This window comes from Eptesicus fuscus, chromosome 11 (genome assembly GCF_027574615.1).
Source record: "Eptesicus fuscus isolate TK198812 chromosome 11, DD_ASM_mEF_20220401, whole genome shotgun sequence".
Lineage (NCBI taxonomy): Eukaryota > Metazoa > Chordata > Mammalia > Chiroptera > Vespertilionidae > Eptesicus > Eptesicus fuscus.
This window is the reverse complement of record NC_072483.1, coordinates 17946027-18071331: the sequence shown is the minus strand read 5'-3', so window position 1 is coordinate 18071331 and position 125305 is coordinate 17946027. Positions and strand designations below refer to the sequence as shown.

General features: G+C 45.0%; 2 protein-coding genes, 1 non-coding gene and 1 pseudogene across 4 annotated transcripts; all 4 read left to right on the top strand.

Moving 5' to 3' along the window:
• Positions 1 to 18264: 18264 nt before the first annotated feature.
• On the top strand, positions 18265 to 18386 carry LOC129150823 (small nucleolar RNA SNORA26). Its single transcript, XR_008557568.1, has one exon. It is a non-coding gene; the product is annotated as a small nucleolar RNA SNORA26 (small nucleolar RNA).
• A 4137-nt stretch (positions 18387 to 22523) lies between these two features.
• MCM6 (minichromosome maintenance complex component 6) lies at positions 22524 to 64508 on the top strand. Of its 2 annotated transcripts, XM_008143481.3 has the most exons (17): positions 22527 to 22705; positions 26764 to 26910; positions 31251 to 31361; positions 31993 to 32242; positions 34753 to 34918; positions 35456 to 35601; positions 36619 to 36769; positions 38556 to 38697; positions 42511 to 42652; positions 43769 to 43876; positions 47670 to 47825; positions 49514 to 49642; positions 53223 to 53384; positions 57030 to 57165; positions 58256 to 58411; positions 60602 to 60741; positions 64007 to 64508. In XM_008143481.3, exons 1-17 carry the CDS (start codon positions 22599 to 22601, stop codon positions 64121 to 64123), a joined length of 2466 nt encoding a protein of 821 aa, XP_008141703.1. In that variant the 5' UTR covers positions 22527 to 22598; the 3' UTR covers positions 64124 to 64508. The 2 variants fall into 2 exon arrangements, with proteins under 2 accessions (XP_054579352.1, XP_008141703.1); XM_054723377.1 differs by lacking the exon at positions 60602 to 60741 and having other exon boundaries at positions 22524 to 22705; positions 64007 to 64119.
• Positions 39752 to 40295, top strand: LOC103287785 (NADH dehydrogenase [ubiquinone] 1 beta subcomplex subunit 5, mitochondrial-like; annotated as a pseudogene).
• A 7429-nt stretch (positions 64509 to 71937) lies between the features above and the next one.
• On the top strand, positions 71938 to 123174 carry LCT (lactase). Its single transcript, XM_054723350.1, has 17 exons — positions 71938 to 72511; positions 82028 to 82107; positions 84660 to 84743; positions 87776 to 87878; positions 89163 to 89241; positions 93830 to 94556; positions 99308 to 99953; positions 101878 to 103428; positions 104537 to 104805; positions 108692 to 108982; positions 111176 to 111374; positions 112548 to 112750; positions 115654 to 115763; positions 118018 to 118152; positions 121145 to 121368; positions 122119 to 122346; positions 122945 to 123174. Exons 1-17 carry the CDS (start codon positions 71938 to 71940, stop codon positions 123163 to 123165), a joined length of 5724 nt encoding a protein of 1907 aa, XP_054579325.1. The 3' UTR covers positions 123166 to 123174.
• Positions 123175 to 125305: the final 2131 nt, after the last annotated feature.

Sequence of the window (125305 nt, the reverse complement as noted above, 5' to 3'; positions counted from 1 at the left end):
GAATGACCTTCCGGATGAAGCCAGGACTACAATGGCCAAGCCCCTTGCATGAATTTCATGCATCAGGCCTCTAATAGTATAATAAAATTGCTCTAGCCCTAGCTGGTTTCACTCAGTGGATAGAGCATCCGCCTACAGATTGAAGGGTCCCGGGTTTGATTCCGGTCAAGGGCAAATGCCCAGGTTGCAGGCTCAATCCCCAGAAGGGGATGTGCAGGAGGCAACTAACCGATGTGTTTCTCTCACATTGATATTTCTCTCTGTCTTTCCCTCTGTCTTCCACTCTCTCTCAAAATCAATGGGACAATATCCTCGAGTGAGTATTAAAAACACACACAAAACTCGAATGAACGAACATGTTATATCCCTTCATTTTTTGGTATTTTTTTCTTTAATTATAAAACATACTGGTATTCTTTAATATCTTTCAAAATTGCTTTTTAACCTTTAGTTTATACAAGAATACCTTACAGTTTTTTTCATTGGGAATGGGAATTTTTCTATTACATTTTAAAGTTGTTTGTTAGTAAGGCATGAGAACATTATCAGTTATCAGGTTTGTTTGTATTTATTTAAATCTTTATTGTTGAAAGTGTTACATATGTCCCCTTTCTTTCCCCATTGACCCTCTCCACCAGCCCCCACCCTCTGCCCCAGGCCTTCATCACTCTTGTCTGTGTCCATGGGTTATGCATATATACATTCAAGATCTTTGGTTGATTACCTCCCACCCACCCAGCCTCCTCCACTTTTCCTCTGAGATTCCGCACTCTGTTCCATGCTTCCATGTCTCTGAATCCTCTCCATTCATCTGTTTATTTTGTTACTTAGATTCCTCATATGAGTGAGATCATATGATACTTGTGTTTCTCTGACTGGCTTATTTCACTTAGCATGATACTCTCCAGGTCCCTCCATGCTGTCTCAAAGGGTAAGAGAGTCTTCTTTTTTAGTGCTGCATAGTATTCCATGGTATAAATGTACCATAGCTTTTTTATCCACGCATCTACTAATGGGCACAGGGGCTATTTCCAGATCTTAGCTATTGTAAATTGTGCTGCTATGAACATAAGGGTGCATACATTCTTTCTGATTGGTGTTCTGGGTTTCTTAGGATATATTCCTAGAAGTGGGATCACTAGGTCAAATGGCAGTTCCATATTTAATTTTTTGAGGAAACTCCATACTGTTTTTCATAATGGCTGCATCAGTCTGCATTCCCACCAGCAGTGCACTAGGGTTACCTTTTCTCCACATCCTCTCCAGCACTTGTTATTTGATTTGTTGATAGTAGCCATTCTGACATGTGTGAGGTGATACTTCATTGTCGGTTTAATTTGCATCTCTCTGATAAGTGACTTTGAGCATTTTTTCATATGGCTCTTGGCCATCTGTATGTCCACTTTGGAGAAATGTCTATTTAGGTCCTTTGTCCATTTTTTTATTGGATTGTCTTCCTTTTGTTAAGTTGTATGAGTTTCTTATATATTTTGGATATTAACCCTTTATCAGATGTATCATTGCCAAATATGTTCTCCCATATAGTGGGTTCCCTTTTCATTTTGTTGATGATTTCTTTTGCTGTGCAGAAGCTTTTTATTTTGATGTAGGTCCCATTTGTTTATTTTCTCCTTCGTTTCCTTTGCCCTAGGACAGTGATGGCGAACCTATGACACGCGTGTCAGCACTGACACGCGTAGCCATTTCTGATGACACGCGGTGGCATGCCGAGGATGAAACATTTGCTGCTCCTGAGGATGAAACATTTGCGACTAGAGTCTTGGAGTTAGTTTTTTCCTCAAAGTGACACACTACCCGAGTTATGCTCAGTTTTTTGGCGAAGTTTGACAGACCAAGCTCAAAAGGTTGCCCATCACTGCCCTAGGAAATGTATCCATAAACACATTGTTACAAGAGATGTCTGAGATTTTGCTGCCTATGGTTTCTTCTAGGATTTTTATGGTTTTCCCGACCTATGTTTGAGTCTTTTATCCACTTTGAGTTTATTCTTGTGTATGGTGTAAGTTGGTGGTCTAGTTTCACTTTTTTTGCATTTAACTGTCCAATTTTCCCAACATCATTTATTGAAGAGACTGTCAGGATTTGAATCCTGTTTGTTTGTTTGTTTGTTTTGTTTTGTTTGTTCTAGTTTTATCAGTTGCTGAAATCAGACAGTTTCGGAACTATTTCTCCCTGTAATTCTATATATTTTTGATTCATGTATTTTGAAACTTTATTAGTAGGCATGTACACTTACGAATGTTAAGTCTCCCTGATGACTTGGCTGTTCCATCTGATGAAACCCTGCTTTGTAACTCTGGTATCTCTTGAAATCTGGTTTATCTGACCATAATATAGATATTCCCATCTTCTTGTGCATGTTCTATCTTTTAACCTAATTCACCTTTAGCCCATCTGTGTCTTTATTTTGAGTGAGTTTCTTATTTTGAGACAGCATATATTTATCCATTTTGGGTCTTATTTATCCATTCTGACCATCTCTACATTTTAATTGAAGAGTTTATCACAAAAGGTTTAATGTAGTTATTTATATGGTTAGATTTGTATCACTATTATTTCCTACTTGCCTCCTCTGGTGTTTTTTTTTTCTTCTTCTTCGTTTTTCTTCTTCATTTTTTTAAATGACTAAATATTTTTTAGAATTTTATTTTAGTTTTCCAATTGGCGTTTGAACTAAACTTCTTTGAAATATTTTTATGCTTGCTCTCAAGATTATAGTTAATATGCACTTAACTTTTACAGTTCACTTATAGGTGTTAATTTTATATTTAAGGATTTTATATATGTTTATAACCATAATTTTCCTCTTTCTTTTTTTCTCTTCCTATTTGGATATCTCATTTCCAGCCTGGTTGTTTGGTTGGTTGGTTGGTTGGTTGGTTGGTTGGTTTTATATTAGAGAGAAACATCAATTTGTTGTCCTACTTATTTATGCATTTACTGGTTGCTTATATGTGCCCTGACCAGGGATTGAACCCACAACTTTAGTGTATCGAGACAACTTTTTAACCAACTGAGCTACCTGGCCAGGGCCTACCAGACTGGTTTTTTTTTTTTTTTCTTCTTTTTTATTTTTTTTATTTATTTATTTTTTAAATGAATCTTTATTGTTCAGATTACAATTGTTTCTCCTTATTCCCCACATATCTCCCCACCACCCAGTTCCCACCCCCCCTCTGCCCTTACCTCCCCCCCCCCCGCTGTCCTTATCCATAGGTGTATGATTTTTGTCCAGTCTCTTCCCATACTCCCCACACAGACACCCCTTTCCCCCTGAGAATTATCAATCCACTCCCATTCTATGCCTCTGATTCTAATAAGTTTATCAGTTTATTCTGTTCCTCAGATTTTTAATTCACTTGACTTTTAGATTCACTTGTTGATAGATATGTATTTGTTGTTCATAATTTTTATCTTTCTTCTTCTTTTTCCTCTTTTTAAGGAATACCTTTCAGCATTTCATATAATGCTGGTTTGGTGGTGATGAACTCCTTTAGCTTTTTCTTATCTGTGAAGGTCTTTATCTGCCCTTCAATTCTGAATGATAACTTTGCTGGGTAGAGTAGTCTTGGTTGTAGGTTCCTGCTATTCATCACTTTGAATATTTCTTGCCACTCCCGTCTGGCCTGCATGGTTTCTGTTGAGAAATTAGCTGATAATCGTATGGGAGCTCCCTTGTAGGTAACTAACTGTTTTTCTCTTGCTGCTTGTAAGATTCTCTCTTTGTCTTTTGCTCTTGGCATTTTAATTATGATGTGTCTTGGTGTGGTCCTCTTTGGATTCCTTTTGTTTGGGGTTCTGTGCGCTTCCTGGACTTGTAAGTCTATTTCTTTCATCAGGTGGGGGAAGTTTTCGTTCATTATTTCTTCAAATAGGTTTTCAGCATCTTGCTCTCTCTCTTCTTCTGGTACCCCCATAATTCTGATGTTGGTACGCTTGAAGTTGTCCCAGAGGCTTCTTACACTATCTTCAACTTTCTGAATTCTCTTCTCTTCATGCTTCTCTGGAGGAGTGTCCTTGGCCTCTTTGTATTCCAAATCTTTGAGTTGATTCTTGCAATCCTCTAGTCTGCTTTTGGGTCTCTGTATAATATTTTTTATCTCAGTCAGTGTATGTTTAATTTCTAGTTGGTCCTCATGGAATTTATCAGCCTTTTCCATGAAATTCTTGAAAAACCTTATAACCATGGTTTTGAACTCTATGTCCAGTCGCTTGTTCTCCTCCATTTCTTTGGTTTGTGATCTGTTTCCTTGCCTTCTCATATTCTCTGCTTTCCTAAGTTGGTAGGGTAGTTTTGTGTACTAGGTGTCCTATTGGTTCAACGGGTCAGCCTCCCAGTTACTTGAGGTGGACACTCTTGGTGTACCCTTGTGTACTGTGTGTCCCCCAGCAGGAGCTACAGCAAGGGCTAGTTTTCTCCTCCTTTGCTTGGGCGGTTTTGGAGCAGTCTGACTGGAGCTGCAGTTGGTTAAGCTGCTCCAGAACAGGCCATTTATATGCAAAAGCCGCTGTGTGGAGCCGGGGCGGGTTTGTAGAATGTGCGGGGTGGGGCCTCAGGGCTGGGCGGGGTCTCAGGGCGTCACTAGGCTGGGGCGTGGCCAACAGCGATGGCTGCCGTCAGCCGTCTCTGCCTTTCCCGTTTCCAAGTCCCTGCGCCCCGCGCTCCAGCGCAGTAAACAATGATTGCTGGGCGCACCACCGCAAAAAAGTCACTCTCACTTTCCGACCCGATGGCCGAGAGTCCAGCTTCTCCCCATAGGTGTCTGGGTCCCCCGAGTGTCCCCAGAAACTGGATTTCAGAGTGATCGGGAGCTTGTCTCCCTGCAGGTTGAAGAAAAGCCGCGCACCCAGCCGCCCGCCGCCGGCCCGATTCGCGTGCCTCCGTACCTCAGCTTTTCAGCGATTGTGCTCCTTTCTGTTCTTAGTTGTAAATCTTCCACTCAGCCAGCTTTCCCGTGGTTCTAGGTGGTAGACGTTTTTGTCTTTTAGTTGTGTTTTTGAAATTGTTGTGTGAGGCAGCAGATTAGTTGTTTAACTATGCCGCCATCTTGGTTCTCTCCAGACTGGTTTTTGAAATAGTTTGTTTGAGACAGAGAAAACTTTATATTTAATGGGATAATGTTCATAGTATTCTCTAATGTTTTTAAAATAATCTCAACTTTTTTTAGTTTTTGATCTTTTCTGTTCTGTTTTTTAGTTCATAAATTTATGCTCTTCCTGGTTTCTTTAAGGTTTTTCTCCTAGTTTGCTAAGTTTCAGTTTTCTTTTTTATTGTCATAGTTAATGAAATATATACTGACTTGTATCAAGTTTTGTGCTCACCACTGTTTCTTATATCTGTATATTTCCATCTGGGTTCACTTTTCTTCTTACTAAAGTACCTCCTTTAATGTTTCTTTAAGTTAGGGTCTGTTAGTTGTAAACTCTAAAGTGTCCTGTACTCTTGAATAATAGTTTGGTTCAAGATAAAATTCTAGGTTAGCAATTATTTTCGCTTAGCACTTTGAAATATTAGACCATTAAATTCCCTTTGTTGCCTATGAGCAGTTTGCTGTCAGTATAGTTGTTTTTTATTTGTAGATAATCTGGCCTCTTTCCATGGAAGCTTTTAAGTTGCCTCTTTATCTTTGATATTCTACCAATTCTTTGTAATCTGTTCAACAGTTACCTTGCTTATTCAGCATACTTTTGGTCTAGGAGCTACATTTGTTTTCAATTATGGAAAATTATCTGCAAGTATTTCTTCACATACTGCTTATTTACCATTTTTTTTCTTTCTCTCTCTTTTTAACTCCAAATAGCTAAATTTGGGATTCTAACTATTTATGTGTCATCCCAAAATTTCTACTTCTTTATTCTTACATTCTTTGGTGGCAGTTATGCCATCATTTATGCCTTTTGATAAATTCTTTATCATACTGTCCTACAAAATATTTTTGCCTATGTCTTATTTTATTTTTGTCCATTCTTGACATGTGTTCACATAGAAGGGATTATCACATGTAAATTCATTTGATCATCTTAAAAAATTATAATATGGAAGAAAATAATATTTAAATAATAAGTAGATGCTATCTCCTAGCATAGTAGTTTTCAAGCTAAGTTGTGGATATTTGCAATGGCTACGGGTGGTAGGCATCATAGGAAGTTCTCTCTTTGCCTATTGCCTGGAACAACCAAGAGTTCTGCTAGGGTAGTCAAATTCGTATTGAGGCTCTGTCATGAATCATCTCTTGTATTACATAACTTCCTGCATTTCAGGTTTTTTTCTATTTCTCTTTAACATATTTCTAATAAGAGCATTTCTGAAATAAAACTTCAACTCAAGCTGAAACAAGTTTAAGACTTTAAAAAAAAAAACATTTTCCTTTAAGTGAATGTTTGCAAAGTTATACCTTTTGTACACTCTTCAAATCATTGTTTGTTTGTACCTTGATCAATTAAAATGAGGCACCAGACTCTTAATTATTACCCAGAATTATTGTTGCTGTTTCTCATAGATTAAGATGCCATTGTGTCCCTAGAGCAAATAAATGTTCTAATTTCAACATCAGTAATCTTTTAAGGAACTCTTTTTACAAATAACTTTTTAAAAGCTGATCTCTTCAAGATGTTCATCTTCCCTGGCAATTCAATTGAAACACCAGTGAGATATCAAACTGGCAATGGTGATACACATGCTTATTGTTTGCAACAAGATGGAGAGTTGGGAACTTTGAGGTACTGTTGTAGAATATAAACGGGCTCTCAGCCAGCCTTTCTGGAAACAGGTTAGCAATATGTATCAAAATGTGAATGTACATAGCCTTTGACCCCGCAAACCTTCACTCTGAGAATTTATCCTAAGAATACAGGTGCACAAAATGATGTTATAAGGATATTTATTACATGATTTCGCTCATCTAGGGGAAATGATGAACAACATAGACTGATGAACAAGAACAGAACCAGAAACAAGGAGGCATCGATCGGTCTATCGGGCCTCAATGGGAGGATAGGGGAGGGTGGGGGGAGGAGGGAGAGATCAACCAAAGGACTCGTGTGCATGCATATGAGCCTATCCAATGGTTAAGTTCAACAGGGGGTTGGGGCATCCGTGGGGAGGGGTGTGGGATGGGAATGGGGGGATGAGGACAAATATGTGACACCTTAATCAATAAAGAAATTTTTTTTAAAAAAGGATATTTATTGCAGTAGTGCTTATACTAGTGAAAAAATTGGAAACAACCTAAATTTCCATGAATAGGGCATTAAATACTTTATCCATATTATAGAATGTTAATCATTAAAAAGCATAATATATGCAGTCCTTGTTTTGCACAATTGTGGAGGACTCTAAAAATGACCATATAGCCCTAGTCGGTTTGGCTCAGTGGATAGAGCATTGGCCTGCAGACTGAAAGTTCCTGCATTTGATTCCAACCAAGGGCACATGCCCAGGTTGCGGGCTCGATCCCTAGTGGGGAGTGTGCAGGAGGCAGCCAATCAATGGTTCTCTCTCATCATTGATGTTTCTCTCTTCCTCTCTGAAATCAATAAAAATATATTTTAAAAAAATAAAAATGACCATATAAACCAAAACTGTGCAAAGCAATGTTAGTAATTAAAGGCAAAAGAAACAAGTTACTGTTAAACATTGAAGGAAGAACCTGCCATTGTTCCACATCTGGGTGTTGCTGTTTACCTTCCTGTGTTGAGCCTATGTCTTCATAAGCTTTTTAGCAAGTACATGTGGAACACTTCTGTTTCATCGTCAAGACAGGATCAGAGGCCATGAATACTAACAACAAATTGGTCTGTTTTATTCTGTCTTTTTTCATGACTATATCTACTGCCTCGTCTTGATTTATAAGCAAAACCTAGAAAACCTACAAAAATGTGTTTTGTGGTTTATCTGGGAAAAATACAGAAAATATTGCTGTTATTTTTGGTTAAGAAAGTCAATTTTGTACAGTTTATTTCTATGTAAATAAACTGAATTTGTTTAAAAAAATAAAGGTGAAAAATACGATTGTTCTGTGACCTTTAAAATTTGTCAAACATTAGAAATTCTCTTAATAGTGGTTATAAGTTTATAGGGAAATAAATAGTAAAACTAATAATTATTTAGTACATTATAATTTAAAACAGAAGCATTGTGAATTAAAGTGTCTTATTGCTTTGTTAAAAAAAAAAAAATAAAAAAGTCTTGCCAAGAGAAATGTAAACAGTGCTTTGCTTCCCTTCTTGTCTCATAATTTTCGGTATGGAGGGACCATCTCTCCTTTTCTTTGGTGAATTGTCATACTCTTCCTAAGTTTGTTCATAACAGCTTCTAACACTTTATCCTTTTTATCTGGAATATCATGAAATATCTCCAAGTGTTCCTTCAATGTAAAGTTTTTTGCTTTTGTCACTTCCTCTGAAATATTACTTGTTTATGTCAATAAGTTCACCTTTACTAAGTTCCTCTGGCTGCACATCTGAAGTTTCTCAAACATTGGCAATATAAACACTCCCACAGCCAGCTATTCTATAACTCCACTTACTAGTACATTGGATTCAAATGTCATGTATGGAGTTACCACTTTTTGTTTCTTTTCTGCACTTTAATCTGTAGGCCAATTTCTTCTTTCAATTGTCTGTTTTTGTAACAGATGAGTCCATCTTCATCAGTGGAAGACAAAGAGGCAACACACCTACACACTTTGCTGTCTGTGAACTGAATAATATGTGCAGTGACCAATCACTGACAGACTTGGGAAGAAGTGACATGATTGGTCAGTGATCATTATGGACATCTGTTATTTACTGAGTCATCTGTGGACTGAAGAACTAGAAGTGAAGTTTGTACAGTTATTCCGTTAATATACCAATTTGTTAGGGGAATGGTGTAATTTAACAAAACAGTGATAACTGGAAGTTATACTTATCAGAACCATGCAAAACCAGGGCTACACATATGTATATTCATTGTCATCGAAAGCTCTTCATGTGAACTGGACATTCTCTTTTCCCCCTTCCCCTCCCCACTCACTGCCCTTTTCCACTTTGCTGTGTGCCCTGGGAGGCTAACCTCATGGACTGCATCATCCAGGACCCTTCCCACTGGCTTCTAATTGGGTTTGTCATTGGAAGACACCACAAGGAGATCAGATGAGGGGAGAAGAGAAAGGTCAGGAGAGTTATTTTCCTTCTCTGCTGGGCCACATTTTGGGCCTGGCTTCTCTCTCAAGGTCACAGCTTTTTTCCCAGGTCCCAGGAGCTACTCCCTCTGTCCCTCAGGCCTAGAGGTGGTAATTGCTTCACAAAGTTGCTAGCTCCAGGGTGCTTCACCACCCTAAGCTTCCCAAACCTTTGTTCACGTCTTCTCCACGAAACTCCCTTCAAGCAAACTTCTCCTGAGTGTGCCATGCTTCCCACCAGGTTCCTTACCTAGCCACCAGGCCACACTGTTCATGGCAAATCATGTGTACATATCCAAACATGTGCATGTACTCAGAGTTCTGAAAGGAGATAAGTAGCAACATTACTTTTAACACTTTGCATTTTTCCTATCTGCTTTTTAAAATAAAAAATATATATATAAGGGAAAGAAAAAAATTAATTTCATATATTGAAGGATCATTTTAACTTCAAAGTAGTTATTTTTCTTTTTTTTATGCATGACATTCTTTTATTTATTTATTTTTTATTGTTTAAAGTATTACAAATAGTAGTTCATATGTCTCCTTTTTTTCCCCATTGACCTTCCCCAGGCCTCCTCTACCCCCCGGCACATGCCCTCACACCGCCCCGCCCCCCCAGTGTCTTGTGTCCATTGGTTATGTTTATATGCATGCATACAAGTCCTTTGGTTGATCTCTTATCTTCCCCACCTCTCCCTAACCTTCCCCCTGTAATTTGACAGTCTGATGCTTTACTGCCTCTGTATCTATCTTTTTGTTCAAGTTTATAATGTTCTTTATTATCCATAAATGAGTGAGATCATGTGGTATTTTTCTTTCACTGCCTGGCTTATTTCACTTAGCATAATGCTCTCCAGTTCCATCCATGCTGCTGCAAATGGTAAGAATTGCTTCTTTTTATAGCAGCATAGTATTCCATTGTGTAGATGTACCATAGTTTTCTAATCCACTCATCTGCTGATGGGCACTTAGGCTGTTTCCAAATCTTAGCTATTGTGAATTGTGCTGCTATGAACATAGGGGTGCATATATCCTTTCTGATTGGTATTTCTAGTTTCTTGGGATATATTCCTAGAAGTGGGATTACTGGGTCAAATGGCAGTTCCATTTTTAAATTTTTGAGGAAACGCCATACTGTTCTCCAGTGGCTGCACCAGTCTGCATTCCCACCAGCAGTGCACGAGGGTTCCTTTTCCTCCGCAACCTCTCCAGCACTTGTCATTTGTTGATTTGTTGATGATAGCCATTCTGACATGTGTGAGATGGTACCGCATTGTTGTTTTGATTTGCATCTCTCGGATGATTAGTGACTTTGAGCATGTTTTCATGTGTCTCTTGGCTTTTTGAATGTCCTCTTTCGAAAAGTGTCTATTTAGGCTCTTTGCCCATTTTTTGATTGGGTTGTTTATCTTCCTTTTGTTAAGTTGTATGAGTTCCCTGTAAATGTTGGATATTAAACACTTATCAGAGATAACATTGGCAAATATGTTCTCTCATGCAGTGGGCTTTCTTGTTGTTTTGTTGATGGTTCAAAGTAGTTATTTTTCTAATTTAGTCAAATCTTTATAGTTCTCAAAGTAATTACTTTTTAACATTCTGCCAGCCATATCTGATTGAGGGTCTTTAAAACTGTTCTAATAAAGAAGAGTTGATCATGCAGCAATTCCTATTAAGGAACTGCTGAAGAGAGACAAGTTTCAGGATTTAAATGAGATTAGTTGTCTGCTGTCTTAGAACATGCTGTATGCCCTAACAGACGCCTGCATCTGGGCTGTCGCTGGATCCAATTTAGGATAGCTAACATTTCCAATTGAAGAAAAACCAATGACATACAAAGATAGCTTCATTACTGCTCTGACTGGTTATCAATCAAAGCTCCACATATTCAACTTAATATTTCCTTCAGAAAATTGAAAATTCCACTTGTGAGAAGCATTAAAATGCTAACTGCAAAGTTCCTTTTTGTATTCTTATTGCTGTCACCAGAATATTTAACAAGGCCAGCAGATATGGTGGCCGCTAAATATATACAAATTGGACTTTGAAAATGCTTTTGTGACTTTATCGTTTGAAATGCTTAAGGTGTTTTTTTTAAATGTTAGTTCATGTCTTTATTAATCCATATACAATTAATTGTCTTCCAGTTTGTTGAATCAATAGGTCAGATATTTGTCACAATAGTACTCATCAAAGTAGCTGGCCATGATATCTCCAGCACCACATTCTTCTGAAGGGCACTCCCGACCAAAGCGACCGACTTTGCCATTCTCCTGCCCTGCGGTATTTCAGGACCGCAGCCTAGTCATTTCCTCCCGGGCTTATTCTTCTTGGCGGCGGTGCAAGACTTCTCTTCCTTTTCTTAGCACCACCACGAAGTCTCAACACAAGATGAAGAGTGGACTCCTTTTGCATGTTCTAGTCAGACAAAGTACATCCATCTCCCAGTTGCTTGCCAGCAAAGATCAGTCTTTGCTGACCAGGAGGAATTCCTTCCTTATCCTGGATATTGGCCTTTTTTGTTGTAGCCGAGGGTTCAGCCTCAAGAGTGATTTCACAAAAATCTGCCGCTTGGCAGTGTTTACACCACAGATGGTGGATGGGAAAAGCTGAAATGAAGGTTTGGTTGGTTGGTTGGTTGGTTTGGGGTTTTTTTGTTTTAATATTTTTAAATATATTTTTATTGATTTCACAGACGAAGGGAGAGAAAGAGAAATAGAAACATAAATGATGAGAGAGAATCATTATTCAGCTGCCTCCTGCACGCCCCCATGGGATGGAGCTCACAACCTGGGCATGTATTCTTGACCAGAATCGAACCCAGGGGCCCTTCAGTCCACAGGCCAATTCTCTATCCACTGAGGTAAACCAGCTAGGGCTGGTTTGTTTTAAGGTGGTAAGAAAGTAAAACATTTCTTGAATGTTTTTAAGAAACCTATCATAGAAGAGTACCCTAAAAGATCAGTTCACTGGAATTTGCTCTTACAGTTGCAAAATGCACTGTGGGTTAGAGAGAGATTTCCTCCATAACATTTTTACAAATGCCCCACTTTTTATGACATTCAAAAAGTATAATAATAATAAAATCCTACTTTATTTTTACTTTCCAAGTCTAGAATACATGGAACTAAAATTATTCAACAGAATACTGTGCTAACCTATCTACATGGAGTGCTGTCAGGTTTGAGTGGTTCCTGGGACAGGAGAGGCTCTTACTCAGGTCCAGACTGTGGTTCATGCAGCGGAATTCACAGTTCTAATGGTATCAGTGGTAGGAAAAAGCACCATGTGGAGTTTATAGGAGCCCTATCATAGACCCCTTAGCTCTGGAGCAAAGCTATGCCATCTGCATCAGAAAAGTGTACACCATTCAATAAATAGCCCCTTGCTTGCTACACAGTTCTGGTGGAGATAAAGCACCTGCCGGTAGGACATCAAGTGACCACGTGGCCAGAGCTTCCCATTATGTGCTGAGTTCTATCAGATCCACCAAATTTTAAGGGCCGAAAGCAATCCATCAAAAGATAGTGGTTAGTACATGTGGGGCTGGACAGGAATAGAAAAAAGGCTGGATAATCAGGATTCCCAAAGCCCCTTGTCATTACCCTGTTGCTTCGGTGCTTCTCAGCTTAAACTTATGGCCTGTGCGGGGGTGGAAGGGACAAAGGAGACTCCCTTAGGACCAGCTGTAAAGTTGTGCCGCAGACCCTCTCAAAGAACCCTGCCAGCCCTAGCCGGTTTGGCTCAGCCTGCGGACTGAAGGGTCCCGAGTTCGATTCCGGTCAAGGGCACGTACCTCGGTTACAGGCTTCTCCCAGCCCGGGCCCTGGTCAGGGCATGTGCAGGAGGCAACCAGTGTGTTTCTCTCTCAGCGATATTTCTCTCTGTCATTCCTTCTCTCTTCCACTTGCTCTAAAAGTCAATGGAAAAATATCCTTGGGTAAGGATTAAAAAAATAATTTCCTGTTGAAACAATTTTTCTCCCAAAAATCACCCTCATTTTCATCAAAGAGCCAAATTAAGACCAATTTATTTACTGTATTAAGTCTAGTTACAATTTGACCTGATTGTTTGCATAAACACAACAAGAATAATAGTTAATTACTTAGGCTATTTTTTAAAAAATATGCTTTGCTGGAATTTCATGAGAAAGTTTGTTCCCAGGGCAAAGAAGCCAAGCCACACAGTTGCCACCAGGCTTTGCCTGTAATACCTACAGAATTGGGGTGCATTCCTCAAGTTGAAGTCCCCACAGGTGTCTTGAGGTTCCTTTCATGGCATCTCTCAGGAAAGTAACTTTCGTTCCTTACCTGGAAAAACCACCATGAACCATGTCACCAAGTAAGGTACTAGGCTCTTTATCCAATGGGTTTATCGGCTTCAAAGTCAATCTTAATTCCTTAGAGCTTTCTGGTGACATCCAGAGTCCTGGCATGTCTCTCTTTCAAACATGACAGTCCAGTAAAGTTTTGGTTAATAAAACCACAATTGGAAACTGACTTATGTCCTGTTATGAAGAAGTCAGATTCTTATTGGATTCATGCAAACAAACACATTGCCATGAGAATAATAATACTCATTAAGAGTTTCTAAACTTAGGAGGGGTCAGGTATGGAGAAAAATATAAATTCCTCAATATTGCTTATCAAAGTATAATTTACCAAATTGCTTTAAGAAAAGAAACAAGTTCCTTGGTGTCTGGGAAACAAGAAGGTTAAAAATCAGCAATATTTTCAATAACAATTACAAAAACCATACAATTATTTTTAGCTCATTCAGTCCTATAATCAAATTCTGTTTCTCCTGATTTTTCTTGCCAGTATTTCTATAAATCCAGAGAACCTTTGCTTTCTACTGCAGCAACTCCTGGGCCTCCAACCACTTCAGTATAAAGTACCATTTTTTTTTCTTTACATGGTGGGTACCCCCCCCCCCCCCCCCCGCTGTTGCCACTTCGGCAGCCTATGCAAGGGTACTTCTGCAGCTCCGGCCCTCTAGGATAAATACTTGGGAAGTTTAAACAATTATTTCCCATATTTTTCTTTTTCAGTAGAAACCGAAGAGCAAACTAAGTCCCTCCAAAATAAGAAAGCAAGCAAAGAACATCAGTAACCAAGTTACATTATATACAGACAAGAACTCTCATTAGAAACCAAACAACAAAGAGACACAAAACAGCAATCAACGGAGACACTCTTATATACGATATTGACAGGCATGTACAACCCACAGACAAGAACTTCACACCGTCGTTCCCAAACACTAATCTCCTCTTGTTCCCAGTTTAGAGGATATTTAAGAGTGAAGCCATAAATATAAGAGGACCAATCAGCCAGAATGCAGCCCAGAGGGCTGCCAGGTGGCGTTGCCAGTGCATTTCCCATGCTTTCTGAGTTATTCGACACCCACAAACAGAAACAGAAGGTACCTTAAATATGCCACTCCTGGCTTTCAGTGCTTGAGACTTACAGATAATAGGCGCCCAAACAGAATGTGGATTCAACCAATAGCAAAGGTGATGGGGAACGTTTGTAATCACCTAAGGAAAGTCCTAGAGTTAAATAGCTGCTAAGGAGTTTCCACAGGTGCCGGCAAGAAGTTTCCCAAGTCTAGGCAATCCCGAAGGGTCTGACCTTAGGGCTCAGAAGAGGGTGTCCCAGCGGAGTTGCCGAAATATGTTACCAGGAAACCCCTAGTTGGGCTCCAGCTGCCTGTTGCTGTGTCAAATATGGAAGGCAGGGTTGAGTCATATTAGGCGTTTATTGAGAAGGCTAGCCAACCAGGAAGACAGGGCGCTTACAAGCCTTCAAATCCTGTCTTCCCAACAAGGTGTAGGGAACAGGATTATAAAAGGGAAAGGGTCTAGGGTGCTACATGCAGCCCTGGGTGTCTGCAGACATCAGCTATTGTAGTCACCAGGTGATGAGATGATGTTGATGAGATGCTGTTTTAACTCCTGGTGGGTTGGCCTGACCATGCTTATCAGCTCTGCTTGCTGGATTCACAGCTGGGTCACCTCAATTGCTTTGCACAAGCCTTGGAAAGGAAACTTAAGAAAACCTTAATCCCCTATTCACATAAGTATACGTGTTCTAAGATTTAAAATAATATGATTATTTTTCAGATTAATTCAGGTGCTCTATCAGATTATAAGTACCGGTACCCCCCTATCTGGAAGAGAAGTCCCTATAACTTCAGGCTGTAAAAACCACTGGGGGAGGTGGCTGAGTGACATGGAGGCTGCTGGAGTACCAGGCAGTTCCTCTTAAAGGGTCCATGCACAGACTTATACAGACTCACTCACTCTGAGCTCCAGCTCTGGGGCAACAGCTTGAAAGGATACAGGGAGGAACTAAATTGTCTGGCATCAGCCAGAATTCGAAAACAAAGAAACATGTCAGGGCAAGAACTCGGAGGCAGCTTTTTCCCAGATGAAAGTACTGGGACCTCACACACACACACAGAGCTTACTAGCAGACACCATATCTGAGTCTTCATCAACCTGGTCCACACTGTTGGCCTAGCCCTGGTGATTCCCTGAGATCCCACCCCACCCAATTTGCAGCCCCACCTAAGCTGTTTGCAGTATCTTTTCCATATTAATGGCCTGTACTGGCTCAGGCTTCAGATTTTCCTAAAATCTCTCAAACAAGGTGCAGCTGGACTCAGTGTATCTCATACCTCTCTATAAGTGTCCACAGTCCTAGCAGTAACAGCAGCTTGCCAAGGTTCACAGCTTGGCCTCTCCTGGGCACCTCCTAGCCCAACACAAGTAGTAGCCATCTGCAGATTGCTCTGTAGCTCATGCTAGGTGACCCCAGGCAGGGCACAGGCAGTGGCTGACTTTGCACCTCCCAGGAGGCCCCAGAGCCAGTGCACCCAGTGGACAGCTTCAGATCATACCAGATTACAACTCTACACATCCACAAGTAACACACTCAAGGGGCAGACTCAGTGAGCACCAAAGCCCCACTAAATCAAATCCTGCTCCATAGGGGTGTCTCCTGCACAGCAGCTCTTCTGCTGAGTTGCAGCAGGTCTTCACAGCCAATTGGCCTGAGGGGTTAATTCCTCCTAGTGACACCAACAGTAATCAAGGCTCAACTACAACAGGACAGTGCACACAGACCACACAGGAGCACATCTAGAGTGCCCAGTTCAGGTGACTGGGGAGACTGGGCCACTAGGCCCTACAGGACATCTACTACACAAGGCCACTCTACCAATTCCAGGAGATACAGCAGCTCTACCTAATATATAGAAACAAACACAGGGAAGCAGCCAGAATGCAGAGACAAAGAAACATGTCACAAATGAAAGAACAGAAGAAATTTCCAGAAAAAGAAATGAAATGGAAGCAAGCAAACTACTAGATGCAGAGTTCAAAGCAATGGCCACAAAGATGCTCAACAAACTTAATGAGAGTTTCAAGGAACTTAGTGAGAGTTTCAAATAAATTAGAACATCGAAAACATGAAAAAGGACCAGTCAGAAATGAAGGATACACTAACTGAAATGAAGAATAATTTACAGGGAATCAACAGCAGAGTAGAGGATGCCAAGAATCAAATCAGTGATTTGTAATATGAGAAAGCAAAAAACACCCAATCAGATGAGCAAAAAGAAAAAAAAAAAGAATTAAAAAATATGAAGATAGTGTAAGGAACCTCTAAGACAACTTCAAGGGTACCAGCATTTGCATTATGGGGGTGCCAGAAGGAGAAGAGAGAGAGTAAGATATTAAAAACCTATTTGAAGAAATAATGACAGAAAACTTCCCCTACCTGGTGAAAGAATTAGACTTCTAAGTCCAGGAAGCACAGAGTCCCAAACAAGAGAAACCCAAAGAGTCCCACACCAAGACACATCATAATTAAAATGCCAACAGTTAAAAACAAAGAGCGAAACTTTTTTTTATTGATTTCAGAGAGGAAGGGAAAGGGAGAGAGAGAGAGAAACATCAATGATGAGAGAGAATCATTGATTAGCTGCTTCCTTCATGCCCCCTACTGGGGGATTGAGCCCGTAACCCAGGCATGTGCCGTTGACAGGAATAAAACCCAGGACCCTTCTGTCCACAAGCCGATGCTCTATCCACTGAGTCAAACCAGCTAGGGTCAAAGAGAGAATCTTAAAAGCAGTAGTTAGTTACCTACAAAGGAGCATGCATACTACTGTCAGCTGATTTCTCAACAGAAACTTTGCAGGCCAGAAGGGAGTAACAAGAACTATTCAAAGTGATGAATAGCAAGGACCTACAACCTAGATTACTCTACCCAGCAAAGTTATCTTTTTTAATTAAAGGTCAGATAAAGAGCTTCACATACAAAAAAAAAAAAAGTTAAAGGAGGGCCCAGCCGGCATGGCTCAGTGGTTGAGTGTTGACCTATGAACCCAGTTGGGGCACATGCCCAAATTGTGGGCTCAATCTCCAGTGTGGGGTGTGCAGGAGGCAGCCAATCAGTAATTCTCTCTCATCATTGATGTTTCTATCTCTCTATTCCTCTACCTTCCTCTCTGAAATCAATAAAAATATATATTTTTTAAAAAGCTAAAGGAGTATCACCACCAACCAGTATTACATTAAGTGTTGAAGAATCTTCTTGAAGAAGAAAAAGAAGAAGATAAAAAACATAGCACAGCCCTAACTGGTTTGGCTCAGTGGATAGAGCGTCGGTCTGCGGACTCAAGGGTCCCAGGTTCGATTCCGGGAAAGGGCATGTACCTTGGTTGCAGGCACATCCCTGGTGAGGGGCATGCAGGAGGCAGCTGATTGATGTTTCTCTCTCATTGATGTTTCTAACTCTCTCTCCCTCTCCCTTCCTCTCTGTAAAAAATCAATAAAATATATTTTTAGAAAAAAAATAGCACAATAAAATGGCAGTGAATACATATCTATCAACAATTGAATCTAAAAATCAAAATAAACGAACAAGGAATCTAATGAATAAAAAAAACTGATGGATAAAATAGAACTATAGGCATGGAAACATGGAGTAGACTGATGACTCTCAGAAGGAAGGGGAAGAGGGGACAGTAAAAGACTAACTAAAGAACTTATATGCAGTCGCACTTTCCTCTGCCCTTTTAAGGTTGACTCAGTGCCTTAAGAGGCTAACACAGAAGGGTAAAGTTAGTCTCCAAAAAACCCAGAGAACAGATGATAAAACTCCTCTTGGGATCCTGTCCGGAGTCACAGAAAAAAGAAAAGAAAAGAAAGGAAAGGAAAGGAAAGGAAAGGAAAGAAAGGAAAGGAAAGGAAAGGAAAGGAAAGGAAAGGAAAGGAAAGGAAAGGAAAGGAAAGGAAAGGAAAGGAAAGGAAAGGAAAGGAAAGGAAAGGAAAGGAAAAAGGAAAAGAACTTATATGCATATATGCATCACCCACGGACACAGACAATAGGGTGGTGAAGGTCTGGGGTGGGGTGGGATCTGGGTGAAAGAGGGCAATGGGGAGATAAAAAGGGAGGGGACATCTGTAATACTCTCAACAATAAAGATATTAAATAAATAAATAAAATACAAATTTTCAGGCCTGTCCATAGGCTTTCCCTGGCAGGACTCACAGGGGTGAGCTGCCTTCTCCACACTAAGTGGATCACTGGAATTGATGGCGAACAGGGCCACTCCTTCCACCTCTTGAATCTCGGACCCTTGTATTCTACCTAACAGGCACCATGCATGTTACAATGGTTATTGATTTAGGGTTACATTACCACATCCTGGAGGTGATATCTCCAGTGGTCATACTCCTCACATATTTATGTTCATTCTTTCCTAGGTCTCTTTTTCTGAGGCCCTGGGCAGAAGTCTTCTTCAGGTACCTCCTGTGAGACCTCCTTATAGAAGAGAGGAGAGAGAAACCTTGAAGATGCTTTTTCCCACTTGAACTCAGTATCCAGTACTTTTCCACTCCTAGTCATTCCCCTTCACCTCAGGATCTATAACGTTACTGGTGCCCTTTTGTTCGGGGTTCCCTCACCACTGAGATGACCCCCATAGCCACACTCATCATTCCCTGGGAGAAATGAAACAGAGGAGTCGCCCTGGTTTTAGCCTCTTGCTTATCCATTGCACTAAATAATTAAAGGCTTAACTCTTTCATTTCTGGCTTGTTGTTTTAATCAGCTACTTGGCTACTTGACAACTCAGCTCCTTCCAAACTCAGCTGAGCTCCTGACACTGATCCTATCACATAGGATCACCCAGAAGATTCAAGCTTTATATAGAGGGGTCTTTGAAGGTTCAGCCAAAACAACAGAGTGGAGCTACTACTGTGCAAGGAGAGGATATCACCTCCAGGACATGGCATATAATCCTAAATCAACAACCATTGTAACATGCATGGTGCCCGTTAGGTAGAGTACAAGGGTCTGAGATTCAAGAGGTGGAAGGAGTGGCCCTGTTTGTCATCTATTCCCGTGATTCACTTGGGAAATTTATGCTACCTTCCCCACAGCTTGAGACTGGATCTAAAGATCCCGATTCCCAAAAAGTTAACACTTCTACCAGGAGACAAAGTAGAACCACATAAACTTGAAACTACAACTGCTGATCTGCCATTTTATGGTCCTTGTGCCAGAACCCAAGAGATAAAGAACAGTCATGATACTGACAGGTCAGCAGGGGGAGGGAGGGCAGCTGTTACACAGTGGGGGGTAGAGGTAAATATTTGACACCAGATCATCAGGTAGGGTTTCTTCACATACAGCCACTAACCAATTTTAGCCATGGCCTGAGGGAGGTATGATGACTAAAGGCTCAGGCCCCTCAGGAATGAAGGTCTGTGTTACCCCACCAGGTAAGCCACTTAAAACAGTAAAGGTGCTGGCTGAGAGAAGAATCTAGAATGGGTGGAAGAGGAGGGAGTCATGATGAGTATCCCTTGTAGAATCAAGATCAGCTCCAGTTGCAAATGCTGTAATTCGTCCTACTAACCTTTCTCTTGTAAGTTTCCCCAAGAAAAGAGCCAACTAGGATCCTGGAGATACTATTCCCAAACGTAGTGGAGTTAATATACAAAGCAAGTGAATCTGAGAGGTGCAAGGGTGAGCTGTGGTTGATGCTGTTGTTACTGCTTGGGGTTACCAGCTGGGAGATGACAAGAAGAGGAGGTGAGGAGATGTTGGTTTTTGTCTTCTTGAGGGAGATTTCAATCAAGAGACAAAGGGTAGGATGTGAGGGCGATCTGGCTGCGACATCTGTCACCCCATTGATCGCCAGGGTTGATTCGGCTGATCTGGCTGGCTAGGCGGGTGTCCCCCTCCTCCCTCACCGATCCATGTGCGTCCCTCCCGAAGCTGCGCGCTCGGTCGAAGAGGACGACCTTCCCCCCAGAGGAGAGGACCGGTCTTCGGTCAAGGGTATACGAGTAGCTGCGCTCCCCTGCTAGAACCTCCAAACAAGCTCTCAAGAGACAAAGGATAGAAAAGCAAGCAAGAAATTTTTTATTGCAGCAAAAATATACTTAGGAGAGTGAAACAAGGAAGGGCATAGAAGAAGCAACAGGTGAACCTGGGCTGGGCTGCGTTCGGTCACTGGGAAGTCAGAGAATAGGGGGCCTTGAAGACAGGTTCAGGGAGTTAGCCTGGACAAGCTGCTGCTGCCCATTGCTGCCCTGGTTGCAAGTCTCATGAGGTCCCTTACAAGTTAGGGGATACGTTCCTGTGGGGGAAGGAGAAGGGGAAGGGAATGTTCCCTGGAGGGACAGCACCGAGCAGCTGCTGTCCATTGCTCCTCTGGTTGCAAGTCATATGCGGTCCCTTAGAGGTTAGGGCATACATGGGGGGTGAGGGAGAACCTTCATTTTCAGGGGTTTTAAAGGCTGGGCATTTAGGGATTTAGGGGCGGATTAATAGAATATTCATCAACTTTATGTTGATGTACCAAAATGAGATTTATCCTCTTGTCTGTCCTTGGGTGTGGTTGGCAAATAGCACTAATTGTATTTCTGTTATTTGTCTCCCTGAGTAGGGTGATTTAAGCTATCTACCCTCTGGGGAGGAGTGCAAACCATTGACTCTCAAGTGTCCTTGGTTTAAGAAAGATAGGACTTACTAGGTGTCTGCAAACTGCTGTTTAACTATCTGTCCTAGTTTCCCCATTCTGCTTGTCCTGGAATTTTTCTAGCTTCTTACTATTCTATAACACTGTGATGTGCCACCCAGATACTCTCTTCAGGAGTTCATTGCCCACCAGCCGCTGGGAGTGTTGGCTGTTGAAGGCTAAAAGCCATAGCCTCGGGGAGAGATCAACCAAAGGACTTGTGTGCATGCATATGAGCCTATCCAATGGTTAAGTTCAACTGGAGGTTGGGGCATCCGTGGGGAGGGGTGTGGGATGGGAATGGGGGGATGAGGACAAATATGTGACACCTTAATCAATAAAGAAATTAAAAATAAATAAATAAATAAATAAATTCCTCTTCCTGAAAAAAAAAAAAAAAAAGCCATAGCCTCTGGGAATTGCCTTTGACCAAGATAAGCTGTTCCACTTACTTACACTTCTTCCCCAAGGGCATCCCGCAGTCAATAACTGGTTGATACGGGAGTCAAAGGCCCGGTCCCCATACCTTGATTTTCCCAGGTCAGCATTACCAGAATAACTATGGCAATTCTCCCCTGAGTATGCATCCCAGTGGGGATCAAGCCTGCAACCAAGGTACATGCGCTTGACCGGAATTGAACCCGGGACTCTTTTTTTTTTTTTTTAATATATTTTATTGATTTTTTTTTTTTTTTACAGAGAGGAAGGGAGAGGGATAGAAAGTTAGAAACATCGATGAGAGAGAAACATCAATCAGCTGCCTCCTGCACACCCCTTACTTGGGATGTGCCCACAACCAAGGTACATGCCCTTGACCAGAATCGAACCTGGGGCCCTTGAGTCCACAAGCCGACACTCTATCCACTGAGCCAAACCGGTTAGGGCTAGGCTCTTTTCGTTTTTACCGGCTGGTGTACAGTTTACTTCCTCCAATTAGACAACTCAAGCAGGAGGTCTAAATCTTACTTGTTTTTCTCTTCCACAGAGCTTTACGCCTACTGTTCAATTGATATAAGTGGAATGATTTGAAGAACATTTAAAAAACCACCCAAATAAAGATCCGGCCTTGCTCTATAAACCAAATTCCCCAGGGACCCGACCACACTGCGCAGGCGCACAAGCTGAACTCCCGCTTCCTTCGGGTCTTTGCATTTGGCGCGAAATCCCCGCGACGTGGGCGGGGCTGGGGAAGAAGCCGAGCTCATTGGGCAGGCTTGGCGCGAAATCGCCAATTCCTGCGCCAGGATTGGCTCCGGCCGACGAGGAGGCGGGGCCGAGACGGCGGCGGCGGCGCGCGCAAAGCGGCGGCGGGGGAGACGCGATTAGAGGCGGCCGAGTGTGACTGCGGTGGCCCCTCAGCGCTAAGCAGCGATGGACCTCGCGGCGGCCGCGGAGCCGGGCGCCGGCAGCCAGCACGTAGTAGTGCGCGACGAGGTGGCCGAGAAGTGCCAGAAGCTCTTCCTGGACTTCCTAGAGGAGTAAGTCGCGGGCTGCCCTTCTTGGCGGAACTTCCCGAGCCGCCCCTCTCCACTTCCGGAGCCCGGGGAGCCCCATGCCCGGCGCGTGGGGCCCGCGCGAGTTCGGAACCGAGGGGTCGCGCGCCTCGGGGAGCGGCCCACCGCCCACATGGTGCTTAACCGGCCCTCGGCGAGGCGCCTGGGGCAGGCCGGGCTGGTTTCCTGGCGTGAAACCGCGGCGAGCCCTTCCTCCAACTCTTCCTGTGCCCAGGGCCCGTGCTGAGCGCTTTGCTCCCGTCACTCATTCCCGCCTCGGCGGCCGTGCAGCCCTAGGTTGCCTGTGCAGGAACAGGCGCGGCGGGGACAAGTACCTGTCCAGCTGGGCCACACGTTGGCAGGCTCGAGCGGGAGGCCGAGCTGGCGTTGGAAGCCTGGCAGAGGCCTGATGGGACCGGACAGCCAGGACCCCGGTGTTAGGGGCCCCGAGGACCTTGGCAGCCCGTGGCGCCTGGAGATGAGAGGACTAGAGTGGACCCTGTGGTTTGGCAGGTGCTCGGGTGCGCCCTGCCCTGCTGTAAAAGTAGCTGAACATGCTCCCGGCTCCCGCCATCCCTCCTCCTCTCCAGCTTCTCTCCCCACCTTTTCCATTCCCTTTCTGGGCTCCTGGCCTCTCCTAACCCCCTCCCGGGCTTTCCGCCACCGCCACCAGTTACTGCTTTATGGATAGTGCAGATACTCCCTTTTAGAGCCTGGCCGCCTCCGGGATGACGTGTAAACACTGTGGAATGTCCTATGAAATTCTTTTTATTACTGTTATTGTTATGTAAAATGTGCATAGCATAAAGTTTACCACTTTAACCTTTTGTAAGCGTGGAGTTCGGTGGCTTTCACTTTATTTGTGCAGCCATCATCGCCATTCTCCAGAACTCTTTTCCTCTTCCCACAGTCTAACTCTGCACCCATTAAACAACAACTCCCCTTTCCCCCACCCCCAATACTTGGCAACCTCCATTCTACTTTCTGCCTGTGAACTTGACAGTGCCTCAGATGCTTGCAGTCACACGGTATTTGTCTTTTTGTGACCAGCTTATTTCACTTAGCGTGATGTCGTCAAGGTGCATCCATGTTGTAGCATGTGCCAGAATTTCCTTTTTATTTATTATTTTTTTACTTACTTATTTTTTAAGTATATTTTTATTGATTTCATAGAGGAAGGGAGAGGGAGAGAGATCGAAACATCAATGATGAGAGAGAATCGCTGATCGGCTGCCTCCTGCATGCTCCCCAGCGGGGATGGAGCCTGCAACCCGTGCATGTGCCCTGACTGGATAAGGAACCCTGCCAGCCGGGCCAGAATTTCCTTTTTAAAACTGAATAGTATTCCATTACATGTATATAGCATGTATATACACATTTTGTGTGTCTGTTCATCTGTCCATGGACACTTGGGTTTTCACACTTTGACATTCGTGAGTAAGTCTGCTGTCCTATGAAGTTCTGATATATTTAAAACCGTAATTGTATTTATACTTCCCTACCTGTGGCAGTGTTATTTTCTGCCTGGCAGGTATTCATCCTGCAAAGCACAGCTAGACTCATAGACTCACATCTCCTGTGAAACTGTATAAACCTTTCAGGCAGCGCCAGTCCTTGCTTCCTTTATGTTCCCAATCTACCGTTTTCCATTATATCTGCTAGTAAAACTTCTTATATATATCTTTACCTGTCAGCCACTTCATCTTCATTGTAAATCCCATCCTTAACCCCACCTAGCCACCACACCATATTACAAAGATTAGGGTTTTGTTTTAACAAATAATATAATTGCCTTCACAACCTTGCAGTTAACATACACCTAGGTGCTGGGGATAATGATGAACAAGACAGTCCTTGTACTTTGTTGGAGAATAAAATGTTACTTCCTTTCAAAATACCAACTTTGGTTTGCCATTGCTTATGGAAAAAGCTCAAATTCTTCACAGCTCTTTTTCCGTTTCATCTTCCCCATCCAGACTGCTGTCCACGCTCCTCCCATACCTTTTCTGACCACCATGTACTTGCAGACATCTGTAGCTAGTCTATCTACCACGTCTTTTCCTTTCAGATTTTAAGTCTGTCAAGGCTTAATTTCCATTGCCACCTTTTATATGCATGAGGCCTTTCTAGATGTTAGGTAGGATTAGTTAATAATCCCCTATCACATTTCTTGTACTTTTTTTTTTTCTTTTTCTCTCTTTTATTTTATTATGGAAAGAACACACGAGATTTACCTTCTTAACAAATTTTTAACTATACAATATCTTATTGTTGAATATAGGTACAATGTTAGATCATATTCATCTTTCTTGACTGAAACTTTATACCTGTTGATTAGCATTTTCCTCTTCCTTCATCCCCTGGCAACCACCATTCCAGTTTTTATTATAAATTTGACTATTTTAGATATCTCGTAAGTAGAATCAAGCAGTATTTATCTTTTTGGTGATTGCCTTATTTCACTTAGCATAATGTCTTCAAGCTTCATGCATATTGACACATTGCAGAATTTCCTTTTTTAAGGCTGAGTAGTATTCCAATGTATGTGTATACCACATTTTCTTTAATTATTTGTGATGGATATTTAGGTTGTCCAGTACCTCTTTTTAGTAGGAGTATCTCTTATGAAACTGTCAACCCTAGGATAGGAACATTGTCATTTTCATCTGTAGTTACTTCTGGTATAATGCTTTGCAGATAGATGATGTTCAGTAAATATTTAACAGAACATGCTGTATTTGAAGGAGGAATTGATTTTTGCTTCAAAAACTAATCTTCGCCCTAGCCAGTTTGGCTCAGTGAATAGAGTGTCAGTCTGTGGACTGAAGGGTCCCAGTTTGATTCCATTCAAAGGCATGTACTTCAGTTGCAGGCTCCTCCTGGGCCGGGACCCTGGTTGGGGCGCATGCAGGAGGCAATTGATGTGTTTCTTTCACATCGGTATTTATCTCTGTCTTTCCCTCTCCCATTCTCTCTAAAAATCAGTGGAAAAATATCCTCGGGTGATGCTTAAAAAAAACAACTAATCGTGTCATGTTAAAAGAACAAAAAGCAGGCCCGGCTGGTGTGGTTCAGCATCGACCCAGAAATCAAGAGATCACCGGTTGGAATCCCAGTCAGGTCACATGCCTGGGTTTCAGGCTCACTCACTGCAGTATGGGGTGTGCAGGAGGCAGCTGATTGATGATACTTCACTCTCATTGATGTTTCTATCTCTATCCCTTAATACTTAAAGAAAAATATTTTTATTGATTTCAGAGAGGAAGGAAGAGGGAGAGACAGAAATATCAATGATGAGAGAGAATCATTGATTGGCTGCCTCCTGCACGCTCCACACTGGGGATCCACACTGAGGATCGAGCCTGCAACCAGGAATCGAACTGTGACCTCCTGGTTCATAGGTCAACACTCAACCACTGAGCCATGCCAGCCAGGTGATAAAAACATTTTTTTTTTAAAAGAACAAAAAGTAAATATGTTTGTATGATACTCCTTTTAGAAACAAAAACAGATTTATTTTGTGTGTATATATTTATTTTCTGGTTCATAAACCAAAAACACACCTATCAGTTTTCCCTATAGAAATTGAGTTTTTAGATTTTGACCTGAATTTCTTGGTTGAACATTTCCTCATTTTAGTTATACATAACAATAATAAAAGAATAGTTAGCATTTGTTGATTAGAAAATATTAAATCAAGAAATTCATGTTAAAATCTGTAGACCCAGTTTTTCTATGTTCTAGGCTCTGCATAAAACATTTTATAGGCATTTTCTCATTTAATATTCACAGTAATCTTATGAGATAAAGTGATGTCATTATCTGCTTTATTTCATTTTGTTTTAATTTTTTTCAAATAGGAGAGGGGCAGGTTTAGGAGGATAAGTAAGTAACTTGCCCCAAGTTACACAACTGTGAAAATGGGCCTGTCTGACCCTAAAGCTGATGATCTTTAATCAATACACTGAATTACCAGGCATTTGGATTCTTTTTTTTTTTACTGCCTAGTTCTTCAATTTAATCTGATTTGCATGTATCTGCAGGTTCCAGAACAGTGATGGAGAAACTAAGTACTTGCAGTTAGCAGAAGAGCTAATTCGTCCTGAGAGAAACACATTGGTTGTAAGTTTTGTGGACCTGGAGCAGTTTAATCAGCAACTTTCCACCACCATTCAAGAGGAGTTCTATAGGTATGGTATATTAATCTTCTTTCTGGGAGGCCAGTTCTGTTTGGACTGGAAGTGTTCATTTGTGAGGCAGAAGGGCAGCTGTGATAGAGGCCCTTTGATACAGCCAGTGGTCATGTTAGTATTGCTCTGAACTAACTTAGGCCCGAAGCTGAATATTTTTCACATGCATATGTTGAAAACCTTTGCTTTCTATATAGTTTTCCTAAGTTTTAAGAGGACCATTTACTTTGTGTCAGGTATTCCGTGCTATTGCTGTCATTCGATTCCCCACCGCTACCCACCCCATAGGAGTTTTGAGAAAGTGTGTGGATCCTGTTCGTTCTTTCTTTCTTTCTTTCTTTCTTTCTTTCTTTCTTTCTTTCTTTCTTTCTTTCTTTCTTTTCAATTTTTTTATAAATCTTTATTGTTCAGATTATTACAATTGTTTCTCTTTTTTCCCCCATAGCTCCCCTCACGTGGTTCCCACCCCACCCTCTGCCCTTACCCCCCAGCACTGTCCTCATCCAGAGGTGTACGATTTTTGTCCAGTCTCTTCCCGTACTCCCCACACCCCTTTCCCCCCAAGAATTGTCAGTCCACTCCCTTTCTCTGCCTCTGATTCTATTATATTCACCAGTTTATTCTGTTCATCAGATTTTTAATTCACTTGATTTTTAGATTCACTTGTTGATAGACGTGTATTTGTTGTTCATAATTTTTATCTTTACCTTTTTCTTCTTCCTCTTCTTAAGAATACCTTTCAGCATTTCATATAATACTGGTTTGGCGGTGATGAACTCCTTTAGCTTTTTCTTATCTGTGAAGCTCTTTGTCTGACCTTCAATTCTGAATGATAGCTTTGCTGGGTAGAGTAATCTTGTAGGTTCTTGCTATTCATCACTTTGAATATTTCTTGCCACTCCCATCTGGCCTGCATAGTTTCTGTTGAGAAATCAGCTGACAGTCGTATGGGTGATCCCTTGTAGGTAACTAACTGTTTTTCTCTTACTGCTTTTAATATTCTCTCTTTGTCTTTTGCTCTTGGCATTTTAATTATGATGTGTCTAGATGTGGTCCTCTTTGGATTCCTTTTGTTTGGGGTTCTCTGCGCTTCCTGAACTTGTAAGTCTATTTCTTCCACCAGGTGGGGGAAGTTTTCTGTCATTATTTCTTCAAATAGGTTTTCAATATCTTGCTCTCTCTCTTCTTCTGGCACCCGCATAATTCTGATGTTGGTACGCTTGAAGTTGTCCCAGAGGCTTCTTACACTATCTTCAAATTTTTGAATTCTTTTTTCTTTTTGCTTTTCCTGTTTGGTGTTTTTTGCTTCTTCGTATTTCAAATCTTTGACTTGATTCTTGCGGTCCTCTATAATCTGCTGTTGGATCTCTGTGTATTATTTTTTATTTCAGTCAGTGTATGCTTAATTTCTAGTTGGTCCTTTTTCATATCCTCGAGGGTCTCACTAAATTTATCGGCCTTTTCTAGAAAATTCTTGAAAAACCTTATAACCGTGGTTTTGAATTCTATATCCAGTCGTTTGCTTTCCTCAATTTCTGTCATTTGTGACCTGTTTCTTTGTCTCCACATTTTGGCTTCTTCCCTGAGTTGATAGAGTGGCTTTGTGTGCTATGTGTCCTATAGGGCCCAGTGGCTCAGCCTCCCCAGTTACCTGAGGTGCACACTCTTGGTGCACCCCTTTGTGGGCTGTGTGCACAGTCTTGTTGTAGTTAAGCCTTGATTGTTGTTGGTATCACTGGGAGCAATTGACCTCCAGGCCAATTGGCCGTGAGGATCAGCTGTGTCTACGATGGGAGAACTTCTGTGCTGGAGACAACCTTATGAGACAAGACTTGCTTCAGTGGGGCTTTGGTGCTCACTGAGTCTGCCCCCTGAGTGTGTCCCTTATGGATCTGAGGAGCTGTGATCTGGATGGTCCCACTTTGATCCCTGAGTACACTGGCTCTTGGATCTCCAAGGAGGTGCTAATTTAGCCTCTGCCTGAGGCCACCCTGCAGGAGCTACGGAGAGATCTGCAGATTCCTCTTCTTTGTTTGGGTTTTGGAGGTGCCCAAATGAGGCCCAGCTGTGAAGCAATGCAAGCTGCTGTGGGGCCTTGGACCTTCTTTTGGATGTTCTGGGTCTCACTGACTCAGCTACAGTCTGTTAGGTAAAATTTTAGATTTTAAAGGACCAGGCCATTTATATGCAAAAGCCTCTGCGCACAGCATGGATGGGGTGGAGTCTCAGGACGGAGCAAACAGCAATGGCTTCCCATCATCCCTGCCCTAAGAGGCCCCGGGGTCTCAGTGTCCCTTGGTAATTGCTGCAAACACCTCTGAGAGAAAGCCGCCCTCGAGTTTCACCCGCTGCCAGACAGTCCAGTTTCTCCCCATATGAGTCTGGGTCCCCAGAGTCTCGCCCGGAACTGGAGTTCAGAGCAGTCTGGAGTTTGTGTCTCCCTGCAGGTTGAAAAAGACAGCCGTGTACTCAGTTGCTAGCCCTCTCCGCGTGCACGTGCCTCCGTACCTCTGCACTTTACTTCCGCAGCTCCTGAGTCTCAGTGTGCTTTTCTCATTCCTTCTAGTTGTAGAATTTCCACTCAGCCAGCCTTCCTGTGGTTCTGGATGATGTCCGTTTTGTCTTTTAGTTGTAGTTTTGAAGTTGTTGTGCGAGGCAGCAGTTTGGGTGTTTACCTATGCCGCCATCTTGGTTTCTCATCCTCTGGATCCTGTTCTTGATCAGAGACGTCTTTACAGCAGTAACGTTGTTCTCTTAAAATTTAAATTTTTTTTCTGATTATAAAAGTAATATATATTGTAGAAAATTTAGAAAATAGAGAAAAGTAGGGAGAGTAAAATCATCTGTACATTTGTAATCCGCCACCCGTAGTTAACTATCATTAACAGGTCTGTGCCAACAAAGTTCCAAGAGCCTTCTAGGTCTTCAAGTGCAGAGCTTCCTAAGGATCTCTTGACACATTTTTATGTATTTCTGCGTATCTATAATTATTTGGATCATACTATCGATAGAGCATCCTGTCCTTTTCACTTAACAGTGTAACATTTTTCCATGTCATATAAAATCCTTTGAAAATATTTTAAGAGCAGATTGATATTTTTTTAGTAGAAATTAGTTATATTTAATAATGTAGGCTTTAATTTTGTTTTTGATTGCTACATAAAACGAGAAGCATTTTCTAACACATACCTTTTTATTTGGATTAATAAATGTGACAGTCTGTATAAATAAAATTGGGTTAAATTAAACATTGTGGACCATTGTGAAAGAAATGGAGGCCCAGGAGTAAGGAGACACAGCCCTGTTCCTTTACCTGGTGAACTATGAAGTGGTGGAGGACTTGTCTTCATGTTTTTAGTCATATCTGACCATGAGGAATGGTTGGAGAGATAAGCAGCAGTTTAATGTGAAAGTATGCAGCAGTAAAGTTGTACTGACAAGTAAGAGGGAGGTAGAAAATCAGGGCTGGTGGTAGAAATACCCACGCCCATACCTCATGCACGGGTCATGCAATAATTCTGTCTCACGAAAGCAGCTAATTTTTCAAAGGACTCCAGGTCCCTCCTTCAGCCAGGATGCAGCAGCTGTTGGGACTTCTATCAAGAGGACATGGGCCACTTCAGTCTAACCAGTCAAATGGACCATTTCTGCTGATATTTGATGTACACACATTCCTCCCCTGACCTCATCCATTTTTTTAAAAAATATATTTTATTGATTTTTTACAGAGAGGAAGGGAGAGGGATAGAGTTAGAAACATCGATGAGAGAGAAACATCTATCAGCTGCTTCTTGCACACCCCCTACTGGGCAACCACGGTACATGCCCTTGACTGGAATCGAACCTGGGAACCCTTCAGTCTGCAGGCTGATGCTCTATCCACTGAGCCAAACCAGTTAGGGCTCATCCATTTTTTACCAATCAAGAATTAAACCTAGAAAAATTAATTGTGGCCTCGACACCAAATGAAAAGCTGCCGTGGTAGATTGTAACTCCCTCCTTCCAGATTTTTCAGATAGAGTCTTCTTGGACAGAGAAGTGGCCTACAGTGTGGTTCTAAATAATTATTTAAAGATAATGAGTATTCGGGCACAGCATTTTATCTTTGGTGTTTCTACTGTCTTAGATCTATTTTTGGAGGGATAAGAGAGGATTGAAATAGGCTCTCAAACCTGGACTAGATCATATAAGTATCCTGTGTAGTTAAATTCTAAGGCTTGGGTGTAACCAGATGAAATGACTTAGTCTCAGCTGTTGGCAAGCCTGAAGGGGAAAGGAGGCCTTGGTAATAATAAGCCTCTTGAAGATGTCAGTTGATCTTTTTTTTGTTTGCTTTTTAGAGTTTATCCCTACCTATGTCGGGCCTTAAAAACTTTCGTCAAAGACCGTAAAGAGATTCCTCTTGCCAAGGATTTTTATGTGGCATTCCAAGACCTACCTACCAGACACAAGTAAGAAACCCTTCTTTGGAAGAAAAGAAATTTACCAAATAGTATAGGCATCACTTAATTGTCAGAAAACTCAGGAGGTTGAAGTCTTAGATTTGTAAAGTTTTGCCCAGTTATCAAAAAAATTTAGTTTTGGAGAAATGTATTTTTCTAGGGAGATAGGATGAGAAGTAAGTTAAGTGAAGCAATTTCTGAGTATTGTCTTATTTTAGGATACCTTTGAGGGATATTTGGGGGGAAATTAGTCAAGTGAGAAAATTTGAAAACAGTCACAGAAATTCATGAATCTGTGGAAAATTTTGTCAGAGCTTAAATGGCATACCGTTTAAAGAACTTAAATAATTGTTTAAGAAATCGAAGTGATATTTTGAAAATAACTACTGAAATTACTTATAAAGTTAACAAGTTATTTAATATAAAATGGGTTTGTGCAGTAAAATGTTTCTGAACTTCTGAGTCTAAATTTTTCCCCCATGATAACTTTATTTTGAAAATACTTTAATACATATTTATTTAGAAATTGTAAATAAGCAAAAAATATTTGCATATAAATAAAAATATGATTATCCCGTTTTCTAATTACTTATTTCTTTGGTGTGCTTTGTTCACCAATGGGACATTTATCCTTAAACAGAATTCGAGAACTCACCTCATCCAGAATTGGTTTGCTCACTCGAATCAGTGGGCAGGTGGTACGGACACACCCAGTTCACCCAGAGCTTGTGAGTGGAACTTTCCTGTGCTTGGACTGTCAGACAGTAATCAAGGATGTAGAACAGCAGTTCAAATACACACAGCCAAACATCTGCCGAAATCCAGTTTGTGCCAACAGAAAGAGATTCCTGCTAGATACAAATAAATCAAGATTTGTTGATTTTCAGAAGGTAATTATTAAATTTTTGTTAAGTTCAGATTTAGCCTATGCTAATAATTCCCTTCTAGGCACCTGTAATTATTATTTAAAAGCTTATTTAGACAGTGTTAAACTCGGTTTTTATTTTAAGTCAAGGATCATCAAATGTGACCACAGATTTAAGCCAAAAACTCTTAATGCAAATTTTGGTTATCAGTTTATAAATGTGTTTTAACCTTTAATAACCTGGATTGGAAGCCTCTTCAGGCTGTGACAAAACGTATTTGTTAAAGAATAAATAGTAATTATTACCAATATTAACTAGAGTTAAGAGAACTTTGGAGAAGTACAGACTTGTTGGTGTAAGACTTTGAGTAGGTGGTTAGGAGAGAGACGGCATGAATAATAGGATAGGTGCAAACGGACATGTTTGTCAGTAGCAGTGAGGATTACCATGATTGAAGTAGAGGAGCCAAATTGGAGATTATCTAAGAGATGATTTGGTATGAGGCATAATGGTACTTGGAGCCTTAACTCTCAGCTTTGGACCTACCTTGATAAATAAGGGAAATATATTTCAGAGGATATGATTTATTTTTATTTTTATTTTTTTAAGGAAGATTAATGGGACACTGGTTTGTAGTATTTAACAAGAGACTAGTAATTAGGCAGTTGTAGTGATTTGGGCAATAGTAGGATGGTAGCAGTAGGTGTAGGGCTCTTATCTCTGTAGGACTTAGTAACTGGGACATGCAAAGGGGAAAAAAAGTTGTAGCAGTTCAAGCATTAGAGCATGGAGGAATGAGTACCAGTCTAAAATAATATTTAATTCAGTTTTCAATCCTCACTTAGTAAGTATTTCTAATATTCTTATACTTGGTTTTTAAGAAGTACATACTCTATCAACAGCTTTTGATAGGAGATACTTTATATTTAAAAAAGAACATGATAACAACCCCATTGGGTCTTTGTTTGAAAAGAAAACAAAACACCTGTAATAAAGGATATTTTTGACAATTGGCGAAATTTATTTATTTGTTTGTTTGTTTGTTTATTTTTAAATATATTTTATTGATTTTTTACAGAGAGGAAGGGAGAGGGATAGAGAGCTAGAAACATCGATGAGAGAGAAACATCGACCAGTTGCCTCCTGCACACCCCCTACCGGGGATGTGCCCGCAACCAATGTCCATGCCCTTGGCCGGAATCAAACCTGGGACCTTTCAGTCCACAGACCGATGCTCTATCCACTGAGCCAAACCGGTTTCAGCGACAAATGGCAAAATTTAAAGTTGGACTGAATAATAGACATGGAATTAAATATTATTTAATCCTCTTGGTGTGATAAGGATATTGTGGTTACATAGGAGATTGTCTTTATTTGTAGGAGCTGAGTGCTTAAATACTTAGGGGTGAAGTATCTTGGTACTTACATTTAAAATCTATACTAATAAAAGGGTAATATGCTAATTAGACCGGACATCTTCCAGACGTCCTTCTGGACAAAGCCACGGTGGCAGGGGCCGAGGCAGAGGCAGTTAGGGGCGATCAGGCCAGCAGGGGAGAGCAGTTAGGGGCGATCAGGCCAGCAGGGGAGAGCAGGTAGGGGGCGATCAGGCCTGCAGGGGGGGCGGCAAGGGGTGATCAGGCCGGCGGGGGGCAGTTAGGCAATCAGGCTGGCGGGGAGGGGCAGTTAGGGGATGGTCAGGTCAGCAGAGGGGCAGTTAGGAGGTGATCAGGCCAGCAGGGGAGCAGTTAGGGGCGATCAGGCTGTCAGGCGAGCAGTTAGGAGCCAGTGGTCCTAGATTGCGAGAGTGATGTCTGGCTACCTACGGGATCGGGCCTAAACCGGCAGTTGGACATCCCCCAGGGGGTCCTGGATTGGAGAGGGTGCAGGCCAGGCTGAGGGACACACCCCCTGTGCACGAATTTCCTGCACTGGGCCTCTAGTATAATAATAATATAGTAAAAGTATGGGTGTCTAAGTAATGTTAACAGTTGCATTGAGATGGAGAGTATAAATTATGAAACACAGAACAGATATATAACTACATAGTCAATTTGAACAAAGAGGAAACAAGAAACTGCTTTTTAATGAGAGAAAAATGAAGATTTTAAATAGATATAATCTTGCCCTAGCCGGTTTGGGTCAGTGGATGGAGATTCAGCCTGCGGACTGAAGGGTCCCAGGTTCGATTCTGGTCAGGGACACATGCCTGGGTTGCAGGCTCAATCCCCACTGGGTGGAGTGCAGGAGGCAGCTGATCAATGACTCTTACTCATCATTGATGTCTCTATCTCTCATTCTCCCTTCCTCTCTGAAATCAATAAAAATATATTAAAAAAATAAATAAATAAATAGAATCTTTTACCAAATTGAAAGGAGTTTTAGGGTAGATAATTTTTATGCTAAATGATGGCACATGTCAAAAGTGCAAATTGTAAGATAGTTTAAAATATGTAAATATTTGTGGCATTTAATTTAGATTGTATGACATTTGAACAAGATCTCTTATTCTTGGCCATTTGTCTTTGTTATAGGTTCGTATTCAAGAGACTCAAGCTGAGCTTCCTCGAGGAAGTATCCCACGCAGTTTAGAAGTGATCTTGAGGGCTGAAGCTGTGGAGTCAGCTCAAGCTGGTGACAAGTGTGACTTTACAGGGACGCTGATTGTTGTGCCTGATGTCTCTAAGCTTAGCACACCAGGTTGGTAATCTGAGGCTCAAATCTAACTAATTCTGTTACCTGAACTACAGAGTATCTAGCTTCTTTTTTTTTTTTTAAATATACTTTTATTGATTTCAGAGAGGAAGGGAAGGAAAGAGAGAGAGAGAGAGAGAGAGAGAGAGAGAGAGAGAGAGAGAATGATGAGAATCATCGATCGGCCACCTCCTGCACGCCCTCTACTGGGGATCGAGCCTGCAACCCAGGCATGTGCCCTTGGCCGGAATCGAACCTGGGACCCTTCAGTCCGCAGGCTGATGCTCTATCCACTGAGCCAAACCAGCTAGGGCATCTAGCTTCTTGTATCTTCCTTATCTTATTTTGGGCTACCAATCAAAGGGTAAACAGGGAAGTATGATGAGATTAAAGACTAATGGATTTTGTTATAGAAGGTAGTGATCTGAAAAAAAATCAGTCTAAATGAAATCTTTGGATTTATAGGTTTTGTGTATTTGAGCAATTTTTACTTAGCACCTTCAATATTTGAGCTGTGAAACTACTTATCATTCAATCTTTCAGGAGCACGTGCAGAAACTAACTCTCGTGTCAGTGGCGTTGATGGATATGAGACAGAAGGCATTCGAGGACTCCGGGCCCTTGGTGTTAGGGACCTTTCATACAGGCTGGTCTTTCTTGCCTGTTGTGTTGCACCAACCAACCCAAGGGTGAGTCTTAGTAGAATAGCAAAGCTTGAGAAAGATGTCCCCCAAGGCTGCCACAAAGTTATAGGTTTCTGAAACCTCTCAGTTATCTAGTTAATGTTAGAGATATGGGTTGTTGAGATTTGATTTTTTTAAAATTTTAAAATCAAACTTTTCATGTCTCTCTGACAAGGAAAAATCTTGTTTTCATGTAAGAGCTCATTGCTTTAATAGCACTGGTACAAGAAATCCATGGTGGTGGTTTATGTTTTTCAATTATCATGGTTCCTCTCATGCTCTTGGAGAAAGTGCAAATAGAAAGATTTAGTAATCTGGAAAGTAAAGTAAATTGCTTTCTGAGAGTGATGGGCTCTGTGTGTTATAGTTGTTCAGAACTTGATCCTGTGTCCTGAATGGAAAAGCAGGTAGAAAGAGTTTGGAAAATCATCCAGTTTTGGAAAAAGAAATGAACATAATAACTATTCTGTCACTTCTTTTTGTTGTTGTTATATTTTTCCATTGATTTTTAGGGAGAGTGAGAGAGGAAAGACAGAGAGAAACATTGATGTGAGAGAAACACATCAATTGGTTGCCTCCTACATGCCCCAAACTAGGGCCCAGGCCAGGTAGGAGCCTGCAATCAAGGTACGTGCCCTTGACCGGAATCGAACCCAGGACCCTGTGGTCCACAGGCTGACGCTCTATTCACTGAGCAAAACCATCTAGGGCTGTCACTTCTTTTTGATCTTTGCATCATTAAACTAGCATTTTAGTATGGCTCATCTCTTGCCCATTCACATAAATTTAGATAGCAATATAAAACAGTGGTGGTGGCTTTTGTTTTTTTAATTCACAGGACAAATGACATACTCTCTTAATTAACTTAGAACTTACTAGTTGAGGATTTTTTAAAAACCTTTATAGTCAACAGATTCTGCAGTTGACCTCCCAGACTATAATTGTTTGTAGTGCAGTGTCTTCTCTTTCACATTATTTGACTGTTTCTGTACTAATATTTTTCCTTTCTCCTCTATCCCTCAGTTTGGAGGGAAAGAGCTCCGAGATGAGGAACAGACAGCTGAGAGCATTAAGAACCAAATGACTGTGAAGGAATGGGAAAAAGTGTTTGAAATGAGTCAAGATAAAAATCTGTACCACAATCTTTGTACCAGCCTATTCCCTACTATACATGGTAAGAGTTCTATCCATTTGTGCCATAAACTTGAAATTCAAGATAATGATTCAAGATAAAACAGCAACATATGATTTCTTAAAGCATACAAATCAAATCATGAAAGTTTTCTTGTAGGTTTAGAAGGGTTCTTTTTAAGTCATTTATGAAAGGAAAATATATGACTTCACTTAAAACGAGGTACCTAGAATAGGCAAATTCATAGAGACAGAAAGAGGTTACCTGGGGGAGAGGAATGGGGAGTTACTATTTAATGGATAGAGTTCCTGTTTGGTAAGATGAATAGCTCTAGAAATTGATAGGGATGATAATTATAAAACATAGTGAATGTACTTAATTCCACTGAAATGTACACTTAAAAATGGTTGAAATGGGGGGAAATGGTTGAAATGGTAAATTTTATGTTGTGTATACTTTACCACAATTTTTTTTAAAAAGAAAAAGGGATCATGTAGTCTTTTTCTGACTTTAGGACAGAACTGGACTTCAGTATACTCCAATATGCTAGTTTAATATCTGTGGGGCTTTTTAAATTTTTAGAGCTGGAGATTTCTTGATGTTTCTTGGTTACATGTACATATCTGTACATTTGGTCGTTTCTTCTTTCATGTTTTTTTTGACTCTTGGTTGCTAGCTGCTCGCTGTTATTAAAATCCTCTTGTGTGTTGAAGAGTATAACTAAATTTTTAGGTCTCATAATATAGTGGGTTTTTTCTTAGGTATATATTTTTTAATCATTACAATTAACCTGTTTTTCTACCTAAATATTTGATAAATGAAATTGAACTGAAATCCTCTATGTTAATAATTGTTTATGGATTTTAGAGTGTCTTCCTTTAATAATGAATAGGGTAAAAAATGTTATGCTGCTTCACTTTTCCTGTAAATTATTGCTTTGTAACAAATTACCCCAAAATTTAGTGGCTTAAAATAGCAAACATTATCTCATACAGTCTGTGGGTCAGAGATTGACAGGGGCTTAGCTGGGTGGTTCTGCTCAGTCTTTCAGGAGGTTGCAGCCAAGACATCAGCTGGGGCTGCAGTCATCTGAAGGCTTTTCTGGGGCCAGAGGATCCACTTATGAGTGGCTCACTTAGGTGGCTTATAGGTCAGAGTAGTGTTGGTTGTGGAATGGGTTTTTTAATTTTCTATGTTTAAGAAGTGGTTTTTGTAAATCTGCCTAGCACTTCATTGATGGAATTCGTAGAAAGTCATAATAATTAGCACAGAAAAATATTTCTAAAGATCCATTGTTTTCTAATTGTGCATTTCCTTCTTATATTGGATTTATATAGTTCTTTGAAGCATTTTGTCTAATCCCTCTGAGTTCAGTTAGCATGAATTTATATTCAGCACTGGTCACTGTTGGTAACACAAGAGAAGTAAGTCATGGACCATTTCTCAAACTGTTGATTTGCATGCCATTAGAAAGAACTAGCAAATATGATAGATAAGTTGAGGGGGACGTAGTTTATTTATGGGGAGAGATATTTGAAGACTACCACATAGAGAAAAGCTTTGTATAAGGTAGTGGGACTTGTGATCAAGGAAAGCCTCTTAGAAGGGTGAACATTGGCTGGCACCTGTGACACCTGCAGTATAGGTGAACAGTGGGTACATTGGAATTCAAGTTCCAGAGCAAGAATCAAGATTAGGAGCCAGGTATTTTACTTCAGTCTTGTGCTTTGCTTCACTTCTATCTGCTCTTGGTTGATAAACATGCCTTTGGAATTTCCTGTGATATGTTTAGCTTCATGTTGAAAAATACCTTGGGTTTTTGTTTCAGGCAATGATGAAGTAAAACGGGGTGTCCTGCTGATGCTCTTTGGTGGTGTTCCAAAGACAACAGGGGAAGGAACCTCTCTTCGGGGGGACATAAATGTTTGCATTGTTGGTGACCCAAGTACAGCTAAGAGCCAGTTTCTCAAGTAAGTGTTTGCCCATAGAAGTGCAGCAGGAAAAACTGCATAGCTCAGGCTCTGTGCTGCCAGGAGTGCAGTCAGTGTGCCTGTACTAGAGCAGGAGTATAAATTAGGACTGTGTTGAATATGTAACTCACTTGGATTCAAAACACCTTAATTTTTTTAATAGAATGTAACAATATTTTATAATTTTGGAATAGGGAAAAAATTGCCTGCAATCCTGTTCCCACGTAGAACTCTTTTAATCTTTGTATAATGTCTTTGTATAATCTTTGGATACATAAATATGTATTTTCATTTTAATATACCCTAAATATCTTTTTATCTTCTTTACTTTCACAATTTTTTTTGTGGGTGTACTATAACTTACAAAATCATTTCCCTAGCCTGTCGTTTATTTTAATGATTATATAGATATTGATACAGTGAGTACCATGATGTGTAGAACTTTTTATTTAAATTTTTTTTGTTTCCTATGAGTAAATTCCAACTATAGAATTGATGAGATTAAGAATACAAATATCTTTAAGGTTCTTAAACAGGACACACTTTGCCAAAGCAGTGCTATAAGCATGAGACATTGTTTGCCAACCTTATCAGCATGTGTATTGCAAGAACTTGCTTACTTTTAATTTTTTAAGAAACTTAGAGGTCAAAATAATAGCAACCCGTTTTGAGCACTGTCTGTGTTCTTGGTGCTGTATATATGTGTATATTATGTCTTATTTAACAATACCCAGACCGACATGTATTGTCTCTTTTTTCAAGGAGGCAAACAAAACCCTCATATTATGTCTATTCTTAGACCAGGCCAACACTATCTTGAACACTAAAGCTTTGTAATAAGTTTTAAAATCAGAAAATGTGAGTTGCCCAACTCTTCTTCCAGATTGTTTTAGCTATTCTGGTCCTTTGAGTTTCTACATGAGTTTTAGGATCATCTTGTCAGTTTCTACAAAGAAGCCAGTTGTGATATTAATAGGGGTTGTGTTGAATCTGTAGATCAATTTGAGGTGTATTGGCATTTTTTTTTTTTTTAAGAGGGAGAGAAGGAGTAGCCATGGCGGCCTTGAGCTTGCTGCGGCGGACTTCGGTCACCGCTGACCGTGCTCTCTGGCCACCGCCTGGGCACAGGGCTTGGATCCAGGGCCTTTCTCACTTGTGGCTTTCCAAAGGCTATTGCTCCTGTAAGACACAGTGGAGACCAGGAGAAAAGACTTATCAAACCTTCTGGATTCTATGATAGGCGTTCTTTGAGTTTACTGAAATTCTACATTCTGTTGACTGGGATTCCAGTAGTAATTGGCATAACTCTGGTGAATGTTTTCGTTGGTGAAACAGAATTAGCAGAAATTCCAGAAGACTATATCCCAGAACACTGGGAATATTACAAGCCTCCTATATCAGGATGGATTGCCCGAACTTTCTGTGATAGTCCTGAAAAGAATTATGAATGAACAATAGCTATCCTTCACATTGAAGCTGAAAACGCTGAATTATGGCTAAAGGAGCTGGAAGTATGAAGATTAATGCGTATGAGAGACAATGGTCCCTGGTATCAGGAACTAATCATTGATAAGGGACTTATTGATGATGCTCCAAAAACAAATTCTAACAACTGATTTTTTATTTCTCTAAATACAAAGTACATTTTCTTTATGGGAGAATAAAATAATAAATATATTCTGTACTTTTGCTCAGAGTGATGAATAAAATACTTCCATTGCTCTGTTTCCCAGTGTTGGTTCAGACTAAGGCTTTTTCTATAGTTGATTTTAATTTTTTCAGCTTTGTGAGGCATAACTGACAAAAATTGTAAGGTATTTAAAGTGTACATTGTGATTATTTGATAATATGGGTACATTGTGAGTGGCAGATTAAGACTTTTGATTTGGGAGTTTCAGCTTCCTCCTTTTTTTTTTTTAATATATTTTATTGATTTTTTACAGAGAGGAAGGGAGAGGGAGAGAGCCAGAAACATCAATGAGAGAGAAACATCCATCAGCTGCCTCCTGCACACCCCCTACTGGGGACTCTCCCGCAACCAAGGTACATGCCCCTGACCAGAATCGAACCTGGGACCCTTCAGTCCGCAGGCCAACGCTCTATCTACTGAGCCAAACCGGTTAGGGCTCAGCTTCCTCTTTTAAGAGGTTTAAACAATTTTTTAAAGTTGGAGAAATAGGAATTTGTGAACTCCTTAAAGGTGTAACTTTGAAAGGTTAATGTTTTACTTAGTTGATAAATGGAAGTTAGAGAAATCTGAATATGTTAAGTATCAGGAAGTATAGTAGTTTATGTCAACATTATGGACATCTGGATTATTCAGGGGCAACTCAGAGTTTTAAATTCTACAAATATTGAACCAACTAGATAAAACAATAACACCTTAATAAACATTTTCAATGAACAAAAAAAGAGAGATTTATTGTTCTACTTATTTATGCATTCATTTGTTATTTCTTGTATGTGCTCTGACCAGGAATCAAACCTGCATCCTTGTTGTATCAGGATGCTTCAGCCAACTGAGCTACCCTGCCAGGGTGTATATTGGCTTTTAACAATATTGTCTTCTGATCCATAAACATGGGACATCTTCCCATTTATTTAGGTCTTTAATTTCTTTGAACAATATTTTATAGTTTTCAGGGTATAAGCTTGCACTTCTTTTGTTAAACCTATTCCTAAGTGTATTAATCTTTTTTATGCTATTGTTTTCTTTTCATTTTGGGGTTGTTCATTGCACATGTATATGAATGAAATTGATCTTTTGTCTCACAACCTTATAAGAACTCTTTTATTAGTTGTAACATTTTTGTAGATTCCATAGGATTTTCTGTCTATCAGATCATGTTATCTGCAAATAGTGATAATTCTTTCAAACTGGCTGCCTTTTGCTTTTCCTTGCCTAATTGTACCTGCTACACCTTTGAGTATAATGTTGAATAGAAGTGGTAGAGTTGACATCTGTGTCTCATTTTCCTAATCTTAGGGGGAAAGCATTCAGCCTTTAACCTTCAAGAATGATGTTAGCTGTGGGTTTTTATAGATGCTATATCAGGTTGAAGGAAAGTCTCTTCTATTCCTCATTTGTTGAGTTTTTATCATGAAGGGTGTTGGATTTTGTCACATGTTTTTTTCTGAAACTATTGAGATGGTTTTTATCTTTATTAATGTGGCATATTATTAATTGTTAGCTGTTAAACCAACCTTGCCTTTTTACAGTAAATCTCACAGCTAGTTATATTTTATTTTTTAAGTCCAAGGCCTTCTAATAGATCATTATTGCTAAACTTTTATTATTAAAGACTTTTTTTATATATATATTTTATTGATTTTTTACAGAAAGGAAGAGAGAGGGATAGAGAGTTAGAAACATCGATGAGAGAGAAACATCGATCAGCTGCCTCTTGCACACTCCCTACTGGGGATGTGCCCGCAACCAAGGTACATGCCCCTTGACCGGAATTGAACCTGGGACCCTTGAGTCCGCAGGCTGATGCTCTAGCCACTGAGCCAAACCGGTTTCGGCTATTAAAGACTTTTAAAGTTGATATTTTTGTCATGTATGAACTTCATCTTACATTTGACAGGAATGGATTTAAATCTATCTAAAAGGCCAAAGGAGAAAGGCTTTATGTTCAGTCTGTGGTTTCATATTCAGTCTATTAGAGGTATCTCTGGATTGCTTATGATTAATGCCTTTCTCAGTTTTTAAAAAAATAAATTTAAATTCTTAATTGACAAATGCTGTTAGGTGATATTCCTGCACAGAATGTTTTGTAGTCACATATTAATGAATATGATAACCTTGAATAGGCATGTGGAGGAGTTCACCCCCAGAGCCGTCTACACCAGTGGCAAAGCATCCAGTGCTGCTGGCTTAACAGCAGCTGTTGTGAGAGATGAAGAATCTCATGAATTTGTCATTGAAGCTGGAGCTTTGATGCTGGCTGATAATGTAAGAACATTTTATACTCTTGGATATAAAGAAATCAGAATATTCCCTACCATGTCAGTAAAGTTCTATAAGTTTCTATTAAAAAGATGTCCTTTAAAAAATAATAATAAAAAAATTAAAAGATGTCCTTTAAAAGGGGCATTTTTAGTAAATAATCTGTATTTGACATTGATTAATTAGATCTGTAAAGGCATGTAAGTTGTAGCTATATCTATATATATAAAAGGCTAAGTGATCATCTGACCAACCAGTAGGTATGATGTGCACTGACCACCAGGGGGCAGATGTTCAACACAGGAGCTGCTGAGTGACAGCAACTTTGCAGAGTGCCCTCTTGCACTCCGGGACCCCTCAGGGGATGTCAGAGAGCCGGTTTTAGCCTGATCCCTGCAGGTCAGGCCAAGGGGTCCCACCTACCAGAGGCACTCTTCAAGCTGCAGCGCTGCCCCAGGTGCAGCTGGCCAGGGAGGGACCATGGGAGGTTGGCTCCAGGGTGTGCGTGTCCGGCTCTTCTCTCCCAGTCCCGCCCCGCTGGCCACCTTCTAATTAATTTCCATCTGCACAAATCTATGCACTGGGCCACTAGTGTGCTTATAAACATTATGTTTCAATTTCACTCTTCACTTCTGCAGCCAAAAATCAATGTTGAAGTGACCCAAAATATTTTGATCCTGAGATTTACACAGTTGTTTTTTTAATATATCTGTACTGATTTCACAGAGGAAGGGAGAGGGAGAGAGAGAGAAACATAAATGATGAGGGAGAATCATTCATCGGCTGCCTCCTGCACACCTCCTATGAGGTCAGGCATGTGCCATTGACCGGAATCGAACCTGTGACTCTTCAGTCCACAGGCTGACACTCCATCCACTGAGCCAAACCAGCCCGGCAAGGCTTTTATGTTGAGTAAAAGTGCAGTAAATGTAAGTTTTTCGTTTTAGTCTAAAACAAGTCAAAAGCACATGGTTCCTTCTAGCTCTGGGGATCTACTGTACTCTAGTAGAGGGAATTAGGATTGCTTGTTTACCTGTCTTACAGTATAGGTGCAAACTTAGACTTTACTTGCCATTTGACACCTAAAAGGCAGTTCCTTATGCTAGATTTGTTTGGTTACAGGGTGTATGTTGTATTGATGAATTTGATAAGATGGAAGTGCGGGATCAAGTTGCTATTCACGAGGCTATGGAACAGCAGACTATCTCCATCACTAAAGCAGGCGTGAAGGTACATGTGTCCACTTCTGTTCCACTGCATCATGCCTTGTAGATTGATGTAGCTCTAGAGACATTCACCTGGATAAAATGCATTATTTCAACATAAAATGTTATTCGTTGAAATGGAAAACACAGCCCTGAGGATTATTAATCCAAATTATAGGTACTGTGAAAATGTGACGCTATGACAGAAAGTAGGGGGTATTGGTGAAAATTTTAGCATTTTACAGCTTAAAATTTTCACAAAGCTTCTATATTTTTTGATAAAGCAGGTTTTCAATTATAACAAAAACTAGAGGCCCGGTGCACGAAATTCGTGCACTGGGAAGGGTGTCCCTCAGCCCAGCTTGCACCCTCTCTAATATGGGATCCCTCTCACAATCCGGGACTGCTGGCTCCTAACCGATCACCTACCTGCCTGATTGCCCCCTAACTGCTCCCTTGCTGGCCTGATTGCCCCCTAACTGCTCCTCTGCAGGCCTGATTGCCCCCAAATACCCTCCGCTGCTGGCCTGATCACCCCCAAGGCTTTTATTAGTATAGATATGACCCTGCACAGAAAATTTTACTAACCCTGCTTTACAATAAGGGCTTGACGATTGAATCATTAGGACCAAACACCAAGATTTCCTTTCTTTGAATAGTGGAGGGAATACTTATCTTGTCTTTAAGTTGCCCGGAAATTAAAATGAGATAATGACTTAGAAAAGTATAAAAGCACCATATAAAGACAACTGTCTTTTTAATGAAGTGGCAAAATGAAAAACACTTTTTATTCTCCCCTTCCTTCCTTTACAGCTTTTATTTAAACTTTGAAATTTATAAAAATTTCACTCCAGTTTTCATTTCTTTACATTCAACATTATTTTGTATTGGTTTCAGGTTTTATATTAGTTACAGAATAGTGGTTAGACAATCATATACTTTACAAAGTGTTCCCCGATATTTCTAGTACCCACCTGGCATCATACCATCATTACAACACTACTGACTATATTCCCTATTTAAGTGACAATGGGTTCAGTCTTTCTTTTGTGTTTCTTGTCCTTCCTTTTCTTTCTCACTTCTTCCCTCATTTTCTTTGTATAGTATCTCAATTGGCCATCAAAGCTCAGTGAAGGCACTGGGACACGCTTCATCCATTTTACAGACCAGGAAACTGAGGCCAATTCCAGTTGGCTGTGGAACTTGACTCAGCACACAGGAAGCCCTCAGAGCCATGCTCTTTGCGCTTCCTAAGGGGCAGCCGCCCAGCAAACAGAACAAACCTTCCAGTCTGGCTTCCCAGCCTCTTTCTCAAGCACCTCTTCATTGCTGATGCTCCACATTCTTTCCTCTCCCCCCATTCTTTACTGCCCCCCACTTCTCCGAAGCAGGTGGAAGGCTTCCCACTCACTGCCTAGGCATGCTCTGCCATGGGGCAGGGTGTAGCAAGCTTGCTTTTGGGTCAAGGCAGGAGCAGCAGTCACTGCCTCTGAAGTGTGAAGGCTGCCTGAGCGAGGCCCATTAGCACTGGGAGCTTCTCTGAATCATGTCAGTCAGTCCAGTACCCTGCAGTGCAGCACCCCTTCACTGAGGTGGCTCCATCCCTCAACCCCCGCCTCAGGGGTGAGGGTCCTTGCCCCTCTGCCAGGAGTCCTTCCATGCCCCTTGATGCCTGGCTGGGCCCACCCACGTCTTGGGGGCACTGCAGAACCTCTGTCTCTCTGCAGATGAGGCAGATCCCTGCCCTAGGTCTCTGCAAAGCTATGAATCTGTGGCCAGAGGCCTGGTCTGGGTCTCAGCAACCACATGCCTGCAATGTTCCCAGGGACCCTGGGAGTGGCTGGGCGAGTCCCGCCTCACCTCCCCGGGGTGCCGATCTCCCCAGGGACCCCCGGGGAGCACCTGGCTCGGCCCAGCCACGCCCCCCCAGGGTGGTGGTCAGCCCCGGGAGCGCCTGGCTCGGCCCGGCCATGCCCCCCGAGGGTGGCGATCGGCCCCGGGATCCCCGGAAAGCGCCTGGCTCAGCCCGGCCATGCCCCCCAGGGTGGCGATCGCCCCAGGAGCGCCTGGCTCAGCCCGGCCACGCCCCCCAGGGTGGCGATCACCCCCGGGACCCCCGGGAAGCTCCTGGCTGGGCCCGGCCACGCCCCCCCCAGGGTGGCGATCACCCCCGGGAGCGGCTGGCTTGGCCCAGCCACGCCCCCCCAGGGTGGCGATGGCCCTGGGACCCCCGGAACTAAGAGGATTGGGCGCCGCCATCTTATTCTTCTCAACAGCGGGATAGGCCACCCGGAGTCCCGCCCCCAGCCTCTCGCAGGTCCAATCATGGGCATAGCGGAGGTGCGGTCAATTTGCATCTTTCTCTATTATAAGGTAGGATAATCTATTTAAGTGAAAATAATAGGTACAGTCATGTTCCACATAACGTTTTGGTCAAGGATGGACCACATATGTGATGGTGGTCCCATGAGATTATATTGGAGCTGAAAAATTCTTGTCACCTAGTGACGTCTTAGTCATAGTAATATCTTAGCACATCACATTACTCACATGTTTGTGGTGATACTGGTGCAAACAGACCTACTGTGCTGCCAGTTGTATAAAGTAGAGCACATACAATTATGTACAGTACATAATACTGAGTATTATTGTTTTAGAGTGTTCTTTTTATACTTATGAAAAAAAGCTATAAAACGGTAAGCCATACTACTCAGGCAACAGCCTCGTACATCTTGTGTTTACATCTCTTTTTTTTTTTAAATATATTTTATTGATTTTTTTACAGAGAGGAAGAAAGAGGGATAGAGAGTTAGAAACATCGATGATAGAGAGCATCGATCAGCTGCCTCTTGCACACCCCCTACTGGGGATGTGCCCGCAACCAAGGTACATGCCCCTGACCGGAATCGAACCTGGGACCCTTCAGTCCGCAGGCCAACGCTCTATCCACTGAGCCAAACCGGTTTCGGCGTGTTTACATCTCTTGATTGCATCATCTTCTCATGCTTGATTGAATCTCATGTTGTTTTATACAGTAGGCTATACCATCTAGGTTTGTGTAAGTGCACTCTATGATCTTTGAACAACCATAGAATTGCCTAACAACTCATTTCTCAGAACCTACCCCCATCATTAGTAATATAAGACTACAATATTGTGACTTAACATTCGAGAGAATCGAACTTTTTAAATAAAGTAATACATTCAAGTAGTGAGGAAAATTTAAGCAGTACTCTAAAATATAAGGAAGAGAAATCTTCCCCTGCAACTCCCAACACTAATAAATACCTGCTGAGTTTATGCCCCTTTTAGGAATATTTCATATAGAAACAAGCATAATACATATAGTTTTGTTCCTTACTCATTTAACGTCATAATTTTATTTTGGCCATCTTTCTATATTGGCACATATTATATCCACTTTGGATTGTTTTTTTTACTGCATGGTTTTCAGTTGTATGTACCCCAATTAGACACCTACAGAGTGATATTTGGGTCCTTTCCAGCCTTTTGATTAAAAGCAATATTGTAGGTTTCCTTGAACACACATCTTCTGTACCCAGCTGCAAGGTAAATTTCTCACAGGAAATCTCAGGCTTAACCGGTATGCACGGCATTTCGCCATCATCATATGGGAGTACCTGTGCGCTGTGTGTTATTAGATTTTATTTTTAATGATCCAGTAGGTGAAAAATGATATCTTAGTATTTTGGTTAGCATTTATTTCATTATGAAAGAGATCAAGCATTTTGTCATATGTTTATTGGCCGTTCCAGATGTCTTTTTAAACCTATCACAATTCTTTCTTTTGTGGTCAGGCTACTCTGAATGCCAGAACATCCATTTTGGCAGCAGCAAATCCAATCGGTGGACACTATGACAGATCAAAGTCGTTGAAACAGAATATAAATTTGTCAGCTCCCATCATGTCCCGATTTGATCTCTTCTTTATACTTGTGGATGAATGTAATGAGGTAACCAACATTATCTATCACTCTTAGCTTATTTTGTTATTTCCAATATGAATAACTGAGTGAGTCAGGCTTGAATGTATAATCCTGAACATGTGTTTGCACTGATCTTTCGTTTCTCACCAATTGGGCAAAGGTGTATTAAGCAGTTCAAAATAAATAAAGTCACTTGAATTGCTGGTTCCACTTAATTGTTTTGAGGAATATAATGTCTTGTTTTTGCTACTGTTTTTTTTTTTTTTTAATTTTCAAAGGAAAAAGGACATGGTGCAATATACAGATCTTATAACAGAAACCCACACCTGAAACCTGTATGTTCATGTTGACCAGTGTCACCCCAATAAATTTAACAAGAAAAAAGGAAACATTATAATTAATTCTCAATCATTCTCTTTAAGATTTTTATAAGAATTTTTTGTTTTGTTGGGGATCTTTTTAGTAAGCATGAAAGAATTGGAATACCAAAGAAATTTCTTCTTTTTTTCTCCTCCAAATCAGGAGTCATTACTCTTCCTATATTTTCTCATAAAGTTGAGTGTGTATCACTTTTTTGCCTTGATTATAGAATAATTTGAAGATTGAGTGTAAAGTGGTGGATGTAGTTGGATTTGGACATGTTAACTATTAGAGTTATTTATACTTAATCTTAAATATTTAACAATACTGCACAGCTCAGATGGGCATAGGACTACAAAGTGGCATTCTGTAGAAGCTAATATTATAGGCTGTACTGTTAATTACTGAGCATGGGGGTCCTGTATTGCATTAGGCACAATGCATACTCTTGCTTACAGCAAAACTTTAAATATAATCTAAATAAAAGCTGCCTTCCATTAGTTTTTTATGTTTTGGTTTGTTTTTATCCCTTCACAAATCCATATAAATATTTAACCCACCTACCCATAGTTGGGAGTTATCTGATTTCATTTATTTCTGTTGGTACATGATCCATTAAATTAGTTTTTTAACTGTTGGAAATAATTTCAGACTTACAGAAATGTTGCAAGAAATATAATAGTGCACATGGTACCCATATACCTTTTATTCTATTCACATATTAACATGTTGCCCTATTTGCTGTATCATTTGTTCTCGTTACATCTACATGGTTTTTCTGTATCATTTAAGAGTAAATTGCTTATTTTTTGTATGATTTTTTTCTCAATATTAATTCTGTGATGATTACCTTTACATATTTACAAATGGTAATACAATGTAGTGACCAAGACCATGGACTCTGAAGCTGGACTGTTCAAATCTTGGCTCCATTTCTTGTTGTGATATTGGACTAGTGATTTAACCTCTCTGAGCCTCAATTTACTCATCTGTAAAATAGGGGTAATAACTACCTACGTAATAAGGTTTTGGTGAAGGTTGTATGAGTTAATGCTTCTATACACACTTAGGCAATAGTGGCTGGCATATACTAAGGGCCCTAGAAATCTGCTATTGTTATTAAAGTCAATTAATTCCTTCAGGAATATTCTTGGAGTGGAGCAAAAGTAAGCATTTTAATTTGGTTTTAAATGAAACTGGTACCAAACTTTCCTCAGAAACGTTGTACCTCTGAATACATCTTTCAGTGGCATATTAGAGCTTATTTTTGCTATGAATAATTTCTAATGCCTAGGATAGTCTGGAGTGGATATTGATGTGACTGATCAAAGTGATTTTGTTTTGTTTTGAATTAGGTTACAGATTATGCCATTGCAAGGCGTATAGTAGACTTGCATTCAAGGATTGAAGATTCGATTGATCGTGTTTATTCCCTTGATGATATCAGGAGGTATCTTCTCTTTGCAAGGCAGTTTAAACCAAAGGTAACCTGCATTTTTTTATACTAGAATAGAGCATCATGGGTATATTTTAAATGGCATTTAGACAGAAGGGTTACATGGAGAAATCTGAACCTGTACTTGTTTGGGTTTTTTGTTTATTTTGGGGGTTTTGTTTGTTTAGAACTGTTTGTTTCTTCAGAGAGTTGAGAAAAGGGCATTTTAAAAATATCTGAATAATTCCATTTCTTTTCCTTGTTAGGTGCTAATAAGTTTTTGTGGGTGAAGAGTTTTATTTTGTTTCTTAATATATTTTTATTGATTTCAGAGAGGAAGGGAGAGCAAGAGAGAGAGAGAGAAACTTCAATGATGAGCGAGAATCATTGATTGGCTGCCTCCTACACACCCTCTACTGGAGATCAAGCCCTCAACCTGGGCATGTGCCCTGACTGGGAATTGAACCTGCAACCTTATTGGTGCATAGGACAATACTCCCAACTGAGCCACCTGGCTGCGGCAGACATTCTTTTATTTTAACCATTCCTAAGAATCATAAAACTGTGTATGTGTTTAGTAGTCTACTGAGTGCTCTCATGTCTTTCTCTGAGGAAAAACTTGGATTCCTCTGGATAATTGTGAATGAACATGATTGTTGTTTTTTGTTTTTTGTTTGTTTTTTTATAAGAAAGACTGTTAGTCTTTTTTTTTTTTAATATATTTCATTGATTTTTTACAGAGAGGAAGGGAGAGGGATAGAGAGCTAGAAACATCAATGAGAGAGAAACATCGACCAGCTGCATCCTGCACACCCCCCACCGGGGACGCGCCCGCAACCAATGCACATGCCCTTGACCTGAATCGAACCTGGGATCCCTCAGTCCGCAGACCGACGCTCTATCCACTGAGCCAAACCGGCTTCGGCCATGATTGTTATTTTATAGTAGTTGATGTAGTTCATTAGGTTGAATCTGCACTGGATCCAGGATAGTTACTTAGACATTTATTTTTAAAATAAGCCTCCATTTAATAGCCCAGCTGAAGTGGCTCAGTGGTTGAACCAGGAAGTCACAGTTTAATTCCTGGTCTGGGCACATGCCCAGGTTTTGGGCTCGATCCCTGGTAGGGGGCATACAGGAGGCAGACAATTAATGATTCTTGCTTATTGATGTTTCTATCTCTCTTTCCTTCTCCCTTCTTCTCTTTGAAAATCAATTTAAAAAATAATAATAAATGAATAAACCTCCAGTTGGCAGTTTCCTAAGATAGAGTATGGAAAGAAAAAAATTCTGGTTGATTCTAGGTTTTTACACATTATTGTCTAGCTTGATTTTTGGAAGTTATTCTTTTTTTTTTTTTTTTTTTTAATATATTTATTGATTTTTTACAGAGAGAAAGAGAGAGGGATAGAGAGTTAGAAACATCGATGAGAGAGAAACATCGATCAGCTGCCTCCTGCACACCCCCCACTGGGGATGCGCCCGCAACCAAGGCACACGCCCTTGACCAGAATCGAACCTGGGACCTTTGAGTCCGCAGGCCGACGCTCTACCCACTGAGCCAAACCGGTTTTGGCTTCTTTTTTTTTTTTTTTTTTTTTTTTTTTTAATGTGCCCTAAAGGTTGCGGGAATTGAACCAGCAACCTTTTGGTTAATGGGATGATACACCAACCAACTGAGCCATCCGGCCAGGGCTTAGAAGTTATTCTGAGATTTTAATTCTTTATCACTTTCACTTAGTTATCCTATATATAAAAAAAAAAGCCTAGTATGCAAATAGACCAAACTGCAGGTGGAACAACTGGTTGCTGTGATGTGCACTGACCACCAGGGGGCAGATGCTCAATGCAGGAGCTGCCCCCAGCCTGCAGGCCCCAGGGCAGCCAAGGCCGGTGACAGTGGCAGGGGGGGTGGGGGGAGCCCTGATTGCCCTGCCAGTCACCCCACAGAGGGAGGCGACCAGCGGCGGCGGCGGTAGCGGTGGGGCGAGCGGGCAGTGCAAGGCCGGCCAACGCGGGTGCCAGCGGGGGCCCCCCAATTGCCCTGCCAGTCGCCCCACAGATCGGCCCTGATTGCCAGCCAGGCCTAGGGACCCTACCCATGCACAAATTTTGTGTACTGGGCCTCTAGTTTATAATATTGGGATTGACTCTCACTGTCCCAAAAGAAGTTTAGTGAGTTTGCTCTAACTGGTTTGGCTCAGTGGATTGAGCATCAGCCTGTGAATTGAAGGGTCCTGGGTTTGATTCCGGTCAAGGGCACATGCCCAGGTTGTGGGCTTGATCCCCAGTAGGGGCCATGCAGGTGGCAGCTGATCAATGATTCACTCTCATCATTAATGTTTCTCTCTCTCTCCCTCTTCCTTCCTCTTTGAAATCAATAAGAATAATCCTCTTATTTACTTATTTATTTATTTTTTAATTTATTTTTTTGATCGATCCTCTTTAAAAAAACTAAGGGTTCTTTGTTATTATTTGAAAAGTAATACTGAAATAGCTAGTGTATAATATATATATGTATTGTCCTTTGTTCTTAAAGACAACATAAATTAATTGAATAGCCTGAGCATTAATTTGTTTAATGGGCTCTGGCATCTTGGGTGAAAAGATTACATCCTATCCCATTGCTTCAGCTTGTTACATATCTTCTATATATATAAAAGGCTAAGTGTCTGTCTATCTGACCAGTAGCTATCTTGCGCACTGACAACGAGGGAGCAGACACTCAACGCAGGATCTGCCATGATGCACACTGGCCATTTAAAAATAAATGGCACCATGGACCTGGTGCTGACAAACCAACACTCGGCCTCTCCCAAGTGGGACACAGGCCCTGCCACCACCACCACCCCCTCCCCCCCTCCCCCCCCATAGCACAAAATGCAGCCCAAGCCCAGCCCAGTCTGGAAATGGTGGCTGTGGACGCTGTGTAATGACGTCACATAGCAACATCCGGCTTCCTCTCCCTAGCGACTAGCATCCTTGGAGTTTCTTCAGCCCAGGAACACGACTTGCTTTATAGCCAGGTGCAAACATTTTACAGTTTAACCAAATGTTTGTGAAGCGTTTTCTCATGCCTCATCTCATTTGATCCTCAGAGAAGTCCTGGAGTAGGTAGATAGGAGACTCAGTAGAATCCTATTTTCTTTTTTTTTTTTTTTGTGGTATAGCAAAGGTGGATATTTATTGAAGAACAAGTACAGACTCCCACGTGGGGAGGGGGAAAGAGTCCCACAGAATGGACTCCCATGTGGGGAAGGGGAAAGGGTCCCCAGAATCCTATTTTCTTTTCATTAGCAAGATGTGAATAGCAATATTAAAATATTTCTTCTAATTAATTTCCTTTCAATGTGCTTGAATCCGTGCACCAGGACACTAGTCTTTTAGAAATTGTCATTTTCCTTAAATACTAATCCTGCTGCCTTCCTGTTTATAAAATAGTACATGGAATCCACAGGCCTTCTTAGTTTCTGTTGAAGGGCATTTCAGTGTTAATTCCTTGTCATTGGCTTCAAAGTTTTGGCTTTCTCAGTTCCCCTAATGTCTCCACCTGGAAGGCTCTTAAACCTCTCATTAATACAGCTCCCATCAAGTAGAAATGCTCTGACGTAAGTGATGTTCTGAAACAGATTTCCAGAGAGTCGGAGGACTTCATTGTGGAACAGTATAAACGTCTCCGCCAGAGGGATGGTTCTGGAGTTAGCAAGTCGTCCTGGAGGATTACAGTGCGGCAGCTTGAGAGCATGATCCGTCTCTCGGAAGCAATGGCTCGGATGCACTGCTGTGATGAGGTATCAAAGTCACTTTAACATAATGGATGGAAAGAGAAATTGATTTGTCAGCTTATAAGCAATTTTTTATCTTTGGTTTGGGACATACTAGCATTATATAACTGTTGAGTGCTCATAAAATATGTGACCTTGGGATTTCTCCCTTGAAGAAGGTTGCTGTTGAGCATTTATTGAGTGTAGTTAAATAGTAATGAGGTAATCATGTTATAGATTATATAATACTTATAGAGTGAGTTACTGTTAATGCTATTCATTCAAGAAACTGCTTATATATGCAGTTCTGATATCCAGAAAGTTTGTATTTTATTTTAGTGGTAACTTTTATTATTATAGCTTTATATTATGCCCTTGCTTATCTATTGGTTCCCTACTGTGAACAGTGATAAAACCAGCATGTTTCATATTTCCTACTCCCCTACCTCTCAACCATCTAATTTTAGAAAATAACGTCTTAACTTTACCTTTGTGCAGTCAGATATGCTTACCTATCACTTGGTTTATCATATTTTGACTGGTACAGATGAGAGGCAATCAGCACATTTATCTCTCAGGTCTCCCTGTTCTCTTCTGTTCCCTTCCTGTTTCTATATATCATTTTATCTGAATAATGGCCTGGCTTGATATACAACCTTTGGCTCTTATTTTCTTTCTTTTTTTTGTGAATTTTTCTACTGTATCCTGACATTAACTGTTGCTGTGGGGAAATCTGAGGCCAGCCTTGATTAATTTTGCTCCCATAAATAACTTGATCTTTCTCTTTTTCCTAGGTGTTTTTTTTTTTTCTAGGCCAGTAAGTTTATTAGGATACTAGAGGCCCAGTGCATGATTGAATCATGCACGTGTAGGGTCCCCTACACACTTTCGCTTTCGATCGCGGGGGAGCTGGGTGCCTGTCCGCTGGTGCACCAGGCCTTTCAGAAGCCTCCGGCTCGGTGGAGGCTTCCGAAAGGCCTGGTGTCGGAGCAGACAGGCACCCAGCTCCCGCGCTTTGGATGGTCCGAGGCGGGACGTGAGCTCGATGCCCCAGAGGCCCCTTCTGTTCTGCAGCACAGCCATGGCTCAGTGTCCCGCTGGCCCAATCGGCTACCCCGGCCACCCCAAGTCCCGCCCCCTGTGCCTCCCTCTGGCCCAATCCTGGGCCTAGCGGAGTGATAGTAATTTACATATTACCATTTTATTAGGTAGGATAGAGGCCTGGTACGGGGGGGGGGGGGGCAGCTGGTTTGCCCTGAAGGGTGTCCCTGATCAGGGTGGGGTTCCCTTGGGGCGTGGGGCAGCCTGAGCGAGGGGCCTGTGGTGGTTTGCAGGCCGGCCACGCCTCCTGGCAACCCAAGCGGAGGCCCTGGTATCTGGAATTTATTTTCCTTCTACAATTGAAACTTTGTAGCCTGGAGCGGAGCCAAGCCTGGGGCTCCCTCTGCAGCGGCAGCCATTTGTGTTGGGGTTATAATTGAAACTTTGTGGCCTTAAGCGGGTGGGCCCGGCCAGGGTGTTCGGAAAGCTTTGCTTCCCCTGTTGCCGGTGGCAACCCTGGCCTGCTCTCTCAAGCTCCATTCTGACGCCATTTCTGTTTGAATTTGTTTACCTTCTATAATTGAAACTTTGTAGCTTGAGTGGAGGCTTAGGCCTGCAACGGCTGGCGGAAAGCTTATTTCCCTCTGTTGCCTGGGAAACCTTGCTCTCTGTAGCTGTAGCCATCTTGGATGGGTTAATTTGCATACTCGCTCTGATTGGATGGTGGGTGTGGCTTGTGGGTGTGTCAGAGGTATGGTCAGTTTGCATATTTGTCTATTATTAGGTAGGATGCCCTGATATTGACTGTTCTTAAATGACTTAGTGTCTTTGTTAATAGTTTTTTGTCTTTTTAAAAAATTGCTCTGCTGGGTTTATCTTGTTATGGGGCTCATCTGGTTAGGGAGGGAGATTTAGAGAGATTGTAGGTTATTTAAAAAGTACTTGAAGCAATCACCCCCCCAAAAAAAAACAAAAACATGGACATGTCATTTTTCTTTTAAATATTTTATTGATTTTTTTACAGAGCGGAAGGGAGAGGGATAGAGAGTTAGAAACATCGATGAGAGAGAAACATCGATCAGCTGCCTCCTGCACACCCCCCACTGGGGATGTGCCCGCAACCAAGGTATATGCCCTTGACCGGAATTGAACCTGGGACCTTTCAGTCTGCAGGCCGAAGCTCTATCCACTGAGCCAAACCAGTTTCGGCCTCATTTTTCTTTTAAATAAGCTTTTTTTATTAAAGCAGAACATATGTATAGAAAAGTACAAAAATTATAAGTGTACAGCTCATTTAACTTTCAGTGAGCATGCCTGTGTAACCTAATTTCACTTAGCATAATGTCCTCAAGGTTCATCAATGTTATAGCATGGATAGGATTTCCTTCCATGTAACATACCATTGTATGTATTTACCACATTTTTTTAGGATAAATATCCATCTATCAGTGGATATTTGGGTTGCTTCCACACCTCTTGGCTATTTTGAATAATAGTACAATGGGTATGAGTATACTTTATTTATGTTTTAGATATTAACCCCCATCGTATCTATCATTTGCAAATATTTTCTCCCATTCTGTAGGTTGCCTTTTTTATTCTATTATTTCCTCAACTCAGAAGTTTTTGAATTGGATGTAGTCTCATTTGTCAACTTTATTTTTTGTTGCCTGTGCTTTATTTTTATTTTTATTGATTTCACAGAGGAAGGGAGAGGGAGATAGAAACATCAATGATGAGAGAGAATCATTGATCGGCTGCCTCCTGCATGCCCTATACTGGGGGTCGATCCCACAACCTGGGCATATGTCCTGATCGGGAATTGAACTGACCTCCTGGTTCATAGGTCAATACTCAACCACTGAGCCCCACCAGCCAGGCTGTTGCCTGTGTTTTTGATGTCATATCCCAGAAACCATTACTAAATCCAATGTCATGAAGCTTTTCCCCTGTTTTCTTATAGATTGTTTTTTATAGTTTTAGGGCTTTAATTTATTTTGAGTTAATTTATTATTTTGAGTTTTATTCTTCTGTATATGACACCCAGTTTTCTCAGCACCATTTGTTGAAGAGACTATCCTTTCCCCAATGGGTGGTCTTGACACCTTTGTCAAAGATTATTTGACCACACACATAGGTAGTTCCATTTTCATTGCTATGTGATCTATCAATGAATATATCACAGTGACTCACCAATTATTCTGTTAATGAACACTTAGTTTCCAATTTGGGTTCTTATGGGATATACATATCTTTTGATCATATGATGTATATATGTATACATTTCTGTTGGGTATATATATATATTTAGGAGTGGAATCGTTAAGTCTTAGGTTGTACATGTGTTCAGTTTAGTAAAGATTGCCAAAAGTGGTTTTCCATGGTGCTTTTATCAATTTATATTTCCATCAGCGACGAATGAAAGTTGTTCTACATTTTTTTCCAACACTCAATATTGTTGGTCTTTTTAGCCATGTTGGTGATTTTATGGTACTATGCCATATTTTATGTCTGTGAGAGGGAGGGAGAGTGTGAGTAAACCAAAATATCGCTGTGATTTTGTCCGGAGAAAAACTGTTTGCTAAACCAAGGAGACTGACTTACTGATTTACCTCATCTTGATTGGTTTAGGTCCAACCTAAACATGTGAAGGAAGCTTTCAGGTTACTGAACAAATCCATCATCCGTGTAGAAACACCTGATGTCAATCTAGATCAAGACGAAGAAGTCCAAATGGAAGTCGATGAGAGCCCAGATGGCATCAATGGTGAGACACTTGTTTATAAATCTGTTCTGGAATTAGAGTCCAGAATGCCCTCTGAGATGCCATGGTGAAAGTGTACTTGTTGATGGTTTTGAAGTCTCTGTGGCAAAAGGGGAAAGTGGATATTGAACTGTAATTAACTGTTTACAAGTTAAAATTTAAGTAATTAAAATAAAAATGTATTCTTACAAGACAAAATACACCAAAATGGTGATAGTGGACTTAATTCCCCAGCCTTATTTGTAGTGTTATTTTGCTTTTGAATTAAAAACATTTTCTCAAATACATTAAAACAGAAAATTATCAGAATTTAAAGTTTTACATAAAAGAATAAAATAAAAATTTGCATATAATACTATAGATGGATTTTAGATCATGAAATCTTTTTTTTTTTATTGATTTCAGAGAGAGAGAGAGAGAGAGAGAGAGAAACATCAATGATGAGAGAGAATCATTGATCCGCTGCCGTCTGCACACCCCTTACTGGGGATTGAGCCTGCAACCTGAGCATGTGCCCTTGACCATAATCAAACCCAGGACCCTTCAGTCCACAGGCTGACTCTCTGTCCACTGAGCCAAACCAGCTAGGACTAGATCATGGAATCTTTATATCTCTCATCCTTCCCATTTCTTCTAACTTAGTTGTCTTTACTAATAGCACTTACAAATTTGCCCCTTTTTTTGATTGTTAATCCTCACCTGAGGATTATTTTTCCATTGATTTTTAGAGAGAGTGGAAAGGAGGGGAGAGAGAGAGAGAGAGAGAGAGAGAAACATCAAAGTGAGAGAAAGACATCAATTGGTTACCTCCCGCATGCCCCTGACCCAGGCCAGGGAAGGAGCCTGCAACTGAGGTACGTGCCCTTAATCGGAATGGAACCTGAGACCCTTTAGTCTGCATGCTAAAGCTCTATCCACTGAGCCAAACTGGCTAGGGCTGCTTTTAATTTTTATTTGTAAAATTACTAAATACCAAATATACCTATATGTTTGCTTTGGAATTAGTATTACAATATTAGTATCTGTATAAACATTTGATGCGGGAGTTTTGGAGGAACAGAAGGAAGACTCAGGTGGTTGATGTTTCCCTTAGGTCACGCTGACAGCCCTCCTCCTGTGAATGGAATCAACGGCCACAGTGACGACACAGACCGCGATTCTGTTCCGAAAGCCTCCTTAAGGCTGGGCTTCTCCGAATACTGCCGAATCTCTAACCTTATTGTGCTTCACCTCAGAAAGATGGAAGAAGGTGAGGCACCCAGGCTCAGTCATTTACATAAACCACTTCTGATTGCTAAAGATTGTGTTTTGTCAGGAGAGATGATAAATTGTTAGACAAGCTTACCTTGGCAGGGTGTCAGCCTGTACTTTTCCCCACAAGTTCATTGTCAGACAAGATTTATGGTTTATTCTTATTAAATTGCCAATTTTAATAGTTTTGAAGCAGAATTTGGGATTCTGTAATACAAAAAGAAGTCCTTTATAATGTTTTTACAGATGCAAAATCACTATTCCTTAACTATAGCTTTATTTTAAATGTATGAACTGAACTCCTAGGTTATTTATATTTCATAGGCAAGTAATTGAACTCAAAAGACTATATCAGCACAAATACATCCCAGACTAGGAATGAACTCATTTCTCCATAGATAAAGTGTGATATCTGGACAGTCGTGCATTTCTTACCCGTAACTGCTTTCCCACAAGGTAGAAGGAAAAATAATGAAATCAAGGAGTCAGGCTTAAAACTTTAATTTGGTGATTGACCATCAGACATTTCTTATGTAAAAGTTCCAATATTCCGGCTTTTGGACAGATGCTGTCATCACAGCATCCTATCTGAGATGGAGTAAAGGGAGACCACAGACTGTCTTGGCTTACTAAAGGTGTGAGCCCTGTAACCTCTGCTCTCTTTCCCCTGATAACTGGCCAATGGGCGGGAGGAGAGAAGATAGTAAAGAAGCCACGAGGATAGACAGATGCTCCCTTTTCATTTAAAAAGATTTGGGAGCTTACATGTTCTTGTGTTCACATTATACTTTATTCTAGTTCTCTCTCGCACAACAAGTTTTGAACACGGCAGACCATTGATGGGGCAAAGATATGATTAGCACCCAGATAGTCTGCATTCCATAGGTAAATTCTGCTAGGTCTTCCTTTCTTAAAAAAAAGAAAAAAAGTCACTGTTCACCCGGCCAATTAGATGTTGTTTTAATTAAAATTGCAGAACCTATTGATGATGTTAAGCGAGTACTTACTGTATAGCCATAATAAACTTCAAAGACAGTTGTCAGTAAAGCTAGAATTTTCCAATTTTTATTTTGCATTTGATTAGCAATTGCTAGAATCAAGACTAAGTAGACTTTTTTTTTTTTAGGTTATATGTACTATATGTATATATATTTTTTTGTATTTTACTGATTTCTTACAGAGAGGAAGGGAGAGGGATAGAGAGTTCGAAACATCGATCAGCTGCCTCCTGCACACCACCTCACTGGGGATGTGCCCGCAACCAAGTACATGTCCTTGACCGGAATCGAACCTGGGACCCTTCACTCCACAGGCCAATTCTCTATCCACTGAGACAACCTGGTTAGGGCTAGGTTGTATTTTATTTCTGTGTTATAATATTATGCAGGTTCCAACTTTTCTTGGTGAATTTAGAGTTCTGCTTTGGACTCTTAGCAGTTCAGTCAGTATGAATAGACCTTGCTGGGATAAATTGTTAACTTTTTATTTTGAGTAAATTCCTATGGTTTTGTTTTGTTTTTTTTAAATGTTTTTATTGATTTCAGAGAGGAAGAGAGAAGGAGAGAGAGATATATATAAACATCAGTGATGAGAGAAAATCATTAATCGGCTTCCTCCTGCACATCCCCTACTGGAGATCGAGTCTACAACCTGGGCATGTGCCCTGATCAAGATTCAAACCCGTGACCTCCTGGTTCATGGGTTGACGCTCAACCACTGAGCCACAACGGCTGGGCAATTCCCATGGTTTTTGCTTCTCAGTTGACCTCAATTCCAGTCTTTCTTTTTCCAAAGAAGAAAAGTTATATTTAAGAAGTTTTACTTGCTGTTGTTTCATTCCTAATTTATGCCTTCAGTTGCTGTTGGCAGACATTCTCTTAGATGATGAAGCATACAAAGGTGAAGGAAACACCTTATACTCTGAAATATTAGTAGCTTTAAGACTTGTTTCTTATCATCTTATTTAATTTGATTTTTCTCTTCAGGATAAAGTCAAGCATACAAGTAATATGACAGGTTATTTCAGGCTTATGCTGGAACATTGCAAATTTACTTCGGCAGATGTACTTTCTGACTGGTTGGTGGTTATCTAATCTGTACATATCTTGTGTGTGCAAACCCCCAGGATTGACAGTACAATTTGCTAGAAAGATAATTTAATCCTTTTTAAATGTATTTTTTGTTGCAGAAGAGGATGAGTCGGCATTAAAGAGGAGTGAGCTTGTTAACTGGTACTTGAAGGAAATTGAATCAGAAATAGATTCTGAAGAGGAACTTATAAATAAAAAGAGGATCATAGAGAAAGTAATTTATCGACTCACCCACTATGTACGTACAGAACTTCGCTTGCTTGGGTTTTAATGAGGGAGGGAGCTCATGCCTCTTGTGTAGGTTCGTTAGATGTTCATTTATTTTGAACCATTGGGTCTAGTGAGAATTATGAATTGTAACAGAATTAATAGCATTTGATTGACTTATTTACTCTAGAAGCAGAATGTAAGTCAAATCTGGGAAGGTGGATTTAGGGTCTTATTATTTGAGTGTTTTTTTAACCTTTGTTTTCTCTCTCATTACTACAAACTTTCAAGCATCAACCACTATTACCTAATTTTTATATTTCACCTTCCTCAGATCCTTACTTTCATTATCCAGTTTACATTCTCATAATCACTCTTTTCTTTTACCTTCAAGTTCATTCTCTGTGTTACTTGTTTGGCCAGACCCCGGTCTAGGTTAAATCTAATTCTTTCTTTATATCCATATCCAGGCATTTAAAAATATCTAGAGAAAAGCATGCAACCATGTGCCCATTCTTATTTAAATGCATGACCACAAGTCTCCAGTGGACAATTCTGTATCTTATAGACTTTACAGTAGCCCTGCCGGTGCTGTTACTTTCCCTAGTCACTTCACTTTCCCACTCTGTTAAAGGACCATTATATACATACTTTCTCTCTGCTCAAATTAATTGACCCTTCTCAGTATTCAACCTGTCAGCAGCATTTGTCACAGTTGGTCTTTCCTCCTGGAAATACTTGTTCCCTTGGCTTCTGAGTCACCATATTCCCCTGGGTCTTCTCCTGTCTCACTGGTTATTTCTCTTTAGTCTCTTTTTCTGAATCTTTTTCTTTGTCACTTTTTAAATGGAGAACTGTGCTCATTCCTCAGACCTCTTTTCTATTTACATTAACTACCTAAGTGATCTCATTTAGTTCTGTGAATTTAACCCTTTGCACTCGCTTGCTTTCTTCTCGATTCCTTTATTCTAATGCTAACCGTGCCGAGTCACACTCGACATCCGAGTGCAAAAGGTTAAACCCAGCTGTCGATGATTCCCAGATATAAATTTCCAGCTCTCACCTTTCCTCTATACTCCAGATGTACGTGCCAGCTGTCTATATGCAAAATAATAGGCATCTCCCATTTAATGTGTTCAAAACAATCCCCCTTCCCCGCCCCCCCAATTGATCCCATTTACTCGGTTAGTTTAGGCCAGACACCTTAGAATCATTCTTGATTCCACTTTTCCCTCAAAACTTCTCTTTTAGCAGCAAATTCTATGAGCCTTGCCTTCAGTATGTGTATTTTCTGTTCTATGTCACCACCTTATATCTGTCCCCCTTTCTGCCCAGTAGCTAGGCATCTTTTAACAAGTCCAATTATTTTAGTGCCCTCCCTTCCAGTTCTTCCCTTCCATTTAGAATAAAATCCAGTTGCCAATACCATGGCCTGCAGAAGCCTACACAGACAAGCGTCTGTCTGTCTTGTTCACTTCATTTTATTGCCCCCTTTCTCTTCCCAGTCTACTCGGTGACACTGGCCTTGTCACGGTTCCTTTGACACACCAAACATGAAGGCCTTCGCACTCGCCCTTTGCACTTGCCCAGATCCCCTCCTCCATCCTGAAGGAGGCTTTTATTGCCCAGCCTGTTGAAATAGCCTCCTTGCTGTCACCCCCTTGCCCTGCTTTGTGGTTCTTCATAGTGCTTATTGCCTGGTAGTATATTCCTTAGGTGTTTCGTTTGTCTCTCTCGTTAGAAGGCAGGCACCATGAGGGCAGGGACTTTGTCTTGTTAACCACAGTATCCTCAGGTTCTACAGTGTTGCCTGGTGCATAGAGGGGTCAAATATTTCCTAAATAATTGAAATTTTCTGTTCAAATGGCAGAAATTCAATTGTTCTGCATTTCACTTCAGTGCTCACTATATAAATATTGTAGGTATCACATCTGAGGGTCGTCTTATCTGAAAAGCTGTTTACCTGTGAGAGCAGATGCAAATGAGTGTATAATTTCAGGGGTTGGGGGGGATGATGAGAACAGCTATTCATATCAGAACTTAATAAATAATATATATGAAAATAAAGCTAATAATCACTCTATAACCGAGAATTGTCTTTCAAATAGTGGGCAGTGTTTTTGCACCAGGCGAGCCCTTCCCTCCCTAGAGCCCCCTGGGATCAGTGTAAGATAAAATGATCCATGCGGAAATCCACATTGGGACACATTGCGAAATTAACTGATCTACACTGATTAATTTGACTCACTGCCTGAGCTAATTCACTGCAAAGACTAGAGAATTTGTACGGTGCTGATCAAGTGTTCTTCCTCTAAGGGTGTGTTAGTACATAGAGTGCTTGAAAGTGTCCAGTCCCTCTTAATGGCATTAGTGCTCATTCTGTGGGACTTTGCCACCTTCTTAGGATCAAATCACTATTCCCTGAGTCCCTCCATACAGGCTTGGCTAGGAGTCCTTCTCATTTGTGGATATTTTAGGTTGATGTATAGGTACATCATAGGCTTGAAATCTGTCATCAGTATTTTTAAGCCACATGGCATGTTCTTTTTTTATTATTAGCTCATAGATCAGAGTGAAATTTATCTTCAGATTCTACTTCTGATTTATGAATGGGTAGTAAAGAAAGAGTTCAATGATCAGTAATTAAAATTATCAAAATATTAAGTGAAACTAAATACTTTTATCAGAGTGATAAACATATCAGAGTATTTTACACAATTGCAAATCTTAAAATTCATACATCTTGCCTTTTGAAGTTATATTTACAAGTACTTGATGTAGTAGGCCAGGAAACCTTATTAAAATCACAATGACTGTTGAGCTTACTTACATATTCCTTAATTTTTCTTTTTTAAAAAATATATTTTTACTGGTTTTCGAGAGAAGAAGTGACAGAGGGAGGGGAGGGGAGAGACAGAGACAGAGATACATCAATTGGCTGCCTCCTGCACAACCCCCTGTTGGGATTGAGCCCAAAACTGGGCATGTGCTCTGATTGGAGGTCGAACCGGCCACCTCTTGGTATGACGCTCAACCACCCGAGCCACATCAACCAGGTCCATATTTCTCGATTTTTCAAAGGAGGCTTATGGTGTGAAAAGGTCTATATCTTAATGGGGACAGGGTTAGCAGATCCTTAATAATGACTCTAAAGTATGGTCCTTTTTCTAAGAGTGTCTGGAGGGGAAATGAAAGAAAATGCTAGTAGCAAACACTCAGGAGAAGGGTCAGGTGCTGTGTATCTGGCATGTCTGTAATACTGTGGAGACCTGAGGACGAACGTTTGTGCTTCACAGGATCATGTTCTCATTGAGCTCACACAAGCTGGATTGAAAGGTTCCACGGAAGGGAGTGAGAGCTATGAAGAGGATCCCTACTTAGTAGTGAACCCTAATTACTTGCTTGAAGATTGAGATATTGAAAGCAACTAACCGAAGAAACTGCGGCCCTCTACCTCCTGGCCTGGAGCCTGGGGTCTGAATGGAGCTCTGCGAGGGAGAATGTTTCTGGGAGCAATGCTTCGGGAAGGTTCATGGTTGAGTAACGAACCAAGTTGAAGGTCCTGTGTGCCGCATTCCCGTCATACACTTCTATGCCACTGTGGGCTTTAGCCTTTGTTTAGTGTGCTTCTTATCTAAATGAAGTTGGAACCCAATAATGTGTGGTTTCGGTAACTAAGACCTTTGCTTTCATTTGTAGGAAAATGGTCCATTACTTTTATGGTATGTAGTATTTTATTGGGGAAATAACTTTCAATTGCTAACTATTGCAGTTTTTCATCAAAATAAAATAACTTGTTTTGCATTTGTCTTGAATTTATTTATACTCTTACTAGAGGCCCAGTGCACGAATTCATGCACAGGTGGGGTCCCTCGGCTGGCTGGTGACTGTGGGAGGTTGGCTTGGCCATGGGAGGTTGGCTGTGGAGATTGGCAGGCCACGGGTTGGTCGTGCACCGGTGGGGTCCCTTGGCGTGTCCTGCAGGGATTGGGCCGAAACCGGCAATCCAATGCCGCCTGCTGCTCCTGCCTGCAGCTCCTGCTCATCCCAGCCCTGCTGCGCCTGCCACGGGCTTGCGCCCAGTCCCGATCAGGAGAGGCTTGTGCTGTAGCACTCGCCAGCCATGAGCCCTGCGTCTGGCTCCCATTGGTCAGCTGAGCAGTGTTCCTGCTGTGGGAGCACACTGACTACCAGGGACCAGCTCCTGCATTGAGCATCTGCCCCCTGGTGGTCAGTGTGCATCATAGCAATTGGTCAGCGAGTCGTTCGGTCATCCAGTCGCTTAAGCTTTTATATATATATAGATTGTTTCCATCTACTTGTAACTATGAGTCTTTTATTATTTTTAAAATATATTTTTATTGATTTCAGAGAGGAAGGGAGAGGAAGAGAGAGATAGAAACATTGATGAGAGTGAATCATTGATCGGCTTCCCCCTGCATGCCCCCTACTGGGGATCAAGCCCCCAACCCGGGCATGTGCCCTTGACCGGAATCAGTCTGCAGGCTGAAGCTCTATCCACCGAGCCAAACCAGCTAGGGCATCATTACTTTGTAATAGTTTAACTTCTGTGCCCTAGGAGTTATTTTCTAACTTTTTTTTTTTAAGGGAAATGTGTGATTTTATATATTATAAAACCATTTCCAAATTTTATGGTTTTCTTCCAGGTAAAAGTTATTGCTGTTTATGATACTAACTTCCTGAAACTTGGTTATGATCAGTATACTGATGATGCAGTTACTATTGTTGCAGCTTTTACCAGATGTCATTCTTGGCCTGTAGGGCCAGTTAGGGCATGTTCATATGTGGTATGTGAGTTCAATCATAGTAATTTCACTCTCCATTGGCTTGAAAAAGATAGGGTGGGGACGCTGGGAATAGAGAACCTGCACAGTTAGCAAATACAGGGTTATAAGCTCCTTCAAAAGTATGTTCCTAATTAATGAGGGTATTAGAGGCTGTTGGGATGAAGATACCTTGGGGTCTCAGACTTGCTAGTGAGGCAGCTATGAGATACTGGTGTGAAAAATGGACAAATGTCAGGCAGGACATTCAGTAACAGGTGTTAGGAAGAACATTCTAGAGAAAAGCTAGGAGACAGCAAGAAAGAGCCCTTCTCTGTACTGACTCCCACTTGATAAAGAAAATGGTGTTAAGAGGTCCTGAAAGAAGAGAAACAGCCTGACAGGAATTTGAACTTAATTTGATCCAATATCTGCCCAAAGGAAAATTTGATGCTTAGGAAACATGAGTTCTGTTTTGATGAATCTCATCCCCTTCCCAATTCTACCATTAGTGGGAGTGCAGGCTCCAGAGCAAGTCGAGGTAATTACTACAAATGCAGTCAGAGTTCTTTTTTAATATATATTTTTATTGATTTCAGAGAGGAAAGGAGAGAGAGAGACATCAATGATGAGAGCGAATCATTGATCGGCTGCCTCCTGCGCGCCTCCTATTGGGGATTGAGCCCGCAACCTGGGCATGTGCCCTTGACTGGATTTGAACCTGAACCCTTCAGTCCACAGGCTGATGCTCTATCCACTGAGCAAAACCAGCTGGGGCTACAGTCACTTTTTGTCCATCTGAATGAGTGCTTACATTTCCACATCACCCCCTTCCTCCACATGTTACTTGTCAGGAAGGTGAAATGGACAATGGCATACAAGATCTTTATGAAGAAAATTAGACAAGTGTTTAGTAAGTGGGTAGATACAACATATTACTGAATGGGACTACTTGAATGTTGAAATTGTCAACTAATCTATAAATTTAATGTATTTTCAAATCCCAACAGATATCCATCAACAAGAGGGGAGTTAATAAATTTTTAGAAAAATACAACTTACCAAGACTTAATCATGAAGGAATAGAAAATCTGATCAGACCAATTAATAGTAAGGAGATTGAATCAATAATCAAAACCTCTCATCAGCCCTGCTGGTGTGGCTCAGTAGTTGAGTGTCGACCCATGGACCAAGAGGTCACCAGTTTGATTCCCGGTTAGGGCACATGCCTGGGTTGCTGGCTCGATCTCAGTAGGGGGCATGCAGGAGGCAGCTGATCAATGATGATTCTCTCATCGTTGATGTTTCTATCTCTCCCTATCCCTTCTCTCTAAAATCAGTAAAAACATTTTAAAAAAACAAAACAAAACCGCTCAACAAAAAAAGTCCAGGACAGGATGGCTTAAATGGTGAATTCTACCAAACATTTAAAGAATTGATACCAATCTTTCTCAAACTCTTTAAAAATAGAAAAGGAGGGAACATTTCCAAACTCAGTTTATTAGGCCATTATTACCCTGACAACAAAACTAAAGGAGGTCGCCAAAAGAAAAGAAGATTACAGGCCAATATCCCTGATAATAGATGCAAAAACCCTCAACAAATTATTAGCAAACTGAATTCAACAATACATTAAAAGGGTCATATACCGCCGAAACCGGTTTGGCTCAGTGGATAGAGCGTCGGCCTGTGGACTCAAGGGTCCCAGGTTTGATTCCGGTCAAGGGCATGTACCTTGGTTGCGGGCACATCCCCAGTAGGGGGTGTGCAGGAGGCAGCTGATCGATGTTTCTCTCCCATCGATGTTTCTAACTCTCTATCCCTCTCCCTTCCTCTCTGTAAAAAAGCAATAAAATATATTTTTTTAAAAAAAGGGTCATATACCATGATCAAGTAGGATTTATTCCAGGGATTCAAGGATGTTCAGTGTCCACAAATCAACCAATGTGATTGATACTCCACATTAACAAAATGAAGGCTATCCTATGACTCAGAGATTTCACTTCTGGGTATACGTATATCCAAGGAAACCCAAAACACTAATTTGAAAGAATATGTTCATTGCAGTGTTATTTGCAATAGCCAAGATTTGGAAGCAACTCAAGTGCCCATGAATAGACAAATGGGTAAGAAAGCTGTGGTACATATATGCAATGTAATGTTAGCCATAAAAAAAGTGAAATTTTACCATTTGTGACAATATGGATGGACCTAGAGGGTATTATGCTAAGTGAAATAAGTCACACAGAGAAAGAAAAATACCATATGATTTCACTTATATGTGGAATCTAAAGAGCAAAATTAATGAACAAATAAAATAGAAACTGACTTATAGATACAGAGGTCAAACTGATGGTTGTGCCCTAGCTGGTTTTGCTCAGTGGATAGAGCATTGGCCTGTGAACTAAAGGGTCCTGGTTTTGATTCCGGTCAAGGGCACATGCCCCGATTGCAGCCTTGATCCCCAGTGGGGGGCATGCAGGAGGCAGCCGTTCAGTGATTCTCATCATTGATGTTTCTATCTCCCTCTCCCTTCCTCTCTGAAATCAATAAAAACATATATTTCTTAAAAAATCAGCTTCGCCGAGACCGGTTTGGCTCAGTGGATAGAGCGTCGGCCTGCGGACTCAAGGGTCCCAGGTTCGATTCTGGTCAAGGGCATGTACCTTGGTTGCGGGCACATCCCCGGTGGGGGGTGTGCAGGAGGCAGCTGATCGATGTTTCTGACTCTCTATCCCTCTCTCTTTCTCTCTGTAAAAAATCAATAAAATATTTTAAAAAAAAGAGGGGCAAGGGAGCACGGGGTGTTTGTGCCTCACCTCACCGTCAGCCCTCTTTTAAAAGCTGGCAAAGCAAGAGTTGGAGAAAGCCCTTCAGCCATGGAAGGCAGTGCCACATTGAAAGCACAATGACTAACTGAACATACTCTTCCCATGGGACCCAGCGATCCGCTCCTTGGGATTTCCCCGAAGGAGTTGAAAACCTATGTTCACATAAAAACCTGCTCGTGGATGTTTCCAGCTTTATTCATCATCGCCAAGACTTAGAAGCAAGCCAGATGCCCTTCCGCAGGTGAATGGGTAAACTGGCACATCCAGACAACGGGATACTATTGAGCACTAAGTCAGACTCCTCGAAGTGCTCCTAGGGACAGACAGACATCGCTACTGAGCTTGCTGGAGGTCTTTCTGGGCTCTTCTGGATGATGTTTCCCTTCCTCCTGTCTGTCCTGAGCATCTGGATTGACTTCCTGCTGAAAAGTGGAGTCTGCCCTGGGCTCAGGGATCTGGAGCAGAGACCCCAGAGAGATGCCTCGCCCCTTCCCCTGTGTAAGGACATGGCGACATGTTGGCGTCTGCAGCACAGAAGGCGGTCCTCACCAGAACCCCACCGTGCCAGCACCTGACCTCAGCCTTCCAGCCTCCAGAGCTGTGAGAAGCAAATGTCTCAATGTCTGTTGTTGATCAGCCTCCCCGGCTGTGGTATTTTGCTATCGCGGCCAGAATGGACTAAACTAGGTCACAAGATTTTAGCCAAAACTTAATCCTCTGCCCAAATCTGTCACTCCCATGTGTTGATCAGAGTAAGCCATGCCGGAGCCAGTGTTTCTCAACCTTAGTTCATTCTGACAAACTTCCTTGGCCATAAACTTGAGGGGCGACATGTAATGGTGCAAGGGGAGAGACTGGTGAGCCAGGGGAAATGAAGAACACACGGTGACCTGGCCATAGGCGATTTGTTTGCATGTAAACTTGGATGAAAACATAGCTAGTCAGGATTTACCTATTGATCTTTGGATATGGAGACCGTTCCACCTGATATCCTGTTGTTGACTTCATTGCAGAAAGTCCCTATGGTTGGCATTCCTGAGGGATGAAAGGCCCAATTGAGTGAACAACAGAGAGTCACAATATATGGAAAAAATTGGAAACTTACTCACTTTTCACAAAACGCAACATTTCAATAAAGCTCTTATTTGGACAAAAAAAAAAAAAAAATCAGCCTCATTTCAGCAAAACCTAGATTCTGGTTGTTCTTTGAAGGAGTTGGGGATGGCCAGGATCTTGATGTGAAACACTTATCTGTAAAGATACTAGTATATGTACCCCTATGTTCATTTCAGCTTTATTCACAGCGGCTGAGACATGGAAACAGTGTCCTTTGATGGACAATTGGATACAGATATGCTACATATATTCAATGGAATATTGCTCAGCCATTAAAAAATTGAAATATTGCCAGTTGTGACCACATGGATGGATCTTGAGAGTATTATGCCAAGTGAAAAAAGTCAGATGGAAAAGGATAAGAACCACATGATTTCACTCATATGTGGGATGATACACAAAAAGCAACAAACACACTCATTGATAGAGACAACAGAATGATGGTTGCCAGATTTGAAGCTTGACGTCAAGGCCATCTTTAAAATTCCAGTAAATGAAATAAAATTGTTTCTATTAAAAAAATAGGGAAAGAGTGAATGTGTGTGTGCACACCAAGAAAACTCCAGGAAAAAGAATGAAAGGAGAGGCTATGTCCTATCATAAAGTGAAAAGTACTACACAGCTATAGAAATTTAAATTGTGTGGTATTGTCACAGGAATGGATAATCAAGCAGTAGAAAGTCCCGAAATACCTATGTCTTTATAGATATTTTGTTCCTGATAAGGTAGCATTTCAAATAGTGGAAGAAGATGGCCTATTCAATAACATGTTAGAAATTGATAAGCCATGCCACACAATATACATACAGTTAAAATTCAAGAGGAGCTAAAGATGTAAAGATTTAAAACAGGATAAAGAAATACAGTTTTGACATGAGACTTAAACCATGGTACCAGGAATGTACTTTAAAAGACACCATAAACCATATTAAAGGACCGGGGAAAATTGTTTCCTATCATGTTTTGTTTGTTTGTTTGTTTTTAATCCTCACCTGAGGATACAGGAGAGAGAAACATGATGGGCTGCAGGATTGGCACATGCCCTGACCCGGGAACTCAACCCACAACAACCTGTGGGTGTACAGGGGGATGCTCCCCGGGAACTCAACCCACAACCTGTGGGTGAACAGGGGGATGCTCCAACCAACTGAGCCACCTGGCCAGGGCTCCATCATGTTTTAATATATGATATCCAAACTCTATTAAGAGTTTTTATTTCAGTAATAAGTTAAAATAATAAAAATGTACAAAGGGTAGAAACAAATCTCAGAAGAAAAACAAGCAGCCAATTAACATGAAGAGCTACATTTTAAGCAGAAAAATAAGAAACCAATAAAGATAATATTTTCACTTTTCCAAGTGTCAAAAATGTCAAGTTTTATAACAAGTGTTAGCAAAGCAGAGGGATTTAAGCACACTTCTGTCGGTAGAATTTAAATTTGAAGAAGCCTGTTTTGGAAGACTATTTGTATTTCAATCAGAATTCTAAACAGGTATGCCATTGGGTCAACTTAATTCCTAAGAATCTATGTTAAAGAAATAGTCACACATGTGGACAAAGATATGTAATGTATAGGTATAAATGTATATCTATATACATTTGCAACCAATTAAAATTAAGATAGAACCAGTGTTTAATATCAAGAGGTTAACTTATGTTACCTCCTTTCTACGGAATGAATGCTGAAAAGAGGTGGGTCTGTACATTCTGATGTAGGCAGAGCTCCAGCAGCTATTAAGTGAAGAGAAGAAAGAAAGCTGAGGAACAATCACAATCCTGTGTTATGTATAATACGTTAAATTATATTATACATTTAAAATGTTACACACCTACTACATACGTTTGCATCGAATATATGCAGTAACAGCTACCACGGAGCTGCATTGTTCTAAAGAATGACCCCATTTCATTCTCACTACCATCCACTTCCATTCTACAGGCGAAGAGGCAGGCACCGAGAAACTAAGTGGCTTCCTCCGGTGAGATTTAAACCAGCTTTCAGACTCCCGAATCACCATTCGGCTGCACAGAGAGGGAAAGCGGGGAGGAAGCAATGTTGAAAGAATTTACAGGGGCATTTCATATGTTTCTATATTATTTGAATCTTTTACAAAATGTTTCATCATTTACTTACATATTTTAAAGGGGGGAAAAGTTTGGCAAGGGACTAGTTTTTGTTGTGTTAAGTAAACACATTTTAAAATGCTTTGTAAGACACACACACACACACACACACACACACACACACACAAATGTGGAGAACGTGTTTTCCTGCAGACATTTTCCAGGTCCCTCGGCTTAAATCGTGTGAGGCATCTGAAGTTTGGCTATCTCTTACGGCGTTTGCATTTTTCCATGTTACATTGGTGAGCCATGCACCGATTGCATTATCACAGATCACCAGTTAGATATTAAGTGTTAATAATCACGTATTTTACAGCCTCTGCTGTGGTTATAAAGTAAGGATTCCGCAGCCTCCCAACACGTCCTCGAAAATGGAGCTGACCTGGAATTTAGCCTTTTTGGTTTTCCTCAGGTTTCCGTGCTGCGGGTTGGGCTGGGAGCCCGGTGGAAGTTTCATGTCGGCGGCCGGTCCTCTCACTACGGACCCCGCCCCGGACGCCTGTCCGCGGCCGCTGCCCGCGCTCCTGCCGCGGCACCTGGGCCGCCTCCGCGCCGGCGGGGCCACCCACTACAAGGTGTTCCTGTCCTGGGCCCGGCTGCTCCCCGCGGGAAGCCCCGAGGCGCCGGACGCCGAGGCGGTGCGCTGCTACCGGCGGCTGCTGGGGGCCGTGCGGGCGGCGGGGCTGCGGCCGCTGGGCGTGCTGCACCGCGGGCTCCCGGGCGCCGGGCCCCGGGGCGGAGCCGCCGCCGACCGCTTCGCCCACTACGCCGCGTTCGCCTTCCGCTCCTTCGGGGACTTGGTGGACGTCTGGTTCACGTTCAGCGACTTGGAGGAGGCGATCGCGGGGCTCCCCCGCCGGAAATCTAGCCCCGCACGGCTGCAGACCCTCGCCGACGCCCACAGAAAAGCCTATGCGATTTACCACGAAAAATACGCCCCGCCCGGTGAGTCCACGCCACCCCGACGGCTGGCGCCGCAGCCTGTGTCACCCCTGCCCGCCCCCATTCCTCCTCCACGCGGGACTCGGCTCCCTCCCACTCCTCAGTCCTCCCGTCATCTCATTCATAGCGAGACATCCCACTGTGTTGAGGTTCCCCGTGGAGACGGGCAGGGGCTCCCCCGCACAGCGCCCCGCTTCCCTCGGAAGCACCCCTGGCCCGGCCTGGCGTCTTTCCGTCATCCCTCCTCCAGCCCCGCCTTCCTGGCCATCCGAGGCCTCGAGGCCGCCCAGCCGCCCACCCTCCCACCCTCCCAGCCTCCCACCCTCCCCGCCGCCCACCCTCCCCGCCTCCCCCTTCCTTACAAAGCGGGGAACAGAACACGGTCAGGTTGAAGCTTGCTTCCCAGGTCCCAGGTCCCAGGTCCCAGGTCCCAGGGGGAGACAGACAGATTCAGACAGACCAGGATGTGCTGACAGGGGGTGAGGAGAGCATGATCCCATTGTCCATATTCTTGCTTCGTAACTACCTTGAGGTTCTGATTCAGCGGGTCTGGGCGGGACCAGTTCTCTGGGTGAATCTGAGGAACACCAGTTTTGAGAACCAGTTCTGGGTTATGAATGCGTTCTTGTTTTTATTATATACCTGTAGTACGTACTATATGCATCCCTGTATATTCTACTTTATGAGTATCTTCTCATTTTATAGGAAGCCTGATTTTCAGTGGTCTTATAGGTTCCCTCAATATGAATGGATCATAAAGTTTAAAATATTGCGCTCATTTTAATATGTGTTTAATTTTTACTATTGCAAATTATAAACATGCCTCTATATAAACGCTTGCCTAGCTTCTGACGAATTCTTCTTTCTGATCGATTCCTAGAATTGAAATGACTAGATCAAGAGATGTACATTCTTTCAGACCTTAGAGCATGTGGCTAAACTACTTCCCGGGAAAGGTGTAATGGTTTATACAACAGTTATAAAATAGTTTAAATGCGATTATTTTTATCACTGATACTTTGACAGCTAAAAACTGTTTTCTCCTTACAGTCTCCGTTTGCATGTATTTGACTATGGAGAGGTTAACTTTTTTATTTTTCTGTGAAAAGTGAAAGGAGCGTGAGTGTGGAAGGGGCTGTTTCCTATAGGATTGCGAGGAAGGCAGACCTCGGGCCACCTGGGGGCAGCCTGGAGGGAGGCGGGGGCGGGGTGGGGGGGGGTGAGGGTATGACGGGGGCGGAGGAGGGTGAGGCCCCAGCCGTGGGAGCAGCGCCGCGAAGGCCTGGGACCCGAGGGTGGGACGCGGCGTGTAGATTTGAAACTGACCCTTGGAAAGCACACTTAGGGGTGGGTGAGCGATAAGTGTTCGCTGGCTGCCCTTCTTTCTGCTGAAGAAACTGAGTAAAATGAAAGAAGGCAGCACTGAACTTGGATCCTCTCAAATAAAGGGACATCTGTCTTACCCTGAGGTCAGATTCCATAGAATTACTTCTATTATGCAATTATATATACATGTTTTACAGATTTCGTTTTTAATTTCCATCAGGTTCCTAAAGACTGTTTCTTGGTTTCTTTTTTTAAAGATGGTTTCTTTTTTAAACTTACATTTTCCTTCTTTTCCTCTTGTGCTCATTTTCCCCATTCTTTACTTTCTGTTTCATCACTATCACTAGATGATCTGCCCCCAGTATAATATGGGAAACAAAATTCTCTTTTCAATTTCTTTACTATTTTAAAAGGTGGTTCTCTCTCTCTCTCTCTCTCTCTCTCTCTCTCTCTCTCTCTCTCTCTCTCTCATTCTTTTTTCCCTCTCCCCCTCCTTCTCATTCTCCACTTCCTCTTAAGTTTAATCCATAGCCTGTTGTTCTTTTTAAAATATATTATTTAGTATACACAAAAAGTTGTATAACTTACGTTGGTTAAAAGCAAACTACAATAACAAATACCCATGGAGTGGCCACTCCATCCAACAATAAAATAGAACACAATACCACTTCACGTCAACTAGGATGGCTGTAATAAAATAGACAGTAACAAGGGTTGGCGATGATGTGGAGAAATTAGAACCCTTATGCATTGCTGGTGGGAATGACTGACGGTGCAGCCGTTCTGGAAAACAGTCTGGCAGTTCCTCAAGTTAAACTTTAGAGTTACCAGGACCCGACACTGCCTCTCCTGGGTATATATCGGAGAGTAATGAAAACAAATGTCCAGGCAAAAACTCGTTACCAACCTTTATAGCAGCATTATTTATAATAACCCAAATGGTTATAACAGCATTATTTATAGCAGCCTTATTTATAATAACCCTAATGTCCATCACCGATGGGTAAACGAAATGAGACATAAACATACACTGGAATATTATTCATCCTTAAAAGGAGTGAAGTACTGATACATGCTACAACATGATGAACCTTCAGTCGCAAAAGACTGCATATTATGTGATTTCCTTTATACTCTATGTCCAGAAGAGACAGCTCCGCAGAGACACTGAAGTAGATTAGCAGTATCTGGGGCTCAAAGAAAACGGTAAGTGACTGCTACTGGATACGCGGCATTTTTCTTTAAGTGACTAAAACATTTTGGAATAGTGCCTATGGTTGCACAGTTTTGTGAATATATTAAAAAACCACTGAACTGTATACTTTAAAGGGGTGAATTTTTTCAATTAAAGTTGACATTAAATATTACTTTATATTATTTTCAGGAGGGGTGATTTTTTTGCTACATGAATACATATTTTAATTTTAAAAATGTAAAAAAAAAATAAGTGGGAGGGTTGAGGGTTTATAAAGCAAGGCAAAACAAACCACAACTTACATCTACTTGAATATTCCCCCATCCCATATTTTATTTTATTTTTTTAATCTTCACCCGAGGATATGTTTTTATTGATTTTTTTAGAGAGAGAGAGAAACATCAGCTGGTTGCCTCCCGTACGTGGTCTGACCAGGGGTTGAATCTGAAACCTAGATATGTGCCCTGACAGGGGGAATCGAACCTGCAAACTTCCCGTGCACAGGACAGTGCTCCAGGCAGCTGAGCCACCTGACCGGGACCCTATCCCGTCTTTTATTCATCCCCTCCCCACCCAGCTTACCACTACGCAGCTGTTCTGTTTACCTTTTATTATTTGATAGCCGTCTCCCCGCCCCCCGCCCCCCGCCCCCCGCCATTTGGTGTCCACAATGACTTAATAGTACAAGGCCAAACATTTTAAATTTAAAAAATGTTTAGTTACAGAACAGGTAGCAGTTTAGCAAATAAAGCACATTCCCAGTGTTTTTAAAAAATATGTTGAAGAAGTAAATTTCCATTTACTACTGATTAGAAAATACAATATTAAATGCAGTTCTGATACTTTTCTAAGAATTATTTTTATCAGAGTATGGTTTACATATAGTGAAATGCGTGATCTTAATTTTACAGTTTGATTAGTTTTGGCAAACACATCCATGTAACCCATACCCTTACCAAGATAAGACTTAACTGCCCGGCCGGCATGACTCAGTGGTTGAGTGTCAACCTATGAACCAGGAGGTCATGGTCAGGACACATGCTCATGTGCAGGAGGCAGCCAATCAATGATTATCTCTCATCATTGATGTTTCTATCTTTCTCTCTCTCCCTTCCTCTCTGAAATCAATAAAAAAAATATTTAAAAAAATATTTTAAAAAAGGCAGATATAATCTGCAAAATTGAAAAACACTCTGCTGTGTAAGAATTTTTTTCTTTTTAATCAACACTTCAACAAACTAACAGGCTTTATTTTATAGAACACTTTTAGAGTTACAAAAAATTGAGCAGATAATACAGTCTCCAGATGCCCCTCTCACTGAACCCAGTTTCCCCAATATTAACATCTTACATCAGTATGGTATATTTATTACAATTGATTACATTATTGTTAACTAAAGTCCATATTTTATTTAGAGTGCCTTAGTTTTTCCTTAATGTCCTTTTTCTATTCCAGGATCTCATCACATTCCATTTAGTTCTTATGTTGCTTTAGGCTATTCTGAACTGTGACAATTTCTCAGACTTCTCTTTTAAATTTTTATTTATTGATTTTTAGAGAGAGAGAGAGAGAGAGAAATATTAACTTGTTGTTTCACTTATTTATGCATTCATTGGTTGATTCTAGTATGTGACCTGACTGGGGATTGAACCCGTAACCTTGGTATAGCAGGACGATGCTCTAACCCACTGAGCTACTCGGCCAGGGCTCTCAAGCTTTTCTTGTTTTGATAAACTGATGACAGTTTCTGGGAGTCCTGGCCAGGTATTGTGTAGGACACCTGTTTTTAAAAATAGCTTTCTTGAGATATAATTAATGTACCACGCAATCCACCCATTCCAAGTTTTTAGTACGGTTTTTATTCTATTCATGTATGTGCAATCATCAACATGGTCAATTTTAGAACATTTTTATCACCTCAAAAAGAAAACTTGTAACCTTTAGCTATAACATTCCTACCCCCACATTGTACTCCCCCATCCCAACCACTAATTAACTGTCTCTATAGAGTTCTGTTCTGGACATTTCACATGAATGGAATAATATAATATGTGGTCTTTGTGATTGTGTCTATTGGAATTTGTCTGATGATTTCCTCAAGGATAGACTGGGATTATGGGTTTGGGGGAGGAAAATCACAAAATAAAGTGTCATTTTCATCACATCATATCAAAGGTACATACTATCAACATGATATATGACTATCGATGTTAATCTTGAACACCTGGCTGAGGTAGCGTTCGTCAGATATCTCCCCTGTAAAGTCTCTTTTTCCATCCATTCTACACTGTCCTCTTTGGAAGGAAGTCACTACACACAGCGCATACTTAAGAAGTGGAGAGTTATGCTCCCTTTATAAATACTTCTATTTTGAAACTAGTTACAAGTAGAAACCCCGACTTTTTTATTTTTATTTTATTTTTTAAAATTATATATATATTTTTTAAAATATTTTTATTGATTTCAGAGAGGAAGGAGAGGGAGAGACAGAAACATCAATGAGAGAGAATCTTTGATCAGTTGCCTCTTGCACGCCCCCTACTGGGGATCGAGTCCACAACCTGGGTATGTGCCCTTTGACCAGAATTGAACCCAGGCCCCTTCAGTCCACAGGCTGATGCTGTATCCACTGAGTCAAACCAGCTAGGGCATACATACTTTTTAAAAGTTCTTTTCTAAACTTAACCAAGGAGGTAAAAGACTTGTACACTGAAAAATATAATACATTGCTGAAAGAAATTAAAGGGAAAAAAATAAATAGAAACATATTCTTTGTTCCTGGACTGGAAGACATAATATTGTTAAAATGTCAATACTACTCAAAGTGATCTACAGATGCAATGAAATCCCTATCAAAATTCCAACGATAGAAAAATGCATCCTTAAATACATATGGAATCTCAAGAGACCTCAAATAGCCAAAACAATCTTGAAAAAGAAGAACAAAGTTGTAGGACTCACACTTCCTGATTCCAAAACTTACTACAAAGTCACAGTAATCAAAATAGTATAGTACTGGCATAAGTTTGGATGGACATATTAAAAAATGGAATAGAATAGAGAGCCCAGAAAAAAACAAAAAAAAAACAAAAACACCTCACCTATATGGTCAAATGATTTTTGACAAGGGTGTCAAGACCAGTCAGTGGCAGGAGGGAAGGAGGGGAGGCAGTCTTCAACAAATACTGGGAAATCTGAATACCCACATTCAAAAGAATGAAGTTGGACCCTTACCTTACCCCCTATACAGAAATTAACTCAAAATAGACCAAAGACCCAAACATAAGAACTAAAACTGTAAAACTCTTAGAAGAAAACATCGGGACAACATTGTGTGCTGTTTTCTTAGCTATGACACTAAAAGTGCAGATAACACAAAATAAAATAGATAAATTAGACTTCATCAAAATTAAAAAGTTTTGTGCATCCAAGAATACTATCAACAGAGGGAAAAGCAACCCAAAGAATGGGAAAAAATATTTGCAAATCATATATTTGCTAAGAGATTAATGTCCAGAATATATTTTAAAAACTTCTAATTCAACAACAACAAAACAAACAACTGTATTAAAAATGGGCAAAGGCCCTACCTGGTTTGGCTCAGTGGATAGAGCATTGGCCTGAGGACTGGAGAGTCCCAGCTTCAATTCCGGTCAAGGGCACATTCCAGGGTTGGGAGCTCCATCCCCAGTAAGGGGTGTGCAGGAGGCAGCCAATCAATGATTCTCTCTCATCATTGATGTTTCTATCTCTCCCTCTTCCTTCCTCTCTGAAATCAATAAAAATATATATTTAAAATAAAAATGGCAAAGGACTTGAATTGATATTTTTTTCCAAAGAAGTTATGGCATGGCCAATAAGTACATGAAAAGATGCTCTATATCAACAATCATAGGAAATACAAATCAAAACCTCAAGATTTAAAAACACACAAGATTCCACTTCATGCCCATTGCGTACATGGCTACTATTAAAAACAAAGAAAGTCACAAGTGTTGGTGAGGTTACAGGGAAATTGTAATCCTTGTGCATCATTGGCAGGAGTGTGACATGATGTGGCCACTGTGGAAGACAGCGTGGAAGTTCATAGAAATTACCATATGACCTAGCACTGTGGGTATATACCCCAAAAATGGAAAGCAGGGATTTGAACAGATATTCGTACACTCATTTCCTAGCAGCATTATTCAACAGCCAAAAGGTGAGAAAAACCCAAATGCCCGTGGATCGATGAATAAATAAACAAAATGTGGGATATACAAACAATGGAATATTATTCAACCCTGAAAAGGAACGACATTCTGGCACATGCTATACCATGGATGAACCCTGAAGACATTATACTACATGAAACAAGCCAGACACAAAACATAAATATTATATGATTCCACCTAGATGAGGGACCTGGAATGAGCGAGTCCACAAAGGCAGGGGGGCGGGTAGTGGTTACCAGGAGCTGGGAGGAGGGGAGATGGGAAGCTACTGTTCAATGGACACAGCGTTCCAGTTTGGGGTGGTGGGCAAGTTCTGGAGATAGATGGTGGTGATGGTTGCACAACAATGTAGATGTACATAACGCTACTGAACTGTACACTTAAACGTGTTTCATGGTGAGTGTAAGTTGTTTATATTTTGCCACAATATTTGAAAAGTTCTTTTCTAACCTTCCTCTGTCTTGTAAGCCTGGCATTGGTGTGTTCAGCGTGCCCAGAGGAGCACGCCACAGAGGATTCGGCGGAGTTGGAGGGAGGGGAGGAGAGGGACCGTCCCTCTCGCGGGAAGCGTGGAGTTGCACACAGCGTCCTCCACCTGCACAATCTGGGCGCCATCCAGGGTGACACCAGTTCCCCACCCACCCCTGGCAGGCGCGGCTGGACGCACTGGCAGCTCAGCACTGCCAGGTCCCTGTATGGAGGCATCGGCCCGAAGGGAAAGGACCTGTGTTGTGTGGAGAACTGCAGTGGGTTTTGGGGGAACCCCTTCTCTTTACGGCGGAGACAGAAATGAGCTGACCCTTCAGAGGTCTAGTGATGCCTCGGGGGGACAGGAGTTACACAGAGCTATGCAGCGACGTACCCCGGCTTAACACCGTCAATTCTCAACCCACGGCAAATGCTGATTCTGAGTCCCGTGGGCGTCAATACCTATCTGTAACCACATTCAGCACAAACTACAGGAGAAATCCTCTTCCACCAGAGAAGCTGCTCCCCTTTCAGTCCCATAGAAAACATGAGCTGCCAGCTTAGAGTGAGGATCTCGTCGTGAGGAGTCTGCATCTTCCATTGTTTTAAGAAGCGTGGTTTGTGCTAGCACTGGGAGCAGGGGCAAGCATAGCTATGCTGGGGAAGTTTAATCATTTTGTGTATGAGAATTTCTGGACCTTCAGGTGCATTTGTTCAGTCTAAATTCCAAAAACAGTTTGCAAAGTCAAACAGAAATGATTTGTGGGTTAATTGTGCTTAGGGGTTAACTGTACCCTTGTTTCGTTTCATTGGTCAAGAGATAGTACTAAACTGTACATTTTATTTATTTTTTTAAATATATTTTATTGCTTTTTTACAGAGAGGAAGGGAGAGGGATAGAGAGTTAGAAACATCGATGGGAGAGAAACATCCATCAGCTGCCTCCTGCACACCCCCTACTGGGGATGTGCCCGCAACCAAGGCACATGCCCTTGACCGGAATCAAACCTGGGACCCCTTCAGTCCGCAGGCTGACGCTCTAGCCACTGAGCCAAACCGGTTAGGGCTAAACTGTACATTTAAAGTGTGGAGCACAAGCTGAGAGCACATGTTCCGTGTGTGCTGGCGTGACGATAGACCGCAGCGTGAAAGGCGACGTGGAGCCGTCGGCACAGTCAGTAAATTCCTGGAAACAGCGTTATCTTATCGGGACGAGCACTAAATGTGTCTGGGCGACAGTCCCTGCGCAGAGGAGTTCAAAGTCCCATTGCGCTTGTCGAAAGAAGCACTGGGGAGCTGGCAGCGGCTGCCAGTGGTGGTTCCGTTGGCTGGAAGAACTTTCTCCCGTGCAGCACTCGGGTGAAAGAGAGAGGGCAAGGCATGTCGTCTCGAACTGTGGCTCTGCTCCTTGTTTATTTGGCGTTTTCACGTCATAGGCCTGAGCACCTGTCATGCACCAGTCCCCAGCGAGATATTTGCAGGGACTGAAGACGGGTTTAAGTTTTGCTGGTCAAGGAGCCTCCACTCCATGGAGTGAGAGGTAAAGACGCGTGCGCACCTGAGCGTCAGAGAGCAATGCAAACAGCGAGGGCCCCAGCCCACGGCTTGCTGGATGCCCGGTTCCTGCCGGCAGGTGGTCCTGATGCACACAGATTCCCGCCCCACTGTTAGGTGATCGAATGTCAGAGCCAGTGGGTGCAAGCAGCATATGTTTGTTTCTATCTCCTTGTCGCCCCCTCGGGACACGGGAGGGGCTGAGCTGGTGTTTGTACAGGGAACAGGGCCAGGGCCAGCAGCTCCCTGAGAGCTCCTGCCTGGGGAGAAGCTGAGGAAGCAGCGGAGGCCTGCATTCCTTGGAAAGGCTTTTACAGCTGAAACCGGTTTGGCTCAGTGGATAGAGCGTCGGCCTGTGGACTGAAGGGTCCCAGGCTCGATTCCAGTCAAGGGCATGTACCTTGGTTGTGGGCACATCCCCAGTAGGGGGTGAGCAGGAGGCAGCTGATCGATGTTTCTAACTCTCTGTCCCTTTCCCTTTCTCTCTGTAAAAAAAAATCAATAAAATATATTTTTTTTTAAAAAAAGAAAAAGTGAAAGGCTTTTACAGAGGCCCAGTGTCCACGGAGCATTCTCTAACGGGGCATTTGTAAGCTGCCTTATTTTCTAAAACCTTCCAGCTGGGGTTGAGCCGTGCGAGTGCAGTTCTTTTCAAATGGGTGGACGTGGAGTAGAAAGTTGATAGGAAGCGAGACCCCGCGCGGCCTCCGTGGCCACGGGCTCCCGCCTCGCTCACCTGCTCTCCTCCCCGTCGGTTCCAGGAGGAAAGCTCTCGGTGGTCCTGCCGGCCGAAGCCGCCTCGGAGCTCCTGCGAGAACCCGCCACAGCCTCCCTGGCCCAGGTGAGGACAGACCTGCCCTGCAACAGCCCAGGAAAGTGCCATCTCGTCCCAGACAACGAGCCGGGCGTCTGTCGGCTTGACTTTGGCATCGTGCCCTGTGGAGTCCGCTCTCGGGACTCACAGTGACGTTCGGTGAAATCCCCTTGTTGGAGCCTCCCTCCTGCTGGTCAGGTGTCAGCTTCTGCCGCTGCTCGCTCTGATTTCTTTACTGAAAGAGTCAAAACAGCGTATTAGGAGGGAGGCCAGCTTATAGCCAAGCAGGTACCGGGGCGGAGGGTTAGTTCTTACCAGTATAAGTAATGTGCCCCTAGAGTCCCCATCCAGGTTTCTACCTCCTCTAATATAACTTCTATTTTTTAAACCTTATTTATTGCCTTTTTTTTTTTTTTTTTCCTAAGAGAGAGAGGGAGGGAGGGAGGGAGAGAAACATCAGTTTGTGGTTGACTCCTGTCTGTGCCCTGACTGGGGATGGAACCTGAAGCCTTGGTGTAGCGGGATGGCGCTGTAACCACCTGAGCCGCCGGCCGGGGTAAATACAACTTTAAGCCGGGGCTTGAAGAGGAACAGTGACACCTGAGAGGGAAGCCGCGTGGGCCCTCGGAAGGCTGGCTGACAGCGTGGCACGCCGGCAGGAAAAGGCCGAGTCGGCAGTTCTTTGGCCCCCAGGGCGCGGCCCGTGCCAGACACCGGCTGGTATCTGCGCCACGGGGAGGCCCCGCACTCAGCGGCCGGCCTTGGGGTTTACGAGCTCGGAAACTTCCAGTCCAGACAGATAAGCTAGAAATGCCTGCTCCAAGGCCGAGTGTGCGGCGGGGCGGGGATCGTCTGAACGGATTTACGAGGGGCAATAAGGGCTGTCGGCCCTGAGCTCGGAGACCAAAGTGCTCATCGGGGAGGTGCTGGCGGAGCAGCAGCCTTCGCCCTGGGCTCCCGGCCCAATCCGTGCAGGTCGGAGTTACCTTCCGAAAGCGCCGTGTGGCCCGGTCCCCTGCTGGGAGGTCGCACTCCCCTGAACTGGAGCGAACCCCGCGGGGCCCTCCCTCGGGCTCTCCGCTGCCCTCTGACCTCACCTCATTTTCCCAGCCTGTGCCCCACTTCCTTCCTGTCTCCCGCACCCCTTCTAATCCTCCAGCCTTCCTCAAAAATCCCCCCAACACAAGTCTCCCCATGGTTAACGTCCGTCCGTGGGAGGGTGCTCTTCACCAGGAGGCCGGCTCGGCCTGCTGTGGCCTCTCCCACCTGAAACCCTTGGCGGGCTGTTCAGCCAGCAGCTCCCGGGTTCTGGTGTTGATCCGAATCACCTCCGTGAGGTCCGAAAGGTGGGCGACCCTGGCCTGGAGGCTAGTACCAGAGGCTGAGGACAGTCCTGGGCCCTCAGAGGCCGCCCCCGGTCCCAAGTGACTGTAGCCGCCGCCAAGGTCTGAGGACCCGGGGTGGACTTTCCTCTGACCCTGCTGCGTGTCTGCCTTTCCTGTGTCATCGGTGCGTTTGCTAACACGCTGCATTAAGTTGTCTGCTTCTGTGAATGTGACTCCCCACCCATTGTACCCAGCGCAGTGACTTTCGAGAGTAGAAACTCAATGACGACAGGTTGTGAGGACTGGACAAAAGCAGGAGCTGAGCGGACGGGGAGCGGGAGGTTGGGGGGTCCCACCAGGCGTGGGACGTTTAGTAAACACCGATGAGAACATGATGGGGGAGCTGTAGGGCTCCCGTGGGAGGCAGGTGTCCGAGCCCACCGCTCACACAGTGGTCACCAGGGGCCAGGACCCAGTCTTTGTTCTTAGGGACAGATGATCCGTGGGCGGGGGGGGGGGGGGGGGAAGAGGGGGGCAGGAAATGGCGTGCTGAGAAGGGTTGGGGAGGAATCACAGTGTCTGTATGTGTTTAGACTGTGAATCTGAAGCTCTTAGAGTGCATGCAGGCCAGAGGCAGGGCGGAGGGCATGTCCTTCCCTGGGCGAGGGGGGATGGGGCCGACCAGGCGTGAGAGCGGTGTTCTCTGGGGGGAATAGCATGGCCAGGCGAGGGCCGCCTGGGGCGGACTTGAAACTGCGGCTGGAAGTAGCCAGTGGCTGTAGCCTCCGATGGAAATAAAGCTCAGTGCGCAGGGGGGTCTGCGGAGATCCCGGCGGGAGGGGCCGTGGGTGGCAGGGGGCTCCCCTGCCTCCGTCCTGGCAAAGTGGGGCCACGTGGAGGAGGTGCGGCCCAGGGCAGCCCTGGCCTCCGACTCCCTCCTGGGGCTTACCTGCTGGGTGGGAGCCCGCCCTGTCTGGCATACAGTACTCCGTGCACTCGTTCGCTTACTCATATGCGATTATTGAGCGCTTACTGGGTGCCAAGCACTTTGCTGAGTACATAGGTGATATCCCCAGCGGCACCCAGCTCCTCCCAGAAACACACACACACTCCTTCCCCAGCTGCTCCTCCGCCCGCTTTTCCCTTGGGAAATCCCACTTGGGAGTATTCAGCTCAGAAACTGAAGAACGTTTCTGAGCAGTTCTTCATCTTGAAATCGCTTGTCTCTGATGACCCTGTTTCCTCCTTTCTAAGGACGCGGTGGATTTCCTGTCTCTCGATTGGTCTTACGATTGCCAAGGAGGGCGGAGTTTGCTGCAGGAGCTGAGGGAGCTGCAGGTGAGTCGGACGAGTCCCCTCCGACGATGAGCGGCAGCGGCTCCTGCATGTACCGCTCGGGCTGACGTGTGCACTGAACGGCCGCTCACACTCGGCGGACCTGCTGCGCTGCATCTGGGGAGCTTCCCCCGAGAGCGTCGCTAGAGGACATGCGGAGGCTAGTCTTCCCGGGAAGGATGGTGAGGGTTGGCTGTTAAGGTAAATATTTACATGCGAGTCCTGCTTTCCCGTGTAGAAATCCACTGAGAATCCAAATTCTAGATTAACAAAAATGGTTCCTGGGTTTGGCTCCTGGTTGCACAACAATGTGAGTGTGCTTAATGCCTCTGAACTGTACTCTTACACCTGGGTAAGATGGTGCAGTTTATGTTATGTGTATTTTACCACAATTGTTAAAAAACGACATTTGACACCCAGGTCTGCAAAATCAGATACCAGCTTTCTGGACTTTCTTATAACCTCTGACCCCTCCTTCCTGCCCCCGGTGTTGTTTTTCTCAAGTCTAACGATTCTGACTCCTTAGAGAGAGTATGTCAGGCGTCTCCTACCCAACTGTCAGCTCCTCTCCTGTGCTTGGTCACTGCTGTGCAACGTCCTTGCTTAATTCCTGGAATCCCGACTGTCCCCCGTCCTGGCAGAGTATAACGGACTACATGCCCAGCAGTTTCCCTCTGGACCTGCCGAGTCCTGGCAGTGTTCCTGCCCTTACCCCCGAAGAGCCAGCTGCCCTCTTGCAGGCCTTATTCCAGCCTCTGCAGGTTCGGGCACAAAGCCACTCGCCTTGCCCTATGCCTCCTGGTTTTGGTCCCACCACCTCCACCACCACGGAGATGGATTGTCAGAGGAATTATTCATTTACAGGCCGCACACATTAATGTGAAGGCTCAGTGCTGCAGCCAGGCGGGCCTCCATTTTTCCCGAGGCAGGAGGCCCGCATGGACAAACCAGCATCCGTCCCATCCCCATATCTGTTTCCAGCTGGCCGTGTCGATGCTGCTGCTTTTGTTACCTGCACACAACATGATCTCCTCAGAATAGCAGGTGCCTGCACAAGACGTTTGAGTGCTAGCTGCTCGGGTTTCAGGGCCTGCTCTACCCCGGGCACCGGGCGGGCTCTTTTCCTCACATGACCTCCCCCTCTCAGCACACCTCACATGACCTCCCCCTCTCAGCACACCTCACATGACCTCCCCCTCTCAGCACACCTCACATGACCTCCCCCTCTCAGCACACCTCACATGACCTCCCCCTCTCAGCACACCTCACATGACCTCCCCCTCTCAGCACACCTCACATGACCTCTCCGTCTCAGCACACCAACGTCAAACACTGGGTCGGGAGCCCGAGCTGAGGTTGGACCTGGGCTTCCCCAGGACACCACAGCGCCTCTCAAAAACCAAAATAAGCCCAAAGTGTTGGGACATGCTCATCGGGGTGGCCCTTTTGAAAATCACATGTGACCTTAGTCGTTTTGTAAGCACCTCCTAGGAGCCCGGAGCCTGCGCTGTGGGCCTGCTGCCAGGTTTCTGGGCCGCAGGCAGCTCCGTGGGGTCTTCGAGGCCTGCAGACGCCTGTGATGACTGAATCCGTGTCTCATCTTCCTCCAGGAATTCAGCCAGGGCTTGTTGCTCAGCTCGGGGCTGAGGCGCGGGGGGGGGGGGGTGGGGTGGGGGTTGGAAACCCCGGGGTTAGCGGGCGCAGCACTCGGACACGCAGCAGAGCCCGGCTCCTCTGCTGCTGGCGGATGTGGGGTACAGTGTCCCTTTGTACGTGGAAACATTCTCCGGGGCCCTGCTCCCACAGTGGCTGGACAGAGCTGTGAACCCTCAGCCTGTAGCCCACCAGCCAGATAGTAAGCCTCCCTGGACACCTGCAGCGGCTCTTACTCCTCTTGTCCCCTCAGGCAGGAATGACATCAGATGTGGCCTGGCAGCTCAGAAGCTGCCCTAATGGTGCAGGATGACCACTCTGGCCACGCAGTGGTGGGGGGAGAACCGAGCAGGAGAGTGGTCCCCTCTGGGGCCGTTAGTTGCATGCCTGGTAGCATTTCCCAGTCACCCCACCAGGACAGGAAGGCAGTCGGGTTCTCCCCACGAGAGGGGCTGACGTGTGTCCACAGGAGCCGGAATCAGCTGCCTCCTGCACGTGACCCACTGGGGATCGGGCCCACAACCCGGGCACGTGCCCCGACTGGGAATGGAACTGGTGTTCTCTTAGTTCAATGGTCAGTGCTCAACTACTGAGCCACACCGACTGGACTCCTTTTATCTTTTTATTATGGAAGATGTCAAACATATCCAAAAGTGGAAAGAAACATATAATGAAGCCACCCCTATTTCAAAACCTAGCAACGTGTGGTTGATCTGGTTTCTTCTGTACCTTCCCTTCCCCCAAACCAGATTGTCTTAAAGCAAAGCCCAGGCATCCATCAATACCGTGATGGTGGCACCTGACTGAGCTTCTTGTAGGAACACAGCCCCTGGCCAGGGCGCCCTGCCTCGTTCCTGGTCCTGACACAGTGCCTGGCTCCAGGCGGTGCCTCGGAGCCTGAGACGAAGTCAGATGAGCCTGTCTGCTTGGTGGGGGTCAGTGGGGAGGTGGCCTGTGGTGTTGAAAAGTTAGCTCTTGTCCTGACTGGTTTGGCTCAGTGGATAGAGCGTCGGCCTGTGGACTGAAGGGCCCCGGGTTCGATTCCAGTCAAGGGCATGTACCTTGGTTGCAGGTACATCCCCAGTGGGTGGTGTGCAGGAGGCAGCTGATCGATGTTTCTCTCTCATCGATATTTCTAACTCTCTATCCCTCTTCCTTCCTCTCTAAAAAATCAATAAAATATATTATTAAAAAAAAAAAAAGAAAGAAAAGTTAGCTCTTTCTCCCGCAGAGCCTGGAGTCAGCTCCCTGTATTAACTGGGGTGGCTAGAGGTAATTTCCAAAACCAGACTGAGCATTCGTAGCTTCCCATCTTGAAATAGCGGTCCCTGTTATCAAAAGACGTACCGTTTCGGTTCACTTGCTGGCCTTTATCTTTTCAGAGTATTGAGCCAAAAGTGAAAGTTTTCATCTTCAATCTAAAACTCCAGGACTGCCCCTCCACCAGGAAGAACCGGTCTGAGCTGCTCTTCAGCCTTTTCCAAGGTGAGTGGACCATCACTGGAGAGGCTCTGAGTGACGTTTGGTGCACTGATTCGGGGTGGTGGGGGGGTAGCAGTCTTGAAAGTCTGGGGTTCCAATAGGAGGAGGACCCAAGGAGAGTTGGTGTGAGAGCCCATCCCTGATGGCTTTAGTGCCCCTTGCCTTCCTGGTGTTGGTCCTTAGCTCCCATTGGCCCGAGAAAGGTGACAGGTTCTGTTGAGGATGCCAAGGATACCTTGATCTTATGGAATAAAGACCACCGGGCACCAGGCGTCTGGTGTAAGCATGGGAACTGCTCTGTGTCTGTCTGTCCACTCCCATTACCTCTCTCTCCAAGGTTTCTCACCTCTGCAGCCCTTGGCACGGCTGCCTCTCTGCCCCCAGCCAGTCCCCTCTGCTTACCCTTGTTCATTTCCCCACTACCTCAACTTGCACTTGGTCCTGGTGGGTACCTGAGCTGTAGGTCTAGGACCACCTCCTCAATAGCTCTGGTTCTTAACAGTGAATCTGATTGGTTGGCATGGTTCAGGAGGTTGCTCCTGGTCCAGTCAGGTCCAGGGAAAGGTGGGGTCTATTAAGGCATCAGGGGCTGAGAGCCACTAGACACTATAGGAGGGGCCAAGGGGCATGTTCCTAGTGCCCTGATAGTCAGTCCAGTCACCCTAAAGGTCAGAGTATGGGACAAGTCACTCGTGTCCTTCCCACCACTTGTAGCCAGTGCTGAGCTGGCTTCACAGACCTCATGAAACTTACCCGCAGATGCCACGTACTAACCCTCACCTAACTCACCTTTCATGGCATAGAAAGTCCTTAAATTCCATCCCTTTCTAAATGGTTAAAATGGTCGATTTTATGTTTAACATATAGTTTGCTACATTTTTTTAAACCACCCCTTTCTGATATTTGACCTCTAAATCAATTGTTCTCCGTGTGTGGTCGCCAGACCGGCAGCGTCAGCATCACCTGGGAACCTGTTGGACATTCCCAGGCCCACGCCCCCCTCAGACCAGAACTGACCAGAAACTTTGCAGGGGGCCCGGCCATGTGTGTTTCATAAGCTCTGCAGGTGATGCTGGTGCACACAGAGTCTGAGAGCCACCATCCTAAGTCCTAAGTAGGTAGAAACCACTTCTGGCCTCCTTCAATCCTTAGCCCATGGAATTCTCCAGAGGGGCTTGGAGCCATTGCTCAGAGGCTGGGTGTGTCGTATACGTGAGGAAAACCATTGATTGCATCATGTGCGTTGTTGGTCTTCAGGTAGAGTTAATTCTTCTTCTTCTCTTACAGCCCTCGATAAAGACCAAGGGCTCACCATTGGGTCTGACATTAATATATTCTTGAACTGTTCATCAAGTCTCGAGGAAAGGTAATGCAGATTTCCTGTCCAACTATCCGTAACTGGTATTTGCAGACTGCTCTACCATTCTTTCACGTGTGTGATCTCACGGGACTGTTGTCATCTGCCTCTCAGGCCAGTGATTAATTGTGGACATTTTAGAGGAGGAAGATGAAGGCTCAGAGGGGAAAGCAGGGAGAACCCGTCTCTCACTGCGTCTTACTCTGGGCCCAACACGGTTCTGGCTTTCTCACCCGTCATTGGGCCACCTTGCCGTTCACACACAAGTGCACGCAGCTGGGATTTGCACCCCTGCCTTCTAGTTTAAGATCCTGTGAGTTCGTGGCAGAGCAGGCTGGGAAGATAGATCTGAACATCCCTCTGAAGCTACGTGGTCTGAGCTGAGTCCTCTGCATCTGTTCCCTCATGGAAACTGTGAGACGCTTCCCCGTGAGGGGACCGCGTAGGTAGGGAAGCCAGCTGTTGCCTCAGGCAGAAGCCTAACTCGGGGGTGTTCTCAGGACAGACTTTAATTTATCCTGGGGTTGCCAATAATTTCTTAACACATGACCAAAATTTGTAAAAGACACCTTAAAAAATAGCCCTAACCCGTTTGGCTCAGTGGATAGAGCGTCGGGCTGCGGACTGAAGGGTCTCAGGTTCGATTCCGGTCAAGGGCATGTATCTTGGTTGCGGGCACATCCCCAGTGGAGGGTGTGCAGGAGGCAGCTGATCAATGTTTCTCTCTCATCGATGTTTCTAGCTCTCTGTCCTTCTCCCTTCCTCTCTGTAAAAAATTCAATAAAATATATATATTTTAAAATAGAGCAGATTTGAGGTTCTCCCCATGATTATAGGACTTCACCCACTCACGTCCCAAGGTGCTTCTCGGGTGAGCGAGAAAAGGACGGTGTGGAAACCAGCACTGGGAGTTCCCCAGAGCCCTCAGCTCCACGGGGTGTCACCAGGGGAGCTCCACGCACGGTGCACTAGGGGAGGGCAGAGGCGTCACCGGGCTGCCGGACCATCAGCGAGAGCACTCCCGTGTTCACCGCAGACGTTTCTAGCATGGCTAGTCCAAGGTGGTAAGCTTCAGTCACCACCCCCTCTTCGTACTTCTCCTCTCGCAGCTCTTGGCTGTCCTGTGCCGATTCTCCTTCTGTTGTTTAATCCTGTCAACGCAGTCCCAATCAGCAATTCACATCAACACCCTGAGCAGCTGCCGCATGCCAGGCTCCGTGCTGGGAGTGTGCGCAGTGCAGTGGGCAGATAGGCCGGACCTGCTCCCTGACCACGCTTGAAGTCAGCTGGGCTATGTCTTCTCAGGAAGCAAAACTCAGCCCCGCTGGTGTGGCTCAGCAGCTGAGCATCGACCTATGAACCAGGAGGCACATGCCTGGGTCGCAGCCTCACTCCCCAGTGTGGGGCGTGCGGGAGGCGATGGATCAACGATTCTCTCATCACGGATATTTCTGTCTCTCTCTCCCTCTCCCTTCCTTTCAGAAATCAATAAAAATATAGTAAATTTTTAAAAAGGAAAGCAAAACTCAGGAGGTCATAATAAAAGGGGCACCTTGAGAGCTTAATGATTATAAAACCACGAGATGCTACATGACACCAGCTCCAGGGGTCCCTTGACCTTTGCCTGAAGTGAAGGTTGCACTGCCTGATGTTAAGCTGACAGTGGGGGTCCTCACCCAGGTGATGTTGGTGGAGAACCTCTGCGTGCTGGGGGTGGGGGTGAAGGGGGTTCTAAGAGGACTAACATTGTTTTATCATTTGAGAGTTTTAGACCTTGGGGGTGAGACAAAGAGGCCCATCAATGACTCTATCACAAGAGTGTGGCATGAAACACTCACTGCTCCCCAGAGTGGGGAGAGAGTCTTTTTTTTTTTTTTTAAATATATTTTATTGATTTTTTACAGAGAGGAAGAGAGAAACATCGATGAGAGAGAAACATCGATCAGCTGCCTCTTGCACAACCCCCACTGGGGATGTGCCCGCAACCAAGGTACATGCCCTTGACCAGAATCGAACCCGGGACCTTTCATTCCACAGGCCAACGCTCTATCCACTGAGCCAAACCGGTTTCGGCCAAGGAAGAGAGTCTTATCTGGGATGTTCTGAGATGGCTTGGAGCAGGGGGAGGGTCGGCTGAAGGAGGGACAGCTGGAGGGGCTGGGCAGAGATAGAGGCTTTGTGTACTAAATATCTTCCCACGTTAGGCAAACCCAGGACTCCCAGCTCCAAGGTTTACGCGGCAAGTTCTGTTTTATCCAGGGGCGGTTTATTTATTTCTTCAAGACCTCTTCCCACCCAAGCTAGGACAGTCAGGGTCAGAGCAGCCGAGGCTGTGCACTGAGTGGGTGTCATCTGTGTCCCTGTTGTGTTCCAGAGTCGTGCATATGTTTTGGGTAATTCACAACTATAGCTCATCATTTCCCCTCACCACTCTCACAGCAAATGTGGACGAGTTGATGCTTCATAAAACAGGAGGTGCTTAGTCAGGTTGGTAAGGCCCAGGCTTCCCTGAATGGAGGGAGGCCCCCCTACAGCACCCCTGTCACTTCTACCAGTTCTTCATTCTGGGCCAGCCCAGTAGAAGGGTCATCCCCTCTCCACATGCTGGCCCTCGGACAGGGAGATGCTCTGTACTCCACCCCATTACCCCAGTGTGTTCTCTTCTCCAGACCAAAATCTATAGCCATCCTTCCTCAAGGTCGCCCTCTGCTGGTGGAACTGTGCAGGCTCCGGCATGGCGCTTTCTAGCCTGCCAGACATGACCCATGGATTGGGAAATCAATTTAGAGGTTTGATTTGAAACATTAAAAAACAAACGTTTGCCAAAACCGGTTTGGCTCAGTGGATAGAGCGTCGGCCTGTGGACTGAAGGGTCCCAGGTTCGATTCCGGTCAAGGGCATGTACTTTGGTTGCGGGCACATCCCCAGTGGGGGGTGTGCAGTAGGCAGCTGATCGATGTTTCTCTCTCATCGATGTTTCTAACTCTCTCTCCCTCTCCCTTCCTCTCTGTGGAAAAATCAATAAAATATATATTAGAAAAAAAAAAACAAACGTTTTCCCCAAAAAATGGAAGGGAGGAAAGAATCAGACTTCATTGCTTATAACAAGAGCATTTTAATGTTTTATTTCAGATATATTTAATATTTTTTTTTAATCCTCACCCGAGGATATTTTCCTATTGATTTTTAGGGAGAGTGGAAGAGAGAGGGAAAAACAGAAACATCGATGTGAGAAAAACACATTGACTGGTTGCCTCCGGCACGAGCCCCAACCAGGGCCCAGGTCTGGGGAGGAGCCTGCAACCGAGGTACGTGTCCTTGACCAGAATTGAACCCAGGACCCTTCGGTCCGCAGGCCTACGCTCTACCCACTGAGCCAAACTGGCTAGGGCCAGATATACTTATTTCTGAAATAAAACGAAACACAAAAGATATATGGACATAAATGTCTATACATCTATACACATGCATAGTGATATGTGTTTAAGAATACAAACACTACTCTACCATTTGCAAGCTATGTGATCAAGGAGAAGTTTTCATTAAAACACACACACACACACACAACACACACACACACACACACCAAGATATGAGTTCATTTACATAAAGTCTGGAGATGGGCAGTCTAGAGTGGTTATAATCGCCAGGAATCCAGGCTCCTCTCTTGTTGCTTTGTCAGCCTGAACAAGGCTCCTCCCTCCTGGTGCAGCGTGGATACCTGAGGTCCAGGCAGCAGGAAGGGGCAAGGAGGCCGCAGCTGGGCTGGTCTCTGACGGCTACACGTCAGCAGAGGCGTACAGCAGTGTGATCATTGAAACTTCTGTGCCAGCTGCCAAGTAGCTGGTGCCAGTTACTCATTTCTCTGTCTCAGCGTCCTCCTCTGCAGGGTGGAGATAAATAATTATAGTGCCCAGCTCATAAATGCATTGTGAAACTCAAATGACATCACATGCATACGTTTTTATCACAGGGGCCAGCACAGAATCCAGGCTCGGTACACTGACGTCAGCATTAGTATTACGTATGTTTTACAAACAATAAATTACCAGAAAAAAAAGTGTGGCCTGGAAACTGAAGACAGTCCGCAGGGTGAGCTAGTACAGAGAACAGTCGCATTGCTACAGTATTTGTTTTTGTTTTTGTTTTTTTTTAATATATATATTTTATTGATTTTTTACAGAGAGGAAGGGAGAGGGATAGAGAGGTAGAAACATCGATGAGAGAGAAACATCGACCAGCTGCCTCCTGCACACCCCCTACCGGGGATGTGCCCGCAACCAATGTACATGCCCTTGACCGGAATCGAACCTGGGACCTTTCAGTCTGCAGTCCAACGCTCTATCCACTGAGCCAAACCGGTTTCGGCTGCTACAGTATTTGTGTTCACACAGGAGCAGTGGAACCCCACTAAGAAGGGGTCATAATAATAATTCCCCCGACCAGCCACTTCCTGCCTGTGACTTTGTGGACATGGCTTTCCACTCAGTGTGTCTGTGTCTTTACCGATTACACACATTGTCACTGTCCGTCAGTCTGGGGGCATGTGTACTCAGAGTCATTACTTATGATGTCCTTTCCTGTCACTTCGTCATAGCAGGTCTTGTCCCCTGACTGACAGCCTGACCCTGCAGGGCGCCCGGCAGTGGGGCTCGGAGACTGCCGTGGGCTCCTCGCCGCCCAGCTCTGCCTATCAGAGGGCCTGGGAAGCGTTCGCTCACCAGCCCAGGGCGGAAAGGGATGCTTTCCTGCGGGATGTTTTCCCTGAAGGCTTCCTCTGGGGCGTCTCCACGGGAGCCTTCAACGTGGAAGGAGGCTGGGCTGAGGACGGAAGAGGGGCAAGCGTGTGGGACCAACTCGGACCCCAGCAGGCCGCCACGGGCCAGGCCACTCCGGGCGTGGCCAGCGACAGTTACCACAAGGTGGACTCTGACGTCGCCCTGCTTCGCGGCCTCCGGGCTCAGGTCTACAAGTTCTCCATCTCCTGGTCCCGCATCTTCCCCACGGGGCATGGGCCCAGCCCCAACCTCCGGGGTGTCGCCTACTACAACAAGCTGATCGACAGCCTGCTGGACTCGCACATCCAGCCCATGGCCACGCTGTTCCACTGGGACCTGCCGCAGGCCCTGCAGGACCGAGGCGGGTGGCAGAATGAGAGTGTGGTGGACGCTTTCCTGGACTATGCAGCCTTCTGCTTCTCCACCTTTGGGGACCGTGTGAAGCTGTGGGTGACCTTCCACGAGCCGTGGGTGATGAGCTATGCGGGCTACGGCACCGGCCAACACCCGCCGGGCATCTCCGACCCAGGAGTGGCTTCCTATAAGGTACTTCTCATCTTTGCAGCTCCTACTCGTCATAAGAAATAGGACATTTGGTAGGAGAAAGTCATTTTATCTTCCTATCAGCAAGTGTTTACTTTTTGTTTTTTAATTTAAAGGAAATCAGAGGGAGGGAAGGAACCATAAAGTGTTAATCACCTTATTTTGTCCAAGCACGGTGCTGGCTCCTTACAAATAGTCATGGCATCCTCAGGGCGGCACTGATGGGTGTGACTACCTCCTCAGGGCGGCACTGATGGGTGTGACTACCTCCTCAGGGCGGCACTGATAGGTGTGACTACATCCTCAGGACAGCACTGATGGGTGTGACTACATCCTCAGGATGGCACTGATGGGTGTGACTACATCCTCAGAGCAGCACTGATGGGTGTGATTACCTCCTCAGAGCAGCACTGATGGGTGTGACTACATCCTCAGGGCAGCACTGATGGGTTTGACTACCTCCTCAGGACACCTGATGGGTGTGACTACCTCCTCAGAGCAGCACTGATGGGTGTGACTACCTCCTCAGAGCAGCACTGATGGGTGTGACTACATCCTCAGAGCAGCACTGATGGGTGTGACTACCTCCTCAGGACACCTGATGGGTGTGACTACCTCCTCAGGACAGCACTGATGGGTGTGACTACCTCCTCAGAGCAGCACTGATGGGTGTGACTACATCCTCAGAGCAGCACTGATGGGTGTGACTACATCCTCAGGAGAGCACTGATGGGTGTGACTACCTCCTCAGAGCAGCACTGATGGGTGTGACTACATCCTCAGAGCAGCACTGATGGGTGTGACTACATCCTCAGGGTGGCACTGATGGGTGTGACTACCTCCTTAGGGCGGCACTGATGGGTGTGACTACCTCCTCAGGAGAGCACTGATGGGTGTGACTACATCCTCAGAGCAGCACTGATGGGTGTGACTACATCCTCAGGGCGGCACTGATGGGTGTGACTACATCCTCAGGGCGGCACTGATGGGTGTGACTACCTCCTCAGGAGAGCACTGATGGGTGTGACTACATCCTCAGAGCAGCACTGATGGGTGTGACTACATCCTCAGGGTGGCACTGATGGGTGTGACTACCTCCTCAGGACACCTGATGGGTGTGACTACATCCTCAGGGCAGCACTGCTGGGTGTGACTACCTCCTCAGGACACCTGATGGGTGTGACTACCTCCTCAGAGCAGCACTGATGGGTGTGACTACATCCTCAGAGCAGCACTGATGGGTGTGACTACATCCTCAGAGCAGCACTGATGGGTGTGACTACCTCCTCAGGACACCTGATGGGTGTGACTACCTCCTCAGGGCAGCACTGATGGGTGTGACTACATCCTCAGAGCAGCACTGATGGGTGTGACTACATCCTCAGAGCAGCACTGATGGGTGTGACTACATCCTCAGAGCAGCACTGATGGGTGTGACTACATCCTCAGGATGGCACTGATGGGTGTGACTACATCCTCAGGGCAGCACTGATGGGTGTGACTACATCCTCAGAGCAGCACTGATGGGTGTGACTACATCCTCAGAGCAGCACTGATGGGTGTGACTACCTCCTCAGGACACCTGATGGGTGTGACTACATCCTCAGAGCAGCACTGATGGGTGTGACTACCTCCTCAGGACACCTGATGGGTGTGACTACATCTTCAGAGCAGCACTGATGGGTGTGACTACATCCTCAGAGCAGCACTGATGGGTGTGACTACATCCTCAGGATGGCACTGATGGGTGTGACTACATCCTCAGAGCAGCACTGATGGGTGTGACTACATCCTCAGAGCAGCACTGATGGGTGTGACTACATCCTCAGAGCAGCACTGATGGGTGTGACTACATCTTCAGAGCAGCACTGATGGGTGTGACTACCTCCTCAGGATGGCACTGATGGGTGTGACTACATCCTCAGGACAGCACTGATGGGTGTGACTACATCCTCAGAGCAGCACTGATGGGTGTGACTACATCCTCAGAGCAGCACTGATGGGTGTGACTACCTCCTCAGGACACCTGATGGGTGTGACTACATCCTCAGAGCAGCACTGATGGGTGTGACTACCTCCTCAGGACACCTGATGGGTGTGACTACATCCTCAGGGCAGCACTGATGGGTGTGACTACCTCCTCAGGGCAGCACTGATGGGTGTGACTACATCCTCAGGACACCTGATAGGTGATGAAGGTGGGGCTCAGGAGGAGAATCCATTTGGTCATGATGACATCACTAGTGGGTCAGCTAGAAGCCAGAATTTGAGCTCAAGTCTGTCTGACTCCAAAGCAAGTTTTGTGAGTCACCCAGGACTCTCAATTGATGGAAAATCCAACTTCAATCAAGCAGGTAGGGAATGTATGAGCTCAGGAAACTGGAAAGTCTTGGTTTAGGTGATCAGACCACAAACGATGCTGCCAGGACCCAGTTTCGCTTCTTCTCTCGCTCCCCTGTTGGCTTTATTCCTGGGCTGCCTGGTGGCCAGCTGGCAGCAGCCCTCTCTCACCTGTCAGCACCAGTGGGAAGCACGCGTGCCTCTGTCATTCGCAGCAAGTCTGCCTGTGCCTCTGGTCTCTGTGTGAGTCACGTGGGGCACTGACAGGTTGGGTCCAGGTCCCAGCTCTACCCCTCAGCACAGTGGTTGAGAGGCGGGGAGCTGGGGAGCGGCACGGGTTGGCTTTCCAGAGAGCAATCAGGGTATCAGTTCAACAAGAAGGAGATGTATATAATGGAGACAAAATATAAAATGGCTTCCTTCCATCTTTTCCTTTTTCTTCAAAATCTCCCAGAAAACCCACCAGCTTTCCCTGGCAGCATTCTCCAGGAGAGACCTGTTAGCCTGGCTCTCCCCGGCCACACTTCAGGGTTTTTTCTGAGGGGGGTATTTATTGTGTCCCATGCTAGGTCTTAAGGAGGGCACACAGCCTATGTCCGTGAGGTCTTAAAACCTTTGGGGGGAAATGATGCTAACACACATAAGAAAATTGGAAAACAATTCAAAATGTCTGCAATTAGCATGAGCTGGAAATGAATAAATGACTCAATAAAATGCCAAAATCACAGCACTTCATCAAGGTTTCCATCCTGCTCTTGTTCAGCAAGTACACCAGGAAGAGAAAGTACACTTCTGAAGATGGGAGGTTTGGACCGTTCTGCGTGTCTCCATGTGAAACTCACCCAAACCTTAGGCTTCTTCTTTTTTTTTCTAAGCATACTTAAAAATATATATATATATATATATATATATATATATATATATATACACACACACACACACACACACACACACACACACACACACACTATGTTTTTATTGATTTTAGAGAGAGGAAGGGAAAGGAGAGAGAGAGAGAAACATTGATCAGTTGCCTCCCGCACACACCCTGATCAAGGACTGAACCTGCACCCCAGGCATGTGTCCTTACTGCAAATCAAACTGGCAGGCCAGGCCAAGGGACTCCACTGGTGCATGAATCTGTGCACCGGGCCTCTATTTTTTTTTAAAATATATTTTATTGATTTTTTACAGAGAGGAGGGGAGAGGGATAGAGAGCTAGAAACATCGATGAGAGAGAAACATCGATCAGCTGCTTCCTGCATACCTCCCACTGGGGATGTGCGTGCAACCAAGGTACATGCCCTTGACCGGAATCAAACCCGGGACCCTTCAGTCCACAGGCCGACGCTCTATCCACTGAGCTAAACCAGTCAGGGCCCGGGCCTCTATTTTTGATATGAAATTCTTCAAAAGTAAGTGTAGTCATCTTCAGATTAAAAAAAGGAAGGGGAGCTGAGCGGTAGCAAGCTCTCCTCTGCACTCCCAAGTTTCTGCTTGTGCTTTACGTATATGTACAGACTCACTTAATTCTCCTCTTTGTGGATCCGTAAGTACCTGCTTCTTAAGGACTAGGGACCTAAAGTTAGAAGATTGTTTGAGCTTAATGAGCAAGTTCGTGACAGAGTCAGGACTTAAATCTAGGCATGTTATACTCCAGATACCCTGCTTTTGCCAGTCTTCTCATAGTGCTCCAATGATCTTTGTAAGGCTATCAGTTAAGTCTGCAGAGAGATTCCTGGTGATGATGTTTCCTTCCTAGATTTTATTAAGTGGAAAGGAGAACAAGTAATCTAGGAAGAATTGTCCCCTCCTTTGTGTAGGAACCAAAATGATCTCCACTCCCCAATAGTTGTTGACTAATAAGTCAGTAAGTACTTATTGAGAATGGAGGCAGACTAACATTGTGGGTGACAATACAGGCCTGGAGTCGGAATGCCTGCATTTTACCCTCTCTGGATCTTGTTTTCCTCACCTGTATAGCAGTAATAATAGCTTGCCACATAGGTTATTGTGAGGACTACATGAGTAAATTCATTCACAATTGTTATTGTTAATATGGTTGTCGATGCTGTTGCTATTAACCTCTCCGGGGTGGTGTTGACTTGTTGACATTGTTGTCCACACTGTTGATATTGGGGCATTGGTGTTGATGTTGTTGCCATCAGCACTGTCCGTATTGTTGATGTGGATATTGTGAGCATCAGTCTTAACTCCTTGTTGACATTGTTGATGTTTTAATGACAGTGTTGGCATTAGTGTTGACGTTATTGGTGTTGACATTTTCAGTGTTGCTGTTGTTACTAACTTGCTGATATTACTGACCTTGGTGTTCATTCGTTGACATTATTGTTGACTTGCTGTTGGCTTGTGGGTGCTGTTGTTGACACTGTACCTCCTTTCCTCTTCACAAGGTGGCTCACTTGGTCCTCAAGGCTCATGCCAGAGCTTGGCACCTCTACAACCGCCAGCACCGCCCACAGCAGCAGGGCCGTGTGGGCATCGTGCTGAACTCAGACTGGGCAGAGCCCCTCTCGCCAGAGAGGCCCGAGGACCTGAGAGCCTCTGAGCGCTTCTTGCACTTCATGCTGGGCTGGTTTGCACACCCTCTCTTTGTGGATGGGGACTACCCAGCTGCCCTGAGGGCCCAGATTCAACAGATAAACAAGCAGTGCCCCAGTCCCGTGGCCCGGCTCCCTGAATTCACCGAAGCAGAGAAGCAGCTCCTGAAAGGCTCAGCTGATTTCCTGGGTCTGTCCCATTACACTTCCCGCCTCATCAGCAAGGCCCAACAAGACACCTGCATCCCCAGCTATGATACCATTGGAGGCTTCTCACAGCACGTGGACCCTGCCTGGCCCCACACCTCATCCCCTTGGATTCGTGTGGTGCCCTGGGGTATAAGGAGGCTGCTGCGGTTTGTATCCTTGGAATACACAAGAGGAAAAGTTCCCATCTACCTGGCTGGGAATGGCATGCCCATCGGGGAAAGTGAAAATCTCCTTGATGATTCCTTGAGAGTAGACTACTTCAATCAGTATATCAACGAGGTGCTCAAAGGTAAGCGCAGTGGAGATGCTGGTGATCGGAAGGTGGGTGGACCTTCTTCAAGGCTTCACAGTTTTGTGTTATGGGCCCAAGACAGTCTCCCAAGTAAATGAAGCCAGAAAGCAGTATTGGTTGTAAGAGCATGAGTCCTTCACATCAGCCTCCTAACGCTCTCTCAAGTCCTCAACTCTTTGATCCCATATTCTTGTTCCCTTCTAAATTCTGCCCATCTGGCCCTCGTCAGTTTGGCTCAGTGGATAGAGCGTTGGCCTGCAGACTGAAGGGTCCCAGGTTCGATTCTGGCCAAGGGCACATGCCCGGGTGGGGGGCGTGCAGGAGGCAGCCAATCAATGATTCTCTCTCATCATTGATGTTTCTATCTTTCTCTCCATCTCCCTTCCTCTTTGAAATCAATAAAAGAAATATATTTTAAAAATAAATACGTAAGTAAATTCTGCCCATCCGAGTCCTGTCCACATCAAGCCTCGTCGTTTTTTAATGCACTTATTTAACAAATATTTATTAGCTGACTATTATGTTCCAGACATTGTGCAAGACAGTAGAGGTAAAATATTAAACAAAAATTGTCTTTTCACATAGGATATTCATGGTCTACAGTGGGACACAGACAGAAAATTGCAACAAAGGGTGATAATGGCATTACAGGATGGTATGAGGACACGTAAGATGGGACTCCAACCCATTAACTCTTCCTTCAGTGCTCCAGCCACATTGATCTTCATCTCCTTTAACTGGCTATAAAAACATACATCTCATTGTTTACTCTGATCCAATTAATCCACACCTATAGTCTCACTCTTACATAACATACTGTTTCACGTGTCTTTTTATTCCAAGTAAAAAGGAATGGCAAATAGGTTTTTTTTTACCTCACAGGCCAGTCCTACTCAGCTGAGGGTGGCTAGCTGTCTGCCTAGCAGTGGTCGGCAAACTCATTAGTCAACAGAGCCAAATATCAACAGTATGATTGGAATTTCTTTTGAGAGCCAAATTTTTTAAACTTAAACTTCTTCTAACGCCACTTCTTCAAAATAGACTCTCCCAGGCTGTGGTATTTTGTGGAAGAGCCACACTCAAGGGGCCAAAGAGCTGCATGTGGCTCGCAAGCCGCGGTTTGCCGACCACGGGACTAGCGGCCTATGATGAGAAGATTTCTAGGCCTTGTCTAGATTCAAAGAGAAAGAATTGATAAGTGATACTTGCCCTGGGCACTGCATTGAGGAATGGAGACACACATCCCACCGAGGGAGGTCAGACCCCCTCTCTGTTCTTCACTTGTACTCCTCTCAGCATCAAGGTTACAGTTCTGTAATCTGCTAACCTTGGAACCCATTTAAGACATTGCCTCAAGTGATCGTTGACACAGCTGTATGCAGTCAATCGACAGATACTTTCCTCCTGCGAGAACTGTGGAAACGGATGCACACCCTGAGGTGTTAAATGGTGTGAGTGCAACCAGAGGCCTTCTCTTTCTGGCTCAGCTCTTCACTCTACCCACTAACCTGTGAGGCTTTTATTCATTTTATGCTCCCAGAGCCTGGCACAGCCTGGAGACAAAGCAGGTGCTTACTGAATTACTCACTGAATGAGTGAGCAACTTTCCTGCCACGTATCCAATCAGTGTTTGTAGAGAGGCTGTGCGATCTGATAGAAACGAGGCTTAATCCTTTGCTGACTCCCAGGTGGAGCCCACAGCCATTGCCTTGCTTTGGACTGAATGATGGCCGTGGATGTGGCCTGATGTTCTGTGGGGTCTTGTGAGTTTTCCTTATCCATTCTGAAGGAGCAAAGAGGTTAATGTTTTTGGAGTAGCCCGAATCACCTCCAAAACTTTCATGTCGAAAGGAAAACCTTTAAAGAGCAAACTAACAGAGGCGTTAAAATAACATGACTGTATTTTTGCTCTTCCCCACAGCTGTCAAGGAGGACTCCGTGGATGTTCGATCTTACATTGCTCGTTCCCTCATCGATGGCTTCGAAGGGTCCTCTGGTTACAGCCAGAGGTATGGGCTGCACCACGTCAACTTCCACCACAGCAGCAGGCCGAGGACTCCCAGGAAATCTGCCTATTTTTTCACCAGCATCATTGAACGGAATGGTTTCCTCACCAAAGAAGTGAAAAGACTGCCACCACCCAGTACAGCAACTTTCCCGCCTAAAATCAGAGCCTTCACTTTTCCATCCGAGGTGCCCTCCAAGGCTAAAGTCGTTTGGGAAAAGTTCTCCAACCAGCCCAAGTTTGAACGAGATTTGTTTTACCACGGCACGTTCAGGGATGGCTTTCTGTGGGGCGTGTCCTCATCAGCCTATCAGGTAGAAGGAGCTTGGAATGCCGACGGCAAAGGCCCCAGCATCTGGGACAACTTTACCCACACACCAGGCAGCAATGTGAAAGGCAATGCCACTGGAGACATAGCCTGTGACAGCTATAACCAACTGAATGCCGATCTGAATATGCTTCGAGCTTTGAAGGTGAAGGCCTATCGCTTCTCTATCTCCTGGTCTCGGATTTTCCCAACTGGGAGAAACAGTTCTATCAATAGTCGTGGTGTTGATTATTACAACAGGCTGATTGACGGCTTGGTGGAAAGCAACATCTTTCCGATGGTGACACTGTTCCACTGGGACCTGCCCCAGGCCCTGCAAGACATCGGAGGCTGGGAGAATGCTTCCTTGATTGAGTTGTTTAACAGCTACGCAGACTTTTGTTTCCAGACCTTTGGTGACAGGGTCAAGTTCTGGATGACCTTTAATGAGCCCACCTACCAGGCGTGGTTGGGTTATGGCTCAGGGGAGTTTCCCCCAAATGTGAAGGACCCAGGCTGGGCACCTTACAGGATTGGCCATGCACTCATCAAAGCTCATGCCAGAGTCTATCACACTTACGATGAGAAGTACCGGCAAAAGCAGAAGGGGGTCATCTCCTTGAGCCTCAGCGCACACTGGGCAGAGCCCAAGTCGCCCGAGCTCCCAAGGGATGTGGAGGCAGCTGACCGCATGCTGCAGTTCTCACTGGGCTGGTTCGCCCACCCCATTTTCCGAAACGGGGACTATCCCGAGGCCATGAAGTGGAAAGTGGGGAACAGGAGTGAACTACAACACTTGGCCACGTCCCGCCTGCCAAGTTTCACTGAGGAGGAGAAGAGGTACGTCAGGGCTACAGCCGATGTGTTCTGCCTCAACACCTACTCCTCCAGAATTGTGCGGTACACAACACCGAGGTTAAACCCACCCTCCTACCAAGATGACCAGGAGACGACTGAGGAGGAGGACCCTTCGTGGCCGTCCACAGCACTGAACAGAGCTGCACCCTGGGGGATGCGGAGACTGCTCAACTGGGTCAAAGAAGAGTATGGTGACATCCCCATTTACATCACCGAAAATGGGGTGGGGCTGGAAAATGCGAAGGTGGAAGATACCGATCGGATATTCTACCACAAAACCTACATCAATGAAGCTTTGAAAGGTATGTGAGGGTTCATTGCCCCCTTACAAAATCTTCCAACATCCACATGTCGTGTGCCTGAAATGATTTGACAGAGTAGGTTACCAACAATCAGCAAGTCTCTGTCTTATGTGCTAACTCCATTATTCTTTCCCTGTCTGGGGTTACATTTCCCTTTGGGAATCTGAAAAAAGCTATGGTCGTCTCCCCAATTGTGCACACACACAGTGTCCCCATAAGAGCATTTTTATGGGTCCATTCATCTATTATTGAACAACTACTGTTGGACAAGTTTTACTCTAAATCATAGGGAAACAGTAGTGAACAAAACAGATAACTTTCTGCTGACATGGAGCTTATATTCTGACTATTGGCCCGGTGCACAGATTCGTGCACATTGAGAGGAAATTAATTAGAAGGTGGCAGGCGGGGCGGGACTGGGAGAGACAGGCCACACCTGGGGTGGCACTGCAGCTCAAAGGGTGTCTGCGGAGTTATCGGGGTGCCTCCAGCAGGTGGGGTCCCTCAGCCTGGCCTACAGGGATCAGGCTGAAACCAGCTCTCTGACATTCCCTGAGGGGTCCTAGATTGCAAGCGGGCGGTTCTCGGGTGAGGCACCCCGGAATCAGGCTCCCTCCTCTCTGGTTCTGGGGTGCATCACCTGAGAACCACCACTGCCAAGTCACCCCAACTCGGCAGCTCCTGTGTTGAGCGTCTGCCCCCTGGTGGTCAGTGAGCATCATAGCTACCGGTCGGACGGTCGCTTAGCCTTTTATATATATAGATGGGTTCCATGCAACCCCAGAGGAAGAAACTGTTCTCAAATTCACATTTGTGTTTCATGTCTAAAGTGGGCTGAGACTCTTGAATTTGAAGCACATCCCTTTATCCCAACAAAAGAATTTGATTTTACCAAGATCAGTCATTAATACTTTTTTGGGGGCATGAGTGCGGGCAAAGGAACAAAGACACACAAGATGATCTGCCCATCAGGGACACGTTACCTGTGTGTACAAGTTGATGGTTTAGGACGACTGTCTTGAGTTGAGAGGCCAGTACTTGGCTGGGCTTCTTGGGGCCCCTGCCCGACTGGGGTAAAGCTCTTCTCTTCCCCTCGCAATGTTCCCAGCCTACAGGCTCGATGGCGTAGACCTTCGAGGGTATGCCGCGTGGTCCCTGATGGACAACTTTGAGTGGCTGAATGGTTACACAGTCAAGTTTGGACTGTACCATGTTGATTTCAACAATGCGAGCAGGCCTCGCACAGCAAGAGCCTCCGCCAGGTACTACACAGAGGTCATCACCAACAACGGCATGCCGCTGCCCCGGGAGGACGCGTTTCTCTACGGTCAGTTTCCCGAGGGCTTCGTCTGGAGCGCGGCTTCCGCTGCGTATCAGGTGAGGAGCGCAGGGCAGTTCAGCAACACCTGTTGCACACCTACTGTGCGCCAGGCTCTGGGCTCAGTGCTGGGAAGGGCAGTGTGAGCAGGGGATTTTCATAGACTGTGGGAGGGAAGTGAGGGATGCCGTCGGGGGAATCTTGGAGGACTTCTTCCCAGATTGCCCGGGTTCTTCGCCCCCCCACCCCCCAAACCCAGGCAGACCAGCACAGTTACAAGGGCTGTGCCGAGATGGGGGTTCACAGGCGAGAAGGAGCAGGTGGAGCCTGGGCAGACACACTTAGGCAGAGGCGTGAATATGAAGAGTCTCTGCTGGGTGCTTTTCTCACCGGGTCTCCTCCAAGCAGGAAACATGGCATCATGGGTTTTTTTCTAGAGTCACCAAAGAATGGGTCATCGCTGCCATGGAGGGGGGGTGGGAAGGGGCATGTGATTGGCCTAAGGTTATCTAGAAACGGGTTTCTTTTCTGATGTCCTAACATCCTACCATCACCTTATACGTGCCAGATGAAGCTTACTCAGAGAGAAAATAGGAAGGTTTTGCCTTTTCCCCAGGGAAATAAAAGATAACAAGCAAAGAGTGCCTTGCTCAGGCCTTTAGTTGCAGGTCCCTGCTTTACATCTTCTTTATTTTCTCTGCTACAGGAGGGGCTCTGTGTGCTCGGGGTGAGGCCTGGGCAGGGTCAGTGGTATGAGCTGGCCTGGCTGGGAGTGCCCCGCCCTCGGGTTTTTCTGGATGACTATAGCTGCTGAAAATATGTTCGAGGTGGACGCGTGTTAGCAACCCCCAGATGACCACACCACCAGGTTAAGAATGAAGTCTCGGGGCAAGTTCTGCCACACCCAGACATGTATTAGCCAAACACACAGAGACCGTTCATGTAGCCTATTGTGTGGACTGGAGGAAGCCCCGTTCTTTGTCCCGTCAGGTGCTCTGGCCGACACTTCACGTGAAAGGTTCACTTGAGGAAATGCCGAGGTTTCCAAGACAGGCTTCTGTGGCTCTTCTTTCAGGCACGGACTCCTGTGGGAGGCCCCCAGCGTGGCCTGGCCGACGGTCTGGATGGGCAGTTCTGTTGTGGGCTCTCCTGTGCGCTGTGGGGTGTTCGGCAGCACCCGGGCTCTGCCCACAGATGCCAGTAGGCTCCTCCCCAGTTGTAACAATCAGCGCTGTCTCCGGACATTGATCAATGTCTCCGCGGGGACACCATAGCGGCCGGGTGAGCCCACGGCTCCCGGGTTTGCACCTGGACACAGGCAGGGACACAGGCAGGCCTGGTGGGCTCCTACCCCGTCCGGCAAGGGCGGGACAGTCTTGCAAACATTTTAGTAACCACATCTCGAAAGATTAAATTGGTGTCGGGGAGCAGTCAGCAGGCAGGTTCTCCCCATCTGTGACGTCGAATATTCTAATGAGCCAAATGTGGGGTGTGAATCGAGAATGGATGAGCTGTGCCTACAATGTAGGCTTCCTGATTAGTTGCCATCTGACTGGATTCTTTTTTAAAACCTTTTCTTTGGAAATCTGTTTGAACAGAGAAAAGTTGCAAAAACAGTAGGAGACTCCCATGTACCCTTTCCCACACTCCTCAACTGTTACCATTTGCCATATTTTCTCTCTGCATGTGCATGTGTGTGTGCACATTTTATATATATATATGAAACTGACTTTATCACCTGAATGAGCAGGTGTCTACCAGGTTTCTCTACCATAAAATTAAGAAGTATTTTGTAGTTGTGATTTAGGGGGAGCTAATTTCATCATTCCTTTATTTATTACTAGAGGCCCGGTGCATGAAAATTCATGCACTGGAGGGGGGTCCCTCAGCCCAGCCTGCTCCCTCTAACAGTCAAGGAGCCCTCAGGGGTGTGAGGCGACCCGGCGATCAAAGGAAGGCGACGCCCCATCACACCTCTGCTGCTGCCACTGCCGGCAGCGCAAGCCTTGGCTGGCCCTGGTTACCTGAGCCTCGGGCGGCCCTGGGCGGCTGGGCTGCCGCCATCCGAGGCTTACTTGTGCCTTGGGCTGGCCCTGGGCAGCTGGGGGGCTGAGGGAACTGGGGGACTCTGGAGGCAGGCGCGGCAGTGGGGCTGAGGGGACTGGGCGCCGCCATCTTGTGGCTGTGGGAGCCACCATCTTTGAGGGTGGGACAGTCAATAAGCATATTCCCTCCTTATTGGCTATGGGTGCTGCCATCTTTGAGGGCAGGGCAGTCAATTAGCATATTCCCTCCTTATTGGCTGTGGGCACCACCATCTTTGTGATGGCAAGAGGATCAATTAGCATATCTTCTTTATTAGATAGGATGTGGCATTCAACACATAATGTGTTGAGCTTTGCCTTTTCTCCTACTTACTTATATTTTATTTATATATGAATGTGTATTGATATATGGCATCAGTTGGTCTTACGGAGTCCTGTTGTATTCAGCGGGTGGCACTTTTGCTGTCATGTATTTAGACGCTCCAATCGCCCCACATTTTGCCAGGTACAGTGCCTTTTGAACATGGCCCATCCTTCTCTGAGCACTTCCCTAATTCTTTCTGGCACAAGGTGTTCCAGGTTCATCTTGTACCTCTTCTGCTCAGCCCTGTCATCAGCTATTTCTCTCATGGGCCCTGGTTCCTTGTATTGGACAAGGGCACTTAGAAACCAAGATGTGGGTGCTAGGGGTGCTCACTGCTGCTGGGTGTCATCACTTCCAGGTCCTCAGTGGACAGAGCTAGGGAGTCCATGTGCGTGCGCACGCGCGCGCGCACACACACACACATGCACGCAGACACACACTTATATATGCTTCTGCATCCTCCTACATCTCCATGTATATTCAGGACCATGAGTTCACACTGATATCTCCACAGGGTTAATGCTAGCTTTCCCATTTTCTGTATTAATACTCCTTTCTCCAATGGTGAGGAACCTAGTCCTAATATCCTCAACGTAGTCACTTATTTGCTCAGTCCCCCTGCATTCACTAATCTCCCAGCCACCGAGGCCACCTCCTCCACCCACAGCCCACGCAGGGTGCGTTCCTGCCACTCTCACAGGAGCTGTGCAGGTCGTACCCTTGGTGAAAGCACCACACTGCCTTACCAGTCACATAATATCACATCGTGTTATTATGAAGTGTTCTAAAGTAAAGGACGGAAATCGCACCTGTCAGACTACCTGAGCCTGCAGGTAGGTGTTTGCCTGGTCGCTTGCAGTCAGTTTCCCCTTAAGATGGGTGGGAGGACCAGAAGGAAGCACCAAAGCAGTGACACGTCCTGACCAGAGACCCTGCCCCCATGCCCAGCATCGCTGGGATTTGTTTGGCCATGACTGGGGCTGGGGCACGTGGAATTGTTCATTCGAACTATTAGTGAACAGACGCTGTTATGGTAACTACTGGAACACAAGGATGACAGAATCAACGCCAGGCCATACAGTCTGTGGGGACGTAGGTGACAATGACAGGAAGCTGTAGGAGTTTAGAACTCAGAGGGAGGCCATCGAAGGCTCCCAGAGGACTTACCTCCTTCTCAGGACCTTCCTGCTGACAGAAAGGAACCTGTGAGGGCCCAGCTGGCATGACTCAGTGGTTGAGTGTCGACCTATGAACCAGGAGGTCAGGGTTCGATTCCCAGTCAGGGTACATGCCCGGGTTGCAGGCTCGATCCTAGTAGGAGACATGCAGGAGGCAACCGATCAATGATTCTATCTCATTATCGATGTTTCCATCTCTCCCTCTCCCTTCCTCTCTGAAATCAATAATAAATAAGAGAAAGAAAGGAAGGAAGGAAGGAAGGAAGGAAGGAAGGAAGGAAGGAAGGAAGGAAGGAAGGAAGAAAGAAGTGAGGGCGTGACTGCAGGACTTAATTAGGTTATGTCTTGTCATCTTGAGATCGAAGGTGCGTGGAGAGCAGATGGCAAAGGACTCAGTATTTGGGACACGTTTTCCCACACGCCACTGAAGGTTGGGAACGATGACACGGGAGACGTGGCCTGTGACAGTTACCACAAGATCGCCGAGGACGTGGCCGCCCTGCGGAACCTGGGGGTGTCCCACTATCGCTTCTCCATCTCTTGGCCTCGCGTCCTCCCGGATGGAACCACCAAGTACATCAATGAAGCGGGCCTGAGCTACTACGTGCAGCTCATCGACGCGCTGCTGGCTGCCAACATCAAGCCCCAGGTGAGGTTGGGCTGGGAGGCCTGCCCATGTCGGGGAGCCAGCTGGGCCAGAGAGCTCGTTCATCGTTCATCGTGTAAACAAAAGCTGTTTTCAAATTTAATTTTTGAATTGTTAACAAAGTCACGTGAGAAGAGGTCAAAAAGCATACAGGAGTCTGCAGTGTAGATTTTCCTTCCGTTCAGTTCCTCTTTCTGTGGGCCCAAGTTTGCTAGGTTCTCATGTCCTTTTGTGGGTAGAAGCCAGTGGATGTGTCTGTGTGTGTATATTTCTTTTCCCCTCTTTTCTCCTAATGGTAAAATACTTGCTTTTTTTAAAAAAATGTTTTTATTTCAGAGAGAGGAAGGGAAAGGGAGAGAGACAAAAACATGAAAACATCAATGAGAGAGAAACATTAATTGGCTGCCTCCTGCATGTCCCCTACTGGGGATTGAGCCCACAACCCGGGCATGTGCCCTGACTGGGAATTGAACCTGGTGCATGGGACAATGTCCAACCACTGAGCCACACCAGCCGGGCAAGATACTTGCTTTTATTTAACAACTAGAGGCCCGGTGCATGAAATGCATGCACTGGTAGGGTCCCTAGGCCTGGCCAGCGATCAGGGCAGACGGGGGCCTTCCTTTGTTCCGCGCCGCCCCCTGGTGGTCAGCTCATGTCATAGCGACCGATTGAACTCCCGGTCTCCTGGTCGAACTCCTGAGGGGACACTTTGCATATTAGCCTTACATATATATATTTCTTACAGATACTGTATTTTCCGGCGTATAAGACGACTGGGCGTATAGAAGATTTTCCTGGGTTAAAAAGTCGTCTTATACGCCGGAAAATACGGTATTTTCATATCCACACAGAGTTTCCTCTTTTATTTTTGTTATAGGAATTGTTTGCACCTTACCTCTCTAATTACTTCCCGCTAATGGGCACTCTCCCGGGTGGCATTCCCACTCTTTTGCCGCTATAACCAATGCTACGATGACTAACCTTAGACATACAGCCCCCATATGGGTAGTTTATCTGTAGGGTCTGGTCCCAGGGGCAGAACTGGGGCAAAAGTGTGTGTATTCATAAGCCATGAGTTATTATGAATAACGCAGGAGCTCATGTGCGGGCTGACTTTGCCATCACCAAAATTTTCAAATGTGAGGCCTAAGACCATTTTCCTTTCCCGGCCATTTACGGTAACACGCGGGAGAGCGCCCATTCTGTGAAGCCCGGCGGCTCCTCTGTTGCGTGGTTGGGGATTATGCGTGGCGGCCAGAGCACAGCCCCAATGACAGCCCCTGCCCCCACCCCACTGTGATCTGGACGCTCCGCTCCCTGATAACACTGCAGGGACAAACCAGCCGTGCGGCGTTCGTTGTGGTGCGTGCAGGGCGGGTGGGGGAGGCGGTGGCCGAGTGGCTCTCCTGCAGGACCCCCTGATCTGGGTGGACAACGAGATTCATCACATACAATTCGGAACAGGTCAGAGAGCACACGCCTCAGAGCCACGCCATTCTGTCCCCCTCGAGGGCGCTGAGACCCTGCAGGGAGGGCAGCGCGGCCGGGAGCTCCAGGGAGGTGGGTGTCAAATAAAGAGGATCAGGTGGCCAGGTGGGTGTGCAGGGAAAGGCATTTCAGGCAGAGGGAAGGGTCTGGGCTGACGATGGGTCATGGCCCAGTGCAGACTGAGGGCAGTGGAGACCACAGCTTGGCCAAGATGGGGCGTGTGGGGGACTTCGAGGGGAAGGCGGAGAGAAAGGCCACCCCCTGAGCACGGCCAGGCTGCTCCTCCCCGGAAGGACGCTCCGGACAGTGGTTAATGTCCCTTTACAGTAAAGTGTTCCATCCTCCTGGGACCCTCAGGGCCTCAGACCCTCAGCAGTGGGTCCAGGCAGGTTCTGATCCGAGAACAACCATGGCTCACACTGAAGAAATGTCGGCCTCATGCCCTGGGCCTCACAATAGCGTCATGAAGTGGAGGCCTTAGCGCCTGAGCCCAGAACAGTAGATGTGCAGCTGAGACTCGAACCCGGGCTTCTCCGACCCACTGCAGCACTGTGCCCGCCCCCTGCCGCCAAAGACCCATCGAGCCTCCTTGGTCTGATCCTTCGTTCTCAGTGTCAGCAGCACACGTGTGCTGGTGCGTGTCTGGCACCAGTGGCTGCCCGTGCAAAGCAGGCTGACGGTCTGGCTGGTCTCGCTCGCTCACAGGTGACCATTTACCACTGGGACCTGCCCCAGGCCCTCCAGGATGTCGGCGGCTGGGAGAACGAGACCATCGTGCAGCGCTTCAGAGACTATGCCGACGTGCTCTTCCAGAGGCTGGGCGGCAAGGTCAAGTTCTGGATCACGCTGAACGAGCCCTTCGTCATCGCTCTGCAGGGCTATGGCTACGGCACGGCAGCTCCAGGTAGGGCCCGGCCCAGCTGTCAGCTGGACGTGGCTTTCTTGGCCCCTGGGAGACTGAAATCGGGGAGCTTTGGAGGGGGGGCCAGGAGAGCCCAGGGCAGGGCCTCAGAGTCCCCGCGCTCGCTCAGGCTCCTGCCGCAGCGGTTTCCCCTCTGACACCACTTTGGCTCAACCTGAATTTCACGGCGGAGCCTCCCAGGGCTGCTTTCTTTGCTCTGAGGCTGCCGTGCGTTCCTCAGACGGGAAGCTCCCGAGTCGGGGACGTGGACTAATTGGTGTAGGAAGGAGCGACCCCTCCGGCTGTTCAGGTCCACAGTCTGTTTCCTGCGACCCCCAGACGCCAGTTTTGGGTAACTCACTTGGCTGCCCTGCTCAGCCTGCCCTGACCCAACAGGAGGCTGTTCGAGGCCTTCCTGCCTCAGTGCTGCTGCAGGCAGGCCGGGTCCCCCCGCGGAGGGCCATGTGTAAATCCCATGTAGGCGATTCGTTACTTTTCTAAGACAAAAAACCTTTTTGTTCCCAAACACATTTGACCCCAAAAGCTCTGATAGGGACGGTGGGCCTGTCCTGCCCCTTCAGAGCCCTCCGCTCTCCTTTCCTCCAGTCCTGAGCTTAGGAGTAAATCTGTGCTCATCTCTGTGACTCTGTTGTCACGTGTAAAGGCTGGGAAGTCACGGGGGACCTTGGAGTCATTACCAGATGCAGCTCCCATGGGTCCTTGGTTGGCGCTTTGGTTTCCCATTCCTTCGGCCCGAGAGGTGGCCTCAGACCATCGGCTCTCATCGGCTCCATCAGCTGGATTCTCCAACCTCTGCTTCCACAGTGGGCTCCCCAGAGTGCCCGGTGTCAGCGCCCACCCGCGGCGGCTCCTCCGGGCCCTTTGCCTGAGGCCCGAGCACTCTGTGGGGGAGGGGCGCAGAACCCAACATCCATCCAGCGCCTTGTCTGTGCAGACACGGGCTCCACGCACACGGTTCCACCTCCTTCTCCCAGCAACTCCCAGGGAAGAAGCTGCAAGGCTGAAACACTCCCCAAAGCCTCACGGCCGCTAGTAGGCAGTGGAGCCAGGATTTAAGTTCCATTCTCCCCCCCACAACACGTAGCGGAAGTCTCTAGGCAGAGGTGACACTCCTGGCCACATTCCCTCTTTGCTGACATCCATGTGTGTGTCCAGGCATCTCCTTCAGGCCTGGCACTGCCCCCTACATCGCCGGCCACAACCTAATCAAGGCCCATGCTGAGGCCTGGCACCTGTACAACGACGTGTACCGCGCCAGGCAAGGCGGCCTCATCTCCATCACCATCAGCAGCGACTGGGCTGAGCCCAGAGACCCCTCCAACCAGGAGGACGTGGAGGCAGCCAGGAGATACGTCCAGGTCTGTTTGCCCTCCGGGCATTGTTTTTACTCTTCCCTGTTTCCTCTCCTGTCATGATCTCATTGGAATAGAATTAGATGGTGAAACAAAGCGTTAGGGTGCAGGCCTTGTTCTGCTATTATCTGACCTTGTGAACCTGGTAATATCACCTAACCTTGTGGGACCTTCGTTTTCTCATCTGTGCAGTGGAGAGGACCTACCTACCTCATAGGTTTGCTGTGATGAAAGTTCTTTGGGGTTATCTTTTAAGTCTTAAAGATGATCTGTACATGTAGACCTTGCTGGGTATAACATTGGCTTGAAGCTAACACAGAAAGAAATTCTCTCTTCAGTGTCTGGTTTGACTACAGTAAACAGAACTAGGCTGCAATGCCACATACAACCTCTAGGTGTCACCATATGACCTTACTTCCTCAGCCTAAGGATTCCATAAATTGGGAACTTCAGACTCCGTGAAACTCATGAGTGCCCCCAATGTCAGGAGTTTAACATAAGGACATGCATCTCTTGGTCATGGAATTTTGCTCCTAGGAAGTAGAGAGACTAGTAGGCAGATGCCAACAACATGATTCACCCCTACTTCAGCCTGGGCCCTGACGAGAGGAGATAGAAACGAATGGCCCACACCGCCCAGTTTTCCTCTGGCTCCTGTTAATGTCTCTGACGGGGTGAGAGGGCACCCGCTCCCAGGTTCGCCTCAGGAAGCATTTGGCTCTGAGGAGGAGCCTCCAACTGCCGCTCTCGGAGGGGACACCAAGGGCCTGGGTTTGTCAAACTCTTCACAAGAAAATTGGACAAAGGCAGTCAAATTAGTAAATGAAAGTAGAAGCTTAATTTTCTTGTTTGCTAGCCAGCTTGGGGGGAAGTATTAGAACAGAATCAATGCATCCCTCATTCCAGATATATCGAATTAGAGCAATCTTTTGTTTTCTGAAATCCAAAGCCCAAACCTCAGGAAATGTTAGTCTCATTAGATTGAGACACCTGCTGGCGGACTGTGGAACTGCAGCCTAGAACTGGGACACACCCTCTGGTAAAATCAGCTTTGAAGAAGGGCCCCAGGTTACCTCAGAACACGGGGAAGCCTCTTTTACCAGAGTGTGTTCCAAGCCGCAGCTCAGAAGGGAAGGCTCCCCGCTCCCCACCGTGAGGGGAGGATGTGGGAGGCAAGAAGCCTCTCAGGACCCCAGCCTCTAGGCCTCATTCAGGAAAACAGATAGGAAGGCTCCCACTCTAGGACTGTGGATCCAGTGCCCATGGGACTCCATCCTCTGCCTGGGCACCGGGACAGCCTGGCAGCTCAGCCCTCCCCAGGAAGTTCTGTGTGAGCCTTAGATGCGATGATGGGGAAGGAGCCGCTCTGTGGTGAGAGGGACCGCAGCCTGGAGGCGGTAGTCTCCCCCCTCTCCCGCGGACCTTCTAAGGGCATCCCAGCTCAGTGCACCTCCCTTCTAGCTGCCCTAAGCGGGATGGCAGCTGACAAACCAGAGGAGGAGAAGAGGGCTTTGGGCACTTGAACTGCAACATGCAAACAGCCACAGAGATGAGGGTTTAAGAATGGGATTTGGAACAAGCAAGCAGAACAGAAGCAGACTCATAGATATAGAGAATATTTTGGGGCTTGCCAGATGGGAGGGGGCTTGGGGAATGGGTAGAAAATGTGAAGGGATTTAGAAGTACAAATTGGTAATTACAGAATAGTCATGGGATGTAAAGTACAGCTTAGGAAATATAGCCAATAATATTCTAATAACGAAGAATGGTGTCAGATGGGTACTAGATTTATCAAAGTGATCATTCATAAGTTATACTAGAGGCCCGGTGCACGAAATTCATGCACGGGGGGCGGGGGTCCCCTCAGCCTAGCCTGCACCCTCTCCAATCAGGGACCCCTCGAGGGATGTCTGGTTGCCAGACATCCCTCACAATCCTGGACCACTGGCTCCTAACCGCTCATCTGCCTGCCTGCCTGATTGCCCCTAACTGCTCCCCCCCCACCACCAGCCTGATCACCCCCTAACCACCTCTGCCTGCCTGCCTGATCATCCCTAACTGCCTCCCGCCCCCACTGGCCTGGTCGCCCCTAACTGTCCCCCTGCCGGCCTGGTCGCCCCACCCAGCCTGCTGTTCAGTCGTTTGGTTGCCCCTCACTAACCCCCCTGCCGGCCGGGTCGCCCCACACAGCCTGTTCGGTCATCCATTCGGTTGTGATGGTTGCTTAGGCTTTTATATAGATAGATAAATGTCTAATCATGGAGTTGTACACCTGAAACATTGTACATCAACTGTAACTGAAAAATAAAGTTTTAATTTTTTTTCTCTTGAAATTGATTTCAGAGAGAGTAAGGGAGAGGGAGGTTGGGTAAAAACATCGATGAGAGAGAATCATTGATGGACTGCCTCCTGCATACCCCCTATTGGGGACTGAGCCCCCAACACAGGCATGTGCCCTGACTGGGAATTGAACTGTGACCTCCTAGTTTATAGGTTGACACTCAACCACTGAGCCACACCAGCCAGGCTAAAATGTTTTTTTTCCCCAATAAAATAAAATGGCAACTACTAAATGCCTAAAAAGAAAAGAAAAGAAAAAGGATGGCCCAGCTGGTGTTGCTCAGTGGTTCAGCGTCAACCCATGAACCAGGTCATGGTTTGATTCCCGGTCAGAGAACAAGCCTGGATTGCGGCCTGATCCCCAGTGCGGGGCGTGCAGGAGGCAGCCAGTCAATGATTCTCTCTCATCATTGATGTTTCTTTCTCTCTCCTCTTCATCTCTGAATTCAATAAAAACATATATATTTTTTTAAAAAAATGGGATATGGAAAGAATGTGGGGGTGGGGGGAAGTGTCCAGGGGCATACCTGCTAATGCTGAGGCTGCCTGTCCCCCACCCCCACCTGCAGTTCATGGGAGGCTGGTTTGCACATCCGATTTTCAAGAACGGAGATTACAATGAAGTGATGAAGACCCGGATCCGTGACAGGAGCTTGGCCGCAGGCCTCAGCAAGTCTCGGTAGGTCCTGGTGCCCCCACACTCAGCCAGGAGAGGGTCGGGAGGGAGTCTGGTCTGTGGGACCAAACTGAAGCTCCTGGGTGGAAGCACAGTGGTGAGAGCATGGCTGTTGGGGTCAGAGAGGCGAGTCTGAGGCAAGTTCCTGTATCTCTGAGCTTCCTGCTTGCTGGGAAGATCAAACATGATTGTGTATGTGAAGCTCTCAGCTGAGGTCCTGGAACTGCTATGTGCTTGACGAAAGGCAGTTGTTATTATTATTATTATTATCATCATCATCCTCCTTCGGAATACCCAGGAAATCTATCTTCAAGGGCACCCACTTCTTATCAACCCACCACCTCCCTCTAAGGGCAAATTCCCCAGCTCATCCTACCCCATTCCATCACCTATGAGTGAATGTGGATAGCAATGGGTGATGGCCAGCGTGTTTGTTGTTTGGCCAGTAGGTGGCAATGGTGTGCACAAAGCAGTCCTACTTCCAGTCAAAAAAGTAATGGCAACATCAACAGCTAACATGTATTCATCTTCTATTGGTACTTCTATTCCTATTTAAAGATAAGGCACAAATACTAAAGCAAGATCATCCAGCTATTAAATGATGGAGCTGGGATATGAAACGGGGCTGTCTGATTCCAGGGCCCACACAGGGTTTGAATCAACTAGCTGGGATTAGAGGTATGGGACGTGGATGAGGACGGAATGGCCTGGCCTTATGGAAACATATCCACAAGCTCCAAGGTAGTGCATGTTGTTACCATAGGTCAAAAGGCCTTTGAGTCCTTCCCACAAACTACCCCATAGAGCCCAGCTGTAAGGATTAAGTAATCCAGTCCCCACCCTTACACCCATCCTGGCCTGGTTAGGGCAAGTCCTGCTAAGCAGGCTGTGCCTACTGGTCTGATCAGCCAATCTGGTCTCAAACAAGCAAGTGAGCACTCCTGCCCATCAGCATAGCTTTGCTGAGTGCCAGGTCAGAGTCTGTGTAAAGAGGAGCCTCCAAGTCAGGCTCCTCACGTGGCCAACACACCAGCTGGGAAGTCAGCCACCCTCATCACTCCAGGGAATTCTATTCCCCAATTTGTTGATTCAGTGAAAGCTCAGAAGATGAGATCATGACAAGGCAGAGCACCAGCTGAGCTGGGCCTTGGCAGTGAATAGCATTTGGGAGCACAGAGGGCAATCATTCCATCCAAGAGGAATGCTGTGAGCACCAGCCCAGCGGTAGGAATGAGTGGGGCATGTGCAGTTGATGGGGGAGGGGTACTGGCCTGGCGACCGACCGTGGAGGGGCCGAGGCCACACGGTGAAGGGCCTGGAGGCCAGGTAGAGGGGCTCAGCTTTGATGCCATGGGCCCTGAGGAGCCACTGCTGGCTCCTGGGCATGGCTCCAGTGCTCTCCCAGCAGTCTCAGAAACCTCAGGGACGGAGGGTTTTGCTCCCCCAGGTTAATGACAGCAGGAAGGTCAAGATGAAGGTGTCAGCCGCCTAGCAGGGCAATCCCCAGGCAACCCTAAACCAGCAGCACCGAGTCTGCCTGTCAGAGGCACCTGTAGGCATTTGGGCTGAGAGGAACCTGTATGTGTTGTATGCAAGCACATGCTAATCCAATTTTATAGGAAAGTTTCAGAGAACATGAAAAATCCTCCAGCAAATGCTTATTTTACAAAATCGTAGTGAGATCATGTGAGCAGAAAAATTCAAATCTCCAAAGTTCAAAAAATTTAATCTGTAAAAATATCTCCCCTACTACTAAGGATAGACTTTGGAGAAAAGAGGCAAACCTAAAGAAACCACAACAAAAGCAGTACTTAGAAAGGGCAGATTATGGAAATACAAATTATAAAAGATAAAACCATAAGGGTTAATCTTAAGGTATATGCCTCAGACGTGTCCTTGATTTCAAAATCTACCAGAGATGGTAAATGTCAGAAGTTGCATGTTAATTTTTGAAGGAAATAAAATAATATGTGTATCTGTGTCTGTGTGTCCCTGACCGGGAGGTTATAAAAGAGTAGCTTTTACTTTCATTTGCCAACAGGAAGAGGGTCCTGTAACAGGAGGGGGGCGGTGCAGTGGGTTACAGGGCGGTAGGAGGAGCCTCGGTACCTCTGGCAGCACTGGCAGGGCCTCTCCTCGCCCCTGGCCCTGCACCTGTCACCTGTAGTTGACAGCGGCCGACCCTGCCCCAGAACATTCTCCTCCCAAAGCATGGCTGCTCCTGAAGCCCCGCCTCTTAACGGCTCCCTCTCCCCAGGCTCCCGGAGTTCACGGAGAGTGAGAAGAGGAGGATCAATGGCACCTACGACTATTTTGGGTTCAATCACTACACCACTGTCCTGGCCTACAACCTTGACTATGACTCTTGGATCTCTTCCTTTGATGCAGACAGGTAAGACACCCAGCAGGGCCTCCAAGAACGGTCTTTGGAAAAGACAGTGGCCCCTCTGCCCACCTCTTGCTTGAAGGCCGGCGTGGCCCCGGAGAACCGCCTCCCGATGCCGAAGGTCCTGGGGTTCCTGCGATGAGTCCTGTCTCCTGAGACTCCCACTCAAACCCATCAGCCTGGCAGTGATACACTGGCTTTCCAAGACGCCTCCCATGGAGATAGTCATGCCTGGAGTTCTTAAATAACGTTTTTGAGAAAAACCTTTTTCTTCCCTTTTCCTTTTTTGTCAAATTTGTTTTACTTATTAGATGATGTATTTCAGTTAAAATAACAATAAGGTCTTTTTTTCTCCTTTTCGGAGTAATGGTCAAAGTATTATTTCTGTATTACATGAATAATACATGTTCACAGTGGAAACATTAGAAAGCAAGAATAGGCAACTCTTTAGTTTTAATCCTCACCCAAGGACATACTCCCATTGACTTTTAGAGAGAGTGAAAGGGAGAGGGAAAGACAGAGAAGCATCAATGTGAGAGAGATACATCGATTAGGTGCCTCCGCACTCGCCCCACCCAGGGCCGGGGATCAAGCCTGCAACTGAAGTACGTGCCCTTGACGGGAACCGAACCCAGTACAGGCCAAAGCTCTATCCATTGAGCCAAACCTGCTAGGGCGGATAGGAAATTCTTGTGTGTCATTTCAGAAGTGTATATGTATATTCACATTACATAGTTTGTATAGTATCTATTTGTACATGTATTTACTTGTTACAGAAAAACAACAGGATTAGCCCAGCCAGTGTGGTTCAGTGGTTGAGCATCGACCTATGAACCAGGAGGTCACAATTCGATTCCTGGTCAGGGCAAATGCCTAGATTGTGGGCTCAATCCCCAGCCCGCAAGGGGGGCATACAGGAGGAAGCTGATTGATGATTTTCTCTCATCATTGATGTTTCTATTTCTCTCACCCTTTCCCTTCCTCTCTAAAATAAAAAAAAAAAGTATATATTTAAAAACCAGGATTATATGTATATACACTATTTTGTTTCATTTCAATTTTTTAATTTTATTTTTTAAAATATATTTTATTGATTTTTTACAGAGAGGAAGGGAGAGGGATAGAGAGTTAGAAACATCAGTGAGAGAGAAACATCGACCAGCTGCCTCCTGCACACCCCCTATTGGGGATGTACCTGCAACCAAGGTACATGCCCTTGACTGGAATCGAACCTGGGACCCTTCAGTCTGCAGGCCGACGCTCTATCCACTGAGCCAAACCAGTTAGGGCCATTTCAATTTTTTAAAAAAGCTATGTTTTTATTGACTTTAGAGAGAGGAAGTGAGAGAAACATCGATCAACTGCCTCTTGCATGCCCCCTACTAGGGATCAAGCCTGCAATCTGGGCATGTGCCCTGACCAGGAATTGAACCAGTGACCTCTCGGTGTATGGGACATTGCCCAACCAACTGAGCCACACCGGCCAGGGCTGTTCCTTTTCTTTTGTTTTTTAAGTTCTTTTTTTATTATTATTACTAGAGGCCGAATGCACGAAATTCATGCAAGGGGCTCAGCCCTCGCAGCCCCAGCTGCCTCAGCTGGCCCTGGCAGCCCCTCGCAGCCCTGGCTTCATCCGGCAGGTCGTCCGGATGGTCGTTTGGCTGTTTGGTCTAATTAGCATAATAGCTCTTTATTATATAGGAATTAAACTTAGAGAGAGGAAGGGGGAGGGAAGGGAGAGAAAGGTTTGTTGTTCCACTTATTTTTTAAAAATATATATTTTTATTGATTTCAGAGAGGAAGGGAGCGGGAGAGATAGAAACATCAATGATGAGAGACAATCATCGGTTGGCTGCCTTCTGCATGCCCCACACTGGGGATCGAGCTGCAACCTGGGCATGTGCCCTGACCGGGAACCGAACCGTGACCTCCTGGTTCATCGGTTGACGCTCAACCACTGAGCCACGCTGGCTGGGCTCCACTTATTTATACGTTCACTGGCTGATGTATGTGACAACTGGGGATCAAACCGGCAACCTTGGTGTATTCAGACGGCGCTCTAAGCAACGGACTACCACGCAGGGCTATTCTGTTCCTTTTCTATCAAGCATCCTTCCATCCCGGTAGTGTGACTCTTGTCCAGGTTCTTTCTTTGAAAACGAATGCGTACACCCCACTGTGTCCTGAGTCCACCATTCAGGCTTGGCAAGGGGGACTGAGAAGACCCCTGCTGGTCCCCAGTCAGGCACCCACTGGACTCGCGCTGCCTCACTGGTCCCCGGACGCCTCCACAGGGACCCGTGCTCAGCTATGGAATGCCCTCCATTCACTTTCAGCTGAGCAAGATAAACCCAGTTGTTGGTAAAGCTAAATGGTTGGGATTTTTGTTTTTTCAGAAATTTGGATGTAAGTTAAGTAACTGTATGTGAAATGTTTGACTCAAGACAGTCGAGTTTCCGTGCCTCCCACGCAGGCGCCCCTTTGGAAAAGACAGTGGCACAACCTGTTGCCCTCTCTTATCTGTCACTGAGAGAGGGGCAGGGTCTGGGGCACTTGAAGCAGGTCCCAGCCTACTACCCCCTGTCCCCACACAAAGGGGTTGGTGCCTGTCGCACTGACCAGACGTAGGTGACTCAGGGAAGCCCGTTCTCTGAACGTGACACCTGCACCCACTGGAGACTGGGAAACCCGGAGCCCTTTCACATCCAGCGTGAGGTGTGAGCCTGTGGAGGGTTAGGTCCGTGAGTGAGACCGTCCCCCTGCGCACGTGGAGCTGGCACACAGAGCTAGCGTGGCTTGTCTGGTTGCACCAGCACTAAGCAGTGAACCTAGAACTTATGGAGAGAGAACTGGCGTGATTTGACTATTCTGGGTTCACTTATGACTCTCACGACTAGACAAAACCTAAGGTTTCTCCTAGTATAAATCCTGCTTTGTCTTTTGTGCAAAGGGCCTCTGGGAACTTACAAGGCAGACTAATCTGTGTTTGAACTGGCAGGGGAGTTGCCTCCATCACAGATCGCTCTTGGCCAGACTCTGGCTCCTTCTGGCTGAAGATGACACCCTTTGGCTTCAGGAGGATCCTGAACTGGTTAAAGGAGGAGTACAACAACCCTCCGATCTACGTCACAGAGAACGGAGTGTCCCAACGGGGAGAAACAAGCCTCAACGACACGGCAAGGATCTACTACCTCCGCAGCTACATCAACGAGGCACTCAAAGGTATGGCAGGCCCACCCTCCTCACGTGCACCCCGCACTGTGGAAACATCTGCATTCAGGGTGGTTTTGCACCCAGGAACCCCATAATGAGAAAGATGAGGCTTCTCACTCCTTGTTGGGTTAGCTGCTCTGCTTTTTTTCCTTCCTAGACTTAAGCTCAGCAGGCAGACGAGTTGCCTGAATCAGCTAGACCTGAGCTCTCCGTATCCTCATTGATGTCTGAGGCCCCTGAACAGCAGTGCCCGCCTGAGGACGGTTTGGGCAGGGCTAGGAGGAATGGGCTTAGGGGACTGTCTGAAGGGTCTTTTGTTCCTGAAGCAGAAGTTTGAGATCACCAGCTCAGCAGAACTTGGGAGGAGACTATGACAAGGAAACAGTAACACTGGTGAAAGAGAAGGAGCAGTGCAGCTGTGAAAACAAAAGATCAGGAAATCCAATCCCAGCTAAAATCTTTCCCAAGGGCCACTTACTAGTGTTTTCATGGAGAGGAGCACTGGTCTACCCATGTTCCTGACGCCCTTCAGGGCTGAGCCTTTCTAGAAAAGTGCTGATGGCTCTGCAGCTCCGTCCACACAGGACCAGATAACAAACACTGCATCCAGTGCCTGGGCAACTTTCTCAAAGAGCTAAAGAAAAGCTGGCCTGGACTGCACATGGGGACTGTGGGAGATCTCTGGGCAGCAGGGCCTCGGCAGGCCTGGGGGGAGGGTGTCTTATGCAGGAAGCTCATGCCGGGCCTCTCTTTGGACAGCTGTGCGGGATAAGGTGGACCTTCGAGGATACACTGTTTGGAGTGTGATGGACAACTTTGAGTGGGCCACGGGCTTCGCAGAGAGGTTTGGTCTACATTTTGTGAACTACACTGACCCTTCTCTGCCAAGGATTCCCAAAGCGTCAGCCAAGCTCTACGCCTCCATAACCCGGTGCAATGGCTTCCCTGACCCAGCCGCAGGCCCACACCCTTGTCTCCAGCCAGAAGGTGAGATGAGCTCTGGGAGAGACTAAAGCCAGAGGGAGGGGGTAAGAGGGGCCTTTTCCAGTCTATTTTCTTCTAGTTTATTACCCTCCTCTGAGCCTTTCCATTCCCTTCATTCATCAACCAGTATTTACTTTCTTTGAATGTTCTTGGGATGGAACAAGGCAATGTTACATCTAGAAACGAGGTCTGCTCTGGGAATAAATAGCAGGTCTAGAGTCTCATCTCAGCCCTGCCATTAACCTGCTGTGCGACCTTAGGCAGGAATCGAGGCAAATGTCTGGGCTGATGCAGGATCAAACACAGTGCCTGACATAATGTAAGATGACAGGATTTGTGAATGACTGAAAAAATATGGATTACTATACAAATATGAGACAATTACCTAATTTAGATTATACTCTAAATTGCTGATAGAGATGATTAAAAATAAATCTACTTAACTTCAGAGGCTCATCTGTCAGTGACAGGGATGTGCCCTCAGCAAGGCGCTCACTCGGGGCACCTGTGCCAGGGATCTAGCGTGGGCTTAAAACAGGTTAGCACAGTCCAGTAACCACATCGGTGCTAGTGTGAACCGCCCTCTGTTGTCCTCTCCTAGATGCTGGACCCACCATCAGTCCCAAGAGAGAAGAGGAGGTCCAGTTCCTGGGCCTAGCACTGGGTGCGACAGAAGCCCAGACCGCGCTGTACACGCTCTTTTCTCTCATGCTTCTTGGAGCCTGCGCTGTGGCGTTTCTGTCCTACAAGTACTGCAAGCGCTCCAAGCAGCGGAACACACAACCAGGCCAGCAGGAGCTGAGCCCGGTTTCTTCCTTCTGACCACGGTACCACCTCCTCCAGTTCTGCGAAACAAGCCCAATTTCTTTGTACACCTTTACCACCCACAAAACTCCCGAGGATCTCCCATTCCGCCCATAAAGGCCTCCTGCGCGGTCAGAGATGCACCTGCAAGGATTTCAGTCCCTGATTAAAACGGGAATGTCTGCATCTTGCCCCAGGATCAGAAATTCATTTGGGCATTAGAAGACCCTGCAGCTGGCTCTTGTGCAAATGTGCAGATACTGAACTCATCCAGTGGTTCTGTGAGCCACTAAACTGGGCAATTCCAAGTTGAAGAGATTTTAAAGATAGAAGCAGGAGTGAAAAACCAATCCTTTTTTCTAAGCAATCAACTTCATTGCATAGATGGAATCTCCTGCCCTCCCTTCAAGCTCCTTTCCAGCCTCATATCTTGTGTTTCTCAGAAAATAAAAATGGTACCGTGACCTGTGTCCTATCCCCTGATTCTCCTTGAGAAAGTAGGTTCCAGAGAACTTACGAGGTTACACAGGCCATTTGGGATATCTATGCTTTCCCACCAGACCAAGGCTTCCTGCTTACATTATATACTCCCTGGCAGAGAAACCCTAACATACAAAGAGATGGCCTGCGAATGATCCTTTACTCCCACCACTGCCACCTTCTATGTCCTTCTCTGTGTAGAGGCAGGCGTGTAAGGACCCAAGCATGGCCTTCAAGGCCTATGTGCTCTCACCTGGGTTCACTGAGCCTGTTTCCCTTTTCCTCACTCAATCTGTGGTAGTTCTAAACTGCATGTAAGTCCTTGACTATCCCATACTCCTTTATGTCCTTGCAAATACTATTCCTTCTGCCTAGGACGCCCTTTCTTCTGAAAATGCCTTCAAGCCTCAGCTGAAATATGTACTTTTTCCTCTATATAGCTGCCCTCAATTCCCCAGGCAGACACTCCTCCTACTTTGCTGTAAAAACCCCAGGACCACATTTTACTGGAATTGCAAATTTCCCTGCTAGCAACTTCTTGAGGCCGAAGGACCATGTCTCACTGTCTCTAGCAAGCACATTTGGAGACAGGACATAGAAAGCACACCTGCTCCCTTGGTGTGTTTATTCGCAGAACATATCCAGAGTAGTGGTGGGAGCACAGGAAGTTGTGCTCTTATTAATTCCCCTGTGCTCGCCTCTTCCCATGACCACATTACAATTATATCTAAGTTACAGAACCACCAGCATCGAGAACTATCTGAAGACTAGTTGAACAGAAGTCCTATAACTAAGGATATTAAGAAGCCATGTTGAGACTAGTAGGAGGGGTGGAAAGGGCAGGTCCCACACCCATTCTGTGGCAAGTGCTGCTCAGTGGTTAGAGTGTCAGCCCTTGCACCAAAGGGTCATGGGTTCAATTCCCGGTCAAGGGCATGTACCTGGACTGCAGGTTTGATCCCAATTCCCTCTCTCTCTCCCTTCCACTCTCTAAAAATCAATGGAAAAAAATATCCTCGAGTGAGGATTAACAACAACAAAAACCGAACAAAAAATAATTGTGAGGGATAGCTTGGCTGTGGAAATACCCCTGAGGAGTGAGGGGTTCCAGCCCCACACAGGTATCCCCAGCCCCGGGCTCCAGTACCAGAAAGGGGAATCCCTAGAACAGTGATTCTCAATTTTTCTAATGTCGTGACCCTTTAATAAAACAGTTCCTCATGTTGTGGTGACCCCCAACCATAAAATTATTTGCGTTGCTCCTTCGTACCTGTAATTTTGCTACTGTTAATGCATCGTAATGTAAATATCTGTTTTCCGATCGTCAACGTGGTCATGTGCTTGAGGGCAAGGAGCTGGAGTTATACCCAAGGAAAATCAAGGCCCCAAAAGGCAAATAATCTTCCTCCCTCCTCTCTTAGCTCAGGCAATAAAGGTGAAAAAAATAAATAAGAAAAGACATAATGTGGCTGAATGGATGAAAAAACAAAACCTGTACATATGCTGTCTACAAGAGACCCATCTCAGATGGAAAGACACACAGAGAACGTAAGAGATGGGAAAAAATATTTCATGCAAAGCAGGTGTAGCAGCAATACTTATATCAAACAAAATGGATTTTAAAACAAAGGCTGTAACAAGAGACAAAGGGCCTTTTATAATGATAAAGGGATCAATC

What these genes read in the sequence shown, in the direction of transcription:
- MCM6 (XM_008143481.3), top strand. Translation starts at nt 22,599, where the DNA reads ATGGACCTCGCGGCGGCCGCGGAGCCGGGCGCCGGCAGCCAGCACGTA. An exon ending in GATTTGTTGATTTTCAGAAG is followed by an intron (nt 32,243 to 34,752) that starts GTAATTATTAAA and finishes TCTTTGTTATAG; the next exon opens with GTTCGTATTCAAGAGACTCA. An exon ending in CCTCAGAAAGATGGAAGAAG is followed by an intron (nt 58,412 to 60,601) that starts GTGAGGCACCCA and finishes TTTTTGTTGCAG; the next exon opens with AAGAGGATGAGTCGGCATTA.
- LCT (XM_054723350.1), top strand. Translation starts at nt 71,938, where the DNA reads ATGGAGCTGACCTGGAATTTAGCCTTTTTGGTTTTCCTCAGGTTTCCG. An exon ending in CATCAATGAAGCTTTGAAAG is followed by an intron (nt 103,429 to 104,536) that starts GTATGTGAGGGT and finishes CAATGTTCCCAG; the next exon opens with CCTACAGGCTCGATGGCGTA. An exon ending in TCTTCCTTTGATGCAGACAG is followed by an intron (nt 118,153 to 121,144) that starts GTAAGACACCCA and finishes TTGAACTGGCAG; the next exon opens with GGGAGTTGCCTCCATCACAG.